The sequence below is a fragment of the Lissotriton helveticus genome, chromosome 1_1 (genome assembly GCF_964261635.1).
Source record: "Lissotriton helveticus chromosome 1_1, aLisHel1.1, whole genome shotgun sequence".
In the NCBI taxonomy this organism is placed as follows: Eukaryota; Metazoa; Chordata; class Amphibia; order Caudata; family Salamandridae; genus Lissotriton; species Lissotriton helveticus.
In genome coordinates, this window is record NC_136057.1 from 316,906,256 (window position 1) to 317,050,434 (window position 144,179).

General features: G+C 43.8%; 1 long non-coding RNA gene across 1 annotated transcript; it reads left to right on the forward strand.

The window, feature by feature from the left end:
* Positions 1 to 11,720: 11,720 nt before the first annotated feature.
* LOC144769474 (uncharacterized) lies at positions 11,721 to 89,787 on the forward strand. Its single transcript, XR_013598704.1, has 3 exons — positions 11,721 to 11,799; positions 48,069 to 48,117; positions 88,713 to 89,787. It is a non-coding gene; the product is annotated as an uncharacterized LOC144769474 (long non-coding RNA).
* The last annotated feature ends 54,392 nt before the right edge of the window (positions 89,788 to 144,179 follow it).

Sequence of the window (144,179 nt, forward strand, 5' to 3'; positions counted from 1 at the left end):
GTTATCGGCGCCGACCGCTGGGGTTTAAGGACGTAGCTCCCGGCGCTCCGGCAAATAAAGAAATTAACTACACACCAGGCGTCAGTGTGGTGCATATAAGTAACTTTACAATGGCGACGAGTGTTGGTCTCTAGACCCGCGCACAAACGACGACGTAGCCGGCGAGGTGAAACGCCGCCGGCAACCGGAGCATGGCAGAGGGGCCGAGAGTCCGCCAAGGAAAGAGCGCGAACAGACGCCAGCGCTCCCAGTGGAAAAATAGTACAAACTGAAACGTACACTAACCCTGATGTGAGCCCAGAGGCACCATCTGTCAAGGTACATCCTCAGGAAGAGTACTGTGGCACTGCGCAGCACTGGGCACGTGCACGAGACACAGGGCCACGGTGAGGTGCACCCCATCCCTGGCTGTAGTGTAGGCGTGCCCGGCAACCTGGCGGAGCAGCGGTCGGTTGAAGAGGTGCCTGGCTCAACAAACCTATCCGAGGGGAACAGCCGACCGGCACCACCGGGTCCCTCGGTGAAAAAGAGGGGAGAAGATAGCGACAGCGATCGCAGTGAGGGGGACACAGCGGAGCAGCAAACGCCGGGGAGCACACCTGGTCGGACGATCCCTGTGTCTGCTAACCGGAGAGGTGCACCCAAAATGGCTGCCCAGTCTTCCTCCCTCACTCAATTGGTGCCTTTCCTGACAAAGTGCAGAGAACCGGAGATGAAATGGGAAGACTGGAAAAGGTACTTCCTCAACTATTTGGACGCCCTGGAAGAGGAAGGCGATACTCCGTTCTCGAGCAAGAGGAGGAAAAAAATACTATTACACAACTTGGGCCCGGAAGGGATCAGAGTATATGATACCATAGTAAAAGGCGAGAGGGGTGCCACGGATACAGATGTCTTCAGTCATGCCATTGCAGACCTCGACGCACACTACAGGCCGGTCGTGTGCGTCGCGATAGACAGATACAACTTCTTTTAAAGGAAGCAGAGGAGCGGTGAGACGGTGGATGAGTACGTCGTAGCCTTGCGGAAGTTGGCCCTCACGTGCAAGTTTGACACGCTACACGACGACCTAATTAGAGACCAAATTATCATGCACACGTCCAGCTCCCACATCCAAGAGAAATTGTGGGTAAATGGAGACGCCCCACTCAAAGAGATATGGGCGATGGTCAAGAAGGCGGAATTGTCAAGACGTTGTGCGCAAGCAGCCAAGAAGGAGGCAGGAGAGACACAAACAGTATGCAAGATAATGACACCGTCGAGAGGTGAACGACCAAGGCAGAGAGACATGCAAAGGAATCAAGGTGGTGGAAGACCCAACACCAACAACAACTACCAGATGGACAATAGGACGAATAAAGGGGGTAGGCCGAGCTGCTACAGGTGCGGCAGTACCACACATCTGGGTAACGACAAAGCGTGCCCTGCGTTCAGGGCAAAATGCTCATATTGCAGCGTATTCGGGCACTATGAGAAGGTGTGCCACCGGAAGCCCAAAGGCGCAATGGTCCGTTATGTGGACCAAGGGCGAAGAGATGATGCAAGCGACCAAGAAGACGCCGAAGACCTGGAAGAGTTGCTATATATTGATGTCCAGGTGTTGGAAATGGAAGGAGCGGAAACGGACAAACCCAGACTGAATATGCACATCGGCGGGATACCAATGGAAATGATCGCGGACAGCGATGCGCCCATCTCCATCATACAAAGACAAGTATGGGAAGAAAAGTTCGCACCCAAGATCGAGGAGAAACTGCACCCGATGGATTTGAGGCCGGTCACATATACCGGACAAAGAATTCCCATGTTGGGATACTGCCCCCTCCTGTTCGAGTTCAGGGGCCGCCACGCAAATTGCAAACTTTACGTTGCTGAGAAAGGCCCCTCAGTGCTGAGCTGGAAGGACCAGGGAGCGTTGGGTATACAACTCAACCCGGGGGGCATTGAAAAAATCCTGCTAATGGACATGGAAGGGAAGGATGACGTGGAGTCGTGGCAGAGGGCATACCCCAAAGTATTCAATGGACAAATTGGGGAACTGGAAAAATACAGGCACCTCATAAAGCTAAAAGAAGGAGCGAAACCCGTGGTGCACAAGGTGAGGAACATCCCGTTCCGCAGTAGGGAAGCAGTGCAAACGGAGCTGGATAGGCTAGAAAAAGAAGGAGTGATCAGAGCCATAGAGAGTGCAGAATGGCTTTCACCTCTGGTGGTAGCCCAGAAGCCCAATGGTAAAGTACGGCTGTGTGTCGATCTCAGGGAACTGAACAAAAACATTGTAATTGACAAATTTCCCCTGCCCCGCATAAATGAGATGCTAGCGAAAACCAAGGACATCAAGTGGTTCTCCACTGTGGATTTGTCGTCGGCATACCATCAAGTAAGACTGCATCCATCGTGCAGCCATCTCAATTCTTTCATCACGCCTTTCGGCTGTTACGAATTCGTGAGAATGCCGTTTGGCCTGGCATCAGCAGCGGCGGTCTTTCAGAAGCTGATGCACAGACTACTGAAGAACTTGGAAGACGTACAGTTCTTTCAAGACGACATCCTGGTAATGGGAAGAACCAAACAGGACCACAACGAGAAACTCCACAAAGTGCTACGAACATTGCAGGATAATGGTCTAACGGCGGAATGGTCAACGTGCAAGCTGGGAGTGCAATCCGTCACGTACCTGGGTCATGAGGTGAGCGAAAAAGGGATAAAACCAAAAAGATCCAACATGAAAGCCATTCTGGAGGCCCCCACTCCTAGCAAGAAAGAAGATGTTCGGTCATTCCTGGGAATGGCCGAGTACTACAGTAAATTCATTCCCCATTTCGCCACGAAAACGCATTTCCTACGCCAATTACTGAAGGAAAAGAACAAATTCCTGTGGGGCCAAGAGGAACAGGCGGAATTTGAAGCCCTGAAACAAAAGATGAGTGTCACCATTCCCCTGAAGGGATTTGACCCAAGTGCGGAGTCCATCCTCACTACGGACGCCAGTGACCGCGGCCTAGGGGCAGTCCTAATGCAGAAATCGGAAAATGGAGAAACATCGACGGTCAGCTTTGCCTCAAGGTCGCTTGCATCCAACGAAGAGAAGTTTAGCGTTATCGAGAAGGAGATGCTGGCAGTAGTTTGGGCGATGGAAAGATTTAGGCAGTACTTGTGGGGAGCGAAATTCCTAGTGAGAACGGACCACAAACCCTTGGTCCGAGTACTGACTTCCAGTGGCCATGCTCACGCGACCCCTAGAATTGCCAAAATGACTCTTAGACTGTTGGACTTTGTGTACGACGTGGAACACATTCCGGGGCCGCAGAACAAAGTGGCGGACTTCCTGAGCAGAGCAGCGGCTATGGAAGAGGCGGAGAGCTGTGAGAAACAAAACTGGGAAGGATATGTGGTAACCACCATCCAGGATACGGAGGAAGTGATCAGTGCCCAGGAGTGGGAAGATGCTTACAAGGAAGAAGTCGACTTGGAGGCCATCAAAGGGTACGTGGTCCATGGGTGGCCGTAAAAGAGACACCTCAAGGAAGAACTGAGGAGGTACTGGGAAGTAAGGGATGAGCTATCGCTGGCGGAGAACCCTATATTCCTGCTCAGAGGTGACAAGGTGATCCAACCACAAGGCATACTGGATCATCTGATGACTTTACTGCACGAAGGGCACCAGGGCATCACAAAGACCAAAGCCCTTGCCAGACAAGCATACTGGTGGCCAGCCATCGATGCGCAGATAGAACGGTATGTGCGACAATGCGAGTCATGTGCCAAGGCTGACAAATCACAGAGCATGTTAAGACCACCCCTGGGAAAATTTCCAGTACCAGATGGACCATGGGAAATGATATCAGTGGACAATATGGGCCCCATCCTCAACAAAGCAGGAACTCAGAAGTATGCCGTAGTTCTCATCGACAAGTATTCCAAGTGGCCAGAGGTAGAGGTTATGGAGAACGTGGACACTGATGCAGTGGTGCGCTGGTCACCAGCTGTGGTCAGAAGAAATCTGGAGAAAGCACAAGAAGTATACACGACACACTATAACAAAAGACGGAACACTCAGGGAGTAGGACTGGAGAAGGGCGACTGGGTCAGAGTAAAACTGGCCATCCTAAAGAAAAAGGGTGAAAGCAAGTTTTTACCACCCTTGAAAGTGGTGGAGCCCTATGCCCGATCAGCCCTGCTCAGTGACGGGAAAGTGTGGTCACAGGACAGAAGGGCAAAATGCAGCAAAATCTTGAAGTGGGGAGATGAGACTAATGAAGGAGCAGAGTATGTAGGCGATGAAGGCGAAAGTGAACGTAGTGGAAGGTGTGACGAGAATGTAGAAGAAGGAGTGCAGCAAGTGGAAGACAGAGAAGGAGAAGACGGTGCAAGAGGAAGAACGAGGAGCGGGTGTAAGGTAGAAAGCAATGAGGACGTGATGGACAGAGAAGGAGAAGGCGCAGGAAAATGGTCGGGTGGAAAGGAACCGGAAGAAGAAGGAAGCATTGAAGTGGTGAGAACCAGAGTGGGAAGGAATGTAAAGGTACCAGAGAAGTTCAAGGACTATGACATGAACTGGAAGTAAGGACTGTATTGTACAATGTTTTGTTATTGCATAAAGGGGGGAGATATGTAGTGGCGGTCTAGTGTTCCGTCCCCGGAACAGGAAGTGCGGGGACGGGAAGCGGAAGGCGGCCATCTTGGTTATCGGCGCCGACCGCTGGGGTTTAAGGACGTAGCTCCCGGCGCTCCGGCAAATAAAGAAATTAACTACACACCAGGTGTCAGTGTGGTGCATATAAGTAACTTTACAGGCTCATGGAAATTTAAACACCAACAAATTTGCGCCGGTAACTGAGCCACATGCACTTCAGGGGGGGTCAGTGTAACGGGACCGGTGCCCCCCGTTAATGCTCCAACAACACCAAACTTGACTTACAAGTAGGAACACCGACACCAGACTGAAGGTTAAAGGAAAATGCTTTTATTCCGTGTTGAAAGGCTGGCAAGTAGGTGAAAATAAACCCAACGCCGCGTTTCTCCTCCCAAAGAGGCTTGATCACGGGCACAGTCTCTATATATATATATATATATATATATATATATATATATATATATATAAATATATTCTCCACAATATCCGGTACACGTAGTCAGCTGCCCCGGGCGGTCCGAGCCGGGACACCGGAAGTCCCTCGTATTCTTTTTAACAGTCTTTAAAGTTTCATAGACCACTCGGACAACTTCTTGTGCACAAAATTAATACATTTACTGGCAAAAACAACGTGTTTCAGCAATTAAGCCTTGATCACACTTTAGAAAATGCTCACAGTCACCACATTTTAAACCATGTGGTCATTACAATAGACCTAGGACTACCATTCAGGTGCATCCCAGATGTAAACTAATATCGCGGCTGTTTAGGAACAGTATAAACAAATCAATTGCAGGATATATCCTCCATGTTATGTACAGAAAATCAATATATACATAATTAAGGTAAAGCAAATTATTGACACATAATCATATTATTGCCTTGAAAATGTTGCGTGCATTCGAAAAATAAACAAGTATAGAAATAAATCATACACCTATACTCTGAATACGTGCTTTAAAAAACCCACCAGTTTGGCTTTGTGGCATGCGAGTGCGAATCCGTGTATTGCAACGAGCTGAATACCCTTCAATCTATGGGTACACTGCTCAGCGCAATTGAATAATCTATTTGAACGATATAGCTACAAAATAGAAATTAGTCCCCAGTGGGCTCCATACACCTGATGCCACTAACACCATATAATACTGACCTGCAAATGAGATTATAGGAAGTCTCGCCCCAGTGGGCTACAAATCTCCTAGGTATGCCCATTTCATCTTATTAATTAACCCCTCGCCCTAGTGGGCCAATTTTCATAAAACATCTGCCTTATGACATCTTGGTATATATAAGCACCTATATTTTCAAAATTAATCTCATATCATATGAACGAAATGCACTCCTAAAGTCCAAAATTTCACATTTAAAGTCACGTTGATTGTAGAGGGATGCCCCAGTTCCATGCACTCCTGTGTGGGTGCTTTACAGCAGGTGATGCTCCCCCAACAATTACTGCTCCATACTTCGTGTCACTCTCACACAAAGAAAAAACACTTGTGGTGGCGAGTCCCAAGATTTATTATAAAATATGTGCACAATATTTTTGTATCAAAATATTGTTGTTTTCAATACTGTGCTAGTGATCCCTTCTTATTACCTGTAGATCACCCCTAAGGTAGGCACTTGGTAGCCCAAAGGGCAGGGTGCATTGTAATTAAATGGTTGCCCATGCATTTTTTAATCTTACATGTCCTGGTATTGGTGACTGCAGCCTGTTCCTGGGTCACTTGACTAGGTGTAGTTGCCAGTTGGAGTTGGCTTATACCTCCCTGACTCCCACACAATAGAGAGTTTAAGTGTACTTGGATGGGCCATCAGAGGCAGGATGGGGGGCAGAGCTGGACACAGCCCCACTTGCAAAAAAGCAGGCTATGCCATGTCTACACACGAAGGATTTGTCGCCACTGCATTGTTCCTAAAGCCAGCATTGTGCCAGAGAAGGGGAGGATGGAAACTATGAGCACAAGAAGACACAAGGTATAAGAAAGGACCCTCAGACCCACTCTTCAGTTCACTTTCTGGACCTGTGAAGGACTCCCAGAGGACTTCCTGCTGCTGTGAGCTGCTGTGTACTTCAGAAAACTGCTTTGCTGCACCTGGAAGGACTGCTCTGTTGCCTGACGCCTGTGTGAACACTCAGAGGCTCGCCCTGCTGTTTGAGCCCTGTTTTACTTCTTGAACCAAGGACAACAGTGTGACTACAATGGTTAGTTGTATGGCTTCTTGATCAGAGACTCAGGGACAGAAACGTCTCCAATCATCTCGAACCTGCATCTGCACTTGGGCTCATTGAGCCCTAACCCCCAAGTGGCACCCCTCCAGGCTTGGACCCTTGGTTGTGGTGTTAAAGGTGCCCAGATAGCCAAAATCCAAAAAGTATGACTTAGATCATTTTTAACTAACAACTGCTCTGAGAACCAAGAGGAGACCGGGACTAACTTGCTCGCCTATCCCCCCAAGTAATATCGCTGGTCAGCCTGACATTGCAGCAACTCCTGCTTTGTTCTTCTCCACAGCAGCAAATCCTGTTCATTGCTCCTTCTCCAAAGATGTATTAAGCCTTGTGGAACTCTCGTCAACTACAGCCTCTAGCTTCATGCCACTGGAGATTTTTGACTTCCAAAAAAAGAGAATAGAGACTAGTTTAGATCTCGGCATACCTGTTACTCCATCAAAAAGTGACAGATATCCCATCCGGCGAAATATAAATCCCATAGGATATAATGGGATTTCTTCTTTGCCAGATGGGATATCCATTACCTTTTTGACGGAGTAACCCGTCCGCCAAGATCTAAATCAGGCCCTAAGTCCCAATGAAGAAATTTTCAGCAGGAATTTGTCCTGCGCCTGCAGCATTCTCCCACCTTCGTAAAGAAATTATCTTGAAATTTCTTGTAAGTCTGAAGGTAAGTGCCCAATTCACTTTTTGTATCTGACTCGCGCTCCATCGCTGTAGGCCACATTTTTTAACTTTGGCTTAGTCTCGCAAGACTAGATGTTCGCAGTTCCCAGATTAATCTTTAAGGCACTAGATTTTACCTTAAACTTGAAAAATACATTCTACTGATTGGAGATTTGTCTTTTTTCTGTCAAATAATTTATTATGATTTTCTCTATTTTTCTAAGTTGGTGTGGGAATCTTTCATGTATTGTGGTGTCACAAATTGCTTCTAAGCACAGGTTAATTTAGTGACTTTAGTGGTTCACCATGACAGGGGTTGTGGCTGTTGCTTGAGCAGACTTAACAGCACACTCAACCAACAACCCTTATTTTTCACACCTATTCTCTGTGGGCCTGATTGTAAATGTAAATGTAAATGTCATGGTATTTATAGAGCGCACTGTCACCAGATACTCATACCGCTGTGGAACCCCTCCTGGCTTTCCCTGTGAAGTGTCCACTCCTGGGCATCCCCAGGGTGAAGCCAGGCATCCTTAGCACTGTTGGGGCCGGTGTGGAGGCTAAGCAAGCTATTGCCCAGAGTTGCAGCATGGGGCCCGTGATTAGAATATGCTCAGAGGCGAGAATTAACAGGCCCGAGGAAATTGAGCGCGAGACCCCGCCGAGGCGGGAATCAAACCCTGGTCCCCTGGCCGGAACTCTGATCAGGGTCTGCCACTCTAACCATTGAGCCACACTCCTCCACATTATGGACCTGATTCACAAAGGTAAACATACACTTTTGTGTACATTTACGATTTATTTGCAATTCACAGAAGAATTTTACATGTAGTATCTTTACAACTGCCTACCTTTTTATGTCCGAATTCTCCGCCATGAGTGCGGAGACTCTGCAGTTGAAAATATACTATTCGTAAAGTTCCTTCGTGAATTGCAAAAAATAGTAAACTTACACAAAAGTATAACTTTACCTTTGTGAATCAGGTCCATAATGTTTCGTTATGCACAGTAATATATAGAATAATACAAAAATAACAGTTCCAACTACGAACAGAATACAAAATCTAGGGGCATTTTACTAACACCAGTTAGCGACAGCTAGTAGGAGATACCGATCATCTTGGGGCCCACTTTGCATGTCAGCGATATTTATCGCTAATGACATGCAAAGTGGGCGTGCCAAGATGTTAGCGCCTGGAAACAGTCGCTAACATCGCTATCTCCTATTACCTACTATTGGAAATAATCGCGCTAAGAGCGATTATCTCCAAAAGCTAACGCCTGCCCAGAGCAGTTCTTAGCCATGTTATCCAATGGTAGGTGGATAACATCGCTAAGAGCATTAGCTCGGTAATGCATGAATATCGCTGATTTTTCAGCGATATTCATGCATTTCGGCCGATTTTTACCGCTTTTGAGATAAATCTTGATAATATCAAGGTATCTCAGCGGGAAAAATCGTCGGAGCGCGGCGATATAATTTTAGCCGCTAACCATGCATAGCTATAATTATCGCTATTGCTTGGTAATATGCCCCTCACACCCCTTGCAGTGTCTGGGCAAATCAACTATTTGGTCAATGTAGCCACTTCTCCTCTATGACTGCTGATATAAAGGCTATAGAAGTGTGTTCTGCTTTGGGAATCCAAGGCTGAGAGATGCATCCCTGGGCCCCAAGTTATTAATCATTTCCTGATTGTTTCCTTGTATTCATTATGTGCTTGGAGGTGCCTGGCTTCAACATGGTGGGCTGACTCGACCTGTATACGTTTATTTTTATGATTTTATTTCCTGCATATATTATTTAGTTTATATTCGCAGTAGTTCTCCATGCAGAGGGTTCTGAATTGGAGCACAGTAGGTGCTCAGCTCCAGATCTTTTTTAATGTCTCTACTTGTTTTGATTTGAGCCTTTACACTGTAGTCACCGAGAGTTGCTACAGCCCCTTTGGTACTATAAGACCAGGGCTGGAATAGGCAACCACAAGCAGCCCAGGCAAAAGTGCTAAAACAGGCCCTGCTCTCTTTGACTCTCAGCACAACCTCTTTCTTTCCATCCATCCATGTTCTCTCTCTCCTTTTCTCCTCTCTGTCTTCTCCCTGTTAGATCGCTTTCTTTCTGCCTTCTTCCCTGCCTCCTTCTCTTTCTCTCTCTTTTGAAGCTTGCCTGCTGCAATTAACTTTGGCTAGCAGGGGAGAGTGACAGAGGCACACAGTAGTGACTGCGGGCTTTTAAAACCAGCCTACAAGGGCTCCAGTCCACCAGAGGAATGCCAGATGGCATTAAAGGTCATTCCAGCCCTGTCCATGGAAAACAGAGGAATCCCTTGTCCTCACGCTAATCACTGTTTCCTGCCTGTCTCTCACTAAGGCAGGATTTTTTACTTAGTTTACTATTTACTTGAGCATGACTGACTTTGACATGGTTAGCTGATTCAATCTTGACAAGGACTGGAGCACAAGAGCTTTACAGCTCTATTTCTTTTTCATTTCCATACTTGTTTTTATTTGATCCTTCATGTGCTACTCATTTAGAGTAGCCACTACCCTTCTATGACAGCTGGTAAAAAGGCAGCAGATGTGTATCTACGCAATGGGTGCACTGACAGTAAGCCAAAAGGAAGCCTGTGTGCGCCTATCCGTGCCTGAGATGCACCAAGCTCAACGGCCATTGGTCTTATAGGCTCCGATTCCATTTAACCAGCATATAACACACTTTCATTAAATTGTTTGCCCAATTTTTATATGGGTGGTATAGGTACTCCATCGCTTTCGAGTACATATACAGTTAAGATAGTGATCCACCCGCCCAATTTAAATTCCGATTGGTTTGGATAAGGTGGTGACTACTCCATCAATGCTGTAGCCAAATCTCTCCTACGGCTAGATGGAGTATGGGCCATCAGAAAGTAACTATTTGTCCACCCACCCAACATGAATGGGTGGACATAGAGCCATTTTTATACTGTCTGCCGCCGTCAGGCAAACCCTGGCTGCGAGGGACAGTAAAAAAGGAATAATGCCCCTCTTGACATAGGAGATGAGTCCCATGGGAAGGGTTTTTTTTTTATTTAGAAAAGAAAATCCAATTTTAGGATTTTCTTTTTGAAAATAAAAAAGAAAACTGTATGGTGCAGGGCTCTGTTCTACAGATGGAACCCTCCACCAAACAGCAAAATGCATTGGCAGGAACAGCAGTGACTGTTGTTCCTGTCAATGCATTATAAATGACCACCTGCTTGGCTCTCATTTATAAATGTAGCGAGCAGTCCCTACTCCGTCCCAGGGGGCGGAGTAATTTACTCTGCCCCCCGTAGAACAACCGGCTGTCTTCCCATTTATAAAACAGGCCGTATGTCTGTGGACTAGTATCTGTCAAGTTACTACGTTGTCCCTTACCTTTGCTTGTTTGCAGAGACGTAGTTAAATTTCACAGGGACCAACTTCCCAAATACCTAACCTTAAACTTGTGATTTAACTCACTACAAGGTAAAAAATAGGAATTAGGGAGGAGGGCCGGATACTGGACGTGGTTGGATTCTTGCTGTCGACCTGCGAAGCAACAAGTGAAGGTCTGATCAGACTTCTAAGATTGTTTCTTTATTCTGAAGCTATCATTATTCAAGTACTTTAGAAGTCAGTGTTAAAATCTGACTTTTTGCCTACCTGCGATCAGTGGTAGTCTGGCCTACGTCCCAGTATTTCTTGTGTTGATAGGTGAATAATGAGTTGTCAGACAAATCTCTTGCTTGTACATTAATAGGGTTGAAAAGTAAAACAAGTAATTACTCATTTATCCCTTAAAACTTTGTGATCATTCTTTTTCACCAATTGACCTCATCACTTACTTATTTGTGATTTAACTTGTCTTGCACTTCAGAGATCTTGTCCAACTGTTCAAGAGAGAAATAAACAAGAAAACATTCCACAAAATTCTAAATATACATCACACTGACAAAATCCTTAAACTTTTCTTGAGTATAAATGAAAGAATTCCATTTTAATGAAGTCTTTCCAAAGTCCTTCTTTGAGTTTCTGGAGAGATCGATACGTGAGCTAATAAATAAGTTCTTCTTTTAGATCAGAAGTTCCAAAAATGATTCATATGTTTTGACCTTTCTTGCGAAGGGCGCCTGAATATTCAAAAGTTACTTATCTCCTTCTCTTTTTTCATTTTGCAGGTCCTGTCATCGTAGGATTAAGAGAAATCTGAAGGTTGGAACCCGGAAGCACTGGAGATTGTTCTGAAGATTGCCAGGTAAATCGGGAAGATTTTAGCACCGCTCTTAGCCGGGAAACAAGTGGAACGCAAAGCGCCTTCTAGAACAGTGAGTGCAGCTTTTATAGCCAGCCGCACCCAAGCGCTCGTACGTACCGTCACGTTCTATGGGCGGTGTGCGAAGTCTTTGAACCGCACAGCATCACTGAATAATACCGAGTCTTCCTACCGCAATGCGCTAGCGAAGGGCGGTGAAAGCAAAACGCGTCTCTATTCCCAAAACGTGCCTCTGTTCCTGATTTCTCTACAGAGCACAGACATGTCACTTAAATGCCAAATATTAAAGAGTTACATTGATTCCGAACAAACATTGATTACCGCAAAGTACAATGCAAGTAAACAAACATTGATTAAAGCAACGTACAATGCAAGTTATTAAATAAACATACAGAATTTAGTTTCAGACACAATTAAGTATTCACTAAACACACCGACAACAAGCATTTACAATGCAACGGCCTCGCCTTTGCAAAAGTTAGAGCTATTGGCATTGTAAATGACAACATTTTTATTTATGTGTTGGTTTTGAACACAGATAAATAAATGGCATTGTCATTTACAGTGCCAATAGCTTAATCTGTCACAAATGCGAGACCTATTGCATTTGCACCCACACACATACACAGAGAGCCACACACACACACACAGAGCTCCCCCAACCACACAGAGCAACACACACACACACAAAGAGCTACACACACACACACACACACACACACACACACAAAGAGCCACACACACACACACACAGAGTCACAAAGAGCCACACACACACAGAGCCACCCACACACACAGCCACACACACACAGGCGGGGCGAGGCTCTGTGGTGGGCACTCAGACGGAGGAGAGGTTGGGGGTTCCGGGTGAATGGCTGGCCACCGTTTAGGAGGCCAGCCAATGGAGAAGAGGGGAGGGTGATTACCTTTTCTCTTTATCTCATGAAATCTCGGCTGAGAGACTGCGCAAGCGCAGCCATCGCAGGCCCAGACCTAAAAAGGCACTCCATTAAAGGGAGAGGTTATCAGAACACACCAAGAATAAAAGTGGATAAGAAGCTATAATCTGAGACGGAGTCATTACATTTCAGAGCGCTATTATTGGGGTGTTTATACAGGAGTTTGACAAAAGTATAAAGTAAGTGTGTATACACCAAAAGGGAGAGGTTATCAGAACACACCAAGAATAAAAGTGAATAAGAAGCTATAATCTGAGACGGAGTCATTACATTTCAGAGCGCTATTATTGGGGTGTTTATACAGGAGTTAGGCAAAAGTGTAAAGTAAGTGTGTATTCACAAGACAAGTACAGCTACCAAGATCAGTGGTATTTAGGGCAGAGGTTTGTAAAAGCAAAACATCGAGAAAGAAAGAATTTCCATTTAACAAGTTCACAACAACATGTGGGCAAAATACACGCAGGAGTGTTTTGTAATAACTGACAGGGGCGTAGCTGGCAAGTAAGATTGGGATGAGGGGGTGGATTTCAGATTTTACAACAATCACGCTGATATACCATTTTAAAATACAGTATACAAGAAGCAGGGCCCATGATAGAGGATAAAGGGGCCGTGGAAAGGGAAACGACTGCAATGTGATAGGGGTACTAAGTAAGAGAAAACAATATTTTGTAAAATAACCAACATTTGTTAAGGCTTTCAAAGCAGAGAGGGTGTTTGTGTTTCTGTAACAATTCCTTGTAAAATACGAACAACACCTAAGCATACCAGACTGAAAAAGTGTACCCAACCATTTCCAGAAAATGTTTTAATTAGGGGTGTAACTCTCTCTACTCCCCGAAGCTACACAGCTGATAGCTGGCATCATAAACATAAGAGATAAAGTTTTGAAGAAGAAAATGGTAATATAAGAGTGAACATAAATGACCAGCATCAAGGCTTGTTTCGTTAGGAAGTAACTCTGTTCACTCTGTCACTATTGCAGGTGTAGGGGTGAACAGCACCTTTGTAAGGAGATAATGGGGCAGCATTTATAAAACATATCTAAAGCGTGAACAACATCGACCCACGCTACTGTGTGCCTAGAGTGCACGGACAGCTGCTGTATAAACAGGTCAGTGCAGTGACAGATCATGTGTTGAGCCGCTCACCGACCAGTGGTTGGTGGTAGCAGTCACAGGCAGTGACAGCTTCCAACAAGCACAGCAGGTCACTCTGCTGCTGCGTCCTTTTTGCAGGGCACCTAGGATGACAGCGCTGCCCCTCTGCACCTTGTAGCGCCGTCTGCGGCAGGGCGCCACCCTCCTCCTCCTGCTCCCTCTGGCGGCAGCGCTCCGGGAAGCTTCGGCGCACCTGCTCCCACAGCTCCCGGTCTACCAGGGTCTTGTCCCGGCTGCGGTGCCGAGCCGAGTTGTAAATGCGCGTGCAGCAAAGTGGGCAACACAGGCTGGCCAGTTCCACGGTGCACTGGAAGCACAGCAGGCACATGGAGTGGCCGCAATGCATGGTCACCGGCCGCAGCAGGATGTCCAGGCATACCGGGCACATGGCCTTCTCTCGGGAGACGGGCTCCAGGCCACTCTCCGAGTCCTCCCCGCAGCCAGCTGCGACACTGACGGTACCCCCACGGGCGCGACTCACCGCCGCATTTTATGCCCCGCTCAACGGCCGGCAGACATCAGCAAGACTTCCGCGTGCGGCTCCGCCCCGTCGTTCAATGCGCGCGAGGCGACACCCGGCCCTCTGAATGGGTTACAGAAAGCACTGCGCTTGACACACAGGTCTCCCTGCTTCACGCGAGCCAGCTCGAAGCAACAGTTAAACACGGCAACCTCCGTAGTGATCGGAATATTCCCTTTAAAAACATGGGCAAGACCCCGTAGTCAAGCATGATGGCTTATCAACTAAACAAAATTAAATACAATGTCCAACTTCCATTTAATACAACGGTCGTTGATGATTAATACTCAAATGCACCAAGGGAGGTGGGCTACATGGCAGGGAGGAGAGGGAGGATCCTGGGATGGGGGTGGGAGTGTTTAAGAAGGCAGACAGGCTCACAGAGGGCACAACTTCATCGATTTTCATTTCGCCATTGTCTGTAAGCCCCGTCCTTTTCAGACTGGAGGGCGTGTTTTTGACTGTTCAGCCAATGGAGAAGAGGGGAGAAAGAAAGTAAAAAAACACGCCCCCCCAATCCGAAAAGGATGGGGCCTAGATCGAAACAATGTTGTCAGTGGCACCTCTTCTTCAATGGCTGGCCACCGTTTAGGAGGCCAGCCAATGGAGAAGAGGGGCGGGGCTTAACCTCTCTACTCCAAGTCATTAAATCTCGCCAGCGAGACTGCGCATGTGCGCAGCCTGCGCTAGCCGAGACCTAAAGGCTGCGCATGTGCGCAGCCTACGCAAGCCGAGACCTAAAAAGGAGTGCTGGTCCATTGGAAAGGGGTGGGTTTTTTCTCTTATAAAATTAACGCTGGTTCTTGAGCCAAGTGTGTTGTAGGTCTAGCTTAGAAACCAAGTTGTTCTTTATGACAGTATCAAATGGGATGTGTAAATCTACCTTCTTCCCCACTCCACCCTGCACAGTGTCAAATACATGGCACTAGTAACATCAAATAAATGAATCGCTATCCACTGAATGTAAGATCATTCACAAATCACAAAGTGGAAATGCTGGAGCTCACTGACACACTCGCCCTGACAGAATGTTTCTAACAAAAACCTATCTAAAGGCCTCCTCTGGGCCAGGAATTTTCCTCACAATATTTCTGGATTATTTAGGCCTATGCATCTTGACCATAAGGGCCGCTATGGTGAGGACCTGGTCATTATTCACAAGGCGACATACATAGCTACAGTGTCATAAGCTGTAAGTATTTAAAATAGGGAACTGTTATCCTTCACTTTAAAGATAAACCATACCTTTTCTCTCAATGGTGCACTTACATACAGACTCCCAAACCATCAGGATAGCTTCATGATTGAAAACACTGTCTCTTTGAGCTAAACTTACAATTTTGGAAGCTCTAAGCTTACATCTAGAAGATCTTGCATCTCCCCAATCTCGCAACATCATGGGCAGTGTAACAGCACTAGAATTGTGCAGCCTGTGAAATCACTTACTCATAAGGTGGGGCATCTGTTAGGCCCTCTGTTGCCCAATCTCACAAATTCAGTTACCCAATGCCACACCCCGTATTCATCTGACTATTTTGTAATACATCACTCTCTCCTCTGCCCCTTGAACCTCAAACACAGTCCAGCCTACAACATCAGAGGCATGGTTCAAAGATATCACTGAGAATATTGTACCCATCCTTATAAAGAAGATGGGTGCCTTACACTCCACTAACCATATGGGCACTGAGGGATTCTATAAGTCTATTCTATAAAAGCATTGGCAAAGCCTTAGTCTCAATTTTAAAGGATATAAGTTTCATTTTGAAATGCAAGTCTCCCTGGTACTCAGAAATTCTAAAGTAGGCTAAGGACGAATGCAGAATATTACAACATATATGGTGCGCTAGATACAACTTTGCAGCCAAACAAACATATAGGTCTGCAATTAAAAAATACCAGAAATTGATTTGAGCCATTGAGATGGCCCACGAGAGACCAAGTCGAGAAATCTAAACATTAGACAAAAGATATCTTTGCTACAGTAAAATATTTTCTTTGGCCCTTTGCCCACCTCTTTCCAATGAAACAAATTAGCTCTTTATTTTCAGAACAAGAGTCCGGCAACTTACTATTCTTTTGACCCTCACCCCGATCAAATCTTCCACCACCTTAGGAGATGCGTTACTTACTTGAGATGAACATTGATTCAGAAATTCAATCTTGCAAATCAGGCTCTCAGCACCAATGTTCACACAATTCATAAATGCCCTCCCTTCCAATTGCTCAATACTCTGAGATTTGGAAAAAGCACTAGAAAGATTTCTGCTCCAGAAATCATCTCTTTAATCCAGAGGCCTGGCCAGCTTCTCGCCCACATCACTTTTGCCTTTCACTGTCAAGTAGCAAAAATGACAATCGACAAGCAACTGTCATGATACCTAAATGCAGAGAATCGAATATATAGTTCACAGGCAGATTTTCACCTTGAACCCAGTACTGAAACAGCTTTATTGTCCGTCTCAAAACACATATGTTTCTAGATCAAAGCAATTCTGCTGCCCTTCTATCACTATATGTGGAGTAGTGTGGCTCACTGGTTAGAGGCGGCAGACCCGAGAGCAGAAGTCGGCCCGGGACCAGGGTTCGGTTCCCGACGCGGCAGGGTCGTGGACCTTGGTCAGCGGACTCGATAATTCTCGCTTCGGTGCTTACTCTAATCAGGGATCACACTCGGCAACTCTGGGCATTAGCTTGCCTCATCTCCACAATGGCCCCACCAATTCCGGGGATGCCTGGCTCCACCTTGGGGACTCCCAGCAGGGACCATCCCACAGGGAAAGCCAGGACGGGTTCCCCAGAGTTATACAGCGCCGGGACGCCCCGTTGCTGGGGCAGCTGTGCGCTTTACAAGTATACTACATTTACATTTACATATCTGTTGTCAGCATTTGACACTGTCTCTCACTCTATTCTGCTAGAGCGACTCTTCATTTCAGGCATCTGAAAACCCACTTAACTATGGAAATGTTCCTGATGAATAGATCACAGTACATTATTCTTGGTCCTTACTCATTTTCTTCATCCTCACTCTCTTGTGGAATGCCACAAGGATCCTAATTCAGTTCTACACCAATAAATGCACATGTAGTACCATTAGCGGATTCAGTCACAACACATGAGTTCAGATATTTTCATATATCAGTGAACCCAACTAATAATATCTATCTCCTAGAACTCCAACACTACTCTAGGTAGGCTTAATATCTGCCTAACAGAAGTGGCAGAGTGGAAGACGGCTAATTGTCTCAAAGTTAAATAGGGAAAAGACAGAAGTTTTGATGTTGGTACTCAAAAGACCATATGGTCCCCGCTCTGGTGGGCAACCATCCTTGGCTTGGCCCCCAACCCACACAGACAGCAATACCTCTGCTTTGACCGTAAACTTTCTTTTCCCTCATAAATTGACTATATTTTATCTACTTGTTTTGCTTTACTATGATCTATTAAAAACCAGTCCTTTCTTTCCTCACTATTGTAAGGCAGTGATTCATATGCTCCATACAGAAAAACTAGACTGATTCAATGTACTTTGGGCTACCAGATTATCTTCTCAATTGATTGCAAATTATGAACAATGCAGCCGCTAGAACTTTTCACAATCTCCCTGGCAATTGGTTTCCACTCATTTATAAAAAAAATGCATTGGCCCTCAGTTAGGAAATGGTTTCTGTTCAATACACTCTGTGCCTGATTCACAACGGCCTCCACATTTGTGGCAAAGTCCATCCATTCGTAGGGGAGAATCTGCACTTGAGGCAGAATCTCCACAATGAGAATTTTCATTGTGGAGATTTTGCCACACATGCAGAGACTCCCCCATGACTGCAAGGCCTCTGCCACAAGTACGGAGGCCCTTTGTAAATTAGGTCCTCTAACCTCAGACCTTAGTTAAAGAATGTCCTTATCTGCTAGGGCAGTGTTTATGCTTTTCAGATGCCAAGTTCATCTATGTCCCTAGATGAAAATATCTAGAAGGAAAGGAAGGTGCTTTGGAGCCTTGGCTGCCACTCATTGGAACAAACTCCTTGTAGTTTTTATCTTTCACTGCATTCCCCCTTCAGAAGTGCTCCCGGCTAGGGCTTGTTAATTAATTTGTTACTGCGTTCTAAGGGTAATCTTTTGTGAGGTAATATTATTTGGCAATAAAACTAGCTTCTGGTTGGATGTATGGTGGTACTCCCAGCCTGCTACTAGTGTTCTCAGCCATATGTTTACAAAATGGACTGGTAATAAGCACATTATTTCATATCTACTTGTGCATCCAAGAACACAATTTTCCCATTACTGATATCAGATGTGAACTTCAGGTTATAAATATTACACTTCAGTTCCTCCGCAAAACCCAATTCGATTTTCCTGGCGCCTTGCCAGATGACAAATTAGTGGTCAATCCATTGTAACTATGTGACAACATGTTCAAAGCTCTGCTCTCTGTGTGCAGCCATGGACACCTGTTCTTCCCACCAGCTCACCATGAGGCCCGCAAAACTGTGGGCAAACTAGGTCCCAATTGCAATACCCTGTAATTGTCCATACAGGTCCTCGTTAAACATGAACATATTATTTCATGATTTCCATTATCATATAGGTGTGCGACAGATAATGGAGAGGCCTTGCTTGTAAAAAAATGTTTACCAGCTGCTGATCCACTCTTAAGGTTAATGCTAGTGTACAGCAAAGCTACATCTAAAGTCATAAGTAAATATTCCTTTTCCCAAGATATATCCTCAATTTGGTGAGAAAGTCTTTGGTATCCCTTACATACAATGGTAGGGATGTGACAATGGTAGGGATGAAGTGATAAACAAATTTGAAACTGCTTTCGAAAAGACTGTTTTTGGAGGAAACTATAAGTCTTCCTGGAGTATTTAAAGCATACTTATAGATTTTAATCAGAAAGTATAGAACTGGGATCTTAGGAAAATCACACTTGATATTTATATTCTTCTTGTTCCAATAACCGAAATTCTTTCCAATTATAAGGTTTATCCTTAAATGGCTTTATCAACTTTTCTATTGCAATTTCTCTCTGAAAGTTGTCTCAAAGCTGCTTTCTAGGTTGAGCCTAAACAGCGCTTGCGCTGTTAGGCAATCTGTTGTCTATACTTTGTGGGGTCGGACTCTTCCCACACATTGAATTGGCTGTTGTGTGTGTCCTTTAAAAATCATAGCCTGGAAATGGCTAATGGTGCATATCCTATCTTTTCTGAAAAGTTCACTCCCATGGAGTATTGCCGCGGGTAGGAGCAGTGATGCACACTGTTCATCACTGAACAGTGTGAACAGTGCCGCACTAAACTGTCTGGTGCCGCACTAAACTGTCTGTGTGTCTTTTTATTTCATTGTCAGTTCATGCACACACTTCTTTGGGGGGCTGCTTTAGCAGTGGCAGCCGCTCCAGCGCTCCTTTTTATTATTTTCAGCCTTGCTCACCACCTGCATAAACTGTAGAAAGACTGTATGACATGCGTAGTTCTTGTTTTTTTTTAGAACTGCATCGGGAAGGCCTGTTTACAAAACATGAACTGTTGGAGGGAGATTTACTAAACAGAACAACCTTGGAGATTTATTCGGGAAGCCTAAAATAGACAGAAAGTGCACTTCAGTTTTTAAACAAATTACGTTTGCTCTCAAGCTTGTCAATGTAGCCAGTCTATGAGTGAGATGACAAATAACAAAACAATGTACCGCTAAATAATACTTCAAGGAGTGTGAGCCCACAACTGTTGTTAGCTATTGAACAAAGAAAGCCACATGAATAGTGAAATAGCATAAGCCGTGTATTTTGGAAACACTAAAAAAGTGTAAGAAAATATGGTACAACCTTCATGGCTGCAGAATATAATCTGGTCCACCCTCCCCCCTGTGCCCTTCCTCAATTTGAAGCCTCGGGGGAGGAAATAGTGTCCATCCGTCACAGTGTGTTTCCTAGTTCTGTTTTATTTTTGCTTCTATCAGGCCTCTGATAGTGCGCCGATTGACTCTTCTGCTTTCATTTCCCTTTGTGTGTTTTTGTTTCCTAAGAGTTTCCATCCCTGGCAGCGTATGTGACTAGCATACAACAGGAATAAAGCTGGCAGATTTCATCTTGTCTCACCAATGAATTCAGCAGTATAGATCGCTGTGGGGAGGGGGGTGTTAACAGCAGGGAACTGCAATTGATATTTCCTGGAAAGAGTAACCCCTTGGGTTCTGTAGTCCCTGCAGGAACCCTCAATAACCAGACCCGCCACCCCCACCACCGTTTTGTGATTCCGCAATTCGTGATATTCCCGTGTAACTTGCGGAAGCACACGATGACCACTATTATGGCAGATCTGCAATGAAAAACATCTTGCTGTTTGCTTTATTACTGCAGCGCCAGCGCCCTCCTTCCTGCCCTAGGATGAGATAATTAAATCATGGCATCAGAGCCTGGCAGGTGGCAGCAGAGATGCACCTTTCCACAATCCTCCTCCCTTCTACCTTCTTTTCCCAAACGCTTATGAAGCCAAAGGCTGTGGCATAACGTCTGACTTTCGAACTGGGGAACCGGGTTTGACTCTTCGCGTTGGCTCTACATTCTGTGATTCTGGGCAAATTGCTTAATTTCCATGTGCCTACAAAAATTAATGTGTTCTTTTGTAATGTAACTGGTGCTCATGTGAAGCACTCCAATACCTTTGGGTTGAGACCCGCTATATGAAAACTGTGGGAATGAAGGACAAAAAATAGCCAATAGGGTGCAGGGCTTCAAATAAGGTGCTTGGAATGCTGACTTTCTGGGGGGGGACGTTACAGCTGGATAACAAAAAGATGCTGTTTTATTCTGCTTCTGAAAGAATGGACATCTATCATGATGTTAAGTTGTGCAGAAAAAATTCCAAACTGTCATTCCGACTGGCTTCCAACTGCCTTGGAGAGTTCACCCGCCAGTCAGAATGTGGCCAGTAATCCCAAGGGTGGTCTTTCCGCCCTGAGGATTATGATGTCTGGTTTTCGACAGCCTTTCCCTGCCAGTCTTTTCAACACTGAAAGGCTGTTGGAAATCGACTTTGGGTGCCCCCAGCAAGGCTCCCTTGAGTGCTCTGCCTAAGGTTGTAGGCCGAGGGGGCACGTATGGTGCCCCCCTGTTGATCACTGCACCCTATGGCAAGCAGCTTGAGGTTCCTGCCACGGGGAGCAGGGATGAACTGCACCTCCTATTTGACAATGGGAGAACCCATTCCAGCCGTAATACATGCTCTCATTTTAAAGCATAGGAATATGATCGAACAGTGTTGCATCCTAATTAGTCGGTTGGGACCGCCAACCGGGTGTCGGTCAATCCCATGAACAAGATGATGTTGGGCAGAGGAAAATCCACCCGACATCTTATTAGGGCCCTTAGTGTTTTTTCCGACTTAAAGAGACTAAGGGTCGTCAATATTACGAATAGCGATTACCTACTCATGATTTTCTGTAAATCTTGATTAGGTAATCAAGCTACCTCATTAAAATTAAAGAGGTAGGTTGCAATTCGTGACCCATTAGGAATCACTAAAATCACTGGGATGGTGGCCTTGTTGGGGTCAGCAGACCACCATGTCCGTGATTGCTTTTAAATAAGGCAATCTTTTTTTTTATGCATTTAATTTTCCTTGAAGAAAAACAGGCTGCATTTAAAAGAAACAAAAAAAATATTTTCATTTTCCAAGAGCAGGCAGAGGTCCATGGGACCACTGTCTGCTCTTAAACAAGCATTTGCAATGAAATAGGTCTCGCATTTCCAAGAGTTTAAGCCATTGGCATTGTAAATGACATTGCCTTTTATTTGTGTGTGGTTTTTTTTTTTAAACCTGCAAGGGGTGTGCAATCACGCCCTTTGTACTTGCTTATGAGAAGCAAGGCTGGCAGTAAAAGAGGTGCAGCTACTGCCAGCTTTGCTTCTCGTAAGCAACAACTATAAGTACAAAGTGTGAGTTTACGCACCTCTTGCAGGTTTTCAAAACCTCTCTCTATGCCAGAACAACCTCCCATCTCCTCAATGACTACAGACTGTACAGAACACCTCAGCTAGACTCATCCTCTACCTCCCCAAATGGACCAACATCACCCTCCACCTCAGAAGCCTCCACTGGCTCCCCGTCCAGATGAGATGCCAGTTCAAGTTGCTAACCCACACCTACAAGGCCCTCCACAACACTGGACCCTCCTACATTAACCACAGACTGATCTTCCACTAGCTGACCAGACATCTCCAGTCTGCCTCCCCTGCCCTCACACATGTCCTCCACAGCCAGCAGAGCCACAGCGGGGGTCAATCTTTCCCCATACTTAACTACCAACTCTATTTAACGTCCTCTCACCACACCTTTGAACCTCCCCCTCGACCCCAACTTCAAGAAGGGACTCAAGACTTGGCTCTTCGATTAAAGCTCTCCCTCCTTTAGCACTTGGATACCCCCTGGGGTGATAAGCCATGCCATACAAATACCGATTGATTAATTGAAGTGACCATACTCTAAGTACAATGAAAAACAAAAGATATTGCTGAAGATATGATGAATGCTCAATATATGTTAAGCAATGCAGGCTTAAGTGGATTTAGGTGGTCTTAGATCATGAGACTTGATGAATACTGACATCCCTAGAGCAGATAACTTAACCAACTGAGCCACCTTACCAGCTGATATGTTTTACAAGAAGATATTAACTTTAAAATAGCTCAGAGGGTTAACCATACTATAGAGAAAGTCAATAGGCAACTTGAAGGTCACTGTTTCAAATTTTACTGAGGTCAATATAACTATAGATCCTTCTAAAGTGAGTTCAGTACGATGGGTACTAACAGAACATATTTATTGCAGTCCTGCTTAACAGCAATGGCTAGAGCAGCAATGCCGTTTGAAAACAAGAACAAATGCTTTGTGTATACAGTTATGCATGTGGAAATTGGTCCTGCAAACTGGTCCTTCAAACTGGCTACCACTTTTTCTCACAGGCAATGCTCAAAGTCTTGATTTCAAACACGGTAACAAAACAATAAGGTGCCTACTCACATAACGTAGTATTTTGTATAGTAATGTAAATGTATGTAAATGTAGTTGAGCTTATATAGCGCACAGCTACCCGCAGTGGGTTTCCCGGCGCTTGCTTAGGGAACCCTTCCTGGTATTCCCCTGTGAGATAGCAGGGTATCCACAAGGTGAAAGTCAGGCATCCCGCCGCGAGGGGCTGTTGTGGAGATTAAGCAAGCTATTGCCCAGAGTCGCAGAGTGTGAACCCGTGAGTCGAGGAGGCACCGGGGCGAGAATTATCGAGTCCGTGGAATTTTTAGCCCAAGACCCCGCCGAGGCGGGGAATTGAACCCTGGTCCAGGACCGATCTCAGCTTCCGGGTCTGCTGCCTCTAACCCCTGAGCCACACTTCTCCACTAGTAATCTTTTGCGTACTCTTACATGCCTTTGTGAATTGTACCCAGCACATCTAAAATTTGTATAAGGTGGGAATATTCTGTGAATATTCATTTACAATTATTCCAATTAGAAATGACTGAGCCCTCTTTGTGCTTTTACTATTAGGTTTCAGGGAGAATTCCCGAAGGCACGTGTGATTATGTAAAAGAGTACTCCTGTTGCAGTACTTTGTGTAGTCATATGTGGATTAGCCCATAAATGTTTGTAATTTGAATGCATTGCACTGGTTAGGTTTTCAATGTATCATGTCAAATGTATTATGGGTAGCAGCCCTTGATATTTGCACTATATAATCTACTAGCTATCATGTTGCTTCCTGGTTTCAGTTATTCTGTATTTATAGATTTGCCAAGTATCATAGGCTTTACCATTAGTTTTATTGGAAGAGACTCTTATAAAGGGTTGGTAGTTAGGCCTCTCAGTTCATGTACCTCTAGACATCCACTGACCTTTTCAGTGGGGTCTGGAACATTTGAAAGTGGTGGGGCATAAAAAGTTGGCTATGACTTTTAGGTAGTAAGCGAAGCGAGCAAGCTTAAAAGAGAAATGTGGGGTCCAGGGTGGGTACTCTTTCTGAGAAGAAAATTAAAAAATACTGACAAATAGTGCATTTGAAAGTAAATTAATTTCTTCAGAAAGCAAGGTTTACAAAGCAGTGGGAACTTATAGTCTTGAAACATTAAACAGATATAATGTGCAAATTGTTCAGGCCCTTTAAAGTGTGTACTTGCCAAGTGTCTTGCAATGCATGTGGCATCAACTTTGGAAGAAAATGCTCTAAACAGGCTTCTGAAAGATAGAAATATGTGCAGACTGGTTTTTAAATGAGATGAAAAAAGTGGGGGCTCTCTAAAAGGGAACATGTGAAATACATTTTGGTGATTCCAACAGTGTGCCACCCAACCAGTGTTAGAAATAACCCTGGGCGGGCAACTTCGCTACGCCCACAAAGTGGGCGTAGTGTTGCCTACTTCACCCTTTGCAAAGTAGGCGAAGCAGGCAACACTACGCCCACTTCTTAAGCGTAGCGAAGTTGCCCGCCACCCACCTCCCTCCCGCCCTCCCTAAATGCTTAATTGACATTATAAATGAATTATAAAACCACTTACCTTGTCTGCCGCGTCCCCGGGGCTCCCTCTTGTCATCGTGCCACCGGCGCCACCGGCGCCGCCGTCTTAGATACTAATGCGCATGCGCGGGCGGCCGTGCATGCGCATTAGTATCCAAGATGCGCGCGCCGGCGGCGCGATGACGAGAGGGAGCCCCGGGGACACGGCGGACAAGGTAAAAAGGTTTTAAAATTCATTTATAATCTCATTTAAGCATTTAGGGAGGGCGGGAGGGAGGCGGGAGGGAGGTGGGTGGCACGTAGTGGGGCTACGCGAAGCGCATGAGTGGGCGTAGTTTTTTGCCCACTTCGCGTAGCTTCGCGAAGCCCCACTACGCCCACTACGCCCACCGTTAGTTAGAAATAGCGGTATGTAATTGGCAGAGGTATGTACCTTGTCCAAGTATGGTCCCTTGTTTCTAGTCAGGATAAGGGAGTTACACACTTTAGATAACCCCTGCTTTCCCCACTTGGTTGCTAAGCAGACAGGTTTATCCAAAAGGCAATGTGTAAAGTGTTTGCACCCAGACACAGAGTAACACAGAGAAAACGTTACAAATGGACACCACATCAGTATAGAAAACTAAAGTATCTTTATCCAAACAAAACAAGACCAAAATAACAAAACTCCAATATACACAGTTTCAAGCAATTCCGTCTCTTGTAGACTATGAATGTGTGATTTTACACAATGTATCTCAAATGCATCAGAATTCACAAGGCCAAACAGCCGCAGCAGAGAAGGGAATGTTAAAAAACACAGCGAAGCGTCAGTTCCTGAGTCCTTGGGGAGGCGATGCAACAGTTCTGCTGTACGCAGGAGAAGGGATACGTTGAAGCTGAACTGCAGGGGGAAGTAGTGTGTTGATTCCAAGACAGTCTGCAGGTGATGTGCTAGAAAACTTGTCTTCGTGCTGGAGGTCGATGTGGCAGCGACAAATTGGCGCTCCGTTTATTTCTTCAGCCGCAATTCTGCGATCCGTCGATTCTTTCAGCTGTGTTGGAGTCGGTGCAGTAATCTCGGACTCCGGAGATCTTTGCACAGATATTTCAGCCACTGGCAGTTGCTGAGTCAATCCTTCGGCTGCACAGCAGGAGAGCATGGAAATTTCTCCCGCCCTGCAGTGCTGCGTCTGAAATCAGTCGCTGGAAGGGCGATGTATTGATTTTCTTCATCTCTTAAAGTTCTTTCAGCTTCCAGCAACAGGAACAACCTTCACGGGCCCAGACCTGGAACAGGCACCTCCAGTCAGTTCAGAACTCCCAGCAGTGGAGTTGAAGGAAGATGGCACTGAAGTATTTGTGTCTATGAGACTTCCGAACAGTAGGCAAGCACACACAAGCCCTTGGAGAGTCTTCTCAAGCAGGTTCACATCAAAGTTCCAGTCTTTGTCTTCTCCTTGGCAGAAGCAGCAACTTCAGGCCAAACCAGCATACAACACACAGAAAAGGGTTAGTACTCCTTCTCACAGCTCTTCAACTCTTCTCCTTGGCAGAGGTTCCTCTTGATTCCCGAGGTGATCTAAAGTTCAGGGGTTTTAGGTCTAATATTTATACTCCATTTTCTCTTTATAGTCTTTGTTGCAAGAGTCACTGAGCTTAGTAAAAACTAGCTCTGTCTTCCCTGGTCCAGCTTCGTTACAGGAGGTGGAGACAACATTGTGCCGAGCAGACACAACCTATTTATGTGCTAGTGAAAACTCCTCCCATCACTTAAATTTGGATTAACTTCTATTCAGCCTGGCTATGAACCACTCAGGAAAGGCAGGGCACATCTCAACCCCATCTTGTGACTGTCTAGAGTGAATGCACATCCTCAGCTCAGTGGCATTTTCAAACACACTTTAAACACCACCTTCACTAAAAGATGTGTTATTAGATTCTGAGTTCAAAGAGCCTTAACTCCAAATCTCCAGCTTTTCAAAGTTGTAAGTTACACATATAAAATGTTACAGTGCAGCTCCAATGATAGCCTATGGGAGAGCAAGTCCTTGCAATAGAGAAAACAAAATACACAGCATTTCACTCCCAGGAATATAAAACACACCAGTACATGTCCTACCTTTCATACACACTGCACCCTGCCCATGGGGGAACTTTGGGCCTACCTTAGGGGTGACTTACATGTAAGAAAAGGGCAGGTTAGAGCCTGGCAAGTAGGTGTACCTGCCATGGTTGACATGGCAGTTTAAGGCTGAGCATGCAGATACTGCAGTTGCAGGTCTGGGACACATTTAAAAGGCTACTGGTGTGAGCGACACAATCAGTGCTGTAGCCCCACTGGTAGCATTTGATTTATGGTCCCTGAGCACACACAGTGCACTTAACTACAGACTTACCCATAAACCAACTATGCCAATCATGGATTACCAATCATAGAAGCACTTGCACTTTGACACTGCTCCGCAATGGCAAAGTAGCCAAAGCATCTAAGCCAGCAAAAACAAAAACCAGTACACATTCAGAAAATGCAGGAGTTAGAGGCAAAAATTCAGGGGAAACCACACCAAGGATGCCAAGTCTAACAACCGGTATTTTGATTGGCGTTGTCAATGGTTATTAGCTGGTTAAGATAATATAAATAAATACTATTGGGAATGTTTCAATTCTGAAATTGTGAGACTGTGAATTAATTATTATTGAGACCCGTTGAAGGAGTATTGACCTTCAGTTATGTGTGCTTTATGTTAGATACGCATGTCCTTTTTGTCTGCACCTCTCATCCATCTGCACATTTTCAACCTCTTCTCTTTCCTCCTCAGCATCCTCTTTTTCACTCTCCACCAAAGCACTTCCTTGCCTCTCCCTCATTTCACCATCCCCAAACAGACACTACACTCACCCACATTTAAGTAATTTATTTCCTTTTGCTTTTGCCTTGTAAATATGTTGACATCTGTGTGCCCCTTAAAACACATTTACATAGAATTTCAATTGCAACTGGAATACATGAAAATTGTTCTGTATGCTCTGCAGAGACACCAACCCTCTGACGGGCACTTTGCTTTGCCTTCAGCCTCAGTCAGCACTAGCTCTCTCAATCATAGCCTCTCATAAACAGCTGTCAACACACAAAGTATGCACTACGCACGAATAAGATACACGAAAAAACATACAGAAACATAACATAATGAAATAGCTAACTTTCTTGGAGAATGCAAGATTAAGTAAAGCATGTGAAATAAGAGCGAAACTAAGGGCCATATGTATGAACATATTTTCCCATAGACACAGAATGGGTAAAACCCTTTGATATATCTGGCCCTAAATCACTGACATGCATTACCTTAAAGTTTTTTAATGCTCATTGTTCGTAAATGAATCCATGTTTTTGACATTGTTAACTTAAGGGCAAGAAACAGGGTCAGTTTTAATATCATACATCAGATAACTGTCTACTGTAAGCACATATTTCTCACTTTGTGCTTGATACAGATATTTGGATCAACTTCGCAAGGGAACAAGAAAAATGCTCCTCTTTTGGATCAATTTCGCGGGGGAACAAATACCACAGATCTACTTCTAAAGGGGCCAGCGACCTGCAGCTAGGGCATGGGGTGTCATAGTGGGGGAGGTTAATATGACAATGGATCTCAGCACAATATACTTAACACATGATTAGCATTCTTACCATTACCGAGGACAAGGCACTAAATCAGACATACTTACATTCACTCATACGTATGACAAACGGAAATGGGTGGGATCTAAGCCTGTGAATGACGGACATCTGGAATTGTGCAGGGATAAAGTCACTGGCCTACAGTGCATACCACCATAGCCCACAATGGCAATGAAAGGCTTTAATAAAGGTAAGCCCTGCGTCGTGCTGCACAGTGTAGAAAATTGATTTGCTGCCTGGCTTCTGTTTCCTTCTTCAGAGTGAGGTGGGGCAGGCAGCATGGGTCAGACAGCCCAGACTTAAATACATGAATTTGTTTAGAAATATAATGTTATCTCTAAATAAATTAATCTATTTAATATTTTTTTTATATAAATGTGTAGGAATATAAGAGGGGTGCAGTCCCAGAGCCTGATTGGAGAAACCGCTTTTGGCCCTTTTCATCCTACTTAAAGCACTGAAAGTGATATTGTACGATGAAGTTGCAATTTACATGCCAGTATATTTCCTCTTTGATTTCCAGTATGTTAACATTGATTCTTTCAGTTGTCTTTCAATATGAAACATGAGAGCATTTTATACATTCAGAAATGTACCATTTAAAATGTTTTCCTAGAGCTACACTTTCTCCAATGACATGAATGCTTTTGTGCTCCTAAACCGCCAGGACAAATATGGGCACCCTCATATATCTTTGAGCTATTAATGTTCCCAGGAAGATCAAAACCTAAAAAGACATATTCTGTAACCAGTCAGTTAGTCCCAAAACTTTATTCTGCCAATCATGGCCATAAAAGTACAGATGATAAAAACGTTTCATAAACATACCAGCATTACAGATTTCGGACACATAAGAGGACAGGGGATAAAATACAGTTAGTTTCACATAACACAGTACATAGAAGACATGGCAAAAACAAAATACTTAAAACATATATGAAAAAAGCCTGGTGGGTCTCAGATTAACGATAAAAAAATTGAAAAAGTAAAAAATGAGGTAAAATCCTAAAATACTGCTATGAAAGGATAAAGGTGGTACATTCAGCCATATTTGTATCTAAACCCCCAGTGGAAGGGAGGCACATTTTCCCACTGCCTCTGTAAGCAAGGTTGTATCAATGTATTATGCACATTAGGTTTCAATAATTTTTTGATGTTAGCCACACTTTTGGATTTTACTAAAATTACATCTATCATAGATCTACGTGTTGGGTTTTCAACCAGCCCTCTTCATCCATTGCTTTGGGTTGTGTCATTCATCCTTTTCTTCTACCCACTACAGGATGAAACATGGGGCAATGGATCAGCTCAACACAGCCATTGGCTAAATTCATTGTGAGTGATGACATTTTGCCTTCCTATAAGGATAACACCTACACAAAGTAGCTTTAAACATACATACGTGAAGTGCACCCCACAAATTCCAGAAATTTCCACAAAGAGTTAGTCCATTCTTTTCATGTGATGTTCACGGTAATCTTTATTTTTCATAGAAATGGAACAGAACACCTGATGCATTTCGTCCACCACAGGTGGACATCATAAGGGCATAGATTTTGACTCTCAAGGTATTGGAGGCTAAGGCGATCCACAATTCCTCATTTCAGGACAGTCTAGATTCCTGGTATGAATATTGACCTTCAATTCAATGAGTCCCCATATGTTTAAGGGTGAGCAAGTATCATCCCTATTCCAGAATATATAGCAGAGACAAACCTAGATACGTGCCGTCTCCCACCTCCCAAGCTGGCATCTCTCTGTGAGAAAGTAACTTTCTTCAGTGGCAGGGACAACTACAGAAAAGTGTGCTCTTTTATGGCTTGCCTTCACAGCTGCAAAGGGCCTTGCACAAATGGCACTTCCCAACACAGCTTCTGCATAGGTAGTGCGGCTAGCACTTTCTTGTACTCTGCTTTTGGTCTTCAGACAATGAGACATGTGGCGCACCCGGGGTGGTTTCACATGAAAATCTGCAGAAGAACAACCTGAAAACAGGTCTTATTCCAAAAGCCACATAATCCATCCACACATTTATTCTGGTGTATATGCTTGATTGTGTTTCATTGACATCCAGGTTTTATTTTTTTAACTGTACTATGGAGACAGTGTATTTTTATTCTTTCTTTTTCACTGGTACAACCGTGTAACTCATGGCCACAGTCACTTCTGTGCCCTATTGAAGTAAGAACCAGGTACCAGTTGCCCCTCGTAAGTATATCTGTGCTTTATCAGTTGTTAAGGTGTGGTTATGTTACCTACAGTTATGGAGTGAAACATATAAATATTCTCCTGACACTTGAATAATAGGTTTATACTTTGCTGGGTTTATTACTGTTCCAAGAAAGGAAGGCTGTGTTGGCCCTGCCAAAGGTCCATAAGCCTGACCTGAAGTTGATAGGTGCATTAATCAACTCAGTTCTCTCACTACTACAAATGTCCTCTGTTTGGTCTGTATTACAAAAATATAACTTTGTGAGCTTAGTCTACTGTGTTGTGTACGTTTGTATTTAAACATAAATAAATATTCAGTGAAAAGTAATGTAATTGTAAATATGAGAATTCCATTTTGTAACTCAAATCTGTTAAAGGCTGACTTGATGTCTGCAGTCTTGTGTTGTCACTCATCCCTCAGTGGTATGCAGCGCTCTATTGCTGCATGGCTTGGTTTATGGTATACACACACTGTAAGAAATCGTGTTGTTAGGTGACTAGGGTGTGAGTCTTTGTCAAGCAGCAACCACAATCCTTGCCAGGGTGAGACACAGGCCAACCCTAAATTAACCTGTGCACAACCATTGGGAAGCTTGGCACAGAAAAGTTAGACTTAAAGGCAATGGGTAATGTATTTGTGCAACACTTCAAACAGTAAGAAACGGAAAAACACCACACAAAAAGGATCCCACACCAATTTCGAATAATGTAGCTATTTTTAATAAATGAAACAAGTCCAAATCGACAATAATCAAATTAGTAGAACTGGAGTTATTCAATTTAAAAGATTTCCGGGGAAATAGTGCCAGAAAGCACAAAGCAGCATTTCTAGATTCCTAGTCACAGTTCAGACTGACCGTGATAGAGCACAGCAGTCCTTCTACCTGGCAGTTTCCACAGGTCCAGAGGTGCACTGAAGTGTTGGTGTCTGAGGTCCATTTTTGGTGTCTGAGGTCCAATATTTATAACCAGTTGTGGCTTTGAAGTGGGGAGAAACTTCTGGAGGCACGCCTTTGAAGAGCATTGGTGCCCTGGATTCCCTGCACAGGCTCCAGACTAACTACAGGGGGTATGCAGCCCTTTCTGTGGAGGCAGGACACATCCTATTCAAGTGTAGGTGGGGTAGTGCCCTGATTCGCCCTCTCATCCTGCCAGTGATGGCCCATCCAGGCACACCTAAGATCCCTATTTTGTGTGACTGCCTAGAAGGATTTCACAAAGCCCAACTCTTAACTACATCCAGTCATGTGACCAGCAACGCCCGCAGCCACCAAATGGCTACGGCAGGAAAATGTCAACTTTCTAAAGGTGCACAGCCAATCGCAAAACGAATCCAATGAATTAAATTCATGTAACTCTTTACTTATTCCACAATTTTCTCCATAATAGATCAGCCCTTTTCATCCTTAAGTTTCTTCAATTCATTTTACTTGTTTTCTTGCCCATTCAATATTGCTCACAAATAATGACAGGAGTGATAAATGTTTCCACATGTCACGCTTTAATGGAAAACACCCAATGCATTTCAGGAACATCCCTTCTTCGGGGGTGTATCTATAACACAAGAAAATGAATCACCTACTGTTACCAATAATGTGTTTATAATACAGGCAGCCTGCTAAATACACTCATATAATGCGCTAATTACTTTATAAAATAGTTATGCATTCAAATCTTGCTATTTGTCATTGTTCACTTTGATAAAGTAAAGGACAACCTTTGTTAAGTGCCCCAATAGCTCAACCCACACATGTATTTGTGAAAGATCTAAACATCCAAACTACTGTTCTTAACTTATTTACAACGCATTTGCACACTCCACCAATCTGCCCTGCATCATTGCTTGCAGACAATTACTTTAACAGGCTTACCGTGACATGTGCTAATCTGTTCCTGAATGAAGCCCTCGTCAAGCTTGACGAGGGCTACATTCAGGAACAGATTAGCACATGTCAATTCATAAAGTAATTAGCACATTATATAAGTGTATTTAGCAGGCTGCCTGTATTATGCCCACGTGTTCTTTCCAGATTGCAGTGCGATTGGACGGAGCGCGGAGCAAGCTTGCACGCCTATAAAGTTGAACTGAGGAAGTACATTTATCAAACTATATAATGAAAACGTGAATTGACAAAAGGAAAGGTGTGCATCTCACCAACTTGTATTTTATTGAACTTTCTAAAAGTGCCATTTTAAAAATTGTCATTTAAAATCCAACTTCACCATAAGTTTGGATTTTTCATTACACTTCCAAAGGCACCAAACATGAACTTGTTACCTGCTCCCATTTGGAAATTACAGCTCATTAAATGTAATAAGGTAACTCCTAGGAAAGATGCCTGGAAGAGAGCCTCCGGGCACCTGAACCGCCCATTGCCATTGGTTATCACCTGCCCATCAGGCGATTCATAGCTCTTCTACAGAAAGGATGAAAAAGCAACAGTGGCCATTTCCTGCTCAAAGTTCAGGGCAACATAGCAGAGCTTCTCCTTGATGTCACACACAATTTCTCTTTCGGCTGTAGTTGTGAAGCTGTAGCCCCTCTCAGCCAGGATCTTCATGAGGTAGTCTGTCAGGTCACGACCAGTCAAGGCAAGACACAGGATGGCATGAGGCAGGGCATAACCTTCATTGATGGGTACAGTGTGGGTGACACCATCATCGGAATCCATCACAATACCAGTGGTACAACCAGAGGCATACAGAGACAACACAGCCTGGATAGCAACATACATGGCCGGGGTATGAAGGTCTCAAACTCGATCTGTGTCATCTCTTCTCTGTTGGCCTTGGAGTTGAGTGGGGGTTCTGTTAGAAGTACAGGATAATCCTCTAAGGCAACACTGAGGCGGTTTGGTGCCTGATCTTTTCCATTATATCCCAGTTGGTGACAATGTTGTGTTCAATGTGGTGCTTCAGGGTCAGGATGCCACGCTTGCTCTGAGCTTCAGCTTCAGTTTTGTTTCTCTAATCCTTTATGGATAATCCCCAATTAGCTGTTCTTCTGACATCAGTACAGTGTGGTGCCATTATGTGGGGGGGGGGGCTTACCTGTACACTTATTTGAAAAGATTAAGCAATAGTGCACATGTTCAAAGAAAAGAAACATAAACACTGCCCACACAGGCTGCAATGCAGACCTGAGACATGTTCAAAGTACTATTTAAGTGGGTTGCACAATCAGTGCCGCAGGACCACTAGCAGCAGTCAATTTACATGCTCTGGGCACCGACAGTGCCACATTATTAGGGAATTACAAGAACATTAAATATGCTGATTGTGTATAAACTAATTCTACCATGCTTTACAATGGTTAGCAGTGGTAAAGTGTGCAGAGTCCTAAAGCCTGCAAAAACAAAGTCAACAAAGCAGCAGGGTTGCAGCAAGGTTAAAGGCAAAGAATTAGGGGGAACCCCATGCCAAGAATGTCAGGTCTAACAAATAATACACACAATGATTATTCTACAGTGAAGAAGTAAAAGTGCACAAGGGATAGTGTAGGGAACAGTTTTATACAAACCACACATACATACATACATACATACGTATGTACGTAAGACATAAATACATTTAGGGTGCAAGAAATGAGTAAGGACACCAGGCATATTATAGGATACTATGAATTGTATGGAGATCAGGTATAACATTGAGCATTAAAAAAACACCACAGAATATTGGGTAGTGAACAGTACTGAAATAGTAGGGACACCAGGATGATGAAGGGTTACAAGAGGTGATGTATGGCACTCAGGACAAGTAAGAACAGAGGTTAAAATGTAAGGTGTATGGGAAAAAAATTGATGCAAGAGATGATGTTGTATACATTGAAAGGGAATGGTCATAAGGAAGTATGCTGTACACAGGGAAAGATTAGGGACACAAGGAAAGATGCTGTATACAGGGAAAGAGTGTGAATACCCTATGTATTATATTCATCAGTTCTAACAGTCTCAGTGATGGATTGAATAATTGAATTAATCTTAGTCGCTGATAATCACATGAGCCGCATCCCAGTCCATCATTATTTTGCACACCATGCAACCTCAGTTTAGACCCAGCCATATGCAAATCAGTCTTGACCCTGCCCCGGTGGGAACAGTCCAACCTGAAAGGTCAAATAAGGCTCTCCCTGAAGTTTCACCCTAGTTAGTGCTCATCGCCCAGGTATAGCTTAGTTCCCGTGACACAGTGTTCACAGGTCTGACACCTAGACTTACCCATCCCACTTTCTGCGACACACTAAAGTATCCAAAAAAGTGACCAATGGAATTCTTGAATTAATCTCAGCCACTGGTTATCACTCGGGCCGCATCCCAGTCCATCATTATTTTGCACATCATTCCACCTCAATTTGGATCCAACATGGTGGACACAAAATAAAAACAGATGAAGGGTGAAAACCCCAAACCAAGGGATGGGCTGTACAATGGAACATAGACATGGGAGTAACCATGCCAATGCAGATGGACTCTCCAGATATTTCCACTTAGAAAATGAAGACTCCAGTGGGCAAGATTAGTCTCATCTCCTTACATTTGGGAGGGAGGTTGTATAGGAAAGGAGGATCTGCTTCTTATGGTTACCCCCACTTTGTGTATGATGTTACACTGTGTTTGACTAGTCTCATTGGATTGTACCACTTACGAAAGATATAGGTTTCCTATATCTATAGGTCACTGCACTTAAGGCCTGCTAGAGAGGTGACTAATAGGTTTTAACAATCCTGAAGGCAGGGTGCTGGATTTTACATGAGAGGGTGCCCCGTTATGAGCAGCAGCAGCGGCCCGTGGTGGGAGTTTTGCCGGGCGCTGACATGGGGAGATGGAGGGGCAGGATGGGGGTAGTAAACTACTGATTACGGCCAATTACAGGTAAGTAAACATTTAAATAAATAAAACGAATCTGTTGCATGCACTGCATCGAATTTGGCAATGCAGCGCACCCAACGAAATTCTTTTTATACTATTTATCCTGACCACCTTCCAGACAGGATTTAGTGTATTAGGGCTGGGAGGGGGCACTTCTAAAGTGCCTGAAAGTCTGCACGAGGGGCACATTTGGTGTCACTGTGCATAGTCCAGTTCAAACCATTCCTGTGAGCCATTGGCTCCTGCTCTGGTGTGAAACTAGACAAAGAACAGGGGAGTATCCTACCCACTCTCCTGCACCTCCCCTGGGAGGGTCCCCTGAATCTGTCCAACTCTCTCCCATGGGTACAAAAGGGGTTACCTAGATGTAGGACCCTAGATTCAACGTCGGCAAGATTCTGAACAAGAAACCACTGATCAATAACCATCTTGACACTGTGAAAGTTGCTGGACTTTGACTGGGCCGACTTCATCTCCCTCTCTGTCCAAAGCATTGTCTGTACCTGTGCACCATACAGGTTCCGTGCAGGACCTGTGGAGCATCAAGGACATCTGAAGTTATCTCCCTTGGTGTGAAGGAGCCACTCCCCTGCATTCGCAGGCACCGTAACGCAACTGACCTGAGCTCCTGTAGGTGGTTTCCTACGTTCCTTGAGGTCGGGCTGCCCTCTCACCAAGTCTGGGGCCAGTATACCCCGTGGGGACCACATAACCTGAACCCCTGTGCACTGCATACTTTTGCAAGGGCATATGCTTGTTGGTGTTTCCCAAACAAGTGCATTGAGCCCCATTGGAATAGCCCCATCCTCTGGGCACATTTCCACCAAAGAACTTTGGCCTCCTCCCACTGAGGGCTCTGTGGGCCATTGCTTTGTAAATCTGCTCAAGATGCTCTTGCGACTCCTGTGCCACAGGCCTGTGGGTCCTCTTGAGTGTCATCATTGCTTTTCCCTGGGCTCCCCTGGTTGGTCCAAACCTACCCTGACTCCAATTGTTGTGGTGAGTCTCCCTGTCCTTGCTAGGCCATTGCGTAACCTTTCTTGACCTTCTTTGTGGGTTGCTGCTGACAAGGCTGGTTGGTGCTCGAGCCAGACACCGACTCCTCAGCACTCAACATCCTTTGTGGGACAGCTTGTATCCGGCTCCTGGTTGTCCTTGACATCTCCTGGTCCCAGTGGCTGCAGAGTCAAAAACCCCCTCAATGCAACTGAATCACCGACATCAGTGGGCATTCGCCTACCGAGCCCCTGGTCACTCCTGAGTGACCCAGACTCTGTCCCCTCTTCTTTCAGGTACTCTTCTTCATCAAGAATCCACCTTTAGATTCCAACGTTTGTTCTTCCCAGCAGTGGCTCTTCCTTGAAGTCCTCCATTGAGATCGACTGTGGTTTCCGACACTACTTCAGTCCTATGCACCCGGCTTCCCTGGGATAGGTAACTGGTACTACGGTATCCCCGGATGGGGTGGCTCTCCAACTTCCTATGATCCAAAGGGCTTCCTCGTAATCCACTGGGAAGTGTCCTTAAACTTTAAAACGGCAACTGCGACTCTCCCATTGAATTGAACGCACCACACGGTTGTGTTCTCAAACTGCACCTGTCCTCAGTGGGGTCCCTCCTTACTCACCTTGGGTGTTTCCTTGGAGTCCCAGTGATTCTACAACCTCTAGACTCTGTCTTGACTTGAGCAGTGGTTCTTATATCACTATTTTAGTATATGGTTCTGTCTCCCCCTGGAGCCCACTGTGTATTAGTGCTACTTACGATTAATTTTGTGCTACAGTATTGTGTGCTTTGTGTTTATGTGTGTGTAACAGATACTATGAGGTATTTAACGTGTGTTATAATAATAAAATCATATTTTTATAACTACTGTGTGGTTCTCCTTTCTTTTAACCAATACAATAAGATTGCATTCTGGTAAAACAAGCTGCTTAACATTCCTTCAAGACTAAGCCTGAAGGCTGCTCTCCACAGCTACCACTTAGATAGTTTTCTAAGGTTATCTTTGACTTCTTAAATCAACATAAGGGTGTTACGGACTGGTGCAAGGTGCCCACTTTAATAAGTGTACATCATATACCAGGTCAACTTCTCACAATAACCCAGTCGCCTTATTTACAAGGCAGGGTTAAACCACTTAGCGTGCCTTAGTGCCACATTGTAAATAATTCCCCTATTCACGCAGCCCTAAGCATGAAAGGGGCAGCAATGGGTGTTGCAGTGGGTATTCTGCCGCACACCCATTGTTTTTTGGTTCTGCCCACTATTTACAAGGCTGGCGTAAATATGGAGCAGCATCAAAAATAAGATCAGGAAAAATCTTGTCTTAAACTGGCACAATGAGGAGAAATTATTAATTTCGCCTTGTTTTTTCTGTTTCTATGTGAGCTGCTTTCTGCAGGACACATGTAAAGAGCAAATTGCCATTAGTGATTGTTCATCTGCTAAAGGTGTCCCTTCCTGCACATAAACAATGATTAAAAAATGACGAGTCCCAACTTCTATTTGTGCTGAATTCTGCAGCACAATAGAAGTCACAAATTGCCATTAGTTATTATTTATGTGTAGAAAGAGACACCTTCCTGCACATGAACAATCATTCCCAGCAACGCAGGCACCCTTGTACTAGGGTGCCTGTGTTGGTGCTAGGCAGCTAAATTTAGCACCAGTGCTAGGGGAAAGGCAGGGGTGCACCGTATTATTGTAAATATGGTACATCCTTGAGTTTTCAAAATGTCAGAGGACAGCATTACCAATTGTGGGGCAACACCGCGCTCTGCCATTCTGTTTTGAATAAGCCCCTATATTAATCACCTGTGAAAACTCAAGAAAATGAAAGTACAGCTACACATCAATGTAGACATTCACCCTGTGGCTCAGCGACACCGTAGTGTTGCTTTACATTTATAAGAAGCTGTAGAGAAGGAGTTGGAAGTGCTTTTAAAGCATGACAATATTGAACATTCCACAGACCCCACGCCATGGGTTTTGCCCATAGTAGTACCAAAAAGGACAGTTGCGGAGCAGTGTGCATTTGCATTAATATATGGTGGGCAAACAAAGCCATTGAGAGGGAGAGATACCCTGGTCCACACATCGCGGACATGATAATGCAATTAAATGGATAATCCCCAATTAGCTGTTCTTCTGACATCAGTACAGTGTGGTGCCATTATGTGGGGGGGGGGGCTTACCTGTACACTTATTTGAAAAGATTAAGCAATAGTGCACATGTTCAAAGAAAAGAAACATAAACACTGCCCACACAGGCTGCAATGCAGACCTGAGACATGTTCAAAGTACTATTTAAGTGGGTTGCACAATCAGTGCCGCAGGACCACTAGCAGCAGTCAATTTACAAAAGACAGGGGATCATCAAGGTGGCCAATGAAGGACACCATGGTATTATGGCCACCAAAAGAGCATTAAGAGATTGAGTGTGGTTCCCTCACCTAGATAAGCAAGTTTGCAATTGTTTGTCTCCCAAGGTGACGTAGCACCCAGTGACAATGTATGACCTTCCTGCCCATGCTTGCGAGAGGGTTGCAGTTGACTTTTATGGGCCTTTTGGAAATGGACATCATCGATGGTAGTTATAGACAAGTATTCACATTTTTCTTTGGTGGAAGACCTATCTTTGACAACCCATGACAAAGTCGTCGAACTGCGTAATGACATCTTTGCAACGTGGGGCATCCCCGAAATCCTCAGATCTGATAACAGCCCGCCATTGAACACCAAAGAATTCAAATAATTTTTTGCCCAACTCAATGTCAAACACCAAAAAGTACATCCCTCTTGACCCAGGCCAATGGTGTAGTTGAACAAGTCATGGACACCCTCAAGAGGCTCATTCAACAACAATCCATGGAGGGAATCGATCTAAGCCAAGCCCTGTGCCAGGCCCTCTGGGATTATCGATCAGCCCTTACATACAAAACTGGTGAGATCCCAGCCACCTTGCTATTTTCGGAGAGGTTTCAGAACAAAACTACCCCAATGGATCTCTCGAAGAATTGTCAGTTGCAGAGATTTGGGAAATGTGTTTAACAGTACAACGTTTTAAGAAATTAATTAACAAATCAGTTAAATATTTGTCCCTTTTAAAAGATAAAGAACTTTTTATTCAGAGATCCCATGCATGGATGTTCGTCCAGGAATATACAGGTCTCAAGGTTCAACCATACCTAGAAATACCATGGTCTGTACAAACCAAAAACACTTTTATGAAAGCACGATTTGGGAATTTACCAGGCTTGAAACATGCAGTGCCCTGGTTGAGACCATCTAAGCCGACTATGTGCAGACTATGAAACCTGTGGGACGAAAGTATTTGATATTTTGTTTGTATATGTTCAGTAATGATGGAGGAAAGAAAACGATACTTAAAACTGCTTCATTGACAGAGGTGTTTGAACCTGCAGACATGCCGTGGTAGTTTGATTTATACCAACGGATATTAAAATGAACGCCAATTTTACTAAATTTTTAATACTTGTAAAAAAGAAGTTGGATACTTGTGAGTTGCACATAGGAAATCTAGATGTCTAAAAAAAAAAGTTTTAAGTGCAAAAATTCAGGACTATTTTATGATATTATAGATGAATTATGAAATTTAAATTGTTGCGATTTATATTAAGTTCTGGAAACATGACGGTCCGATGTAATATCTATAAATTATGTTTATGATTATTTGGGAAAACCTATTTTAGACTATTAGAAATTTTAAAATGTATTGGTATGTATTTTAAATTGGTATACCTTCCTTACAAATGTAGTAATTGTAATATTTTTGTTAATGATGCGAATAAAATTTACCTACCCAATGGACCTCAGATTGATAACTGAACGATGGTACGGTTCAAGAGGCCAACGTGACATGGAAATGAAAAATTAAAATGTATGCAGACCAGTGTCACCATGCCCGAGAGTCAGCCTTTGACTGGGTACTAGTTAAGCTGAGACAAAAACAGCAAATAGACACTTCTTTTGTTGTTGGTCTGTTACAGCGTGCGAGATATTTAAAGATTTACAGATATCGATATTTGAGAATTGTGAGATCTGATTGGCTGAGCCCTCCCAAGCACGAGCCTTCCTCTTATTGCCTGCCAACACTTCAAAACAGGAAGTGTTGGCAGCCATCTTGTGCTTCAGACTGAGAGAGGGAAAAAGGTGACAGAAACATTAAAAAACAAAAAAAGGGACAGGGTAGGAACACCCTGAGTCTCTAGGCCTGCTCAGGGGTCGCACAGGGACACCCAGGCCCAAAAAAAGCATTTTTTGTTGTTGATATTTTCATCCGGGTCGCGCTGGGTGCGCAAACCCAGTTGAAAATGAAAAAAACAAAGTGCGGTCTCAGACGCTTCATTTTTAAAGCCCCCGGGTGGGCCAGGTCCTGGGGGCAAACCTGGACTCTGCAGTGGGGCCCGCCGGTGGCCCCCGAAGCACCAGGACTGCCACCTCCCCGGGGCTTTGTAATCTATGCACGGGGGCCCGTGGCCCCTGCAGTCCCGGGGACCACCACCTCCCCAGGTCTTCATTAAAATACGATCTGGGGGCCACACGGAACTCCCTAAGCCCCGGGGACCGTGACCTCCCCAGGGCTAAAATAAATAATAAATAATGTCTTGGGCACCACCACCTCCCTGGGGCACTTTTTATTCAAATGCGTGGGTTGTTACGGACTCTGCTTTGGTTTTTGAACGCAAGAGCAATGGGGGCTCCCGCAGGAGGCGGGGAGCCGGCGGACCGTGCGGCCATTGGGGCTCCCACCATGGGGAATGCGGTCCTGGGGCCAGAAGTGCCCCGGGAGGGGGGCCACGCAGCCCCCTCCCTTTAAAAAAAACAAAACAAATAGGCGGACCCCGGGGAATGAGGTCCCCGGGGCTGAAATCAGCATGGGGAGGGGGCAGCATTGCCCACCTCCTCATAACTAAAATGAAATAAATAATGGCCAAGCCCCGGGGGATGGGATCACTGGGTCCAATAGTGAGCATAATATTTCTACAGAACAAAATAAATTAAGAAAGCATAACCACATATGATCCAAAAAAATATATAGTGTGGTATAAATAATACAGAACAACTGGTGGGGTAAAGTGGGGGTAGAATAAAAACAAAGTAGGTAGGACAGAGAGATGAGTAACGTTCCATTGTGACGAGAGAATAAAATGAAAGGTGGCCCTTGTCAGAGGATAGATAATAGGTTGCAGGTAAGCAAAAAGTTAAAACCATAGAACAAAAACCAAGTTGGTAGCACCATAGTAGGGGAAGAAGGTCAGAGGTGACTGATTGACGAGGTGAGAAAGGAGAAGGAAGGTATAGGGAAGGAAAGAAGCAAGTCAACAAAATTATTACATCACAGCAAATGCATGGTCAGAAAGGAAAGGGGAGGAAAAGAGGGGGAAAGGAATCAGGTCAGCTAAAAAGTCAAATTATATCAATGCAATAACATATTCAGCTGAGATAATGTAATGTAATAAGTTTGTTTATGAATTGATAACAATATAAAGAAATTAAATTTTTGGTAAGTGAAAAAACAAGCACAACATGCAGGGACCTTCAGGGAGGCGTCCTCATATGGGAACAAAAGTACAATCATATATCTGGAAAATGTCAGGAAATCTATATGCAGGCGAGGGAAAGCAGTCTGATTGGGTGTGAAATAGGAGAATATATGTGTGATGGTTACAGAAATATTGACAAAGTCCAGAGTGAAAGAGAGAGTATTTCGTGTTTGTCCTGCTAAAATATATATTTATGCTAACAGATCGAAACTTATCAAATATTATTTAAAGGATAATACAAATGAGGCTTGAAATATTAAGTCTGCGAAGGAAATGAAAATGAGGAAAGGGGGATGAAGCGTCTGATAAGACTAATGTTAAACGGCAGGAATTGCATGTGAGTGGTCACAAAAGGAGCCTGTAAAGATAACAGAAAAAATAACAAAGTGTGCCGAAAGTCATTAGAGTGAGAACAGCGTATTAAGAGACAGAGGGGCAGATTTATGTTGGGAATACGCCACGTTTGCGTCACGCAACTGCGGCGTAAATGTGGCGCATCCCTACAACCCATTTACAATGTGACGCATCTAGGCAGATGCGTCACGTTGTAAAGCCCTGCGCCACTTGTGGGCGTTCCGGCGCAGGGTGGGCGTTCCGGGGCAGGTGCGCCTCGCAAAAGTGGCTGAGTGAAATCTATAAGATTTCACTCAGTCACTTTCAGGCCAATGCTGCGTCAAAACCCTGCGCCTGCTTGAAGCAGGCGTAGGTCTTGATGCAGCATTGTAAAGATGGGGCACCCCCGAGCCTTGCTGGAGCTGCGTCGCGCTTGCGACGCAACTCCATCAATGCGCCACCTTTACGGCACAGATGCGTCACGCATCTGTGCCGTTTCTGCCCCATGGTGCGCCGCATTGTAAATGCGGCGCACCATGGGTGGCGGAGCAGCGGCGCAAAATAACTGGCGCATCCCTGGGGATGCGCAAGTTATCATAAATCTGCCCAAAAGTATCCGTCAAAGACCAAACTTCAAACTAATAGAGTCGCCAGAAAAGCGAGAGGGCTAGCCAAATGGTTGTAAGACCGTGACAAGCTTGTACAAGGGAAACCAGGCATACGGCAGGAGCGCACAAAAGCAAGGTGAGCGGGAAAAAAGGCCAGTGGTTGGAGGATTTACAATAATCGAAAGAGCTGCCACAGTCCAGACTCCAGGCAAGCATCACGTGCAGGCCTGTATCAATAGTTGTTAAAGGTGTGTGCTTGTGACACAGCATACCACAGTTATGATATTCGACCACTCTTGATTACACAATATCACAAAGGCATGTCTTCCCACAGCAATGGAGAAAAATTCACCCTCTCCTTTATTATGAAGGAAGCAGGTTAGAACTTTAACTCCTTAACTGCATGACCAAACAGGAGGACTGCTTACAATGAGCCCATTCAGAGGCACTCAGATGTGACCGACTGTGGTGGTGGACAGGCATGTATTTGTCTATGTTGGTGCTTCTGCGCACACGTAACTTCTTTAACTTGTCTTAAAATTGTAATGATGATTGTACCATCATCCTCAAAAGCAGGCTGCAGGCAGACACTGAGATAGAGATATTCGTATTTACTTTACGGCACTACATAAGGAAAAGGCGTAGCTAGAGCTTGTGGCGCCCGGGGCTATCCCTCAGATTGCCGCCCCTGGGGGGTGCTGGTGAAAAAGAGAGACACGTAGTATCGTCCCTAATAGTTACCTGGGGTGACAGAGAATGCACAGTGATTTTTCTCAGCATTAGAAAGGGGCTGGTGCATGCAGTGCTTCGTGTAATTTAGGTGGGGCTTGCAGTATTTAGGCTGGCTTCTAGCAGTATCAAAGAGAGGCCTGCGATGCATTTAGAGAAATTCACAGTATTCAAATAGTCTTTGATGGAACATAGCACCGGGGGGTTTGCCAATATTTAGGAGCAGTTACGTGTTTCTCCCACATAATATTCCTCAAGTACTGCTCCTCCCTTTTCATTCACAGCCATCTTCCACCCTCAACATCCTCTACCTTTCTGTCTGTCTACCGGAATTTCCATCTGTTTCCCGAAGCGCGACTCTTGAAGTCCATTGCCGCGTTAGTTTCACTCAGTAACTCACCGTACCTCTAGTACAGTGACGAGCCAGTGACAGTGTGAAAAAGCAAATCCCAACACACTTCACCTGCGCCGAGAGACCCACGCATTGAACATCCACAGTACTATTCACTTTGGTCGCTGGCAACAAGATGCAGCAGGTGTGCTTGCAGACACACACTTACACGTGCTGCTGCTAACTGCTGCGGGCGCGCTCTGGACAATAATGTTTGCAGGGCCGTCATTGGTAGCCTTTCCCGCACAACCTGATTGACGGCCCTGAAACCCAAACATGAAGGTACACTCTAAGGTGGTGCGCGCAGTGCGTCATACTGGCCAATCAAGCCCAGTCATGCTGCGCAAGTGCGCCTCCTGTCCCCATTCGCTAAAGGATGGCAGCCAATGATGATAAAATGTCCTGCACTACTGAGGCGCCGCCCCAGCTCCCAAAAAAATGCGCACAAAGAGCAAACGCGGTAAGTCCGTTGCGGGCGCAATTGGCAGCACTGCTGCAGCAGTTACAAGAAGCGGGTCATGTGCGACCGTGCGCTTGCACGTCTTCAAAGGGGCCACGCACGCGGTACTGGTGGCCCCTTGCGGCGGCCTTTATAATTAATTTGGGGACACTGGCACTACTGTGACTGAGAGTAGTGTTAATGAGTGCTCTCAAATAGATTTCAAAGGCCGCCGCAACGGGCCTCCAGTGAGTGCCTCGCGCCGCCTGCAAAATTGTGCCACCTGGGGCCGACCGCCCCCCCCCCCCCTCCCACACACACACCCTAGATACGCCGCTGGGAAAAGGACACCCATCAAGAGCACATTAACAGCTAAGTTTATCAATGTGGTATGGCTACTTTGCAGACATATTTAACTATGAAGACAGGGAAGGAAGATACTAAGGGCCCTATTACGATGTCCGCCCGACATCGTCTCAGTCATGGGACCAACTTACTAATTAAAATGCTACCGAAAAGTGTTCCTATACTTTACAATGGGAGCATGTATTCCGGTGGAATGCATGCTAGTATTGTAAAATAGGAGATGCAGGTCATTCCTGCACCCTGTGGCCGGCACCCCAAGGTGCCTTCCACAGGTTTAAAGGATCAACAGGGGGGGCACCTCAGCCTAAAACCAGAGGCCGTGCACCTATGGGGGCCTGCTGGGGGCCTCCAAAGTCGAGTTTTGACAGCCTTTCTGTGTCAGAAAGGTAGCACAGAAAGGTTGCTGAAACCCGACATAGTAATCCCAAGGACAGAAAGAGCTGTCCTTGGGATTACTGGCAGCCTTCCGACTGGTGAAGGGGCTCTCTGAGCTTGTTGAAAGCCAGTCGGAATGACTGGTCAGATTCCTTGACGACTGCCTCTTTTGTAATGAAACACGCGTAAAGGAATCCAACCGGCAAATTACGATGCTGTCAGAAAGGCTCCAACTTTCGGCTGGCACCTTTTCCGACTGCATCGTAATCAGCCCCTTGTGTCTTCAGCCTTATCCAACGGACACTATGAGGTCACGAAAACACCACACCCCATACATATTTATGGAAATCTGCAAGTTCAGTTCACCTAGAATACAATCTATTACTCTAGAGGGTGAGGTATTTGGGAACAATATTTGCATCTCCTAATTTCAAATTGACTTTCAGTACATGGCCCTATTCAAAATTAGTTATTTCTATCACAGCTTCTAGATCCATCACTGTGTCGGTTACTGAAAGCATTCACCCAAACACAACTTCGAGCTCTGTCAAAGGAGATGACATTTGTCGCTCGACCCCAAACAGAGAATCCTCCCTCTAACCCAGGGGTACTCATAGTACGGCCCGCGGGCCGGATGCGGCCCGGCAAGCCTTCCTTGGCGGCCCGCGGACCTTCGAGACAATCGTACCTGTGCTTAAAAAAATAATTTATTAGTGTTGGCAAACAGCGCCGCAGCAGTGCTTGGCTCGGAGACCTTGATAATCACCGCTCCCCCGGCCCCCACAGAGCAGAGGCTTTGTTGTATTTCACCCCTTAGCGCCTCTGCTCTGTGGAGATGTTTGTCAGAGTGGAGATGCAGGGGCACTACAATAAAGCCTCAATAATATGTAAATGGTCTTTTAACGACCTGCTAAGTACTTTGGTGCGACTGATGGACGGCTGTCTCTTTGCCCCCCACCCCCCCCCCTTAATCACCCTGATGCGGTGTCCATTCACTCACAGTCGCGTGGACACTCCTGTAATTATCAGAAGGGCGCGCGCAAACTGCATTTTAGTCATGAGAAACTTCTTGCCAGATAGGGATCTTTCTGTGTGTGCGCTGAGGAAGCTGTATCAGCCCGGGCTGAGGCTGACACAGACAGACGCACACAGTGAGATGACAGAGGGGGAGGGAGAGGGAGAGCTGGATGGAAAGAGAGATGGAGATGGAGAGGGAGGGCAGGAGGGAGAGAGGGAGGGCAGGAGGGAGGGACAGGGAGGGCAGGAGGGACAGGGAGGGCAGGAGGGAGAGGGAGGGCAGGAGGGAGGGCAGGAGGGAGAGAGAGGGAGGGCAGGATGGAGGGCAGGAGAGAGAGAGGGAGGACAGGAGGGAGAGAGAGGGCAGGAGGGAGAGGGAGGGAGGGAGAGAGAGAGGGAGGGCAGGAGGGAGGGCAGGAGAGAGAGAGGGAGAGAGAGGGCAGGAGGGAGGGAGGGCGGGAGAGGGAGGGCAGGAGGGAGAGAGAGGGCAGGATGGAGGGCAGGAGGGAGAGAGAGGGCAGGAGGGAGGGCAGGAGGGAGAGGGAGGGCAGGAGGGAGAGGGAGGGCAGGAGGGAGAGGGAGGGCGGGAGAGAGGGCAGGAGGGAGAGAGAGAGGGAGGGCAGGAGGGAGATAGAGAGGGATGGCAGGAGGGAGAGAGGGCAGGAGGGAGAGGGAGGTAGAGGGCAGGAGGGAGAGAGAGGGCAGGATGGAGGGCAGGAGGGGGAGAGAGAGGGAGAGAGAGGGCAGGAGGGAGGGGAGGGAGAGGGAGGGCAGGAGGGAGAGGGAGGGAGAGAGAGGGCAGGAGGGAGAGAGAGGGCAGGAGGGAGGGAGGGCAGGAGAGGGAGGGGAGGAGGGAGAGAGAGGGCAGGAGGGAGAGAGAGGGCAGGAGGGAGATGGAGGGCAGGAGGGAGATGGAGGGCAGGAGGGAGAGAGGGAGGGCAGGAGGGAGAGAGAGGGCAGGAGGGAGAGGGAGGGAGAGGGAGGGAGAGAGAGGGCAGAAGGGAGGGCAGGAGGGAGAGAGAGGGCAGGAGGAGAGAGAGGGAGAGAGAGGGCGGGAGGGAGGGCGGGAGAGGGAGGGCAGGAGGGAGAGGAAGGGCAGGAGGGAGAGGGAGGGCAGGAGGGAGAGGGAGGACAGGAGGGAGAGAGAGAGAGAGAGATGGAGAGGGAGGGCAGGAGGGAGAGAGAGATGTATGTATGCTGGGTCTGGTGGCTCAGTGGATGAAGGCATCTGCTGCAGGGACCTGTGTGCAACCTCATGGTCACAAGTTTTCTTTTTGTTTTAGCCCAGCCCCCTCCCCCTCTGACCCCGCCCCCACCGGTGCGGCCCTCGGCCACAAACCACACTGTAAATTTGGCCCCCGAGAGAAAGTTTGTGAGTACCCATGCTCTAACCCATCAGGAAACATTTGCTAGGGTAGGCAGCTGCAGGCCGGTGTTAATTTCTATGTGAAAAACAAATGATAGACAACAAATTAGTCGGCAGAACAACTGCAGCTTTTCTCTATGTGCTAATGTGTGAATATTTTTTTGTAGTAGGTAACAAGTGGAGACTGACATAGCGAGAAAGAAAGTGAGCAAAAGAGAGGTAAAGCAGGGTGGCACCTAAGAGGGGGCAGAAATAAAACATAAAGGTAGATGGGAAGAAGGGGAGGCCTAGCGAGGCAGTGAGGGGAGTGAGTGGGGGTGCGCATGGTCTGCATTATAATTAATCTGCTGATATTATTAATTAACCAACTTTCACCGTATTCTGAATATTTATGTATGATCTCATTTCTAATGAACTTAATAACTTTAAAATGTACTTAAAACGTGCGCCATTAACTGAAGCATTAGTGGTAACAGAGACATCTCAGACTGTTGGAAGAAAAAACTGTGGTTATGCAATGCCAATGACATCTGCCTAAACAAATCCAACCCTGAGATTGGGCGGAGCTTAAAGTCTACACCTGAACACAGTATGTCTCACAGAACAGAGCATGAGCTGCCCAGGCTTGACCTAAAAAGGAGACCAAGGCATCCTCACATAAGCCCTCCATTTTCAGTCGCAATCTACACAAAGGCATCCTAAAATGCAGTCAGTAAAGTGTGCGACACACATGCGCACACACACACCCGCACACACACAAACACACACATGCACTCACACACACCCAATTTTCTCCCCACCGCACACATACTCTCCAGATATATCTGTCTGAATTATTGACACTAACCTAGAAAGGAATTCTCGACTTTTGACGAAGCTCATAAACAACAAAGGTCTGCTATCCTCTCGAACAACATATGATGTGCAGCCGCGGTCAGTATTGGGAGTACCTGCAGGGCGGTGACGTGGGGAGGGGGAGGGGCAGGGTGGGGGGTAGTAATGCATGGATTACGGAGCTTTACAGGTAAGTACACATATTAATAAAGAAAACGGATTTTGGTGCGTGCATTGCATCGCATTTGGGGATGCAGTGCACGCAGCGAAATTCGTTTTATTTATATGTTTACTTACCTGTATAGCTCTGTAATCCATACATTACTACCCCCCACCCTGCCCCTCCCCCTCCCCACGTCACCGCCCTGCAGGTACTCCATGGGCCTTATTTATGAAAAGTGACGCATCGCTGCGTGAAAACAGTGATGCGTCACTTTTCACTGCGCTCTCCCTGCGAAATGATTGATGCGTCATATTTATAATATGACGCATCATGTCGCAAGGAGTTACAGATACGTCAGTATTTCTGACGTATCTGTAAGCGCAAAAGTCACGCATTGCTGGGGTGTGTCACAAAAGTGACGCAACTCCAGCAATGCGTCCTTTCACATGGGGAAAGCCCCATGTGAAAGGGCTTGCGTCAGTCTTACGCCTGCTGTGAGGCAGGCGCAAGACTTTGACGCAAAAGCGTCCTAAAAGTGACGCAGTGAAATCTCATAGATTTCACTGCGTCACTATTATGAGGCTTTTTGCGTGTGAACGCCCGCTTTGCATACATTATACCTGACGCAGGTATAATGGTAGCGCAGGGGTTTACAAAGTGACGCATCTGCTTAGATGCGTCACTTTGTAAATAGTGCGCATCAGGAGGCAAGTTTTACGTCGCCGATGCGTCACTTTTTGTGAGCGCAAAACTCACGCAAAGCCTCATAAATGAGGCCCCTAGTACCGACCACAGCTGAAGATGTGCACAACTACTCAGGGATGTGTTGGAGCAGCACGGAATAGTTTGTTTCCGTTACAGCATGTCATTTGGAATATTTCCATTAACATTCAGCATACACAATTATTACTCGTAATTGCAAAATAATTGAAAAATGATTGCGATGAAATAAGCTACCCCACCCTTCAACTTCAAATATTGAAGGTACATTTATTACAGTAATTTATATAGTTTCAGAATATTTTCCTACTCTATGCTTTCTCGATACAATTTGCTGTATAAGAGTAGATTTCCCACACACCGTTACATTTACATAATAACAATGCCTCTCTCCTGGATTATGTCTCATATTCTAACAGCAGTCGTTTTAGACATTTTTATATTATCTCGATCTAAAAAGAGCGAGCGAACAAAATGGCGTTCATTTCAAAATGAACAAGAGTGCACTCGTCTGTGTCACTAATGATGCAAGAAATTGAGCTGCCAAGCTTCTTAAAAGTAATATACCCAGGCAAAATTGCATATACAATGAACTCACATAAGGCCACACCGTCATTTTGCAAAAACTTTCTTCTGCTTGAAGAATTTTAATGCGCAGTACTCAAAGAACTATTAAGGAGTGGATTATATAAGGTAAGTCTTTACCTTTCCCACCCCGTCCCCTAATTAGTCTACAAGTGTCATTGTTAAAAGTAGTATACTCAGGCCACACAGAGGAAATCTTGCATTTGTCAAATTCAGTTTAAAAGGCATAATCTGTAGTAAAATAGTCGCTTGGTCAGATTTAATAAATTAAGTATGGTGGGCTGGGAATCCTTTGCAGATGCGTTTATACCATACCCCCACAATGATATGGTTTGTATTTGGCCACTTTACCATTAGCCTGAATAATTTGTATCGGGCCTATGCCTGTATTATACCAAATTCATTTAGAAAGTCTCCCCGGGGCTTAGAAAGACCATCCAATTTCAAATCCCCCATAACTCCACAGTGTATAATGCACTTGCAACTTTTCTTTACCATGTACATCGAAATTGGTGTAGGCAAAAAAGACAGAGTATGTGACCGGAAATACAGAGAATAACTTCACTTTTCTTAACTTCTATTTCTAACATCTCCTCTTGGCACAATCAAAAGCCAAATACTATTTCCGATAATTTATTCATCCATCAAAAAGTTTTCTTGGGTACATATACCTTACCTACAAACAGAAATCCACGTCTAGCTGTGCTAACTCAGAGTTTCTTGGAACAAATATAGACCTGGAGTCAATTCCACAATGTGTGCAAAGCATTTTTAATTCCTGCCTGTAGCACCGTGTCACCCTGCTGGGGTTTTCCATTGAGCAGTCCATCAAATCTTCAGCCAGCTGGTTATGCATGCCACTGATGAACATATGGAATTGGCATGGAACCAGCAGGCATCTCTACTGAGTTTCTTTTGCCACCCAAAATGGGTCAGATGTTTCTCCATGCTTGCCTCAAAGCATAACTACAAAAATATATGAAAGTCGTATAAATATTGCCTTTTTCAGACCCTGTGGGACTTCATATTTGTCATGGGGAACATAAAGAGAGATCTGTCTACAGTATCAAATGTCGAACTGAGGTCAAGAAAGGCTAAAAATAGACTTTCCATTATTAAGGTGACATATTTCATAATTAGACATGAAAGACAGAGGTCAGGCTCACTGTTCCTATTTTTCTGTTAAAAGCCCGCCTGAGAGCTGTTCATTATTTCATTCTCATCGAGGTCAGTCTGTAACCTACAGGCCAAGATTTTAGCCAAATACTTTGCCCACCCCATATAACTGAATATCAGTGGCGGCCTCTGCACAATGAAAGTGGGAGGAGGGACTGGTTGGAAATTTAGGATAAAAATGAATAATACAATTTTCAAAACGTACCTGTCGGTGCCCCAACGCCGATGGCCGCCTCAGTCCTTCACTCCCGGCAGTCATTGGGAAAGCACAGGCTTCCCACTGAATCCAGACGATGCTCTCATGCTATGAGAGCACCGCTAGTATTGGTCTGAGCGGCCTCGTCTGCTGCTCAGATAGGGCCCGATTCACAGAATGAACTTAAGATTCAATCCTAAACTTACTACTATTTTGGTATTCACAGAATGCATTTACTACTTTTGGCATTCTCAGAATGAACGTACTACTTTTGGTATTCACAGAAGTTAGGATTCTGTCTTAAGTTTGTCTTAAGACAAACTTAAGACAGACTTAAGACAACATCCTAACTTCTGTGAATACCAAAAGTAGTAAGTTCATTCTGTGAATGCCAAAAGTAGTAAGTGCATTCTGTGAATACCAAAATAGTAGTAAGTTTAGGATTGAGTCTTAAGTTCATTCTGTGAATCGGGCCCATTGTGCCTGGGAGCCTGCGACTTTTCTCAAACCCAGCTGTGCAACACAGCTGGGTTGGAGAAATGCCTAAGACAGCCTGTCAAACTAACATGCATACTTCTAAGTAAGTGCCCACCATTCCTTCTGTCATGGCCCGGCCTCGCCCCGCACGCATGCACGCACGCATGCCTCAGCCAGAGCCAGTCGCAGAAATATAAAATGATATTATTGTTTTAATATCATTTTTATTTTCTGTGACTGACTCTGACCAGTGGGGCGACGCTCCTCCACCATTATGGAAGAACCGCCCCTACTGAGTATATTCAAATGAAGCCATCACAGACATCAGGAAGAAAAAAACCTCAAGGACAATATTGTGGGCATCAGTGAAAGGACCAGGATGAGCAGCACACGGCAAGCTACAAGAGTTGCAGGGCAAGAATTATATGTCAATGACCCGGAACAGATTTCACTCGGAAGCATCCTGGTAATTCTGTGCATATCAATGAGAGCCTTTGTGGTTTTGATTTTGCTTGTGATTGATTGATACTGGTAAAATTGTAATCAAAAGAAGGCACTTGAAAATGATGGACATTTGAGGTCATTGTTTTTTGTCTTTGGGAAGCACTGGAGACAACAAAATATTTGCAGCATTACTAGTAAAGCTTTTGTTCATGGTAATCAGGAAGTATATTTTTGATGCTGACTTCACAAGAATAAAGTGGAAGATATATGAGAAAATTGTGTACAGGTCAACATTTCAAGTAATATAGATTAACAAGCCAACTGTAAATTGAAGATGCCTCATGGTGTTGCCATGTGATTCTGTTGTTAGAGAAGACATTCCCAAGCGTGAATGAAACACCTTCACTAGAGGAACTAATGGACAAAATATTGACAGGAACTAATTCACAGGGAATCAAATAAAGGCCAATTTCAGTGTTTACAAGAATTTCATCTTTCTGCTGTGGAGACCTCCAGAAACTGTGGGTAATAGGAGCATGTCTGCACAGGGCCGTATTCAGATTGGCTGAGCCCTTGAAAGTTGGGGGTGATGATAGATAGTATAGTGGGAAGAATCTAGTGCTGAGTTCTTCTGCTAACAATATGGTGTGGTAGAAATGGAGATCAATAATAGAAAGGATGGGCCTTGTTCACCAAGGTAAACATACACTTTTGAGTAAGTTTACAATTTGTTTGCTATTCACAAACCATGACTGTAGTTTTTTGTGTAGTAGCAAAAGTGGAGAACTCCCCATATCAAAAGATAGGACAGTTGCTGCAGCCCTAAGTATACTACATGTAAAACTACACTCATAGTTTTTTGATTAGCAAAAAAATAGAAAACTTACACCGTGGGCAGTTATATCCATACAATTACATTGACATCTATAAACAGAAATGTCATCATCAAAAATAAAACAAAACACTAACAAAAGCTCACAAAAGAAACTTATGAAATACATATTTATGGATAAACTTCTTGATACGCCAAACGTTAGCCACCAAGAACAATGGGCCTGATTCACAAAGGTACACTTCACTTTTGAGTAAATTTACGAGTGCTTGCAATTGGCAAAGGTATTTTACGAGAAGTATGTGTGACTGCGGAGTCTCCCCACATAAAAACAAACGAATGCATTATCTTTTTATGTGCAGAGACGCTGAAGTGCTGCTTAATTTGTAAAATATGAAGTGCAGGTGCTCAAGGTCTTTGAAGAGGCCACACCCACTTCCCTTTATTGGCTCCACCCACATCCACAAGCCTCAACACATCGGAGTCACCTCCTCCCTTATTGAGTTCCGCAAGAAGATGAAGGGCTGGCTCTTCACAAAAGCAACTCAGGCACCTCACACCTACACACCTGCCCAAATCCCTGAATACCCTCCTGGGTGAGTAGTGCGTTGTACAAATCAATATAACATAATATAACATATTGGAAGCCTATGACAAAAACTTAAAAGTGAACTCAAATTAGAGAAAGGTCATTTGAGGATTTGAGGCAGCTTTGCAAATAAAAGAAAATGTGCTTGCAATGCGCTGTTTGAAAGAAAGAAAAGAATGAAGGAAGGAATACATTAAAGAAGGCAGTAACAAATGCAGGCAGGAAGAGCAGCACTGGAGTAAGGAAATAAATAAGTAATGGATGAAAGAAGGTGGAAATAAGAAAAGAATGTGAAAGGAAGAAATGAAGGGATAGAGGGAGAAACACGGCACGTATGTTTGTAAAGCACATATTCACTAGAGGGGGCCTTGACACTAAATTAAAAATTTTGTTATCCAGCTCAATTGCACTAATTTTATCTAAAGATGAAAGGCTGAGTGGCCACACCAAGATTTCAATTTATGACTCTGAGATAGAACACAGATTCCTGGAGTAGATAGAAACATATGTGCAAGAAGGAAAAAATTAAAAGGGAGAGTGAGGGAGGATGAGAGGTCTAAAAACAAAGATAGATGCAGTAGACAAAGTGAAGAGAAATGTGGAAAGCAGAGTTTGGGATTGCAAGATTGGAGTGGAACGTGACGAAAAGGAAAAGTGAAAAAAGGAGAAAGGCAAGGGATGAAAAGCCAACAGTGGGGGGCGTGTGAGAGTAGAATGGAAGGGAAAGATGGAAAGGTGAACAATGAAAAGCATTTAATGAGGGGAGGTGGCGATTAAGAGAAAACGCAGATGTAGGGCAAAAAGTGAAGTAAGATTGGAAAGAAGTGAAGGTGTGAGGTGTGAAGGGGAGGAAGAAAAGCAGATACTGAGATATAGCAATCAAAGAGTACACCTCTATTTTATTAAATATACAGTCATTAATTATGTAAAGTTGAGAGGTGACAAGAGTGTATCATTCTTGGCCTGTCCCATCAATGGCAGTGTTGTCCAAGACACACAATAGCGATTCTTTAACTGTGTTAAGTTTTATGCCATAAAAAGATGTTTTGTTACGTCACAATAGGTATTCCTGATAAAACATAATAAAGTGTCAGTTATACCATTGGGATTACGCCTTGATAGAGAACCACACTCTCATGCTTCAAACACATAATTCAGTTACATGATCAGACTATAAGTCGCAAAATCCCACTGCCACCTATTTTCAAATGAAGTCAGACATTCAACTCCATTCAAACAAGCTTCCACACATACTTTTTAACTAATAAAGCACAAATTTCAACTGAGTCTGCTGCCTGTGCTATATTAGGATTGTAATTTATGATCAGCGAGTAACAAAAGGACGTTTGTGACAAAAACAGAAACCCACTAAGCTATCCACATAATATAGTTTTGTCATCTGCATGGTACATGTTCTACATTACCCCTCTGTGCTACAGTCAAAACTTCAACTAGACAAAACTCTGATCTATCTCCAACAGGGACATAAGGCTGTAAGTATGCATCAGGGGTTTACGGGACATGGGTCTTTGCAGGTGAAGAGAAGGTGTGGGGCGATAGATCTCAGCAGGCTTGTGGGGGTGGGGGAGGTATAGAGCGTCCAACACAGCTTAGCCCCTCTGATAGCACATTTTGAATCAATGCTATTGTTCTCCAGGTCAAACCTGAGAAATTCCCTGTATATCATCTCTCTGGTTAGGGGGTAATTGGGAAAGCCTCCTGGTTTGAGTGGCCAAGACTGAGAAGGGCTTTGCAGTCTCACGTGCAAACTCAAAGTATGGATACTCGGGGACCAGTGCATGCTTTAATACAAAGTGATGGTGGGGAGAGGTGCTCTGAGAGTGAGGGAGGGAGCCAAGGGGTACTGTAACAGGAGTGAGCGAGTGTTGTTGCAGGGAGGGGAATTGTGATACAGAGGGGAAGGGGACTGTAAGCAGAGGGGCACTGAGATACAGGTGAGAAAAGCACTGTGGAGAGAGGGGCACTGGGATAGTGGGAGAAGGCCACTGTGGAGAGAGGGGCACTGTCGGAGGTAGCAGTGGGGCACAGTCACAGTGGCAGGGATGGGAGGTGTTCTTCAAGGTGCTTGTGGCTGCAACGGTGCCCATTGCAGAAGGGAGAGGACGGGTCTGATAGAGACGAGATGGTACTGGGACAGGTAGGAGCGTGGTACTAATACACTGACTGGCATGAAGAAATGTTTTCACATTCGGACCACCCTCAGCTGCTTCTCGTATTTTGTTATTACGCTGCAAGGACTTGTCTGGGCTCCTGAGGCAGGCAGCTACTGGGCAGGTTCCTGCGGGTGCCACTGTGCAGGAATTTATCGATGGTGTCACACGGGCAAGCACTATTCCGTCACCTGTAGGATAACAGTTGTGTGTAAAATAATGCACACACTCACCTAACCTTGCAGCTTTGGCTACACTGGAAAGCACAGATTGCTGGGTAGTGCAGCTGAAATTGTGCTCCCAGTTAATCGTTCATGCAGTTTATACTGCGCATGACACAACACACCTGCCCTTCCCCCACCCTGAGGACCGGGCACTGGTGCGCGCCTAAGCAAGCACACTAGCAGCATGTACCAAATCTGAACGTACAGCAGCGCAAGCCTCGCTCGAGACCAGGGCTGTTTAATGGCCTGTGCACAGTGCTGGCTGTGAATGGGAGAAAAATTCAATAGACCCGGCCCTGAGAAATAGGTGCTAGTGCTCAGCACCTGAAAGCACCTGCACAAATTAAGCACTGCTAAAGATACTACATGTAAAATACCTTTTTTGAATAGCAAACAATAGTAAACTTAAATAAAAATGTAAGTTTACCTTACTAAATCAGGCCCAAAGCTATCATTATTGCCCTTGAATATCAAATGGAGATGTATGCCTTTCTTGCTTTGTACATATAAATTCAGTGACTGAGAGTGTACTTTGACAGCATCAGCAGCAGCCGCAGGCATGGTTCGCAAGTGGGGGGGCTGGTACGGGTAGAGGTGGGGGGTCGTGCGGGACGGGCAGGTGGGGGGGTCACGATTGTGGGAGGGAGTGAACATAATTTTAAGGAAAATAACTTACCTTGCCACCGCATCCCATGTTTCTGCTCCTGCTCTCCTGCCTCCGGCTTGAGCCAGGTTCCCTTCCCTAAGCCAATCACATCACTGCAATGCAGCATTGTGATTGGTCTGAGTACCGCTACACGACGCTCAGCCAGGAGCTGAAGGGGTAGTCATGTTCTCCACGCAGGTTGTAAATGCATCCTGCATGGAGAGCGGGGAAAGTGCGCATGACTGGTTTTGGCGGCCCGAGAGGGCCGACCAAATAGTCACTGTGCACTTAGGAGTGGGCAAACTACTCCTCCCCTGCCCAGCTCAAGAGTAGAGTAGCCCCGCCCACCTTCCCACCCGCAAAGCAGCACAAACATAAAATGATAATAACTTAAAGTTCTTATCTTTTTATGTGTTTGCTTCTCGCACAGCTTGAAAGAAGTGGGGCGAAGCTCCTCCGCCAAAGAAGAGGAGCCGCCACTGGACAGCACGCATAATTGAACTAAACATCAAAACTTGTCCGTCTAACCAGGAGTGTAACATGAGATTTTCTGCATTATCACATACACTCTTTGGAAAGTACCCCACTCAGCAAAAAAAGCTTACTGTCAAATCTGCCGTAACCATCAATTGTTATGCAAATTATGGCAATAAATATTTACATAACTTTAATTAAATGAATAATTAATGTGGGATGGTATAATCTACACAAGAAACCATCAATGTTTCAGAGCTTGACAAGATAATTACATGCAAATTATTAAGAAGATTGAATGCAAATGCCATGGAAATTTTTTCTAAATTGGCAACAAAGACTTCTAAACTGAACTACAATACACTCAGTATATTAAAATCATTGGCACCCTTCAAATAGATCTCGGCAGTCAACTATACCGTGAAGCTTAAATTAGTGTCACTTTGAGAGTAGAAGAGGAAACTACGAAGTACTAGAAATTCATTAGTGCGATAACGCATGCATGACTGAAGGCACATATTTAATAATGTGGGTAGTTTTCGTGCATTTTGTGCTGTAGAGAGTATATCCAAGTCAAGATGGCCGCTGGTACCGCCTCTACCCTGGCTGCAAGAGCAGCCTATTGTGATAGCCTATTCCATAGTGGTCACAGTGTCTTATTCACTTATTATGCAACTGAAGAGAGGGCAGAACTCTGCAGTTAACCTGATTTCTGGATGCAGAAAGTACCACTACATCTTAAGGTGCAGTCACATTGTTTACCAAGTTCATGAGTGTATCGTTTTATACTCTTCCATCTTTAACAAAAGGCTAAGAGTTGATGGCACACAGATTTACAGATTTTCAAGGTTTTATGGTTGGTGTGGGACATATATTTGAAGAGGAAAGCCATCAAAATCTTGTTTCATGAAGAAGAGGAACCCCATGTCCAACTTCCTAATTTTCAGCTACACATATACATGAGGGGGCGCTGTCGGATCTCAGTGCCTCACGTCCTTGATTTTGGGCTACACATATACATGAGGGGGCATACTGCCAGAACCCCATGCCCTGCTTCCTTGGTTTTGGGCTACACAAATACATGAGGGAGTGGACTGTCAGAGCCCTGTGTCCCGCTTCCTTGGTTTTGGGCTACACATATACATGAGGGGGCACACTACCAGAACTTTCTTGGTTTTAGGCTACACATACATGAGGGGGTGCACTGCCAGAACCCAATGTCACACTTCCTCGGTTTTGGGCTACACATATCCATGAGGGGGCGCAATGCCAGAACCCAATGTCACACTTCCTCGGTTATGGGCTACACATATCCATGAGGGGGCGCAATGCCAGAACCCAATGTCACACTTCCTCGGTTATGGGCTACACATATCCATGAGGGGGCGCAATGCCAGAACCCAATGTCACACTTCCTTGGTTATGGGCTACACATATCCATGAGGGGGCGCAATGCCAGAACCCAATGTCACACTTCCTCGGTTTTGGGCTACACATATACATGAGGGGGCGTACTTTCAGAATCCCGTGTCCCACTTCCTTAGTTTTGGGCTACACATATACAAGAGGGGGCGCACTGCCAGAACCCAATGTCACACTTCCTCATTTTTGGGCTACACATATACATGAGGGGGCACACTGCAAGAACGCTGTGTCCCACTTCCTTGGTTTAGGGATACACATATACATGAGGGGGTCACTGCCAGAACCCAATGTCACACTTCCTCGGTTTTGGGCTACACATATACATAAGGGGTCCAACTGCCAAACCCCTGTGCCCCACTTGCTTTGATTTGGGCTACACATATTCATGAGGAGCACACTGCCAAAACTTGTGTCCCACTCCTTGGTTTTGGGCTACACACTTACATGAGGGGGAGCACTGCCACCTCATGTAGAAACAAGTGCTTCGGTATCCAAAGTAGATTACAGTAAGGCTCAAAACATGGTGAGTAATTGGCAAACGTGCATCCACTCAGTTATGTTTAGAAACCACGAGGGCTGCTTACTGCTGTTTAGGTACACTGTTTGAGTCTATGTTCACACACATCAAAATATTTATTTATCTATACATTTTAAAAAAAACTCACTGTCCTTTGCACCCATGAAAGACCTAGTTTGTGGCTGAAAAGTGATTGTTTCCCACAGCATCTGGCGTTAGTTCAAAAAGGATCTATGCATGTAAAGGCAACAGATCCAGGATTTACAGATAGCACCCTAAACCTAAAACAAGTTGAAGGGAAGTGGAATGGATCTTTAGCATACAACATAGAGAACAATCAACTGTTGATGGAAAACCTGGCCAAATCTTCTGCCTGCCTGATAAGATTGTGGGGGTTGGCAGTAGATAGACTGCTAACTGAATTCATGTTTGAATCAATGAGGGCCCCCACGCCCACCACTAGGAGCAGGTTTCTTAGTTGGTTTACCTCTGAAATAATATCAATGAAGAAGGACCTGCTTAGAACCCTCACACATACTCCAAAAGATATCAGCCTCTTACAGGCAATTAGAAACATAATAACATCTGTTGGATACAATAACTCCAAGTAAACATTGCCAGGAATGGAATTTTTTTAAGGGACATTGTAAATAAGCATGAAAAGGGAAGCAACACTGCTAATAACGCTAACATTACAGCGAGAGCGAATGGGTTGACTTTCTGGCAGTCATGCAAAAAGGGCATGTGAAAGTCCCAAGGTACCACCACGTCATGAAGGAAATTCTCCAAAGCAATACAGCCGGTCTTCAATGCGCTCCTAAAAATCCAACGGGGACGAGATTGGCTACACAAAAAAGCAAGTGCTTGCGATTATTAAGAAAGGGCATAAACACAGAGATCCTGGTCCCAGTTGCTTGCACCAGTCATTATTCAATCTCAACCCTGAATTCTGGGCGGATGTCCTAACTCTAATTCTCAGCCATTCCGTGGCAACCCAACAAATTCCAAACTAATAGAGGGATCCATAATCCATCCCATCTACAAAGGGGGGAAATCTGCCAACCCAATTTACTATTGACTAATCTCTCTTTTAGACAATGAGGCAAAATACTTTGTGGGCCTGTGCCTGATGATTTGGAGACTTGGGAAAATGAGTACCAGATAGTCCCGCCATACCAAACTCTCTTCAGAGAGGGGACTGGAACAGCACATTCTCATGGATCAAGCAATTGCAGCCAAATCCATGCTGTAATCCTCCTTTCTGGATTTAAAAGCAGCTATAGATTCTGTCTCATGCATGCTATGGCAGAAATTAGTCTACTGGGGTGTTCCATCTAATCTGCTAAAATGCATTATGTTACTATACACAAACACCTGGCTTCAAGTTAAAATTGATAACGGTAGCACAGTCACACTCAAAATCCATACAAGTACTAGCCTAAAATGTGTCCATGTATTATCGCCAACACTTTTTAACATCTTTATCACAAATATGTCTAATCTACAGACTTGTAGAATATAGGTGCGCATGCACTCAAGCTCAACGGCAATTTGACAACATGCCTTCTCTATGCAATTATTGGCCTTTGGATTTCTTCAACTAAGATTGGGTTTCAACACTTCTTAAATAAATTGCACGAATATGTTAAAATAAATGGGCTAACCATTAACAGAAGCATTTTATAAAAGCTACGGACTCCTTACTTCTTCATACTTTTTTAAGTCTCCATAAATAACTCTAGGGCCTTACTCTTGATCCAATTGCAAAAGTCATATGTGCCAATTTTCTACCATAACACGTGCATTTGTAAAGCGCACGTTCACCACTACTGGTATCTTGGCGCTGAATAACAGATGTTTGTTGTTACCCAACTCAATGGTACTCATTTTAACAACCTCAGATGGATGAAAGGCTGAGTGGACCCACCAGAATTTGAACCTGTGACCATGAGGTCAAACACAGGGCCCTGCAGTAGATGCATTGGTCCACTGAGCCACCAGACCCGGCATATCTCTTATGGATCTGAAGCAATAGTTAGTAGTCCATGCTACTGGATCAACATCTACAAATGGGCATTTAGGGTCCTGAATAGGCCTGGGTGAAATAATTAATTCTGCCGGCAGAATCGAAAGGATTTGGTAATTCTGAGTTACTCTTGTTGAGCAGATTTACTTTTAAATTCTGCTGCTCCACCGGCAGAAGTAATCTGCAGTAATTATTTGTTTCTAAGAGAGCTGCAAGAGGGAGCAGTCCCTGTATGTTTAAGAATCACTGCAGATTAAATTGTAGTCTGCATCAATGTTTAAACATAGAGGGACTGCTCTCTCTTGTGACCTTATTCAGAAACAAACAACTACTGCAGACACACCCCTCGGCACCCTTACATACTCTGCAGTAATCCTTACATACTCTGCAGTAATTACTGCAGAGTATGTAAGGGCGCCGAGGGGCATGTACTACAGTGCATACCCCTTGGTGCCCTTACATACACTGTTTTGTAAACATAGAGGAACTGCTTCATCTTCCTGTCCTGTTTAAAAATCAATGCAGTGCATACCCCTCTGCACCCTTACATACTCTGAAGGTATTACTGCAGAATATGTAATGGCGCCGAGGTGTATGCACTACAGAGTGATATGCAGTAGTTTCTAAAGTTTAGAAACCACGGCATACCACTCGACGGCGGCTACCTTACATACTCTTCATCACTCTCCTCTATGACAGTGCACTCTACCCCACTCTACTATGCACCACTGCACTCTACATCACTGCAGTCTGCGCACGTCCACTCTACTCTGCACCACACCACTCCACTCTACACCACTTTACTCTTCAACATTGCACTCTGTGCCATTGCACTCTACGACACTATTCTATGACGCTGCACTCCACCTTGCACCCTCCAGTCTGCCCTGCACCATGCCACTCCATGCCACTTCACTCTACTCTGAAACAATCTGCTGTACTCCATTGCACTCTACACTACTGCAATGTATGCCACTGCAATCTACTCTGCAGCACTCTTCGCAATGCGACTGCACTATACATCGCTGGACTCTATGCACTTGACACCACTGCACTCTACTCAGCGCCACCATATTTTGTGACACTTCACTCTAGGCCACTCTACTCCACTCTACAATACTCCACTCTATGACGCTCTAATCCATTAAATTCTACTCCACTCTGAGGCACTCTACTCCACCTTATGCCACTCCACTCAATGCCACCCTACAGCACTTCTCCACTCTAGAATGCTCTATGTAACTCCCTCTATGCCACTCCATGCAACTTTACTCCACCCAATTTTAAAACAGGCTATTCCAATGTATCCCACTCCGCATACTCCACTCTATGCCACTCCACTCCTTGACACTCTATGCCACTCCACTCTGCTCTTCGCCACTCAACACTACAACACTCTACTCCACTGTATGCCATTCCACTCTCCTACATTACTCCACTCTATGGCAATCAACTCCCCTTTACTCAACACTACTCCCCTCAATTCAATACCCTTTATGCTACTCCACTCTTAACTACACCACTCCATGACACTCTATGCTACTCCACTCAATGATATTCTACTCCACTCTATGACACTCTACTGCACTCTGACACTCTGCACCATTGGACAACACTCTTCTCCCTCCACGACACTTTACACCACTCCACGCCACTACATTTGACTCCAGTTCACTCCACTCAACTCCACGCCACTCAGTTTAACGCCTCTCCACAACACTACACTCTACTTGACACTCCACGTCACTCTCCTTTACCCCACTAATATTTAGCCATGCTGAAGCAGCCATGCTGGTGTACAACATGGCTAAAACATATTGGCAAAGCCAATAGCTGTTGCAAGGGCGAGACCTGTTGGCTTTGCCAATGCTTATTTAATCAGTTGGGACTCTTTCTTACTGGCAGACAGTAATGGCATGCCATCAAGTGATGCATCTACTCCTTGCAGTGCGGTTTGTGATATTTATGGCCTTGCAGAAAGGAAGTTAAGGGCTGCATCTCTTGCTAAATGATGTTTGAACCACCAAGAAAATTGAACATTCTCCCCAAAGAGATCACTAGCTCCTTATCGCAGTTGAAGAGACATGTCAAGTCCTGTATTAGACCCCTGTCATCTATTTTGTTTAAAAATCCCACTTTGCACTTTACCGATGCTGCCTTTTAGCATTTGCACTTTATCCCAGTTGAAGTGATGTGCTAGAAGAAGCTGAATTGGACCCCGCTATTTTGCTAAAAAAAAATCCCACTTTACACGTTAAATGGTGGTCCCTTTCAGCATTCGCACTTTGCAAATATGTGCCTGTCGAACTGCAGCCGCGTTTTGTTATAGTTTTCTAGCACTATGCTAATTTATATATCGATTGTAATAGAATATTCTAACGATTCAATCGCATGCGTGTTAAAGTATTTAAAGTGTTTTTAATCATCATGTATGGTTTTAATTAAGTTATGAACTAAATAAGCTTCAAACTTGTGTATTGCATTGTATGCATTATAATATTGCATTAGTTCATAGATTTTCAGCACAATATATGAAATATGTATCTCCGATTGCAGTAAATATAAATGTTCACTCTGTTAATGCCCACATGTGCATCTAAATGTACTTGATAACTTTGTGCTATCGAGAGCATGGATAAATATAAGTCAAAATGGGGGATTGTGTGAGTTCATTACTGTTATGTTAAATATACCACTATGATAATAAATGCCTTGTTATACTATTTCTTGTAGCACAGGTACTTAGTTATACCTTTCAATAGTTTTGCTAGGTTTGCATGTTTTATATCTGTTCATACCTGCACAAAACTAATCAAAAAAATACTGGGGCATGAGTTTGAAACCCAGCGCTCCACAGGTTTCTCAGATCCATGCGTGAGAAGTTTATCTAGTCCAGGCTTTTCTTCCTTGAATTCTAGGACGCTGAGCCATGATAATGATATGGGATACCAGGACTCACTGCATACACCAGGAGGTAGAGAAAAAAACTGGACTGGATCAGCCACTCGCACATGGAACTATGGGGCGGAGAGTTCGACAATCCAAGAAAACACAGGCAAACACAGTAGATTCATTTGCAAATTAATCATGTGCCAGTGGACTGGCGCAGAATTAGGGGGGGACTGGTTAAGTTTCCACAGCTCACTTCTTTGTCCCATTCACTTTATTTATCCGTCTCTGCAACAACCCCTCTCCTCTTCTCTTCTTTCCATATCTCCATCCTTCCGTTCTTCCTTTCTCTTTCTCCATAATCATGTGCACTCGTTCCCTTCGTATTCCTCTTGTCTTGGTCAATTTATATTGTAGTGTAGTTCCTATTATCCCAATAGGCTCTGCGCATTGGAATAATACCTTCAATAGTATAGGCCTAGACCAGACGTTAACTAGGTCTACTACTGTCGATATTAGACTTAAAGTTTTGGGTTTGCCAGCTAGCTCAGAGTTCACTAGAAACTTTCTCGAATAGGCAAGGAGGAGTTGAACCTCCCTGGATAGACAAGAAGGGATTTAGTTTCTGACAACCATAGAACATGACAACTTTGCTCTCCCCTAATCAAGAGTGTATCTCTAGAGTCGTGTGAAAACAAAAGACGACTTATTTTACTCAGTCAGTACGTGCATTCTTAGTCTCACCAGATTGTAGAGAAAAGGAAGAGACGGGCGTGTTCAATAAAAGATGTTATTTATTGATCAGTCTCTTTTCTCATACAAGAGAAATGGATCGATATTATTGCAATACTTATGGTTAAGTAAAGTGCATACAATAAAAGCAGAAGTATAAAATAATACTGTAAAAACATTGATATGGTTTCTAAGCCATATGAAGGTTTAAAATGAATAAAATGAATACATACACATTTACATTTGACTAATCGTACTCAACTGGTGTTTCTAACTACGCCTACCCCGTGTACCTGACCTAAGCCTAATACGTGGGCGGGAATAGAAAGTTACAGTTTAAGTTAAGTTTGTTTTGCCAAGTGACTGACTAAAGAATTCTCTGCAAGGGGTTATTCAGTTCTGTACCTGGAATCTAGGATGAATGAGGGATGGTATCTCTCGTCTCTGGTCTCGATATTCCAGGCTGCCTGCGAGGGCTACCCGGAAGCGCCGGAGCTGGATTTCTCGGCAGGAGAAAGCAGCGTCTCGTTCTCAGCGTGTCAGGAAGGCGGGGCTGCGCCAGCGGGGTCTGCTCTGCTCTGGGCTTCGGCAAGTCTGGCTGCTCCGATCTCGTCACCACCGCGTGTGTTTGCATAGGGCAATATCGGTAATATTTATACCTTTAAGGTGCCGAGATTGACGTAAGGATGGACATAGATACGTCAATAAGGATGTCATACGACCTGGTCGTTAGCACATTCTTTTGCTGAAGTTCTCGGTGAAATCAAAACAATGGCCGCAGGGTTTTTCCCAGGTCTGTCATAGGTTTGATTTGTTTTGAGAACTTCGTATGCCTTATCAGGGGCTGGAGGAATATCGCTTGGCAAGCGTTATGACCTAATCAGATAACACGTTCCTGTGCCGTAGTGTGGCTTTATCAGATAACGGTTCCTGCATCATGGGGGTTTTCTGCCTCATGGGATGGCTGCTAGTTAACTTGTTAACCAGAATAGGGTCAGGAATAGGGGGATCGATACAGAACCTATAGGAATACATCACACCCACTCCACGCTAACTATGGACATATTTACGAATCTATGCATAGTAAAACATACTGTAGAGTATCGTGTATACCTTACCACCCCAAAATACATAAATGCATTTTGAAATTATCATATATACGGAAAAAACAGTCACATGTAATATATGCACTCAAGCTGTACGATAATGCTAAAGTAATCACGCATATCTATACATTATCACTAATTTGTATATGAGAATTTACACATGAAATGGCTCTTAATACAGAAAAAAGTTTCGAGACCATTCCATCACAGAATAAAATAATTATGAACATACCAGCGGGCAGCTAATGTCTATAAAGTATCTAAAAATAGAAATCTTAGTTCTCTAAGAATAGTTCTTACTTTAAGCAGAAAATAAGTGTCCCGAAAAATTCGTAAAAATATTTTGGGGCTGCTGAAAAAAATTGCTGTCCGTGAACTGGAGGGAAAATTGTTCATGGTATTTTGCTATTCTAGTTGAAGGCCAAATTCAGGGAACGCTGTGTGCGAGCTTGCTCAAAAGTCTCTATTTCTGCTCTGGTGAGAACATCATATCATTTAGACTCTCGAAAAAGTTGTCAACAGCTTCCTGGGAGAGTTCCACTAACTCGGAAAAAGATATAACCATGCATTCGTGCGCATGATTGTCTCCATTGACGTTTTGATTAGTATTGCTGACAGAAGGTCGTACCTGATCAATGCTGCTTTCATCTTGAACTTCACTACCCCTTAATCGTAGTGGTGAAGCTTCCACGAATGCCGTCATCAGGATTGGTAGCCGTTGAGGGCAGCACAAAGTATGAGCCTTTATTGGACTCAACAATGTTTCTGCATCCATTGGCGCATCTGAATGTAGAGTCAGACAGGTGTCTAACACGCATTCTTCTCCGCATAGCAAGCACCTTAATACAGGTAAAACACATCGATGCCACATTGGTCGAAATGAAAGAAACCAAGTCATGTTCAGGTCTCTAAGCCGGGATAGTCCCAGGATTTTTGATATCCGGTCCCTGTATCCAATGGCTAGGATTGTTTCTTCCCTTGTCGCAGGTGTTTTGTCTGTGACATGGTTTGCCATAACGAAATATAAGGACTAAGAATAGGATTCCTGCAATTAGTCCCAAAATGAGGGGAAGTCCGCCAAAAATCGAATGGACGAAATCTGGAAAAATACCCAGTATGGCTTTGAATCGTGTTAATGCCATCGAAAATACTGTCTTAAATACTTTTGAGACTCCACTGGTATCAGAAATATTTAAGATTTCATTCAGGATTTCTGCGAAATGTATGGGGGAATTAGTTGATAATAAGGAGTGAATCTCTCCAGTCGTCCTTGCGACTAGGAGATCATACGTTTCTTTTGATGACGTGAGTCTGGTCGGCGTCTGAAGAAGCACTGTTTTCATTCTGCTTAAAGTATCTATTCGAATAGAAGTAATTTTCAAGTTGGGCCATGCCCTTGCCTCCCTGTCTGGAAGGGAGCTGGGGAACAATAAGCGTCCACAGCACTTGACCTTCGCAGTCGTAGTTACGAGATAAGGAGTCCCGGGCATAAGACTACAGCATCTGCGATCTACAATTAGAATGTAACTCCCATTATAGAGTCTTTGAAAGAATGGTTCTATCTCTGTTGCAGGTGCGCCTAGCTGGTGACATGAAAGGTTATTTGAGTTCCCTTCACAGGCTCCATGCAAACTAATTCCATTACACAGAAGTGTACCGCTCAGTGACATTGCACAATTATTGCCACTAAGAAACACTTTCTGGCCTTTATTACTGACACATGCATGTGAATAGGGCAAGTTCCATGTTGTTTTAATGTACCCCTTTCCCAATTTTTCGTACATGCCAGCCTGTATATATTTTTGGCAGTATTGAAACCTGAAGGTTGATATTGGAATATTAATTATCCCATGTATTATCCATTCACTGACAGGTCGTTCTGACATTGTCACTGGTAATCTCTCGAGTTTCTCAATGCTCAGGATTGTATAATCAGCACCCTTCTGGGCCATACTGATTTGTTTATCAGTAAGGTTAAAGATATTGAATAGTGACGTTGTGTTGATTAAACGCCAAGGCACATAGCCTGAACGCAGGTTTTGTAACGTCCAGCCAAGCTGTACAATAGAACGCAATTGAGACTGACCGTGTTGTAACAACAGTAAGTCTTGCGATATTATGTCGATTGCTGAAGACACAATGCTGTCCAGAGAAAAAATTCTGGAGGACAGAGTCATTAACCCATTGTCCACTACAGAAAGTGATTTTTCCAAATTAATACGGTCAATTTCCCGTATTCTTTCTGCTGTCTCAATTTGAGTCACCTTCCAGGCCTCGTTGTATGCTGCATATACAGAGGCTGCTATGAAACGTTTCTGACGCTGTTTGCGCGGTCCCATAATGAAATCACGCAAGTCAGCACCATCAGTAAGTAAAGTTAGGTGTTGCTTAATTTCTGCCAGTGTGGAAGTCTGTAGCCATTGAAGGCATAATTTGCCCACACTGTAGGTGGTTATTATCCCTGGGTGTTGTCTTTGGGAATATCTAGGGTCTGGCCTGGTCATTTTGAACCCCTGTGTTTTGTCCAGGAATCTGTTTTGACAGTTATTAGTATCTGTGGGCCAGATCAACCACTGTTTCCAATCAGGATGTGTTCTGTTTTGGTTTAATACATAATTTACGTCTATCTCTTCATCTGTGGAGCTATTGCTGTTCATTGTTGGTTTTGGAATAGACGGTTTATTTAAGTCTTTGATTTTGGCTAAGCCAAGACAGGTAGTTTGTTGAACAGTGTCATTTAAAAATATAATTTGTTCTGGGATCATGCAGGCTCTAAACAAGGACTCTATACCCTATACTTGCCATTCTTTTGTACCCCAAACACTTTTTACTTCAACATTTTTGTCCCAATAATCAAAACCAAAAGTATTCATTTGTTCAAAGAATGAGTCTGAATATATCAATTTCGTGTTTGTTATCATGGTCTTTGTCCCTGTCTTATTTGACAATTTGAAATAAAATGTTTCGGCATTACTTGTGTTAAAACCTGAAAAGTATGAATATTTGTCATAAACGGTTCTTGAGCTTCCTTTTGGAGGGGTTGCACAATGTTCCCATTGATTATAATTTAAAACATTTCTAGGTTGTGCAGATCTATGTAGAAAATGGTTACCATAGTGGTTATAACAGTACATACTATCATAATTTGTCGAACCCTGCAAATAATTATGTTTGGTAAATTTAGCAGACATTACTAAGTCAGACATCATATTATTTATACTTTCAAAGTCCCAATCATCAGCAAATGAGCTTGGTTTTACAAAGTCACTCAATGAGATCTTAATTTGGTGTGGATATTTCAGGATTTCAACCGGACCATAAATTTCGTAGTCAGTTTTGTCCCATGCTACCCCACCCGGTATAGGATTGGCTGTGAAGTTGACTGAAGAAAGTTCTCTTTTCTCGACGTGTGAAGATGTGTGTGGTTTGAGGATCAAGTTGATTTTCTGACTTGCTGTGTCCATTTTAGCATATTTTCCCTCAATGAAGCGTCCCAAAGTTAGTACCATGATGAGCCAAAGTATGAGGATAAATGCACCAAAACCCACCCGAAATTCAATCGATGGAGAAATTAGATATGTTTCTTTCAGTTGTTTCAAAAGTACTTTAACTTTATCTTTAAAGGTTTTTGTTGATGGCTGTGTTTTTGATTCAGTGAAGCCTTCAGAGGAATCATCGAAGTTTATGAAGTAGCCGGATGCAGTTCTGTCAATTGTTCCAATTGCTTCAGGATTACTGTTTCTTGCATAGTCGTTTGTTACTTCATTATAGATTGGTGTGTCTCTGCTAAATGTTTTTATTTGGGTTTTCAGAGGTCTAAGTTCCATTGCATTGTTGCATAGTCCTTGTTGTAGTTCTGTAGGCGTTTCGAATGTGATTAGCCTCTTAGATTGAACCTCTGTGTTAGTAGCAAATCTTGGTGTTCTACTACTTCTCGGGAGTCCACTTGGCCTACTATTTGTTATCGGCCACATGTTGTGGTTTTACCAGGTCGATGGATACAACTTGGTTCTCCTTTTTACCAGCAAGCGGCGGTAGTACAACTGATCTTGTCCCGTTGACAGACAAGAGAGGAACAGCTTTCCTGTAAGAAGGCCCAAATTCCTTCTTTACCGCGATCTTTTCTCTGACTAGATCCCCGATTTTTGGAATCCAGACAGGTCTTGCTGGGACAGGTGGTGGTTCTTCAGTGGTTGTTGGCTGCTGTTTCAACTTTATGTTGCTCAGGTATTTTCTTGTTTCGTTTAAGTCCTGCAAAACAGCCAAACGATCTTTGATATCAAAGCATTTTTCCTTCACCACTGAAGTCTGACTGTCGAGATCTAAGACTAACATCCTAGTTCCAAATAATAATTCGTACGGACTGAATCCCTTCAGAGAATTTCTTGGCAAGTTATTTAGACTACGTTGGACACTTATTAGATGTTTGACCCACCCAGTTCCCGAACCTAATATCCTTTCTGTTATAGATAGCTTTATGCCTTGGTTTTTTCTTTACACCATCCCGTATCCCTCAGGAAGGAAGTGAGAAGAGTCCCGCTGTGCTATGCTCATTTGGCCATGTTTCCCCTCAGGCTGGAGGGCTAGAGTGAAAACAATGGTCAAACGTAGCATGCTTCTAGCGTATATGCCATTTTAGACTCGCAAATCTTTGTATAACAGTCCAGACGTCAGCTGAGTGCTGGTGATCTACATTATAAATGGAAACTAGCCTGTATATGTTAATCGGACGCTTTGCTTTTTACTGTTGATCTTTTCTGGAGTGAAACGACACGGTATTACACCGTTTCTCTCACCACTGCGATTTCTGTTACAGTTTGGGCAGTTCTTTACAAAAATGGTATGATGCAGGCTCATGCCTGGCCACCAGTACCTTGATTGTAATTCTTCCAGAGAATCTTTTAGTTTGAGGTGTCTGAGACCCTCGCCCATATGTGCGTCTGCTATTAACAAGTTTCTCCTGTCCATGTTTGGAATCACTCTATCCCCCACTCCAGGGATTCGAGCAAAAGGGACGGAGTTTGCATCGATTATGTATGTATAATTGAGTGGATAGTTGATCGGTAGCGCCGAGCAGTCGCCTTTTAATGACGTTTTCACCACCAGCACTGTTTCACCGTCAATATACTTCACTGTACGCTTTTTTCGAGCTACGGAAGCCGATTTAGTTGCTACCGCTGTGGCTGTCTCAGCCAATGAATTCCCTGCAACGTGAACGCCATCACGCTGATGACTCAGTGAGTGTGTCACGTGAGTCTTTGGTAGTTCTTTTTGTAAAAGAGCTATTTGTTCCCAAAGCAGTTTTTGCTTTATTGTTGCATCTGTGTCATCTTTGTAACCGTTTTGAATCCATGTCTGCAAATCGTTGTGATATGATTTGACGCAGTAATATGAATCGGACACTATAAGTGTCGGGAATTCGCGATCCGCATTATCTAGCGCCATTTTCAATGCTATTATTTCAGTCTGTTGTTCTGAATTAGTTTCTACTGAGTGTGTTTTTGTTAATAGAGGTCTTAGTTTACCTCCGCGCCACACTTCTTTTGTAATCTCACATGTGGGGTTGTATGCTTGATCTCCCCAAACGGAGGGTTGAGCATGTCCGTCTGTATAGATTACACAAGCGTATTGTCGTAAGGGCAGAATGTCGATAGGCAGAGGGAATGTTCTTTCATATTCTAGATTTTTCAATTCCTTTAGTTCTGGATCAAAGTAGTAGTATACTTTGTCCGTTGTAATTGAATTCACCCATTGTATCCATTCCGGATTCAATGTTGTTGTTGGTAAATTACAAGGTGTTGTTAGTGCCTCAAAGGCTGATTCTGCTGTTCTGACTGTGATACGTCTACCGTCCGCTTGATCTTTTTCTCTAGCTATTGCGGTTTGAACTGCATGAACAATGTTTTCTTTAATGCTGAATTTCTTTTCAGCTTCTGTGTACAAGTGTGATTTGAATGCAATTGGTACCTTTTCTCCCTCATTAGAGGTCAGGTATGTGAATCCGCATCTTCCTGGGATGACTCGAATCACAAGATTGCGTGTGTTATCACGTGTTTCTAATTTTGTTTTAATTAACATGTCTGTTTGTAAGGATCTCAAAATTTCTGTGTGTATTTGAGTCCAATTGGTTCTTTTAAAATCTGGTTTTATTAGATCATAAAGGGGTTTGACCCTTTCTGCGTAATTTGCGATGTATGTTCTTCCGAAATTTAGGAAGCCTAGAATTGACTGTAGGTTTTTTAGTGTTCTAGGTGCTTGGAATACGGCACATTTCTCTAGGAAATTGTCAGCCAGGCTTTTGCCTTCACTTGATAATTCGTATCCTAAGAACAGGACTGTTAGATGGGCAATTCTGGATTTTTTAAAGTTGAATTTGTAACCCTCTGCTGCGAACCCAAGTATTATGGTGTTCACTCTCTTCAAGTGAGTATCCAAGTCATCATCTGTTAAGTATATGTCGTCGACACAAGATAATGCTTCGTCATCATATGTTTGTAGTAATTCTGTTACTCTCGCTGAGAATACCCCTGGGCTATTCTTGTACCCCTGGGCTAACCGACAGAATTGTTTTTGAGTGCCATTTATTGAGAATGCAGACAAATATCTGCTCTCTGGTGCTATGTTTTGACAAAAGAATCCATTAGAGATGTCTAATGTTGTTTTGTATTTTTTGCGCACTATGTTATTCATTAGTGCAGCACTATGCGAGTTTTGCACTGCAAAAGTTTTGCAACATGAGTTAAGGTGTCGGTAATCCAAAACTAGACGATATGAATTGTCTGGTTTGGAGACCGGAAACAAAGGGTTGTTCATTTGTGAGGTGCAAGTTTCAATCACCCCCTGGTATTCTAATTGATCTAGGATTTCTTTTACCTGTTTTTTAGCTTCTTGCTTAATTGGGTACTGTCTTTGTGCAGTAGGTTGTGATTTTAACTGGATTTTGTGAGGAGGAGAGTCCTCATCCCATCCTACATGATTTTTATATAAAGCAGGAGCTTGAGCTACTGCCCACTTTCTGGCAAGTGTGTATTTTTTATGAATTGGGATATGATTTGAGAAGGCAGGCATAATTATTTCTTCGCCATGAGGGCACTCCCTGACAAACTCTGGTGGCCAGTCTTTTTCAGCTACAAGGATGTCATAGCCCTTGGAGAGATTATCCCAAAATAGTCCCCTTATTTTTCTAGTCTTATCCCCTTCTATACGTAAAGTTATTTCATATATTTTGTGAGGTTTGCTAACTCTGGTGTCTGCAGTTTCCACTTGAAGATATTCATTCGTGTCCACTGTCTCCAGATGATTCATAAGGACTTTGCGAGCTATGCTCACTTCTGCTGCGCTGTCTAGCATTGTCTGAGCCCATTCTCCGTTTTTCAGTTGTGTCCTCAGTATTCTCGGCATTGTTAACTACCTTGATACTGGCTACCTTCTTTTTTGGAAATTGTAATTTCTTTTTTAGATGAGCAGGTTCCTTGTCTTTGGACTTGGCGTGCTCTTCTCTTTGTTCTGATCGTCCTCTTCTTTCAGATTTCTGCGAGGAAGTCTGAAAAGATTGAGAGGGACGTGTATCAATGTCTTGATATCTATCAGGCTTCTTTATATTATCCCTATTTCTAAGGTTATATCTTTTCCCAGAGGGGTCACTTTGGGGTGACCTGTGTCTTTGGTTCGGAGATTTTTCTCTCCGCCGAGGAGACCTTCCTCTGGACTGGAATTTCTTTTCTTTAGGATTGGATTGTTTGTTTCCATCCCAGCTCTTTTTTTGTGATGTTGAATTATTATTAAAAAATATTTTTTCAGGACTTTCAATCAGTTGTGGTTTTACTGGTATTCCACCTAAACTATCTCTACCTAGTTCCTCATAGGATTTTTCTATAATTCTGGCAATTTCAGCTGGTTGGTCTGCTATATCTGTCTCCTTTAACCTCTGGCGGATCGCCACGTTTGCTGCTTCTCCCTTTATGTTGGCTAATAATATAGCCGAGACCTGCTTGAAGTCTTTTAGTAATTTCATACCAAGAGTTAAAGCGGGTTCTGGACCGTATTCGTCTTGAATTTGTCTTAGCACATCTGGTATTACCGAAATGGATGGAACACCGTGCGTTTTTGTGTAAATGGAAGCAAAGACTGTACCCCAAGTGTCACAGTCCTCCACATGTGGTGCGATTCCCATTGGAAGACAGATAGTCAGAATCCTGTGTTTTTCTAACGGGGTGGTGTCTGGAAACACCGCCTCTATTTGGGTGATTTTTTGTGCTAACCAGAATGGTATTTGTTCCCGTTTAGCTGGTACTTTACCTAGGCAGGATTGTATGTTCTGTGGTGTAATTTTATTTGTGTTCCCCTGGTGAGGGGTCAGCTGTGGAATTTTAATTGCTGGTTGAATTGTTGAAGTCCGCATCACATATTGGACTAATTGTCTATGTAATTTTATTAATTGTTCTAGCTGTGTTAAAAGCTCTGCTTGAGACATCCCATTGATGTCTGGATGTGGTGTGTATCCGGCTAGGACTGGCCACGTTGCTCCTGGTCTACCTAATGGACCGAGCCTGGTGATGTGATTATTATGTTTTAGGGCGCCATTAAATAAGAGCAGATGCTCTTGAAATTTAAGTGGTACTTCCACCTCCTCGAAAGGAGTGTACTCATTAGGAGGGTCCTCTGTTTTGTAATAGTGCAAGTACTTTGTTACAGCATTTGCTGCTGGAAAGTGTATCCATGAATAATATACCTCTGTCTGCCGATATTCGTGTGCCTCAATCACGAATATGACTGTGCCACCTCTAGGTGTCAGTCCATTTTCTATAAGTTTTAAAGTTATAGATTTCCTCTTGATGACCGGGATGAGTATTATATCCGGGTCTGTGTCTTGCAGTGCATTATCAGCAGCTGCGAGTTCAGTTGCTATCCTAACTGTCTCTCTTTCGTCATCACTGTCTCCCATTTTACCGACAGGAACGTTATTTAGTTTGTTTGCAGATCAGGTTTCTTATGGAAACAAAGATTAGATGCACAATATTTTGGAACAGTGTATCCTTCAACGTTGACTAAACCAAGAACCATACATAGGAGTTTCCTCCTGCGAGGTCTGGCGGATATTACCTTTTACCCACTCCAGACGTCTTTGGAGTATTATGGGAAAAAGGGGTCTGAGTGAAAAAGCACGACTGAGTTACTCTAAATGTCTTACGTTAGTTTTATCGCCCTTCCAAATGCGTTGGGCGCCATGTAGTGTAGTTCCTATTATCCCAATAGGCTCTGCGCATTGGAATAATACCTTCAATAGTATAGGCCTAGACCAGACGTTAACTAGGTCTACTACTGTCGATATTAGACTTAAAGTTTTGGGTTTGCCAGCTAGCTCAGAGTTCACTAGAAACTTTCTCGAATAGGCAAGGAGGAGTTGAACCTCCCTGGATAGACAAGAAGGGATTTAGTTTCTGACAACCATAGAACATGACAACTTTGCTCTCCCCTAATCAAGAGTGTATCTCTAGAGTCGTGTGAAAACAAAAGACGACTTATTTTACTCAGTCAGTACGTGCATTCTTAGTCTCACCAGATTGTAGAGAAAAGGAAGAGACGGGCGTGTTCAATAAAAGATGTTATTTATTGATCAGTCTCTTTTCTCATACAAGAGAAATGGATCGATATTATTGCAATACTTATGGTTAAGTAAAGTGCATACAATAAAAGCAGAAGTATAAAATAATACTGTAAAAACATTGATATGGTTTCTAAGCCATATGAAGGTTTAAAATGAATAAAAATGAATACATACACATTTACATTTGACTAATCGTACTCAACTGGTGTTTCTAACTACGCCTACCCCGTGTACCTGACCTAAGCCTAATACGTGGGCGGGAATAGAAAGTTACAGTTTAAGTTAAGTTTGTTTTGCCAAGTGACTGACTAAAGAATTCTCTGCAAGGGGTTATTCAGTTCTGTACCTGGAATCTAGGATGAATGAGGGATGGTATCTCTCGTCTCTGGTCTCGATATTCCAGGCTGCCTGCGAGGGCTACCCGGAAGCGCCGGAGCTGGATTTCTCGGCAGGAGAAAGCAGCGTCTCGTTCTCAGCGCGTCAGGAAGGCGGGGCTGCGCCAGCGGGGTCTGCTCTGCTCTGGGCTTCGGCAAGTCTGGCTGCTCCGATCTCGTCACCACCGCGTGTGTTTGCATAGGGCAATATCGGTAATATTTATACCTTTAAGGTGCCGAGATTGACGTAAGGATGGACATAGATACGTCAATAAGGATGTCATACGACCTGGTCGTTAGCACATTCTTTTGCTGAAGTTCTCGGTGAAATCAAAACAATGGCCGCAGGGTTTTTCCCAGGTCTGTCATAGGTTTGATTTGTTTTGAGAACTCCGTATGCCTTATCAGGGGCTGGAGGAATATCGCTTGTCTAATTAGATGGCAAGCGTTATGACCTAATCAGATAACACGTTCCTGTGCCGTAGTGTGGCTTTATCAGATAACGGTTCCTGCATCATGGGGGTTTTCTGCCTCATGGGATGGCTGCTAGTTAACTTGTTAACCAGAATAGGGTCAGGAATAGGGGGATCGATACAGAACCTATAGGAATACATCACAATATTATGTACCCATGTCTTTCTGCGTCTCGATCGTTCTGTTCCTTTAAGCTCCATCTTTGTGCTGTCAGGTTTATCTTCATTATTTTCCTCTCTTCGACCTTCCTTCTTCCTTCCTTCCTTCGTTCCCATACTTCCTTACCTGCTCTCTTATTTCATTGCTTTCTTCCTCCACCCTGCTTTTTTCCTCCCTACTTGCTTCTTCCCTTCCCTCTTTCTTCCAGCCTCCCTCCCTTATACACTTCTTTAATATTTTCACTTCTTTCCAATCATCCTTATTTTTTTTCTTTTATAGTTTGGTCCTCCTTCCTTTGTTCTTTCCTTACTCCCTCTACCTATCTCCCTCCATTAGACACTTTTGTGGTTGCTTTCTCCCTCAGTCTATACTTTTTCCTTCCCGCACTCGTTCATTCCTCCCTCTTTTACTTAATCGTTTCATCCTTTCACCCGCTTTCCTTCCTTCTTTTCTATTTAATTCCTTCCTTCCTCATTCCTTTTCCCCTTTCTCCCTGTCTTCCACTACATCCGTTTCTTCCATCCTTAGCTTGCCTACTTTCTTCTTTTCTTCACTCCCTCGCTTCTTCATTTGTTCTTTCCTAACTTTTTAAGTTCAAAAGAGTTTTATTAAAGTAATTTCAGACAAAATAAGCACAATAGATCAGAGAAATGCTACATAAGATCGAGCATTAATACAGTAAAATAAAATGAGAGGAGAGAAGGAGAAGGAGAAGGAGAAAGAAGAAAGAAAAAAAAACATCTGAAATTAGGTAGTAAACTGTAAGCATGATTCTTTCCTAACTTTTATCTCGTCATGCTTTCCTTCCCAACTTCTGTTTTTCCTCTCTTTCAACCTTCTATCTTTTTAATGTTCCTGCCAGGTCTCCACCTGCCTTCCCTTCTACCTTCTTTCATACCTTCGACCTCTTCCTTACCTCGCTCCAGCGCTCATTTCTCCCTCCCTACTTCCCTCCCTCCGGCTCTCCTTTCCTCCTACCCTCTCCACGTCCTCATCCGCTATCATCCATCCCTTTAAACCGTTCACTGAAGCAGGTAGTAATGTATAATTGGTCTTTGAGAAGAAACTCCCGGTTGCATGGCAGAGTATGACAGAATGACCTACTTCCTGCGATCAGACATGGCAGCTTCCCCGAGCAGCATCTTCTGATGGAATATGCGAGATACGTGGAGAAGCAACATTCTGTTTATAGCCTCCCCTCCCCCACTCGAAACAGCACGAGTCTATTCTTCTTTTCCATCTGGAGTAGAACCGAGTTCCATCAGTTGACAGCTATGAGCATCCTTCAGCCATTTTGCCTTCAGCGCCATCTCTTCTGTCCTATCAAGGACGTCGCAAGTACGTAGTGGGGTCAAAGGCTAAGACCATACCTTGGTCACCGTAAGTGGAAAATTCCTGAGGGAGGCAGATATATAAAAAGCATATCTGACCTAGTTAGCTTATGGTGTAGTCTCACAGAAAATATATGATATATTTATTGAATAACTAGTATGGCGTCCCTCGGGATGCACCCCACCCGGAATTGGATAAGCCACAGTTGTCCATTGGCCTCTTGAAACTTAAAGTCAGTTGTGGTTATTAATTCAACAGCATTAACTGTTCTGGGAACTGTAGGCCCAGAGCTGAAGCCTCAGGACTGGATGACAGTCATATTCAAGACATCCAATTGCATGACAGCTGTGCACAGGCCACATTAGCAGACAGAGCAATGCCTGTTAATGAACTCACCCCAAGTTACCCACAGAATGACACTGAATGGGCATGATGTTTATAGGTCGACTGATAAAATGCCATTTTTATGGGGGTAAATCGCCAGGGATTTCTCTCCCCCTTTTCACCCAATGCACTCCCCTCACATCCCCCACTCACACGAATTGTGTATTTTACATGTTGCCTCTTTTATTTTTATAGTCAACTTTTATGTTATGTTATCCTACGCTTGCTTTGAAGCTGTTTATTTACTAAAGCAGCTCTACCCTCTCTTCTTCAGTGACATAGTTCTACAGCAGAATACATATTTTCGTTTTTTTACTGCCGAAATACCGCAGTTTTAGTCATTTGGTAGATGTCCATGTGATTTTTGTAGTCTCGTGTCATCCTTACAGATGCTACCTTTACAACTTTAGACGCTCACCGTTTTTGCTAAATATAAGTGGTTTTGACATCAAGTCATATAGACACTGTCAATAATCTTCAAAGGCTTGTGCTAAATTTAAACCGGTGGCTGCTGGTGGGTGCCACAGACACTCATTTTTGTGTCCTAGAACTTATTTTTCTGCATCAGACATTTATAGAGAGCAAGAGAGTGAAAAACACAAAGTCTAAAGACAGGGAAGGAGAAACACAGAAAACCCACCTCAAAGTGAGAAAGCAGGAACGGGCAGCAGTGAGGTGAGGGGGCTGGGAGTGTCTGGCAGTTAATTAACCCCTTGGCCGCGGCGGTAATTCCGCCGCTGCGCTGGGGGAAAGGGGGCCGTGCTGTGCCTGTGACGGAGTGGTTCCGTCACGGCCCCGCCCGCTCATTAGAACGGCCACGCAGGCACGGAATTCCTGCAGGGGCGGGTGCTGCAGAATGAAAAAATAAAAGGAGGAACAAAAGAGGAGAAATAAAAGTATTTCTCCCTGTTGCGTCGCCCTACGCCTCCCCTGGGGAGGTGTAGCAGACTTAATCAGTCCCAGGTTTACTAAATGTTGCAAATCTGTGAATGCGCAGAATCCATGGGTGTTGTATGGGAATACCCACAGCAACATCCATGGCATGCCCCTTTCATGCAAAGTGATGCCTGAAAGGGGCTGTATTTACAAGTGTGTGAAAACAAAGGAAGAGACACGGGTGGGCTAGTTTAACAAAGGTCCAGCATACGTGCCTAAGTACTGAAAGCAACAAAGATTGGTATGCAGTTCCTAAAAGAGATAGGGGTATAGTGACTAATGTGAGAACAAGACTGATGTTCAATAACCAAAAAGGAGGAAGGGGAATTCCTCCTTTTGGATAGAATGCCCTCACACACCCAGCCCGCTAGGTGTCATGCTTCATCATTGGGCGTGCTCCTTGTCGCGACGGCGGTGCAATTCCCGACGGGCACCCTCAGTGGGGGCTGTTTGGCGGAGATCTTTTATCCTTGCCGTTTGGTGAGTGCGTGTGTGGGGCCCTAGGGTGTTGAAGTGTAGTGTCTGTACAGATGGGTTAAAACAGGGGACGGTGGTCAGGGCCACTTCTTTAACCGCATGCGTGCGGGCGGAATTCCGCCCGCACGCGGAGTTTTGCGAAAGCGCATGTTACGTGACGAGCTGGGCTCGTCATCAGCGTAGCAGGAGGCTACCTCATGACGAGCCCAGCTCGTCATCAGCGTGGAAGGGGTTAATATTCCTGCCTCCTACCCTGGTTAAAGAGGTGATGGCAACTAACCACAGTGATGTGGTTGGTAGTTGCACTTATGTGGTCAACATGTTTCTTGCCTTTTAGTCCCAAGGAGTGGGATCAAGCGGCAATTCTTCAGGACCAAAAGATAAAAGTTTTAACTAACAACACTGGTTACTGGTTCTAAGGTGCGTTGACCTATGTATTACCAGTTCTGGAGCACCATTGGCAGTGAGCGTCCCTCAGTGCTGAAATCAATCTAAAAGAGTAACGCTAATGGCCTCATCGGTCTACGGCAGCAAAAGAGCATGTTGAAGTAATGTGTCGTTTCAGAATCTCGCGCTCAGTCGGTGGAGGACCTACCCGTGTTGCCGGTACCGGACGTTAACCAGGGTAGGAGGCAGGAATATTAAAGAAGTGGCCCTGACCACTGACCCTTGTTTTAACCCACTATCTATACACACACTACACTTCTACACCCCAGGGCCCCACACACACACTCACCAAAAGGCAAGGATAAAAGTTCTCCACCAAAGGGCCCCCACTGAGGGTGCCCGTCGAGAATTGCACCGCCGTCCTGATGAGGAGCACGCCCAATTATAAAACATGACACCTAGCGGGCTGGGTGTCTGAGGGCATTCTATCGGAAAGGAGGAATTCCCCTTCCTCCTTTTTGGTTATTGAACATCAGTCTTGTTCTTACATTAGTCACTATACTCCTATCCCTTTTAGGAACTGCATACCAATCTTTGTTGCTTGCTGTATTTACAAGGTCATGGAAAGCCATGCAGGGTGTCTGTGCGTGGTGTTGTAAATATGGAACAGCATAATTTACAGCTGGTGCGTCAAACAAAGTGACGCATCAGCTGTGCAAGAGGCTTGTAAATAAGCCCCATAGTGCTAAATGCCGTGGTAATCTCCTAGCGTAAGCCCCCCAAATCTCACCAAACTTTGCTGTAATTTCACTTAATTAGCTACAGCAAATTGAGTAAGCTACACCTACCTTTAGTGCATATAAGGAAAATATATGTTGTATTGTTTTTTTTCTTTTTAATACTTCTTGTTCTACAGTTTGAATGTGTTCTGGATGCAGGTGTGCCAAGAACCTCTAGGGATGGTGAGGTTTTCTTCAAGTAAGTGGGAGTGCTTGATGTGATGGCTTTCTAAATGATGCTTTTTTTTAAGAAGGTGCAGGCTGGCAGGCTGTAGTGTATGTGATCATATTTCATCTGATCCTGGATGAGAAGTGCTGCGGCATGTAATATGGCCTTATGGGGTGTCAGTGTGGAGTTTAGGAGGCCATGGAGTAGGGTATTTCCAGCAAACAGATGTAAGAGTAAAAGAGTTTGAACAGCAGTTCTGAAGTCACTTTTCTGAAGAAACGGTTCAACTTTATTGAGAAGAGAGAGCTGGTGCCAAGCCATCTTTTGTTTTTTGGGAATGTGTTCCTGAGGGAACTCCACCATAGCTAGTTCGAAGCCCAGCTGCCAAATGAGGAGAGTTATGCATTGGGCTAGCTACACCACCATGTAAATAAATCATAGCTACTGAAACGTAAGCCAAAAGACATCCCGGCCTTGGGGAGAGAGGAATCTCCTTCACGGAGAACTATGATGTCTTGTGGTGAAAGCCAGAGATTCCTTGAAGCCACAAAGCCGACCGACCTGCTTTGAACCAAGATTCTTACCGTCAGGACACGGAACATGAGGACCTTGTACAATACAGGGAAGACAGCCCAATTGGCAGCAGAGATGAAAAAATACAACCTTGCCCTGCTTCGCATCAGCGAGATCAGATGGACACAGCCTGGACAGAAAATACAGGCTACAGGAGGAATGCTGTTGTATTCTGGAAATGAGGAAGAGAACACCCCACTTACTCAGGAAGATGCTAATGCCAGAAGCCAACAAAGCTCTGATTGGATAGGAACCCCACAGTCCCAGAATCATCACAGCGACCTTCCTGCACAAGAAGTAGTGGATCTACATGACTGTTATTCAGTGCTATGCACCTACAAATGCCAGCAAAGAAGAGGAAAAAGAACAGTTTTACAACAGACTTCAGTCCATCCTGGAGAAATGCCTTAAGAGAGACATCACCATACGGATGGAGGACATCAATACCAAGATTGGAAGTGACAACACAGGGTACAAAGTAGTCATGGGCAACCATGGCTTTGGCGACAGGAAGGAGAATGGTGAAAAACCTGCCGATCTCTGTGCATTGATCAGTCTGGTGATAAGCCGTAGTGTACTCCCACAGAAAAGAATACACAAGGCAAAGTTTGTGTCACCAGACCATTCAACAGAGAATCAGATCAACCATGTCTGCATTGCCAAGAAATTCAGGAGGTCCCAGCAGGATGTGGAAGTGATGAAGGAGCGGAAATGGGTTCAGACCATCACCTTGTCCTGGCCAGGCTGAGGCTAAAGCCGAACAAAACATGGATGGAACTGATGAACCAACACCAGATATATAAAGCCACCCTCCTCAAAGATTCACAAAAACTGAGTGATTACTAAGTTACCCCAGTAACAAGTTTCAAGTCATGAAAGAAGTGGAAGATGACTGAGGCACAGTAGAAAGTCAGTGGGAGAAGATCAAACAAAAAGTGACCGTAACCAGCCAGGAAGTACTGGGTCCAAAGAAACACCAGCATAAAGAATGTATCTCTGCTGAGACTCTCCACAACATCCAAGAGAGAAAGCTAAAGAAAGCTGCAGTCAACACCAGCTGAACAAGTTCAGAAAAAGTGAAAGCTCTAGGAAAATACATCAAAACTAACAAGGAAGCAAAGAGAAGCTTAATAGCAGACAAGTGAAGATTCATTGATGGTCTTGCCACAGAAGCCCAGGAATCAGCAAGCCATGGAATCTTGAAAAAACTCTACGACATAACAAGGAAACTCACCTGCAGATACATCAAGCCAGAAGACCTGTTAAAGACAAAGCTGGGGAAAAAAATTTGGGTGATGAAGGCCAGCAACGAAGATGGATTGAGCACTTTGAAGAACTGCTGAACTAGTCTGTGCTGCAGTCTCCACCAGGCATACAGCTAACTGACAAGAACTTGGCAATCTACTGCAGCAGACCAACAAAGGAAGAAATACGGCAAGCGATCAAACATCTGAGAAATGGGAAGGCAGAAGGACCTCCCAATATCCCAACAGAGGCACTGAAGGAAGACATGGAAATATTAGTAGACATGTTCTGCCCCATGTTTGGAAGGATATAAATTGTAAGGCACCCATAAGATAGGCCCAAGGTAGCCACATGGGCAAGTTGCAGTGTATTTAAAAAGTAGGATATCTACTGTTGTGTTTTACATGTCCTGGTAGTGAAACACTGCTAATGTAGTTAGAGATGCCTAATAACATATCACCAGAGTATCTTTCAATTGAAAGCTGATATAAAATTGGAGTTTGGAGTCTCTGGACTCACAATCTAAAAATGCATCTTTTAATGTAGTTGTTTTTGAAAATGCCACTTTTAGAAAGTTGGCATTTTCTCATGTTACCCATTCTATGCCTCTGACTGCCTCTGAATACACATCTGGGTCAAGATGACAGTTGGCCTCTTGTGCATTCACACAAGACAGTCACACGAAGGAAGCTAAGGTATGCCTTGCATATCCTGATGGCCCATCATCCAGCAGGTGGGCCTTCCTGAGCTAAAGTGGATGTAGGAGTTGACACTGACACCTGAATAGGACTGTGCCTGTCCCTACACAAAGAAGTCACCACCCCCTATAGTGTGTCTGGAGCCAGGGCAAGGAAGAACAGGGTTGTGTGCACTACAAATACCTTTCTTTGAAGTTTGCATGCTTCAAAGGCTACATTGGGTATAAGTACTGGACCTCTGACAGCCTATACTCAGAACACTTCTGGACTGAGGACATTCTGCCAAGAAGAATGCTGTGTTTCTGTCAGGAGGGACTGCCATTTTGCTCTTTGCTTTGCTGTACTGGACTGCTGCTTGCTGCTTCTGTCCTGAGAGTGAAAGGACTGGACTTTGTTTTCTACATCCTGCTTTCCATGTTTCTCCAAGGATTTGAGTTGAGCTTGCCTTCTGTTGGCAGTCTCGGGGCCATCAAAGACTTCATGTGCCAACACCGGGACTCCTCTGTTGAGAGCCCTGCTCTTCCAAGTGGTGCCAATTCCAGTTCTGGGTCCTTGCAAGTGAGTTCTGGTGCAACAAGAAGAAAAGCAACTCATTCACTCCAAGCATAATTCGGAATCGGCGTATCATTGCAACACTTGTTGCATCGCCGCTGCATGCACCAGCTCGACGAAACGACTTTCAACACAAGCCCGACCTTTTGATGCAGGACCTCTGAAGAACCATAACTGCATGAGTCCTGAGCACTGTTTCACTGGAGTCCGTGATCGCACTGCTCCGATTTCGATGCAGTACTGGCCACAATTCTGTAGAATCGATGCAGCGTGACATGACTTTCGACACACCATTAACGCATTGTCCCTGAGCGCCGCTTTCATCATCCACATCGTACCACAGTAAGGAACTTAGGTATCATGCCTGTAAATGACGCATCACCTCCACTGCGCTATACATCGTCCCCTGGACATGGACACCTCAACGATTCTGCACCATCCTAAGGAACCTACACATCACTGATTACAGCAACTCATCACCTCCTCTTTGCAACACACTGCCCTGAGCATCACAATGCCAGCGACCTGCACAGCAGTAAGGATCTGATGCATCTATGACATTTCCAATACCATACCTCCCTTGCGTCACACATCGCCTTTGATTTTTAACACATTTAATGTACTTTGTCCCGGTCAAGCGCAACCATTGATTTTATAAGACCTATAACTTTATTTAAGTTTGAAAATTCATATCTTGAGTTGTATATGTTGGATATTTGCTATTCTGGTCTTATTTTAATCAGATAAATATTGATTATATTTTGCAACTGGTCTGGAGTCCATTTGTAGTGTTTTAACTGTGGTACTGTGTGTGTGTGTGTACAGGAACATTACTCATTGCCCCTGAGATAAGCCTGACTACTCTTGCCAAGCTATCAAGGGGGTGAGCACACGTTATTCTGAGGGTGTAACTTATTTGAGTGAGTGTTCCAACTTGGACAGGGTGCAAAATCACTGCCAATTAGAGATCACATTTCTAACAATCCCAGAAAAAGGTGACCTGAGTAACTGCACAAACTACAGAGGGATAACTCTTCTACCAAACCTTGGCAAAGGATTCTCATTGAGCAGTTGATGGAATGGAGGTCCCCCCTCTATGTCAATTCCCTCGACTATGAGAAGGCATTCAACAACGTGGACAGAAAGAACCTTTGCAAACTCCTCCAACACTTCAGTAGGACAGATAAACACATAAGAATCATTAGCAACTTTTATGAGGGAAACACCTGCAGGGTAGTTCATGGAGGACAAATCACAGAAGCCTTTCAAGTGAGGACCAGAGTCCCCCAGGGATTGTTTGCTCTCTTCTTTTCTCCTCCTGCTGGCTATAGACTGGATCATGAAGACATTCATGGCAAGGGGACGAAATGTGATCCAGTGGATACCTTAGAAGCAGCTCATTAACTTAGACTTTGTTGATGACCTGGCTCTACACTCCCATACCCATCTTTAGATGCAAGAGAAGACCAACAATGTGGCAGTTATATCAGCGCAACTCGGCCTCAACATCCACAGGGCAAAAGCATAGATCCTGTAGGCTAGCATGGCCAGCAAAACTGCAGTCACTCACAGGCAATGCACAGGAAGAGGTTAAGGCCATCATCTACCTGGACAGTGCCATAGACAGGCAGGGCGGGTGACGTCAAGGCAAGAATGGGCAAAGCATGGGCTGCCTTCATTCAGCTAAAGAAGATCTGGAGTTCCAAGGACAATGCTGCAAACCCAGATCAGGCTTTTCAACACCAACATAAACCGGTCCTTTTCTATGGAGAGAAACTTGGAGAACAATAGGGACCACCACCAATAAAGTCCAGACCTTCATCAACACCTGTCTGAGGAAAATCCTCTAAATCCGCTGGCCAGGCACCATCAGCAATAGCAACCTATGGCAGCAGACTTCTCAACTCCCTGCTCATGTAGAAATCAGGAAAAGATACTGGGGCTGGTTAGGTCACACTCTCCACAAGCCTGCATCAAACACCACTCCCTAACTTGGAACCCTCAAGTGAAAACGAAATTAGGAAGACCAAGAAACACCGGGTGTAGAGGCCTTCAGTCTGACTGCAAGGTGATGGGTGACACCTAAAGTCAGATAGAAAGAAAAGCCCAGGACAGGATTAGAGTCCTAGTTGATGGCCTATACCCCACAAAGGGTAGCTGGCAAACATAAGTAAGTAAGTAAGCTCCTTAAGGGAGAGGTTGGTGTCAGTAGCGAATACAAATAATTTGGCGTTTGGTGAAGTTGGGATTCAAAGCCCTGAAGGGTTATGTCATTGAACCAAGATTGTACTGTATCTTGTTTGCTGGTCTTGGTAATTTATAGGAATTTTGTCTTGATTGGTGTTAGATCTGGGGGTCTCTAGTTGGCAATGGTATTCACCTTTGTCCAAATAGGGACCATTACTTCTAAGTCAGGATAAGGGGATTACACTCCTTAATAACCCCTGCTCACCCCCTTGGTAGCTTGGCACAAACAGACAGGCTTATCTCAGAGGCAGTGTGTTAAGCATTGTGAACACTCTACAACTATTTGCAAGGGTTTGTCTGAACGCACGGTTCTTGTGAAGTCCATGCATTTTGATATTTGCTCGGATCATATGTGCTCATATGTCAAGGTCTTAGAAGATGCACTTCTGTCCCCCGTGGAACATGATGCTCTATTCTTGGCTACGATTTGCAGTCGATATTCCATATTTCGCTCCACGCTGCACTTTTTTAATGTATTTTGTTCAAAGTTTATGGGGGCGCACCAAATAGAAGTCCAAAAGCAGTTTCGTTCAAATATGTAGAAAAGTTCTTTATTTATTTTTGTCCATTCTTAAAATACAGATCACCAATTATTATACAACAAGGTCAGCCAACTCGTTTCACTCCCTTCCAGGGAGTTTCTTCAGGGCACAACGGTCTTTTTCCGGTAACGTGGGGTTAAGTCCTTCCTTTTCACAAATAGTTTCCTTTTAGTCCTGCCCACTTGGATATTCTTATATTGGTCTTTTATTTGGTATATTCTTCCCCAAATAAGTTTCCACGCTTCCGGTATTGGGAGTTTTAACCACAAATAGTCCAGGAAGTTCAATCTCTTCCTTTCCCTGACAGTGTCTGTGTAAAGTCATCGCAATTCTGTATTTTTCGGCGTAGATGTATCACCGTAGCTTGGGACCATCCATGCTGCTACGGTGATACATCTACGCCGAAAAATACAGAAAGCGCGGGCACGTCATGGCGATCCAATATCAAAACACTCCTCAAGGGACAGGCTCTCGGCTCAGCTGAGAGCTAATGCTATAATATTCACTAAACTCTAGAATTTTGCCCCATAATGCATTGCTGGGCCTTTGGTTGGCATTGTATGTTTGCACATAACTTTGCTTGGGGTGGTCCTAGGAGGATGGGACACCCACCGAATCATTCAGCATGATATGCTCTTTGTGTTCAATGCATCTGCTTGTCCACCCCCAGGTAAGGGGTGACCCCAAAATCATCACCTCTCACATTGCCTGATGTTTTTCTAAGTTAACTTTTATGAATTTGTTATATAATTTTTTTGTTTTTGCATGTAAAGTTGATTTACAGAAGGGTTGTGGGTACAGTAGGTAACTCCATTGTGTAGCGGAGTAGGAATTCTTGCATGAATTCCTTGTTTTCAATGAAATGCGTAGTAACCCAATCTCCGCAACTTCTGTTAGCGGAGCAGAGCAGAGTTCATTGCCCATGGTTAATATCTACCCACTGTATGGCACTCTAGGCAAACTGGTATTCCACCTCCTCCTTGCATCCTAACAAACTATACTCAGCCTCTCAGTCCAACAAACGCAGTCATCCAACCATAAATGTATTGAAAGACTGTGGTTGCTTTTAAGCATGGAGAAACTTTCGAAAGAGCCCCAGGGAGAGGCACACACTCTCACTAAACACTGGACAATGGAGCCACCTACTCAACTACTTTAACAGAGACTTTAAAGTATTGTCTATCCTTAAGCACCTCAGAGCACTGAAACTTCTGGGCCCCTCAAAGCTCGATAATTATTACACTGCGACCTGCCAATGTAATAGAGGTATATAGAGTCTAGCCACGGCTGGTACTCACAATGAGAAATCGCAGCACCTTGATTTCATTTCTCGAGCAGAGGGGTGGGTCGGGAGGAGGAAATGGCTGAAAGACTAGAGAGGTGAATTGTTTGGGAACTGCCTGCATTCGCTTTTAAACTGAATGTACCAATTCATAATGCCCGATATAAAGATGAACACAGCAACAAAATGGTATTACCAAGTATTTAAACCTAAGTGAGTGGAAAAGCAGTATTATTTTAGACAACAATGTGTAGGACATGTAACTAATTTTAGGATGGAGGTTAAAGTGAGGAATAGTAATGGTTAGTCAGGTAGTATATTTTGTAGAAAGTACTACAAATATGTGTTTTCTTTATCTTTTCTGCTTTCAGGACAATCAAAGAGAACCAAAGGGGGCAAAAACCTATGACCACCAAATTACAAATTGAGCTGACGTTCCAATCCATGTCAAGATTATTAGAAGGAATGCTTGGAAAACATGGGGGAATGGTCTTTCTTTTCCTTGGCAGAGAGTATGTAATGGATGTATCCAATGAAATAGTAGTCACAATAACATCCTGCTCTGCTGCAAGCCCAAATTCTTGCTCTGCATCTACTTGTAGGACATGAGGTGTTACAGACCATGGTTCCTGTTGTTGACTTTACTGTGAAGATTTGTTTGTCACTTAAATATTTCTCCGAACCACTTTTGTCCATGACTGCAGTCATTGCAGCCGTGAGACGTTGCCTATGGTTTTGATGGCAGTAGTATTGATACAGGGGTAATCCTCTTACCAGCTTCTTCTTGTACAGAGCAGGGTACAGCAGGTAAGTCCTGTTTTCAGAAAATAGATGAGGACTTAATACTTCTTCTCTTCACTTGTTACTTTCTTGGCAGGGACCTCCTTTGCTGGGACCAACTTGTTTAGTTCTTGTAAAGGCTAGCAATCATCTTGATTAGAAGGACTCTGCAAAGGACTCTGGTGACACTGTCAGATACGCTGCAGACTGCTTTTCATCTCAGTATTGTGTGTGACATTTGTACACTTGCAGGCAACAACAAAAACCAAAAACACAGTAAGTCAGTGAGCTTTAGACAATCTAGTCAATGCAATACAAGTCATCATCATCAAGATGATGATCATCACAAATGTTTAGCAATTGTATACCCATGCATACAATATTTTTTTACTACAACGTACACAGCAAAACATAACTTGGTAACCCATCAGGCCTGATGTAATCAATACAGTAGGCATGGAAAAGGCAAATAAATAAATAAAATAGTTGGTGTCGCTCAGGGCCATCTTGACCACAACTGAGGTGTCACGTGACCAGAATAGGCCTAGTAAGAAACACTCACAACCACTAAGGAGCTAAGAGGGAATACGGAAAGGGTCGCCCTCCACTCACAATCTATACTTCAAATAAAGACCCAGTCCAATAGCGTGCATATGTAGCAGTGACAACCAGGGTTTTTAAAAAAAAAAAAATCCTACTCCCCACTACACTCTTATACACATTATAAGGAGGTAATGCACTGTGCTCCGCTCACAATAAAACACCTGTTCTCTCTGGCAACACCACAGAACACCCACTCAAAGTGATCCAACCCAGAATTGGTCACACAAGTCCACCACAAACATTAGACATACCTCTTCATAGAGGAAAAATTTGCGAGAAGCAAATGACCCCTCACGGAAACACCACCATCGGGGTAACTGGTATGCAATTTCCAGACAGGCCCCTGTCTCATCATCGGTGGTCACTTGCTTCTCAAAGAAAAGTGAGAGGAAAGAAAAGACGTGTCCAAAATAAACAACATTTAAAGTGACAAATAGTGAAGTGCAGAAAAATCTGCTAGTGACAAACAAACACAAGTATAACTGAGTGCTTAAAAACACACACTGCACACCAGTCCCTTAACCAATTTTATTCATAGGGCGGTGATCGTGTGCTGTTGAATACTAAAAAGGCTGGTAGCTAATCATGCCTACCATTACCTACTGCCAGTGCCGACATGTTTCACTGCTATGTTTCATTAAGCAGTTTCATCAGGGCTGCACTCAAATGCTGCCACTTCACTTTTTTGGACACTAGTTCTGTAAAATGCTGCCAGGAGAGAACAGGTACAACACATATTTTAAAACACATAAACCCTGGGGTGGCAAGAAACACAATAGGGGGATAGTAAATATGGTAATGTGTGGAGTATTACCAGGAGACAGCAAAGCTACTCATACCGGCCGCTCCGGTATCAACAAGGTCACCAGGTACTTCTAAAATGAGGATATCCCTTGATCCTTGGAAGACTTAATGATCTGCAAGGAGAGACGTACAAGGGCTTGTAAACTGTACTGTGTAGGGCGTTGTTCTGCTACCTTTCAATGTGCACAATCATACTGCAAGTCACAGTGCTGTTGCTCGTGCCACCGATATCGAAAAACATAGCCACAGTGCCTACCAGATGTATACTGGTTAATAGAAGCAAGCTCGTAAACAGATGGTGCATTTAGAACGGGCACACTGTATATTCATAACCATACCCCGGTGTACACCACACTCCACACTGCCCATAAGGCACACTGGCCCCGAGGTGCTACTCTGCTAAATCACTCTCGCAGACACCTCCTCACTGCGCTTAAAATATGCCCCCAGCGTAGAGCACACAACAACACGCACATAACGCACTCTGGCCCCGAGGTACTTCCCTGCCATGTCACTCCTGGGAAGACCCCTCCTCACCGTCACGGGCTTGGAAGACTCCTTTCCTCAGCCATGCCGGCTGCTTCTACCGGCGGTATACAAATACGGAGTGTAAGCGAGGCCACGCCCATCACGAAACAACACGTGATCGCGACCAAGGGCGTGGCGGCCATCTTAGCCTAGTCACTGTAACGCGTGTGAAGGCAAGTTTAGTGGCATATTATTCTGATTATGCCCCAGAGAGGTCCCAAGGTGCCGCACTATTTAGAGACTCCCAACCTGACAATGCGAGGATGATAATTAGCAACAATTTTTATTTTATATGGAAGGTTGAGAATACCAGGGACCAGCACTGATCTAGTGGTTGTAAGTGAAACACCGCCAACCAACATTTACATGCTCACGTTTTTTAGTTGCCTTTCTGTTTACACGCAATGACTTGTGACATACATTTGCGTGAGTGACAATGCAGGATAACATTCTCTGAATCAGCATTGCTTACATTTCTACTTTGTGGGTACATCATCACAACACCTTGAACATTCAACACAAGGGTTAAAGTTATTTATGTTATTGTCTGGTAGGCGACGATGCTATCCAACAAGAATAAACAATTACGCAACCCTGGCAGGCCACATTGGTCTTGTTATTATAAAACGCACAACCGATTCCTTATTTAGGCAGAAGAGCACTTAGCTGACACTGCTTGGTCACTGTATGCCTGAATTCCTGCTCAGCTGATTCCTGCTTACCAACACGAGAGATGTCCAGCTCTACACCAAGACGGACAGCCTGATGACACCTACCCACAGGTATTGGGTAGTAAGTCCACTCTAGCAGGGATTTCGCAGATCACCCACCCTACACAAAACTAGGTTAGGGAGCGCACTATTATATGCCCACATATATTCACTGTCTTAGCTCAATGGTAGAAACGTTAATCTTTTTTACTATTCTTGTGGTGCTAGAACCACAATGCTTCAATAAATATTGAAAAGCCTTGATGAGTGTTTCTTGTGTACTTCTGTAGATATGCACAAGTGTCCAAACGAAAAGGTTCTTAATCTGTTACCATGATTGGCTTGGGAGACTAGGGGTGTCATATTCTGATGTTCCACATACATTTGTTACCCTGTAAGGTTAGGGATGCAGATGGTGCATTGCGGGCTTTCAGAGTGTTTGCCAACATATCCTGAGAGTGTGCACGGAATCAGTCTGGTGCAATCCTGACAATTATGTTGTCAAGCAAACGCACAGTTTTACAGAAGTTATAAACAAGCAGTACAACATGGCACAGCCAACGTTATAGTTTAGGCTCTTATTTAATGGATCACCTAAGTAGTTTTCTTTTAAGTACCCAAAGACCCATACTCCCCTCTATTAACATGGGTCATTCTTAGTGTTAGGTAAAAATCCTCTTCTGCTGAGTAGGGTAAACTCTATGTATTTACTGTAGGTTGTTCAAACTTGAACTCTTCAATGACTCTCCCCTTAGGGGTACCCTCTTTGATTCTACATATCCAAATGTCTGACCCTGATGACACAGTAATCAACATACCAGGTAACTGCAGATATGTGGTTACACAAATGTTGTTGCAACATGGTCTGCCCCAGACAGGTGTAGAAGTTGTCTTCATCGTAGAGGTACACAAAGCATTCAGGAATTGAGGTATTCTATTCATGGGTTACTTTTCCAACATTTAATACAATTACAAAACTGTTTCACAATGACACTGCAGATACAGTAGCTAACAAATACACAGCTTATGAAGCTCTAGAAGTACCATTAACATATCAAGAACATTATAATTGGTTTGAAGACACCCTATTACATACACATAACAATGTTAGGCCAGGTCCCCTTAGCAATGAAGGGGCAACATGGCCAGTCCTAACCATTTGCACAACATATCCAGATTTAGATAATCTGAGAGCACCAGAACTGCGTACATTATATACAGAACTAGTCATAAATATAGATGTTTAACACAGTTTGTCAAGCGAACAATGACAATAAACCCTGTGAGGGTTGCTCAAGCTGCACAATCACAGTTGGCTATACCAGGCATTAGTCCACTGACTATTAATGCTGTTATGGGTAAGATATCCAGCAGATGCAATACAATTAAATTCTGGATTGCATCAAAAATAAGCCAGCTTGAAACTGTGTTTCCTGATTTAGGACCCATGGAAAAAAACATATTTCTTACAATATGCTTGTCAATGGGGATGGCTCCCCCGGTAGAGGACTGCCCACATGGAGCACAGTCTTTGCTGCAATACATACCAGAACTCATGGTTCTCCCTCATTTGCTCTTTTGTTAGATGTGCTTAAACAGATTCCCTGCACTGGATTTGGGGATGAAGCTGATGGGCAATTTTGCTGCAGAGTCCATTATTATGTTGAGTAACATTGAAAGGGAAGCAGCAGCATTGGCTATACACTAGCGACTCACGCAGTTGGCTCCGGAACAGCAGGAGGGTGAATTACCAGAAATTACCAAAAATTAAGTATCTTATGAATCAGTGGGTAGAGTTAATTTAAGAGCCAGACCTAGCAAACCTCAAATTAAAAGTACTTCTGGAAAAGATAACTTTAAGCAACCTACCCGACTCTTATATGAAGAGGAATTGGGATTATAGGAAACATAATGAAAAGACTAAAGCATGGAGCGTATCTCCTCAACAGGAGACCACTAAACAGCGCTACAATCTGCGTAACTGTGATAGTATTAAAACGTCTAGGTATAAGGATACTTATATACGTTCATCTTCTCCCTTTCAGGAGTCATCGGAGAAATGATCGGAGAGAAGTGGATGGTCAGAGCACTGATCAGAGGAGTATGTGAAACTGAAGAAGAACTCACAATGCTCATTTGACTGCATAATTAAAATGGAAGACAAACCTAAACAGTCAAAGGCTGAATTAAAAAAGAATAAGGTAGCAGGACTTAAAGTCAAGCATGCCACGGATATTGTGGACACTGCTTCTAAGCGGGAAATGGGTTCCGACCATGCTGAACAGTGTGGCTTAAGTCATGATAGTTCGTTGGAGCCAGATGGATTGTCTGGTGGCAGTAGCGTTGAGTGACTATATTCAGATGGAAACACTGGATACTGGGGTGAGCGTCCTGCATTGTTTATACGGGATGCAACTCCAATTAGATTGAGACGTACCAAGATACATTAATGTTCTCTTTTGGGAGAACTTGTAATTTGGCTACAACATTCTTTCGTCACAAAAGGATTGGCCACCTAAATTTGTGATAGATTGCCCAAACAGGGACATTTTAATTTTACCTGTGTTCTCCGAGCTCGTACGTGAATTAGTTAAGCATTCTTACACCAAGGAGTGCACATTAGTGTTAGCTCCTGCGTTATACCGCAACCATGTGGGATAGGACGATGGTTCCCCTTATCCTAAAAACCATTGAGGTAGACACCACAACCTCAAAGACAATACCCTATTTAAAATGAGGCTAAATAACAAGATAGAGAGATTCTCATACTACTTGAATACAAGGTATAATAGAAAGTTGCACCTCTCTTACAAATAATCCCTAATTTCCAGTTATGAAATCTGAGCATGCATATTGTCTAGTTATTAGATTACAGACATTTGAACACAGCTCCACATACATTTGCAGTACAAGATGTGCATAGTGCAGCACTAATGAACAATATAGTACATGAAAAATAAAAACACTAGGGGGCATATTACCAACAAGTAGTGATAAATATCGCTAAATAGGCTCAGCGACGATTTTTTTTATCGCTGTCTATCGCTGGATATGTTAGCGGAGAACACATGCTATTAGCAACGTGTTTCTCCATTGTGCTAAAATATCCAGCGCTAGCGGCGAAATGCGTGAATATCGCTGAGAATACAGCGATATTCACGCATTAACGACGAAATGCTCTTAGCCATGTTATCCACCTCCCAATGGATAACATGGCTAAGAACTGGTCAGAGCAGGCGTTGGGTTTTGGCGATAGTGGGAATATTTCCATCGCTACGCCTGCCTTGCTAATAGGCGATAGCGACGTTAGTGACTGCTTTCAGTCGCTAACAGGTTGGGTACGCTCACTTTACATGTCATTAGCGATAAATATCGCTAGCATGCAAAGCGGACCCCAAACCGATCGCTATCGCCTAAAAGCTGTCGCTAACATCAGTTAGCGACAGCTTGCTAATAGAGCGATAGAATTATCGCCGCATAGCCGCCGAAAACGTCCGCTAAACCGGCGATAATTGCCTATCGCCACCCTTGGTAATATGCCCCTAGATATCTTGACTGGGTTTTTTGGCCAAATAATCGTGCCTCAATGCAAGTATTTAACTGCATTTTCCATGCTGGGCTCTCAGAAACACTTATGTCAATTGCCCGAGGGGTATAGGAACAGCCATGGGTTGTTTATAGCCTGGGTTACAGAATAGTTACAAAAATTTGACGATGAGGTAGTGTTCTATCTATGTCAATTACATTTATTTGACATATGATTACCTTTCCAAACACTTAACTAGAGTAGATAACATAGTTCCTTGGTTTTCTCACATGGGCTACAAATGTAATTTTAAGATATAAAAAATAGCACACCTCAGTGTCCTGTTTCTGGGATACGAGTTGTCAAGTGAAGTCAAAAGCGTTGCACCCAGGGAGGTGGCAGTCCCCGGGGATGCTGGGGCCCCTGCAATCCCCCGCACCATAATAAAACATTGCCCTCTGGACCTGACCCACCCAGGGGCTGATTAAAAGAAATCGCTGGAGAGCGTGCTTCGCTTTTTTTTTCCAGCGGGATTCGCGACCCCCTGAGCAGGCCAAGGGGGTCAAGGTGTTTCTATTCTGCCCCTTTTTCTTGTTTTTTTACTGTTTTCTTGTGACTCGGTTTTACTGAGTCACAAGATGGCTGCCAACACATTTTGGTTTGGAGTGTTGGCAGCCAATCAGAAACAAGCTTGTTCTTGGGAGGGTTCATGAATCCTCCTTGGCCACCAGATATCGATATATTCTTTTTTAAAATTTCTCAGGAACTACTGAACAGATTTACACCATTTTTAAAAAAGCACGCTTTCTGAACCAAGACCTACTTTTTTGCCAACTTTGGTGTAATTCCATTTAGCAGTTCAGGCTGTAGCTTTCTCTAAAGTTTGCTATGGAAATTAACATGGCGAAAACGGGTTTTGAGACCCCCCTTTTTTCTTGGCCCGCTGGATGAATCACTCCAAAACTTTAAAGATAGGAGCTGACCTGAGTGCCCCATCAGTTTTGAAAATTTTTGCAAAGATTCATCAAACGATGCCAAAGTTATTGGCAAATCAAAAAACGCTTTTCCTATAAAAACTAGGTTCTAACTGTAATATATGGTATGTATATGTATATATATATATATATATATATATATATATCTATACTACTATTATAAAGAGAGAACACGCACCTTTGAGCCAGGTAAACTCGGGAACCACAGCGCCAATCCACACACCCGATACATTGTAGAAATTGTCAGGGTGTGCAGATGGACATAGGCTATAAAAAATAAAAATAAAACGTACATTAAAAAATATAACTTTTTTTAAAAAGTAGTGCCCTGGAAGTAGCGCCGGCCGCGACGCTGCTCTGGCCGTGACATAGCGCTGGCCGCGACGTGCGTGATGAGGACGTGCGTGATGACGAGGAGGAGAGACATGGAGCTGCGGTGTGAAGTGAGGAGCGCGGGCACGTAATGGCGAAGAGGAGCGGCGGTGAAGTGAAGATCGCAGCTCAGGTAATTTATTGAAATCGAGGCGGGAGGCGGGAGCGGGTGTGCACAGAGGGACAGGTGGGAGGAGTGGGGGCGGGAGGGAGTCAGGGCGGGAGGGAGTCGGGGCGGGAGGGAGTCGGCAGGGGAGGGGGTCGGGGCGGGAGCGGGAAACTGAAGCAGGTCAGAGCGGGGCACTCTTTGCCGAGCGATTCATACACATCGGTATTGTAAAGCCTGCGTTCAACAGAATAAACATATAGCGTGGAATCTACGGTGATGCTAAATAATGCATAGATCAGAATTCAGCAGTGCATCTACAGGGGATTTAAAGCATAGATATTCAATGAACAGTGATGGCTCGGCATGCATACATTAAAAAAGTGCAGCGTGGAGCGAAATATGGAATATCGACTGCAAATCATAGCCAAGAATAGAGCTTCATGTTCCACGGGGGACAGAAGTGCATCTTCTAAGACCTTGACATATGAGCACATATGATCCGAGCAAATATCAAAATGCATGGACTTCACAAGAACCGTGCGTTCAGACAAACCCTTGCAAATAGTTGTAGAGTGTTCAAGGGCAAAATAAACATTGGGCGGCGGGAGGCGGGAGCGGGTGTGCACAGAGGGACAGGTGGGAGGAGTGGGGGCGGGAGGGAGTCGGGACGGGAGGGGGTCGGGGCGGGAGCGGGTGTACTGCCCCCAGCCCCTTTCTGCCCCAGGCAACGCTGGGGCGGGCTGCTAGTATATATATATATATGTATGTATGTATGTATATATATATATATATATATATATATATATATATATATATATATATATATATATATATATATATATATATATATATATATATATATATATAATGTCACTGCAGATCCTGACCGCCAGCAAATGGGCGGACTACGCCAGGCAAGGACCTCTGCACCCAATCAGAAACCTCAAGGAAGAGTCAAAGCCAGACTTGCGAACAGTTCCATCCATTTATTTATCAAGGTGAAAATGCCGGACCAGTGTCCTCCATAACGCGTTTCACTCCTCAAAGGGAGCTTGCTCACATAACGCGCCCTTACAGGCATTGTGAATTTAAAGTGCTAGTTGATTTAAAAAGCCCAACGAGTTTAAAAAATACATCGAAAGACTGAAAATGTGCATAACTCTTTCATAGGGAAAAAAGGGAAAGACAGACTACAGCTTGTGCCTGGATAACTAATGTAGTGGTCATGATTGATTAATTATGGCAAGTGCCTATATACAGGGTAAAATCAATTATTTTTACCACAATGAAAAAATTCATTCATATGAAAAATTTATCAAAAATGACCATCAACAAAATATAGGACAAGTGCCCAAATGCACACCATTGTAGCACTGTAATCCTGAAATGACGACAAAAATATCTATAAAGAGCAAATGCTTGAATTCAAATAGCTGAAATCGTCAATAAACATTTTTGATTACATACTACCCATAGAACAGTCCTAAATGTTTTTAAAAAGTGCAGTGCAAAAGTTACATAATAAAGAAAAAAGCATACTTAATATATTACAACAGTGGCATAAAGGTGCAATGTCTGACAACATCATTTCATCTCATAGAAAATGCAAAATGCACATATATACAGCTACGTAGAACCAAAAATCATGTAGAAAACTGACATATAGCATATTGAAGAAATCTGATGATAGGATACAACACTGACTATAAGAAATTATGTAAGTCCTCATTAATATTTAGCCCATTTGGGACCTTGGTATCTAATGCCAAAATAAAATGGGTTTCTTTTTTCCGCAACAGCATATCACGATTCCCCCCCCGTCCGGGGCTAGGGACTGAACCCAGGACCGTATATTCAAAATCTTTCAATTTGTTATTGTGGATTGATTTGAAATGCCTGGCCACTGGGTAGCTACTGTCAGAATTGACAATTGCTCTGATATGTTGTAAGATGCGCTGGCTAACTGGGTTCTTTGTACTGCCAATATATGATAGATTGCGCGTACATTTCAGCTTGTATATTACATATTCAGACTTACAAGTGAGATATTCCTGAATGGGGATCTTCTTGTCACTGAAAGCAGTCTTGTAATGCGTACTATTTTTGGCAAATGTACAGGCACGACACGACGTGCATTTAAAGAAACCCATTTTTGCTAACCATGTTTTTTTGGTCGGGACCACTGGCATGGACCTATCCAGGTCCTCCCTCATAGAGGGTGCCCTTCGAAAAGTGATGGCTGGTTGACTGGGCATAAGTGGACCTAGAATATTGTCTGTACGGATTCTTTAAGAAGTAAATCAGAAGTGGCCACATCGCTGCATATTCTGCGAATCCGAATAAATTCGCCATAGGGTATGTTTTTGATGGTATGGTTTGGATGGGCACTAAGGGCATGCAAGATCACATTGCCTGCTGTGGACTTTCTAAACATCGTAGTGTGGAGAATGCCTGCTTCAATGTAGAGTTGTACATCTAGGAACTCGACCGAGTCACCAGAAATGGATGCAGTGAATTTTAAATTAAGGTTATTCACGTTGATGGCATCAACAAAAGCAGTTGCTTCCTCACTGGTACCTTTCCAGATAATGCAGACATCGACTATATACCGCCAGTAGTGAATGATGTTACCCCACCACTGGCGGTGGGTGACTCGGAGCACGTGCTCCTCCCACCAGCCCACATGTAAACATGAATAGCTGGGGGAGAAGCACGAACCCATCGCCCCCCCCACGAAGCTGCTGATATATAGTGTTCTGGAATTGAAAGAAGTTAGTGCATAGACAAATATTAATCATTTCCAACAGCATTAAATTATGATCTCTTAGGCTCACATCTCTTTTATCCAAAAAGAATGCAGTGGCATTCATGCCCTGTTCATGATGGATGCTGGTATACAGCGATTCAATGTCCGTTACAATGAATAAATATTCTGCATGCCATTCAACAGTTTTCACTTTCATTAAAAAGTCAGTGGTATCCTTTAAATATGAATTTAAACCTTTCATATGTGGTTGGAGAAAGTAATCCACATATTTGGATAAGTTTTCGTTCATACTGCCCATCGCAGATATAATAGGGCGTCCAGGGACAGGGGTGACCAATTTATATAATTTCGGCAGGAAATAAAGAACCGGTGTGATAGGGTCATTCACACTCAAAAATTTCGATTGGTCCTTAGTTAATAAATCTTTTCGCTGCCAGTTATAGATCTTTTTTCGTATCATTTCTTCATTCTTTCTCATCAAAGTATTTGTGCTCTTCGTGTAGCATGTGGAATCGGAAAGGCGTCTATCTGCTTCGTTTAAATAGTCTGTCCTAGACCATAAAATGATATTTCCACCTTTATCTGAGCTCTTAATAATAATTTCCTGATTTTCCTGTAATTTTTTGATGAGGATATGGTATTAGTCATTGTTGTAGTTCATTTGTCTCGCTTGCCCTTGTAGTTAGATTTTTTAATTCCACAATGATGCGATCGCTGAACACATCCACAGCATCTTTTGGCATTAGTGGAAGGAAGGTGGATTTCGAGCGAAAGGGACTTGGCGCGGTTTTGGCAACATTTAACACTTGGCTGACGGTGGGTGCTTGCTTAGACTCATCCTCAAAAGCCAAATCAAGCATAAGTTGTACGCTCGGAATGTCTCTAGTTTGTAATGAAATAGTCACAGGGTCTTTTTCTGATTCCATGGTTGTTTTGTATATCCAAGAAACTCTTCTCTCCTTGATTACTGCCAGGAACACAAAGAGCATGGACCCAGGATTCTTCCTCAATACCAGTTTGTTTTATTTCAAGTTCACAGATCAACAAACAGGTAGATGGCAGCCATTACGCGTTTCATCCCTCCTTGGGGACTTGATCACATGACGCGGCTTTACCAATAGGGTTACATTTTAAAGGTTACACTTTTTTTCTTTCTTTTTTCACTTTTTATGTATCCTTGGTTTTAATTGGTTACTAGTATACCATGTGACTATTGTGCAAAAAAGTGCTCAGTGCTCATTTATATACATTGAAATAAAATACACATTGTCCATCCATAATTTTACCTCATTATAGTATGTTCAAGCCAGGATATTTCTCACGGCCTGAAATGTATTATTTTAAATAATTCAACTTCACCTTGTTCCCTTATAACAGTATAAATACATCGGTGACTTCATAAGGCTTCATTCCATTCTATACCGAATGGTTAGTAAACATACTGTTTCTTAATTGCGTGTGTTTTAGGTTTTGGATTTCCATACCTCAAATACTCATGTTAATATATAAATATATAAATAGATAAATAAATATATAAATAACTCAGTATCCACGAGTATAAATATAAATATAAATACTAATTACCTACTGGCGGTCGCCAGTAGGTATATATAGTTAGGATCGATTTCCATAGGAGTCAGAGTGGTCTCTTATGCTGATGACACTCAGCTGATGTTTTCCTTCAGAGACCACTCGGACTCCACGTTCGCCAACTTCCGCCAGTGTCTTGACAGCATCAGTGGCTGGATGACCAACAACCATCTAAGACTCAATGCGGATAAGACTGAGGTGCTGTTTTTTAACCAGAAAAATCCCATCCCCCCCTCACGGTGGTGGCCCACGGCACTTGATCCCGCTCCCTCCCCCGTCCACTCTGCCCGCAACCTGGGATTTCAGTTCGACGACTCTCTTTCATGTACAGCTCAAGTTAACAAAGTTACATCTGCCTGCTTTATGAAGCTGCGCATGATCAAGAAGATACTCCCCTATCTCCCCCTTGACTCCCGCCGAACAGTAACCCAGGCTCTCATTACGTCTCACCTAGACTACGCCAACAGCCTCTACGCTGGTGCTCCTCAGTATCTGATCGACCGGCTTCAGATTGTCCAGAACGCGGCAGCCAGACTGATTGGAAACATCCCCTTCCGTCAGTCAGTCACCGCCTATCGCAAAGAGCTCCACTGGCTTCCCATTGCCAGCCGCATTCAGTTCAAGATCCTTACCCTTGCCTATCGAGCTATCAACGACCTTGGACCCAATTACCTTAAAAAACGAGTGTCAATATCCCATTCCATTAGATCCCTGAGATCCAACGACCTCCGCCTCCTGATCTCTCCCCGCTTTAGACGCGCTAGAATGGGCGGCAGAGGGTTCAGTGTTATCTCTGCCAAACTGTGGAACGGTCTACCAATGATCTCAGATTCTGCCCTTCTGAACCCATCTTTCGGGCTAGACTTAAAACTTGGCTGTTTTCCGGACTTTGATTCCCACCCTGCTGCTATCCTCCCTTCTTTTCTCCCCATGAGGCTCTGGTTCTAGCGCCGGGACACCCCTCCGGGGGTAGCTGTGCGCTCTACAAACTACATAAATAAATAAATAAATAAATAGGGAAATCGCAACATTCTATTTGGAATAACTTTGGCACCGGTTGAGGAATCAGCCTGAATTTTTCAGCAACTTTGCCTCGCGGCGCTCCGCTCCTTCCCTGAAAGTTTCGGGGGATTCGTCAAGCGGGGGCTGAGATAAAAAGGGGGGTCCCAAAACGTGTTTTCCCCATGTTAATTTCCATAGGGCGGTCTGTCGCAGTTTTAGCTCGAACGGCTGAATGGATTTTCACCAAACTTGGCAAAATTGTAGGGACTGGTAGCCCGATGTGCCTTTGCTATGTCTCAAGATATGTGCTTCAGTGGATTTTGAGTAATTTAGGTTTAAAAAAATTTATATATCTGTAAGCGCGCCCCGGTACGCGTACCGGGGAGCGCTCCGGGCGCGCCACGCGACTTGCGCACGGCAAGCTGATTGGTTCTCGGGTGTCTGTAAACATTCGAAACAGTCAGCAGCGGCCGCCATCTTGTGTCTCGGTAGGATTGAGATACAAGAGGTGGCAAAAATCAAAGGGGAAATGAGCAAAAGGGGGCAGGGTACACCCCCCCTGACCCCTAGGTTTGATGTGGGGGCCATAAAAGGGTCCCGTGGGACAATTTTATTTTTATTTTTTCGATTTTCGCGGGGGGAGCGCCCGGTACGCGCACCGGGGAGCGTACGAGGGAGCGTACTTAGGTGAAAAATAGTGAAAATAATAGTGTAAAATAATCATTTTGAGTGATTACAGGTAGGGTAGCTCTGAAAAGAGCTTTTGGGTTCTGTGGCTGTTTTAGGTACCTACAAGTGTGTCCCACACACACCCACATACACACAACCCCACACTCACACACCCACACTCACACACCCACACACTCCCCACACACACTTAACACATGCACACTTCCACCCACAGTCAAACACCCCACACCCCCACATGGACACCTTACACATCCACAGCTACACCCACATCCCACACACCCACACTCAAACACACACCTCACCCCCCTTAAACCACACACCACACACATCCCACACACATCTCCCCCCAACACACACAGAGACAACTCACAGACACATCCACACATCTCATACATACATACACATCCTAACACATACCTCCCACACCCACACACACCCCACACACACCTCACACACCCACACTCCCACCTACACTCAAACACCCCACACACCCACACCCACACACACACCTTACATACCAATATCCCCACCCACATCCATATACCCCACACACCTATACACCTCATCCCCACTAGACACACAGACACACACATACACACCTCACAGACACCCCCCGCACATCCCCCACACACACCTCCCCCACCCCCGCACATGGGGAAAACTCAGTGAAACACTAAAATAATAATTTAAAGTGCTTAGAGGTAGGGTATCTCTGAATAGAGTTGTTGTGTTGTGTGGGTGATTTAAGTACCAACATGTAGGTACCAATGCAGAGTCTTAAATTCAATGTACACCGTTTACTCTGTAAGTTATTGTGGTATATGGAATCCATACCATAGTCTGTCAGGAAAGCAGAAACAGATCCTTTAAGTACTCCCTGAGAAGACATATGGGATCATGGGTAGTCTACCCTGCTCCCTTATGATGTTTTAAAATTGCACAGTATATTGTAAGTTTCACATTATACTATAATATAAACATAATTATTTTGGTAGTACTTCATGAATTAGATATAAAAATGAATAATGTCTTAAACAATTTTTAATTATTAAATAAAAATGTATTGGTCAGAATTTTCATAGTTCAATAAAACTTCAAGCATTACATCATCTGGAATCTCCTCAAACATGCATGTTTCTATGTCTTGTAAACATTCAATAAATTGTTCATCCAAAGACTGATCCATAAAATCTTCATCCAAAAAATCTTCATTTAGAATCTCCTCAGATGTAATCTCGAAGGAAATATTGATATTTTCTTGCTTCCCTTCCATTTTTTTGCTGTAAATTGCATAAAAAATAACTATATCAGTCGATTTAGGGCAGTGTTGTGTTTAAGTTCAGACAGGTAGTTCTGTTTTTTTAACAGTTAAGCTAACTTTGGGTAGTGTATGGTAACAGGCAGGAAGTAGAAATAAAAAAAAGTGCTTGTGAAGAAGCGTAAGTAAATTCATATTTATAGCAGAGAAGGTTAAGTCAATCAATAAATATAACAGAGGAGCCTATCTCTATCTACAACTATAGCAGAGGGACAGTAAATAATTATCAGAAAACGTTTTTACAAATTAACTTAAAGTGCCCCTTACAAATTATCAACTTACTTTAGAGAGAGGTAGAGAAGAAAAAATGCGAAAATCCTTTCAAGATGTCCCTCAGGTAGTTGTAGTCAAAATGGCCGCGTTTCCCTCTCATTTTTCATTTATATTCATGTACATAACCAATCAAATGTCAGGAAAAAAAAATAGAAAATGAAAGTAACATTTTAATTGGTTGTCAATTCCAACACTTCAGATGTGTTTTTGTTATGTAATTTACCTCAGGATATTTAGACAGGGCTACAGGCCAAATGGCTGAATGGAATTCCACCAAATTTGGGAAAATGGTAGGGACTGGTATGTAGTATTGCCTAATCTATCTTTGGTGAAAGTGTCTCCAGTGGTTTTTATGTAAATTATCTTTTATTATTTTTTTTGGAGCGCTTCCCGGTGCGCGCCCCGGTACGCGTACCGGCAGCGCTACGGGAGTCCTCCATTTTGTGTTTCGGTAGATTTGAGTCAGAAAATGGCGGACAAACAACGTTGGGAATGGGTATAAGGGGGCACGGTTGGCACTCCCTGACCCTGTAGGTTTTCTGAGGGGGTCTTAGGAGGCCCATATAGGCCAGAAAAATATATATTTTTAAATTTTCGCGGGGGGAGCGCCCGGTACGCGCACCGGGAAGCGTACCGGGGAGCGTACTTTGGTGAAAAATAGTGAAAAAAGTTAGAAAAAGATAATCATTTGGAGTGATCAGGGATAGGGTAGCCCTGAAAAGGGCTTTTGGGTTCTGTGGCTGATTTAGGTACCTACAAGTAGGTACCAATGCACAGTCTTAAATTCAGGAGGAATATTCTATTCCCTTCATCTGAGAAGTGCACACCATCTTCTCTGTAAATATCTTGCATGTTGTAACGCAAGTTGTTGTTGTATATTGAACCCATTCATGTAAGCAGAAACAGATTTATTCACATGTTTCCGTGCTTTTTCAAATTGTGGACAAAATTGGTTGGACCACTTCCATTTCTGCCTTTGGCATATATTGGAATATACCAAGGCAGTTTGTGGAAAAAGTGCCATCAATTGATCAAAGGTGTCCTTTAAAAGCATTTCCAGACCTACACCAGTCAAAGTGCCCAAGTCATTTCCTCCACAGTGCAGAATTAACAGGTCAGGGTGTGGCAAATGCAAAAAGGTTTTCACCAATGGAATCAATTGGTGACATTTTAATCCTCTGTGGCCAATCCATTTTATGTTCACGTTTGATAAATCAAGGTTGTGTAAATTTCTGGTACTAGCATACCTTTGAGCCCAGTGGATATAGCTATGTCCAATAATCCAGACAGAATACATGGTCAGAGGAGATTCTGGTGCAGTTAGATGAAGTGTGGAAAAGAAATGGCAGTTGGAATTATAGGAGTTTGCAAAAAAAAAACTGTGGAGTTTCAGTGCTCTTGAATCACAAGCAATGATTGGTAGAATGAGATAGGTGAAAACTGAAAGTTAGGGTGCATGGTTGTGTTCTGTGTAAGAAGTAATTTGAATGGTTAAAAAAAAAGTTATTTAAAGAAACCTTACACCAGATAAGCTGGTGTATTTGCAGGTCAAACATCCTTGCAGAGGTGATTTGCAACATTGTAGAATAAACTTTTAACCCTGGCAGCTCAGTGAGGAGGGAGTTGCTATGGTAACAGGTAGAAAGGGCTGAGGGGGGGAAGGGTGTTGGTTTGAATATAGAGAGGGAAGAGTTTTAATTGGTTAACAAAAAGGGATATCTGTGTAGAATTAGAGGTTTTCTGTGCCTTTATGGTTTGCAGTGCTTGGAGAACATACCTTTTGCTCTGCTAAAGAAATATTGGTGTGTGTATCTGACACTGTTGTGAATGTCCTAAAGCATTTGTAAAGGTGAGTTATGATTCATTTAATATACATAGAGACTTGTATACTCTATGGAGAAGATTTGGAAGAAAATTGTGGTCTTTACATGTTGCTTTGTGTCATGCTTTTTGATAATGCTTGGTAAAAAGTTTTTACTGCATAGAGTAATTGTATTTTGTAAAATTGTGAATTTTTAGTCGTGACATGGAATGCTTCTACGTAGGACTTGTGCTGTGTTTTGTAAATGTGATGTAAAAAACGATTTTGGGGGGAAAAAATAGTTTTTACATATTTTAAAAGGAATAAAAAATGTGTGCATGTTTAATAGAAATACATTTGACTCTTTACAATGATGTTACCTGTGTTAACTCAGTGTAGGAAACATATTGAGTTTGTTTGCATAGAGGAATTGTAATTTGTAAAATTGTGAAGCTTCATGTGAAAGCTTTTGCCTTAGTCTTATCATTGCTGTGAGGCAGATGGTTGTACATAGGATCTGTGCTGTGTTTCCTAAATGTGATGTTAAAAACGATTTTGGGGAAATTAATGTTTTTACATATTTGAGTATATTGTGGCACAGAGGTTTAAAAAGTGACGCATCTAATTACATGTGTCTCTTTTTAAATATGGTGCAAAAAGGTACATGTTTGGGCTTTCTTGGGGAGCGTAGGTGGTGAGGCTTGTGTCTAAGAGTGCAGTGAACTAGGCCTCATGAAGCCTATCCCTGACTGCACTGTTAGACACAGGTGTGAATTTGACTCTTTACAATGATGTTACATGTGTTAACTCAGTGTAGGAAGCATATTGAGTTTGTTTGCATAGAGGAATTGTATTTTGTAAAATTGTGAAGCTTCATGTGAAAGCTTTTGCCTTAGTCTTATGCCTGCTGTGAGGCAGATGGTTGTACATAGGATCTGTGCTGTGTTTCCTAAATGTGATTTCAAAATCGATTTTGAGGAAATGAATGTTTTTTACATATTTCAGTATATTGTGACGCAGAGGTTTAAAACGTGACGCATCTAATTACATGTGTCTCTTTTTAAATATGGTGCAAAAAAGTACATGTTTGGGCTTTCCTGGGGAGCGTAGGTGGTGAGGCTTGTGTCTAAGAGTGCAGTGGACTAGACTTCATGAAGCCTATCCCTGACTGCACTGTTAGACACAGGTGTGAATTTGACTCTTTACAATGATGTTACATGTGTTAACTCAGTGTAGGAATTGTATTTTGTAAAATTGTGAAGCTTCATGTGCAAGATTTTGCCTCAGTCTTATCCCTGCTGTGAGGCAGATGGTTGTAAATATGATGTGTGGTGTGTTTCCTAAATGTGATGTCAAAAACGATTTTGGGGAAAATAAATGGATTTTACATTTTTGAGTATAATGTGGCGCAAAGGTTTAAAAAATGACGCATACATGCGTCACTTTTTAAATATGGGGAAAAAAGGTACATGTTTGGGCTTTCCTGGGGAGCCTAGGTGGTGAGGATTGTAGAGGAGTGTGGCTCACTGATTAGAGCAGCAGACCCTGATGCAGAGGTCTGGCCCGGGACCAGGGTTCAATTCCCGACGCGGCAGGGTACTGAGCCCAAACTGTCCACGGACTCGATAATTCTCGCCTCGGTGCCTATTCTAATCATGGGGTCCTACGCTGCAACTCTGGGCAATAGTTGCTTAATCTCCACTACGGCGGCCCACCCGTGGCGGGATGCCTGGCTTTCACCCTGGGGATACCCAGTAGGGGTTATCTCACAGGGAAAAGCCAGGACGGGTTCCCAAAGCAAGCGCCTTGATGCCTTCAGGTGATACGTGCGCTATATAAATCGCAATACATATAAATCGCAATACATATCTAAGTGTGCAGTGGACTAGGCTTCATGAAGCATATCCCTGTCTGCATTCTTAGACACAGGTGTCAATTTGACTCTTTACAATGATGTTAGCTATGTTTTAAAACAGTGTAGCAAGCTTATTGAGTTTGTTTGCATAGAGGAATTGTATTTTGTAAAATTGTGAAGCTCCATGAGAAATTGTTTGCCTCACTCTTATTCCTGTTGTGAGGTAGGTGCAAGATTTTGCCTCAGTCTTATCCCTGTCGTGAGGCAGATGATTGTAAATAGGATCTGTGCTGTGTTTCCTAAATGTAATGTCAAAAACGATTTTGGGGAAAATAAATGGTTTTTACATTTTTGAATATAATGTGGCACAGAGGTTTAAAAAGTGACGCATCTACCTACATGTGTCATTTTTTAAATATGGGGCAAAAAAGGTATTTGTTTGGGCTTTCCTGGGGAGCATAGGTGTTGAGGCTTGTGTCTAAGAGTGCCGTGGATTAGGCTTTATGAAGCCTATCTCTGCTGCATTCTTAGACACAGGTGTGTTGAGGCAAAATCTTGCACTTGTCTCACAACAGGAATAAGAGTGAGGCAAACGCTTTCTCATGGAGCTTCACAATTTTACAAAATACAATTCCTCTATGTAAACAAACTCAATATGCTTCCTACACTGATTTAAAACACAGGTAACATCATTGTAAAGAGTCAAATTGACACCTGTCTCTAAGAATGCAGACAGGGATATGCTTCATGAAGCCTAGTCCACTGCACACTTAGATACAATCCTCACCACCTAGGCTCACCAGGAAAACCCAAACATGTACCTTTTTTCCCCATATTTAAAAAGTGACGCATGTATGCGTCATTTTTTAAACCTTTGTGCCACATTATACTCAAAAATGTAAAATACATTTATTTTCCCCAAAATCGTTTTTGATATCAAATTTAGGAAACACAGCACAGATCATATTTACAATCATCTGCCTCACAACAGGGATAAGACTGAGGCAAAATCTTGCACCTGCCTCACAACAGGAATAAGACTGAGGCAAACGCTTTCACATGGAGCTTCACAATTTTACAAAATACAATTCCTCTATGCAAACAAACTCAATATGATTCCTACACTGATTTAAAACACAGCTAACATCACTGTAAAGAGTCAAATTGACACCTGCGTCTAAGAATGCAGACAGGTATATGCTCCATGAAGCCTAGTCCACTGCACTCTTAGACACAAGCTTCACCAACTACGCTCCCCAGGAAAACCCAAACAAGTACCTTTTTGCTGCATATTTAAAAATTGATGCATGTAGGTAGATGCGTCACTTTTTAAACCTCTGCGACACATTATAATCAAAAATGTAAAAACCAATCATTTTCTCCAAAATCGTTTTTGACATCACATTTAGGAATCACAGCACAGATCCTATTTACAATCATCTGCCTCACAGCAGAGATAAGACTGAGGCAAAATCTTGCACATGCCTCACAACAGGAATAAGACTGAGGCAAACGCTTTCTCATGGAGCTTCACAATTTTATAAAATACAATTTTATATAACTATATAACTCAATATTTTCTTGGGAAGCATAGGTGGTGAAGCCTGTGTATAAGAGTGCAGTGGAGTTAGACATAGGTCTGATCTTCTTTGTAGTTGTGGACAGAGCTGTCTTCCACTATATTTTTCAATACAGTCCTCACCTTTTGTGCACCACTGGAGAATCCTCACCTGATGTGAAACACTGTATTGATTGTTTGCTTTTTGTCATTGCTTTGTTGTTTGGTAATAGTGGTCTATAATGTGGTACTGTTTTTCTTTAACACAGATTGAAATCGTTATTTGAAGAAAAAGCAAAGATGCCCACAAAGGAAAGGACAAAGAGAGAACGCAACCGGGAAAAATCAAAAACAGCAACGGAATTACAGCATTCTTCCACAACAGATACTTCAAAAAACAGGAACAAAGCTCCTGGTAAGACAACTAAGTCTTTTTTACGGAACATATGTACATCCAGAAAAAATAATGGACACCATGTACAAAAAGAAAATGAGAGCGTAAAATTGAAAAGGAAGGAGAGAACTTCAAAGAATCCTAAAACTGGAGCAGGAGAGAATAATATGTATAGGAATAGAAGGCAGAATCAGTTTAGAGACATTCGTAAATGAATGTTTTGCAATAGAGTGGTTTTAAATTTGTTAAAAAATATTAAAAAAGGTAAACAGAGAGCTGCTTTTTATAAGAAAAAGAAAAGTGTAGAGAAGATTGTTGATCAGGCTTTTGAAGTTATAATCAATAGAATTAGGACACTTAACAAGACAATTGATGTTTTCAAATCAAACAGTAGATGGAAAAGAGTAATTAATCGGACTAATTTTTGTAAAGTTTTTTCAGGAGAATGGATGCACAGTTCAAGTTGTGAGCCATTTTTTAATGAGGAGAGTTACTTTCAGGATAATGATTTAGTGCATGCAGTTGACACCAGTGGTCGAGCATATGAGGTGAAAGACGGTTGTCCGATTGAAAAAGAGAAACTTGTGCCTAGAGAACCAGAAGAGGTGTTAACTGATGAAGTTTTTGGGAGACGTACTAAGGGTCCAGTGTACACTTGGAAGTGTAGTCGTATTTGTAGTGTGCGACAGGAATCAATTGATTTGTTTTGTAATTTCTTACGTACATATAGTAAGAAAAGTCTAAAGCAGAAAATGAAGTTGTTGCAAGACTTAGATCCTTGCAGAGTGAGAGGAATCACAGGTTTGCAAGGCCATTCACTGGCTTGTCTTTCTAGAAAAGTCTGTCAGAGTGTTTTTCATCATTTTAGGATGTTAGCAGTGCATCATACCAAAATGAGGAAATTAGTTAGAATGTTGTATTATGCAAAAAGTCCAGCACTTAAGCTTAAACAATTAAACAGTGCTATTTTGCATGGAACAGAATTAGATGTGAAGAAGATTTGTGAAGAAATTGAGATTTGTTATTTTCGTGAGCAAGAGGATAGTGTAGAAATTGAGACAGCAATTCAAGGTAATGTGGAAGACAATGTACAGATTTTAAATACAGAAAAGTTTGAGAAGGAAATTACCAGGTTTAAGGTGAAATCAAGTGAAAGGCCGAATTTTACTAGTGTGTGTTGTCGACGGACTCATTATAAGATTCAGACTAGGTTAGTTGATTTATATGCAAAAAGTGAAAAGATGGATAATTATGAGTGGAAAGATTTAGCAACTTATTTGTGGGTGGAGAATTCTTTTGATTTGAGTTCTGATCAGCGTATTTGTAAATATTGTTATGACAAATTAAATCAAAACAGAATGCCTGCTAGAGCTGTTCATAATAATCTGGAGTTGATAGACATTCCCCGTGAATTGATAGATTTAAATACATATGAGTCTATTTTGATTCAATGTGTCCATCCTTTTCAGGCAATTGTTCGCATGGAGCCTAAGATAGGGAAATTGCCTCCTACAGATTTGCAGAGAGGATTAAAGGGAAGAGTTGTTTATTTGCCCCTAGATTTGAAAAAAAATATTGATACAATTGGTATAGAAAAAGTAGAAGAGGAACCTTTAGTTATTCTAGTTAATGGGGTTCCAACAAAGAGTAAAAAAATCTGGCAAGATTTAGTGGATGTTAGGAAAGTCAAAAAGGCAACGTTGTATTTAATCAAAAACAATGAGTACTACAAAGATGTATGTGTTGCAGCAGAGGAAACAGCTACAGATGAAGACAGTGATTGTTCAGGCGGCCAAATTGAAAAAGTTGATGTGTCTAGAAGTGAAGAAATATATGAACATTATACTGTTCATCCTTTACATTCCAAAGAAGTAATAGGGAATGCAATTGACTTGTTTCAAATGAAAACAGCAAAAGGAAGTCCCATTAGTGTATGGGAAGAAAGTTTGGAAGCTCGTTGTTTTCCACAGCTATTTCCAACAGATCGAGGTGGACGATATGACGACCACTTCAAATTCCTGCATCTGAATATCGAACTGTAAGATTATATGCTGAAGATGCAAGGTTTCGTCAATGCATTCCCTATTTGTTTCATCTACTGTATGAAAGTGACTTGTCTGGGCTTTCTTATGCAGTAAACCATATTCTGAAAAGTGGAGCACATCTACAAAATGTTTTGGCGAGGGACTTTATGGAGAAAGTGAATCTTCAAGATAATATTTTAGAATCTCATCTAATCAATCTCATGGCATGTCAGCATGGTACAAATGAGTATTGGTACCGTCGCCATGGGGAATTGAAATGTATGCTAAGAAACTTAGGAACTCCTACATGGTTCCTCACTCTTAGCTGTGCCGAGTATGCATGGGAGGACTTACTTCAATTTCTACGAGAGGCCAATGCTAATATACAAAATATAGAATTCAAAACACCTGGAGAACTGTGCTCTTTGGATCCAGTGAATGCATGCAGATATTTTAATCATAGATTTGAAGCTATGATGCCTTTTATTACCAACAAAAAAAATCCTCCCCTTGGAGAGGTTTTGGATTTCTTTTGGAGAAAGGAGTATCAAGCGAGAGGTGCTCCTCACATACATATGTTTTTGTGGATTAAAGATGCACCCAAATTTGGAACAGATTCGGATGAGACAGTGATGAGTTTCATTGAAGAGTATTTAACATGTGCTGTTCCGAAAACTACAGAAGAAAACAGTTTAAGGCAACAAGTTTTACGCTTTCAATCCCATCGTTGTGGAAAGTACTGTCGTCGAAAATTCAGAAACAAGGACAAGTTCTACCCAAAATGTCGTTTCAGCTTTCCACGACCAGTGATTTCTAAAGGAAGAGTAAATAATTTGATGTCTTCTCTGCGACATACTGTGACGAGGAAATCACCAAAAAATACATACAATTTAAAAAGAGACGAAGAGTCTAAGTACATCAACGACTACAACCCAGTGATTTTGTCCATGTGGAATGCTAACATGGATATTCAATTCGTTGCTGACAACTCTATTGCTGTGGCTCGATATGTGACGTCTTACATCACAAAAAAAGAAAAGACAGAACTAAAAGAAATGTGGGCGGACATTTCACATGAAAAGAGTCTAAGCAAGAAATTATACAGTTACAGTCTGAAGATGTTGTCGCATCGAGAAATTGGAGCGTATGAATGTTCTGATCGATTGTCGTCAGCAAGTCTCTATGCCAAATCTAGAACCATCATTTGGGTGAGTCTAGGTCTTGCTGCAACACGAAATCGAGTTTTGAAATCTGTACAAGAGATAGAGTATTTGGCGGAGAAAGAACCAGAAAGTACAGATATTTTGAAGACAAACATGTTGGATACATACTATCCAAATAGAAGTCATCACCTTGAGAACGCTTGTCTCTATGAAGTTCTGCAGAGATATATTTATAAGAGGAACATCAGAGAAGATATCAATAATGGAATATATGGAGTCATTGGATGTGAAGGATGTCTAGTGAAACAGAAAAAAGGTCATTTGATTAATCATCGCAAATTGAGTTGTGATAATCCAGATAAAAGAGAATTTTATTATTTGGCTCTTTTGCAACTGTTTAAACCATGGCGTGAAGAAGAGGAACTTCTTGGAGATTTTCTCTGTTATGAAGACTCCTTTAATGCAACGAAGGATACCATAGAATGTCCTGTTTTTCCAAATTATTTGCAAATGTTGAATGAAGAAATAGAGCAAGAAGCCACAATTGCTGCAGAGATTGCGAGAGACAGTTCTCAAGGCAGTCAGAGTTATGCTTCATTGAGTCAGGATCCACTAGGAGGACCAATTATCCAAAATGAAGCTGCTACTGCCATGGATGAGGTGGAAAGAGCTATGGAACAAGGTCAAGATGATGAAGTTAACTTAGAAGATTTGATGAAACAACTAAACCTTGAGCAGAAACAGATATATGACGAAGTCACAGAACAGATTGAACATGGATTCAGTCATGAGAAAAAAGAGTGCTCATGTACATCATTTAAGCCTGTCCAACTGTACGTGAGTGGAGAAGCGGGAACTGGAAAAAGTTTTCTGATTAAAGCCATTGCAACTTATCTGCAGAAAAGGACTGAATCACCGCTGTCTTGTGTTGTTACTGCTCCAACTGGGCAGGCAGCACATAACATTAAAGGGATTACTTTACATCGTTTACTGATGCTGCCAGTGGAGCATGATAACAAATTGGAGTATCACAAGCTATCAGGAGATGCGTGTTCCGAAGTTTCGAGAGTCCTGAAGAAAATGAAACTTCTTATCATTGATGAAGTAAGCATGGCGTCAAATATCATGCTTGCCTTTGTGCATTTGAGAATGCAAGAAATTCTTAGAACAGACTATGATGTCTTATTTGGTGGAAAACATATTATTGTTTTTGGAGATCTTCTGCAGTTGACTCCAGTGAAAGGACAACCTGTGTTCAAAATGCTCACACATGAAGATACCAGGAAGTGCTTAGGGAGCATCGGAAACGTTAATATATGGTTAAACTTTAAATATGCAGAACTGCTTCAAAATATGCGGCAGGCAAATGATGAAGATTATAAAAATATTCTACAAGATGTAAGGATCGGAAAAGTAAGTCAGCAAGGGAAAGAAGCTTTACATGCACGATTAATTTTAAATTTGTACCCAAATGAAAACATTCTTCCAGAGAACATATTTAAGAAAATTAACGAGAAGAAATCTGGCATATGTTTGTTGCCAACTCTGAAAGAATGTTCCATGTTCAACAACAAAATGTTACAGTTAGAAAATGAAGAGATAGTGAAACTGGAAGCTATTGATAAAATAGAGCATATGGGAGCAACAATTATTTTGTCTGAAAATTTGAAATCAAAATTGGATTCATTAGAGAAGACTATATCTAAAACTGCTGGTTTTGAAAAGACTCTGAATGTGTGTTTTAATTGTCGTGTCATTTTAAGAAGGAATTTAAATGTTGAAAGAGGTCTAGTAAATGGAGCAATGGGTTATGTTGTTGGTGTTCTGAATTACAAAAATAGAGATGGAATTGAAATTTTAAAAATTAAATTTGATGACATTGATGAAATAAAACAAATTTGTCGTTGTTCAGCTAGATTTTTGCTCGTGAAAGACTTATATGTTCGCCGAAAACAGTTTCCTATTTGTTTGGCATATGCGGTGACAATTCATAAGTCTCAAGGTTTAAGTGTAGATAGCGCTTTGGTGAACTTTGGAAGTTCTGTGTTTAAAGAGGGTATGGCATATGTGGCATTATCACGAGTCAGAACTTTAGCAGGATTGTACTTGATTGAGTGTGATGAAACAAAGATTTGTGCAGATTTAGATTGTGTAAAAGAATACAATAGGTTAAGAAGAGAGTATGCTCCACATATGCCTCAATATCCTCTGATTGAAAAACGTGTGGTAGGCCGAAAAAGAAGAAATGAGAGTAATTGCAGTGAGGTATCAGCAAAAAGGCATAAAGTAGATAAAAGTGTAATTGTAAAGAGAAACAAAAAGGATTCTGTTGAAGATGTTGTTGGATTTCAGTTTGGAAAAAGTTCTGGTGTCAACTGCTATGCTAATGTAGTAGTTAATGTTGTTTTTTTTCTTCAAAATTTACAAAGACAGATTGTTGAAAATCGGGAACAAACATTGTGCTGTTTATTGAATTCTGTGTTAGAGAAATGTAGTAGTGATAGAGCTAAAATAGAAAGTGTTTCAGAAATTAGAAATCTTCTAGATATATGTTCAGGTCAAAATCAATTTTCACAGAATATTCAGTAGGATTGTCAGGAATTTTTAATGTATATGTTTGATGTATTACAAGATGAAGGAGTAGATATAAAAAAATCTATTTGGCCTTTCTCATCAATGGCAACATGACTGTGATAACTGTGCTTCATCAAGTACTACTAGAATAGACTCTGAAAGATTTATATATTTAACTTTACCAGACTGCAAATCAGTGTCTTTCAATAATCTAGTTAAAGCAGCGGATCACAATATGGTGTGTACCCAATGTAAGTCTGCAATGCTGTCCACATTATTTCTACAAAATTATGGTAAATATGTGATTTTAATGTCCCAACGGTGTAGACCTGATGGAACTAAATTGACAACTTCTATTAAAAATTTCATGGCTTCTCAGTTATCGATATCAGGAAGAACCTTTGCAACTGTAGCTATTATTTTTCATGACGGTCCTTCTACAACATCAGGGCATTACACATGCTATTTAAAAACTTCTAAAGGTTGGACCCATTGTAACGACAATAATTTGACTTTCAAACAACGTTTGCCTTTTGGCTTTATAAATTCATACCTAGTGTTTTTACAGCCAAAATTTAGGTAAAGGTAATTGGCCTATGAAGTCAGGAGGAGTACTCATATATACTCATACATCTGACACTATTTGGCCAAATGGAAAGGTGCAAGAATGAGTAAAGAGTCATGACTGAAAAAAAGGAGTATATTAAAATTTTGAAAATATTTCAGATGTTCTTGGAGCTTTTCTTGTAGAAAGTCGATGAAATGGATTTCTAAGTGAACAGCAAAATACTATGTAACGAGAAAAGGACCTCCATGATATACTGTAGTAAAAAAAATTATAGTTACATTTATTATATGGTAAGTATGACTAAAAAAATTTAGTTTGTTATCACCCTTTGCTTTAAGGTCACTAACATTTTCTCAATCTACCTCGCTCCTGTGTTTTTACTCTGCTTCTCTCACTTATTTTTATTCTCCATGTTTACTCCCCTTTCATTATTTACCCTCTCATATTCAACTTCTTTTGATCCCTATTCTTTACTTCACTTACCCTCTGTTCCCTTCCTTTGCTTATTTACTCATTCTCTTTTTCTTAATTATTTACCTTACTCCTACACATATACCTCATCCCCCTCCCAACACATACACACACCTGTAACATACACCCCACACACACACCACACCTACACATCATACACACAAAAAAAACCTCCCACAAACACTCCTCAAAAACACACACACATTCCATACACACACATACATTGAACACATATACACCCCACACTCATACACTTCTCACACATATTTCACACACCCTTATCTCTACCCTCACCAAAACACTCCACACAACCACACCCACAGACACACCTTTCACACCCACACTTTGACCTACACCCACTAACTCCCTGTAAGTCACACACACTGCATTACTTATCTTTTTTTGCTGTTGTACTCAAGCCCATTCAGGTACTGTTCCTTTTACTCTCTTTGTCCTCTCTCTTTGTCACTCACCATGTGTTATCCTAATTCAATATTTCTCCCTCTATCACCCCTCTTTACTTTTACTATGGGTAGCGCACCGGGTAGCGTAACAAGGGGAAAACAAAGAGAAACAGTAAAATGATATTTTAGAGTGCTTTAAGGTAGGGTAGCTGTTGTGTTGTGTGGGTGATTTACTTACTGCACTCCTTCCACTACTTTTCTCAGTACCTCTGTTCTCACAGTTCTTCATTCCCATTCACTCAGTCCGTCTATCTTACTGTAATTGTCTCTGTCTCTTCACTCTTTCACTACTTGTTCATTATGCTTTCTCCCTGAAGTTCAAGCACACTACGTTATTTACATTTGTTTGCTGCTTTAATTATTCCCTTTCTATTACTTCTTCTTTTCTTCTTTTATTTTTTTCTCTGTCAATCCACATGTTTTAACTTTATTCGATGTTATCCATCTTATTTCATCCCTCTTTAGTTATGCACACTACTTTTTTCTCTCTCTCCCTTACCAGTGTTATTTAAATCTGGTTCCGTTATTACCTGTTTATTTGTACATCATTTTTTCTCTTTCCTTTTACTCTTTACAGCCACTCACATTCTTCATGTGCCTCTGCTTTAGTATTCTTCTTATCTCTTTCTTTGTTTCACAGCCTTATATTTTTTACATTTTCTCTCTTACACTTTGTTATATCTTTTACACTGTTTCACTATGTATTACACAGTACATCTGTGTTGCTCTCTCTTGCTGTCTGTCTCTTAACATTACTCTCTCTTTCTCTTTCTCTTATGCTCTCCTTCTCTTGTTTTTTTTTCGTTTTTTTTTGTTGCGCTAACGGGGCGCTCACCGTGCGCGTACCGGGAAGCGCACCCATGAGAAAAATGAAGTGAAGAGTGCTAAAAATTTTTGTAATTTTTTTAAAATGGGAGGTAGTTCTGAAAAGAACTTTTTTTTAATGTTTTTGTTGTTTTATATTTTTTTATATTTTTCTGAACATTTTTTTTTGTATATTTTGAACAATTTTATGTTTTTTTTGGGGGGGGAACAACGAAAAACAGGCATTAGAAAGGGCTCAACAGGAGCAAAAAAAATTTGTATTTCTTGGGGCGTTTTGAGCACTTGTGGTTTTCCAATGCTCTATTTATCAAATTGATACTCATATTTGCACATGAAAGTAGGTCACCACAATAAAGGCACACTATCTTCATGTGCACAAAATTCTGTTGGATATTTGGGACCGTCTCCCTCGCCTCTGGTCTCGACAGAGTTACCTGTGCCGATGTACTGGCCACAGGAGTTGGTGGGTTGTCTTGGAGGTGACGCATCTCTGCAACGCTGTAATTCAGTGGATGCCACCTCTGCATATGACGGTGCATAGTATAGTTACCATAACTATACTTTTTGTCTGTACCTCTAGACAAAACATCTTTACAAATGAGGCATGTCACATGTCGGGCATTCACTTTTTTTTGGCCTCGAGGAAAAGAATAAAATTGCCAAATAAAACTGTCTTTGTGGTGGGATTTCCGGGGCTCTTCACGTAAGAACTGCCTCGGCTCTACGTCTTCTTCCTCTTCTTCTTCCTCTTCCTCCTCTGGGTTGGGAAGGAACTGTGGAGGTGGTCCTTCCTTCCTAGGTGGTTGTGGTGGTGGTGGGGGTCCACCAGCTGCAGCTACTACAGATGCCATTATTTTAATAAGCAAAAACAGGTCTTCCTCTCACAAAGATGAAAGTCAGAGTGAGGAAAGAAGGAGGGGTTTTCATCATTTGGGAAAAAAAAGTTCTAAACCAATGAAAAGTGTTATTTACAGGTCACATGACCTGTTACGCTTACGTTACGCGTCCCGCTCCGCGGCCGGAGCACTTAGGATAAGCTGCGCTGCGCGCCTAGTTCGCGCACCGGAGCACTTCCGAGTGCGCGAACGTGCGCGTCATAAGACGCATTACGCGGCAACGCGATACGTCGTGCTTACGCGACGCGTCACGATGTTGTTCTCGAACGGGGCAGTTGTGCAAACGGTACGTTTCCCGGTACGCGGACCGGGTCGCGGCAGTAAAATGAGCTAACGGGAAGCTACCCGGTGCGCGGACCGGTAGCAAAACTAAAAAAATATATATATATATATATATACATAAAAAAATTATATTAAATACATATAAAATATATTTTTCCTTTAAAAGAAGAATACATTTAACAGCTTTTGATATTTGCTATTAAAAAACCATTGAAATTCACTGAAATAACCATAGGTTATAGACCATATATAGTTAGGAATTAGCATTTACAAAACCTTGAAAATTCACTGAAAAAACCATAGGTTATAGACCATATATAGTTAGGAATTAGCATTTAAAAAAACCTTTGAAATTCACTGAAAAAACCATAGGTTTCAGGCCTTATATAGTTAGGAATTAGCATTTATAAAACCTTATTTTACTGACACAAAACCATTGAAATTTGCATATATAGTTAGTTGCACTAACTATATATTTCGCGCACCCGCAATCCACTGCTGATGATGTCACATATTACATCATTCATGACATGGTCAGTGACATCACTGATGACATCACTGATGACATCTCAAATGACATCACTGATGACATCACTGATAACAACATCCAGTGATTTTATGTTTCTGTAAAGTTTAAATATGTGTTACATATTGTAAAATGAGTGGATGTAGAAGTGTCTGGATGAAGGAGTTAGTAGATGCATGACTGACTGTATGAGTGAGTGATTAAATATGTCTCACTGAGTGCATGGGTTAGTGACTAAACTGTCTTAATTTGTGCATCATTATGTCTGTTGTTCTGTAAACTGCTGCATGTGTTGATCAGTAGCTATATGAGTAACTATATGGGTTATTGATTAGTTGCCCAAGTATTTGTATGGGAGACTGAGTGTGTGTGTTGGTGGTTGAGAGGTGTATGACTCTGTGCATAGATGTGTGAGCAGTTGATTCACTAGATGTATGGGTTCAAAAGTGCATGTGGAAACAGCTGTATGGGCGGTTGACTGTGTGCATGAGTGTATTGGTGAGTGAATGGATATCTCCGTGCTACATGTCAAAGTAAAGACATATGTAAAACACAGTATATGTGAGAGTTGACATATATAAATAACTGTGCATAAGAGCCAGTGAATGTGTGAGTGGCTGTATGGATCATTATGAAATTGTATCAGGGATTGTATAAGAGAGTAAATATGTGTTAGTATCTGTTTGAATAAGTAAGGTGTGTATAACTGTATAGTTGAAATGGAGGTGTGATTGATTCTTTGCATGACTGACTAGGTGTGTGAGTAACTCCATGGATGAGTGACAGTCTGTGAGTGTCTGTTTACACTGAGTGTATATAAGGTTATATTAGAGTCCGAAGAAGTTCATCGTATTATCACATGAATGATGTCATCAGTGATGTGATCAGTCATGTCAAATGAGATGTCATCAGTGATGTCATCAGTGATGTCATTTGAGATGTCATCAGTGATGTCATCAGTGATGTCACTGACCATGTCATGAATGATGTAATATGTGACATCATCAGCAGTGGATTGCGGGTGCGCGAAATATATAGTTAGTGCAACTAACTATATATGCGAATTTCAATGGTTTTGTATCAGTAAAATAAGGTTTTATAAATGCTAATTCCTAACTATATATGGTCTATAACCTATGTTTTTTTCAGTGAATATATATATAGATACGAACATAGCTACGCACCTAAATGTGCATGTGTTTAAATGCATATAAATACACATTAAAACAGAAACTTGCTCATAAATATATAATAAATATATAAATAGATATGCAGATAGATAATTGATTATCATTCACAATATTATTTAAAAATCCCTTTTAGACTCTATACACACATATCTGTACTAACCCACAGAGTGTTTTTCTGAACGTATTGGGATAAATCCCTTTTGACTCTGTTTAGTCTGGTTTGGAGTCAGCCCTTGTGTTTATTAGATTTGTTCTATTTAAAGTTTATATAATATTTTGATCTAAATCACCTGTTGATCATACTATATAAGGATGAGGTTCGTGAAAAAGAGAGCTGTGCAAAATAGAAAAAAAGTGCAAAATGTGCTTCATTAAAAACCCGGGTAGCTTAAAATTATTTAGGGGGAATTTGTTTTATGTAAACAGTAAAATTCTGAATGAGGTTTCTCGTCTGAATCCTGTTTCTAAGCGATCTTAGTTTATGGACCTCATCTTGTGACTCTAAAGCTTATGTTGCTCATAGGAGGACTGAGTAAAACAGTTATACTTAAATTAAAGAAAGACTTGCATGCAGTTCCTCCGAACTATTCAGCCCGTTTGGATGCTTACTATCTCAGGGGCCCATTATGATCGCGGACGGACTTCAGTCCGTCCGCGACCATGGAGGAGGAGGGAACCTCCGCATGGCCTGCGGAGTTCCCTCCTGTCCAATAAGGATGTGACCGCCACCCTGGCGGTCACATCCTCTATTTTTACCATTGCGGCGTGTGCGGCTTCATGCTGCACCCGCCGCAATGGTAAAAATGCATACATTGCATTTGTATGCAGAAAGCTGCCGATTTCTGCATACAAATGCTGGGGGGTACAATAGGTACCCCCCATGTGCACCCTCCACCCCACCTTCACCCAGGGGGCCCGCAACGGGCCCCCGCAGCGAAGTTCCACATGCTTTTCCACACCGGAAAACCAGCCGCGGAAAAGCATTTTTTAAAGCCCATCCTAATATGGCTGGCGGTGTCTGAGAGACACCGCCACCATATTAGAGCTTTTCCGCCGCGGTTGTAAGCCAAGCTGCGGACAGAAACCAGGCCCCACCAGCCATCCTAATGTGGCGGTGGTTCTTTGGTGGGTCCGCTGTGGTTTTTCCGCATCCTCCGGGCCGGCGGTGGCTTCCGCCGGCCCGGAGGATGCGGAAAAACCGCAATCGTGATAGGCCCCTAAGTTTAGAATATAGTGCATCTCTAATATTCTTAGGGATTTTTCTCTATTCATCTATGAGAAAACATCTCAAGTTTTTGGGATTGCCATCGTGTTTTTCATGAAAATGGCATGCCACCGGATATGCCTGATCGTGGTTTTTAATAGCTCGTATGTGTTGGAGTATCCGTTTGTGTCCCGGCAAGATGGTGCTACCGACAAATCTTAAATTGCACGGGCACTCCAACACATACACCACATGATCTGTTTTGCAGTTTAAGGATTTCGTTACTTCTTGGTTTGGCCCTCCAAAAGGTGTGGTATAATTGGTGGTGGACACTCCATTTTGGCATGCTTTTCATATTTTACATTTGTAAAATCCTTTTCTTTGTGCCAACCAAGATCATTGTCCACCAGAGTATCTTTCATGGATACCCCCCTCCTGTATGTTATGGATGGGTTTCTGGGGACTGTTTTGCCCATTACAGGGTCCTGTTTTATGAGGTGCCAGTTTTTGTTGATAATTTTTCTTACCGCTAACTCTTGACGATTGTAATCTGTAATGAATCTAAAATCACTTGCTGTTTCGTCTGGGGCAATAGGTTCTTTTGGTTGTTTATCCATTAGCTTTTCTCTATTGACCAAATTACATTTCATTAAAGCTTTTTTCTAGACATTTATTACGGATGTATGACGTTACAACGCATACTTTTACAACGCATACCTTTGCAACACATTTTTTACAACGCAACATCCATTACAACGCATTCCATTACAACGCATGCCATTACAACAAATTTCTAAAAACTACCTTTACAAAGCATTCCATTACAATGCATACTACATTTACAACGCATACCATTACAACGCATAACATTACATTGCATTTATGGTAAGTATTGGATAGTGTAGGGGTAAAATGTACTATTCTAACTCCAGGGGGGTGCAACAGTAGGGTAAGTGTTGGATAGTGTAGGGGTACAAATTACTATTTTAACTCCAGGGGGTGCAACAGTAGGGTAAGTGTTGGATAGTGTAGGGATAAAAATTACTATTCTAACTCCAGGGGGTGCAACAGTAGGGTAAATGTTAAATGCGTTGTAATGGTATGCGTTGTAATGGTGTGCGTTGTAATGGTATGCGTTGTAATGGTGTGCGTTGTAGTGTCATGCGTTGTAATGGATGCGTTGTAATGGCATGCGATGTAATGGATGTTGCGTTGTAAAAGTTTCGTTGTAATGGTAGTGCGTTGTAAAAGTTGCGTTGTAAAGGTTGTTTCCCTTTATTACTGTAACCTCTGGCTTTAAATTTGCCAATACACTCTTGTTGTGCTAGTTTTAATGCTGCATCATTACTGCATATGTATATATATAATATATATATATCTTTAAACAAACACACACATATATGTATATACTTTCTACGCTATGCTACAAATTTCCACAATGAAGCAATCCCTGTATGCCATCAAATTGACGGTTATTGCCTCGGACCCATTGAATGCCACCATTACTATATACAATAATGGTAATGTTCTTATACAATCCTCTAACGAGAATCTAGATATCTTTGACAGGCTCTTCCCCACTCTCAAGAATGCAGTAAACAATAGTAATAACACATTCACTGCACCCTTGCATCGCCGGGACTTAGATGTCTCCCTAACGCCTCCCCTCCAATATACCTTATCAGACTCTACGAATCTGACAAGTGTCGCTCATGTCTCTGTGTCTAGCTCCCCAGACACATCTGCTACAGATATACATGGGTCTCCTGGCCCAGGTGTGTTTGGTTTGCATTCAGCCTCTATCATCAGTAGTTCTGAAACCACCAGTAATCACTTAGACCCCACTCACCTACTACCCGCCGAGGTATCTGAGGGAATCCTTACAACTGCGACACTCATCTCGCCTATCCAATCACAGAACTCAGTGACCCTTCCCCAACCTCAAGGGGAGGACCCTAGGTGGTTGCCTGGCCTCTATACCACTCCTCCATTGGACATGCATAATGGCACTACGGGCAGTTCGCCCTCCCAAACCGACCATACACAAACACCTACTACATACTCTCCCATCTCGGTCCTGATCAATCAAATCAATGGGTTAGATACGGCCTATCCCATCTTAAGGATGATATGCACAATCTTTCAACCATCACAAAAGATCTTCTTATCTTACACAGAGCCACCAATGACACCGTGAATCAAATCAGTCTCCAAACGAGAAATTGTTGCCCCACGAATGCTCTCATTGACAACACTATTCAGCACAACCAACACTATGTCCAAACTAGTAGACTCATATCCAAAGTCACACTCCCTATAAACACTACTCTTGGTAGTTTATCCTCCCTCTCGGGGTATAAGAGGTCAAGCGATGATCTTTCAGCTAGCGACATTGATGACCTCCTTACATCCTATGCTCTGGTTTCTGACAATAGTAAGTCTCATTGCAACGCTATTCAAACCATTGTAACCAACCCTCTCAGAGAACCTGCACTCAATAACAGATCTGTAAATAGAGATTACCTCACAAATATCAATTTAGAACAAACTACCTTAATCCCCTCGATTAATAAGCTGAAGTGTGGGCTCATAGACTCAGATCTGCTAGAAACATGCTACTGATATATTCAATCTCATTTTAGATGATGATTTAGACATTATGGTCCTCACAGAAACTTGGCTAAATAGCTCCTCATCTCCCATTCTCGACCTACTGGTTCTTCCTTCCCATGATCTAATCCGACTCGATAGAATTGGCAGCAATCATGCAATACAACTAACTATAGTGAGTTAAATAACCTGGCCACTCCTAAATGTGACTTGCTTACCAATTTCTTCCACGAAAAGACTAGGACCATTGAGCTAGTCATCCAATCAAAGTTGGCCCTCCCACAATGTATGGTCCAAGTTCCCAATTCGGGCACTTTATTAAAAGTTCATTTTAATAACCCAAAGGAAGTCACAAAAAATAATGCCTCTTGGCACACCTTCTCGCCAATCTCTCGACAGCATTCTTCAAGCAATCAACCCCTCATAACATTTCTCTGACCCCTTGCCTCCTGCCCTGTTCAAGATTTAAAAAAATCTATACTACCATTATGGTCTAAAATTGTAAACGCCTCACTGAGTCAAAGTGTCATTCCGGACTGTCATAAAATAGGACAGGTAACTCCTATACTAAAGAAAGCTGACGCCTCTCCATTTGATCCTAACAACTACTGTCCTATAACCAACAACCCCACCATGGCAAAATTATTCGGGAAATGTGTTCAAATTCACTTATGCACTCATATTGAGAACTTCAACCTCTTAGACAGTCACCAATCGGGCTTCTGAAGAGGACATAGCATAGAATCCGCACTCACACACATTAAGGATGATATACTAATTATGCTTGACCGTAATGAATCATGCCTTTTGATACTTTTTGATCTGTCCTCTGCCTTCGATACGGTCAAGCACTACAACCTCCTGTCCCTATTGGAAAGAAGGATGGGCCTTACTGGCACTGTGCTGCATTGGTTCTCCACCTTCCTCAACAACAGATCTCAAAGAATCAAGATGAAGAATCAACTCTCACAACCATCCATGGTCACACTGGGTGTGCCTCAGGGATCTGCCCTTTCACCCATTCTGTTCAATCTCCTAATGGAGCCTCTGGCGAATGCATTGAAATCAGCGAACATTCTATATCACCTGTACGCGGATGAAACCCAGTTGTACCTGAAAATCACCTCACCAGATGACTCCATTGCTCTTAACACTATGCTATTGAACACAAAGCTGGCTCACTAACAACCACCTGATGTTGAATACCAAAAAAACGGAATTCATTCTCATCTCACCTCCAAACCACACTCCAAAGATAGACCTTTGGGTAAAACACCTGACCTCCTTTGACTGTGTCCCCCTCATCATAGACTCAGCAAAATCTCTAGGTATCTCCATTGACAAACATCTGAATATGCAGTCGCACAGTTCTATTGCCACCAAGGGAGCTAATCACAAGATGAGCATATTAAGGAAACTCAAACCCTTCCTCCCTCACGCAGATCTAAACATTGCAGACAAAAGCCCTAGTAATGCCAAGATTAGACTATGGCAGCACCACCCTCGGTGGTCTCTCTAAATACAGGTTGGCACTGAATGCTGCGGCTAGACTGGTAACAGGAACCAAAAGAAACAGTCACATCTCACCAACCTTGAAAGTACTGAATTGGTTGCCTTCTGAGGCAAGAATACACCTTAAAGTGGCGTGCATGACGCACAAAGCAATTCACAACAATACTCCCAGTTACTTGTCGCTAAGGCGGGAAAAATCTGGAGGTTGTAGACAACTACGAAGTGCAAGCACTTTCCTTTTGAAGAATCCTTCCAGAAGAAGAGAACATGCTGTAGAGCTTTCTAAGGGATTGCACCAAAGATTTGGAACTCCTTACCTCCTCTAGTTCGTGGAATTACTGCCTTTATTGCTTTCAAAAAGGAAGTAAAAAGACTACTTATGAACAAATTCATGTCCTAAATTTTAATTGTTGTATGTCTCTGATTGTAAGACTTTTCATCAGAGCCCTTGTTGCTCTATATCTGTATGCAGCTTAATGCTTAGTTGGTTGTGGATCCGCTGGATCATCTATACTTTTTATGTATCCACTTTTAATCGTTCAAAGTTATAATATATATGTCTGATAGCACAATTTCTTAACGTTCAGTAACTGTCTAGTGTACAACGTCCTCCAGAATCTTGGTCCTCTATGTTTGTTATGTATATACTTCTTATTTCTATTATTTTTTTTACAAATTGGCAAATTTGATTGTGTGTATACCACCTCATCCATTTGTATTCTTTTATTGTAAAGCGCTCTGATACCCTCTCTGGGTCAGGTCCGCGCTATATAAAACTCTCTACATAAATAAATAAATACTACAGTGATTACGGAGCAGGTCAGTCCATGGGTATTGACCTACAGTGAGGTGGAGAAATGGACTGGCACTTTTGTTTTTAACAACTTGAATGCATTGCGAACATTTTATTCCAGAATTGAGAACTACCCATTTTGATTGCAGAATGTTACTGGAACATTTAAAATACTTACCGTCCAACCCAGGACATTGAAAGGTTTGACATTTATCAAGAGGAACTGGGCTGCGAAAGACGAACGGGTAGTATTTTTTCTGCTGAAGTGGATAGAGAATTTATATATTTAATGCAATCAAATCGGTGAGACCGATTGATAAAGGCTGGTAATGCCAAAACGCATCTCCGCTAATTGGCGGCATCTAATAAAGACTGAAAGTTCGGTCCCTCCGTGAGTGCAAGGATTCTTGTGATGGGGAAGGAGCAGTGTTAATATATATGCACACGCACACATATAACACATACACATATATCTTCTATCTACATGTATATTTAGATATCAAATTATACACATATACACAAAAAGTCAGACATAGACATATTAAACCAACAACACTGATTACACATGCATGTACATACACATAAACGCATGCACAAACAGGCACACACATACACATGTATGAACACACAGAGAGGCATGGGAACACACGGCTGCAATTGACACGCACACTGTTGCAAAACTGCAGGCTTGTCCTGTTAACACTTAAATAACACAGGGGCATATTACGCGCTTTGCGCTTGGCTTGAAGACGCGTTTTTGCGCTTTTAAATATCCCCGTTTTTGTATCTTATTTAGCTTTTATTTTAATGATAGTTAGTCCCTGGTTTTAGATCACTGTCCGCATTTCTGCATCATAAAACGTGCCCTCACCGCTATTTAGGCGGCCCTGACCCGAGTACCTCGCAATTGGTGGGCGCCATCTTGGGTGGGTCTAGGAAGCGCTGCATTACCGGGCGCTCTAGTAGTCAGGTACAGTAGTTAGAGGCCGGTCTGGGCTTCGTGGCTATTCCTATAAAGCTGGTTGGAGGTAGGAGCTCTTTCTTTGTGGCTGCATGTTACGCGCTTTGCGCTTGGCTTGAAGACGCGTTTTTGCGCTTTTAAATATCCCCGTTTTTGTATCTTATTTAGCTTTTATTTTAATGATAGTTAGTCCCTGGTTTTAGATCACTGTCCGCATTTCTGCATCATAAAACGTGCCCTCACCGCTATTTAGGCGGCCCTGACCCGAGTACCTCGCAATTGGTGGGCGCCATCTTGGGTGGGTCTAGGAAGCGCTGCATTACCGGGCGCTCTAGTAGTCAGGTACAGTAGTTAGAGGCCGGTCTGGGCTTCGTGGCTATTCCTATAAAGCTGGTTGGAGGTAGGAGCTCTTTCTTTGTGGCTGCATGTTACGCGCTTTGCGCTTGGCTTGAAGACGCGTTTTTGCGCTTTTAAATATCCCCGTTTTTGTATCTTATTTAGCTTTTATTTTAATGATAGTTAGTCCCTAGTTTTAGATCACTGTCCGCATTTCTGCATCATAAAACGTGCCCTCACCGCTATTTAGGCGGCCCTGACCCGAGTACCTCGCAATTGGTGGGCGCCATCTTGGGTGGGTCTAGGAAGCGCTGCATTACCGGGCGCTCTAGTAGTCAGGTACAGTAGTTAGAGGCCGGTCTGGGCTTCGTGGCTTTTCCTATAAAGCTGGTTGGAGGTAGGAGCTCTTTCTTTGTGGCTGCATGTTACGCGCTTTGCGCTTGGCTTGAAGACGCGTTTTTGCGCTTTTAAATATCCCCGTTTTTGTATCTTATTTAGCTTTTATTTTAATGATAGTTAGTCCCTGGTTTTAGATCACTGTCCGCATTTCTGCATCATAAAACGTGCCCTCACCGCTATTTAGGCGGCCCTGACCCGAGTACCTCGCAATTGGTGGGCGCCATATTGGGTGGGTCTAGGAAGCGCTGCATTACCGGGTGCTCTAGTAGTCAGGTACAGTAGTTAGAGCTCTATATAAACCGGATCCATGGCGCGCAGCGTGTGCGCGCAGCGTGTAAGCCGTTGCTACGCCGGAGTCACGCCAGAGTCCAGCCCGTCTGCGCCCGTCCGCGCTGAGGACGCACTGGACGGCTGGACTCTGGATCTAAACGTAGCTATTGCTTCCTTTCATAGCTATTCTCACCAGGATATGTTACGCCTGAAACCGCGAAGATTAGAGTGTTCGCATTCTTGTGAGCCTGATGCGTTTCGCTTTCCCTTACGATGCGGTTGTCAACATATGGATAGGCTTTCAATCCCTGCCCCCAGTCATCTATCGTCTGGCCTCCCTGATGATATCAGTCCTAAGACAGTGGGAGTAGAAGGCATTTTGATCAATGCCCGCTCCCTTGTCAAAAACAAGACCATGTTCAGGGAGATGGTCCTAGATAGACTGCCTGCATTAGTGTTTATCACTGAAACCTGGGCGAAGGACTCATCTGGCCCTGACCTAATCGAAGCGGTCCCTCAAGGGTACTGCCTGGTTAGATTGGACAGACAGGAACGAGTGGGTGGGGGGATAGCGATCCTTCACAGAGACTATATGCAATGTCATACTGTGCCCATACCTGATTTCCCGGATTGTTTCCAAGCTTTTTATTTCACAATAAAGGAAGGACAATGCCCCTTTTTCAATGGAATCTTATTATATCGACCTCCTGGTCCGAGGACTGATTTTACACACAACTTTCTACAGTCCCTGGAACCATATTTTGGTCGTGAAAACTTTTCCATCCTAGGTGATTTCAATTACCATTTAGAACGGTATGACTCATCCGACACCTCATGTCTCATAGAGGCTTTGGGGTCCTGCGGACTCACGCAGCGAGTTAGCGGAGTTACACATCGTGCAGGCCATACTCTAGATGGAATTTTTTCCAATGACCATCGTTTAATCACCTTGGATCCAGTACATCTGTCATGGTCTGATCACCTTGCAGTTCCATTCCTCTTAGAATACCATAGGGCGGAGGGAAGTATAAAAATGAACCACATAATGGAAACTGCCAGAAATTTCAGGAACATTAGTAGTGACTCCTTTGCGCCCTGGGCTGCCAGTCTGTCTATCACTGGCCTGGACACTGTACAGACTGCGGTTGGCCATTTTGAACAGGTCACTACTGAGGCCTTGAATGGACTGGCCCCAGTACAGACCCGTCGCCGAGCAAGAAAGAGACCATCCGCCCCATGGTTCTCAGACTCCCTCAGACTCCTCAGGCAAGAAGTGAGGAGGAAGGAGAGGCTTTGGCACTCCAGTTGGGACTTTAAAAATAAGGAAGCCCATAAAGCTCTGGTCAGGAAATACAAAGCCGAGATTATTCAGGCCAAACAAGATCACTTTGTGGCCCTAACAACTTCGCTTTCCTCACCGAAGGAGCTTTTCAAAATTGTAGATTCTTTAGTTAATCTACAAACTCCCGATTCTGTTGTTCCTTCGCAAGATCTATGTGATCGGATCGCTTCCTTCTTTCACACCAAAATTCAGGATATCCACATGGCTCTTGAGGAACAAAGAGCATGTATCAGTGCGCCTTTTGCTCGGGTTGAGATGATTACGATCTCCCCTAGCATCCCCTTATCGAGCACTCTGGACTCTTTTCCTCCGCTGACTTTGCAAGATCTGGAGTTCTTGCTTAATAAGACCAAATCCGGCTCCCCCCTGGATATCTGCCCACTGAAAATCATCAAGCAGTGCAGGGTGACCCTTCTACCTCCTCTGCTAGAAATAATGAACCTAGCTATGAGAGACGGTATCTTCCCCCTGGAGTGGAAGAGCGCAGTTGTGAAACCTTTGCTAAAGAAGGCCTCCCTTGACCCGGAGGTCCTAAAAAACATCCGTCCAATCTCGCTGCTCCCAGCCCCAGCGAAGATGCTTGAGATACATGTAAACAAGCATCTCGCTGCCTTTGTGGAAGGTTCGGGCTGTCTGGATTTTTCCCAGCATGGATTCAGGAGGGAACACAGCACCGAGTCGGCCCTCACCATCGTGCTTGATAAGATCCGCACGACAGTGGATGGGGGCCAGACCACCCTCCTGGTCCTGCTGGATCTAACTGCGGCCTTTGATACCCTCTCCCCCTCAGTACTTACATCTCGGCTGAGGGAAGTGGGGGTGAGGGACGCAGATCTGGACCTTCTGACCTCCTTCCTCGATGGTAGGGTACAAAGAGTTAAGCTGGGGAAGTTTCTATCTCCATCCTGACCTGTGCGATGTGGGGTCCCACAGGGGTCGGCCCTCAGTCCGACCCTATTTAACATTTATGTGACCCCACTAGCCAGACTAATAAGATCTTTCGGGATGGAGGTAGTCTCTTACGCGGATGACACCCAAATCCTCGTCTCTCTCTCCCATTCAGATGTACATACTGCCTCCAAATTTAGATCTTGTATGGAGGCGGTCGGTCAGTGGATGATTATGAATTCACTTAAGCTGAATGGGGAGAAGACCAAGGTGATGGTGTTTGGAGGGAAAGAGAACATCTGGTCAGCCAGCTGGTGGCCTGACTCGCTAGGAGTGTGTCCTTCTCCCACAACATCGGCTAAGAACCTTGGGGTGATGATAGACCCTGCCCTGGATATGGGAAACCAGGTGAGTAAAACCATTTCCACCTGCTGGGGCCTAATTCACACCCTACGAAGGATTAGGAAATACCTCTCCTTGCAGTCTAGAAAGCAAATAGCTGTCGCACTCATTGGCTCACGTCTAGACTACTGCAATGCGCTTTACGCGGGGCTTAATAGGAGCCTCCTGCAGCGCTTACAGGTAGTTCAGAATGCCACAGCCAGATTTGCCCTGGATGCTCCTAGACGCTCTTCGGCCACGTTGGCCAGGAAAGCGTTGCATTGGCTACCGGTAGAACATCGAGTTCAATTTAAGGTTTTATGCATGACCTATAGAGCCATTGCAAAAAATAGTGACACGGGAGTTGGGTCCATCATTTCCCACTATATTCCTGGAAGGAACTTGCGTTCCTCCGGGAAATTGCTCTTGACAGTCCCCCGGATTCGAAGAGCCAAGTGGGGTGGTAGGGCTTTTTCCACCCTGGCCCCCAAATGGTGGAATGATCTTCCTCTGGATCTCAGATCTCTACCTTCCCTTCAGAAATTTCGAAGGGCTCTTAAAACTCGCCTCTTCCTGCAAGCCTATGTGTAAGGATGTACGTTTCAATTTTGATGTGATTGTTAGGCGCCTTGATACCTGGGCGTTATTGTTTTGCGCATTATACATTTTTATCAATATCAATATCAATATTAGCAAGCTAAAGTATCGCCGCTAAAATGTGGTTGGAGATGGGAATACCCTATTACCAAGGCAGGCGTTGGGAGAAGAAGACCTGTGATTAACTCGTTTATCGCAGGTCTCCCAACGCCTGCTCTGGCCAGGTGTTCAGGCATTGATAACATGGGGGTGTGGATCATAAGGCTGAATCCACCCCCCCATATTATCAAGGCACACATTAGCGCGTGAAAACAACGTTTGTTTTCATGCGCTAATGCTCCATATCGCCGACTATCGCCGGATTTTATTTCGCCTACGTGTTCCGCATTGATAATTATGCGCTAACACGGCGAACAAATCCGGCGATAGGCGGCGCTATGGGAATGTGCGATGTGCGTTATGTGACGCACATCTAGATAATATGCCCCACAGAGTCTAATACATAAGTGTGCTACACAGCAGCGACTGGAAGGTTGCCTGATAACGGGCGGCATGATTCTGGCGATAAGGATCACAGGGGCATATTACCAAGAATAAGCGATAATTATTGCTAAGCTTGGTTAGAGGCAATAATTTTATCGCCGTGCTTCGCCTATTTGTATCGCTTAGAAACCTTGCAATTATCAAGGTTTATCTCCTAAGCGATGAAAATCGGCCGAAATGCATGAATATCGCTGTAAAGTCAGCGATATTCATGCATTACCGAGCAAATGCTCTTAGCCATGTTATCCACCTACCATTGGATAACATGGCTAAGAACTGCTCTGGGCAGGTGTTAGCTTTTGGAGATAATCGCGCTTAGCACGATTATTTCCAAAAGTAGGTAATAGGAGATAGCGATGTTAGCGACTGTTTCCAGTCGCTAACATCTTGGCACGCCCACTTTGCGTGTCATTAGCGATAAATATCGCTGACATGCAAAGTGGGCCCCAAGATGATCGCTATCTTCTACTAGCTGTCGCTAACTGGTGTTAGCGACAGCTAGGTAATAGGGCGATAAAATTATCGCCGCTTTATCGGGAAAAATTCCCGCTAAAGCGGCGATAAGGCCCTTGGTAATATGCCCCACAGTTCTTCAAGACGAAAGAGTTTTAGGAAAGTTCTCAACAAAATTTCGGTTAAAATGTTGTTTTATATAGGTCTTAACAACTGCAACAGATAGGCAATTAAAAAAACAATCACAATTTATTATTAGAAAAACATCCGTTCCAACAGCTTTGCGAAAGGATTTAAAAACCTAATATGATAAAAACAGATTCTATTACTTTAGGCATCCATTATAATCAGCATTGCATTCAATTCACTAGCCACATCATATTCTCAAAAAGCTAAAAAATCAAAAAAGCATAATGACATTGCAGAATTGTATTTGAAAGAATTATAAAAATACACACGAAGGTAAAGAAAAATAACTATGCGAAAAAACAATTTTGGAAAAAAGTAATGAAACTTAAATAAAGAACGTTCATAAGCAATAAATATGCATTTATCGTGGTAAAGTTCATTTCAGACTCACAAAGATTGTAGCACTCCTGTATCCCAGGGATAAGAGTGTATTACTCCTGCTCTTCAGGAGAAACCAGGACTATTGCAATAGTAAGTCACATATACCCTCAGCAAAATCTTTACGAAATGCGCCCCACACATGCCATTCAATTCCCCTTTGCGTGAAAGATTAGAGAAAGATCGGCAGAAAAATATGTCACCAATTATTGCTTCCATACCAGCCTCCTATCATGAGTTAGTGTAAGTACTTTATTCTGTACTAGGAAGCTCACCAAGCTCAAATATTACATCAAGGTGTAGAAAGATGAACCAGTTTCTGTGTAGACATAACTGACTGTGCAAGATCTTTGGCAATGTGTATCACATCTCCCATTTCCAGCGGCTAGATCAGTGGTTCCCAAAGTGTGCGCCGCGGCACCCTGGTGCACCGTGATGAGAAGCCAGGGGCGCCGCGGCGCCACGCAGGATGTTGGGGGGCTTCAAAGAAATGCCACCTTCAACACGCATCGCACATGCTTCAAGACATTGCCGCAGAGCGCCCTCTCTCCACCTCCCGCCCCCATTTCTACAATCACAGACTGTGACAAGCTCATCCCCACCACACACACTCGTCCCAGCACTTGCCCTTTCCTTAACCGAGGCCTGTCAGTCACGTCGCCTGTATGATCCAAGGAGATAAATGAGTTAGACACGGAAACCCAAAACATTTTAAAAGCTGAGATTCTTGTTTGGGGGCTCGGCGGCGAGTTTTACCTGCCTGCCGGGCTAGGATCAGAGGAGAGCAGCGTTCGCCAGACACCCGCTGACTGCAGGAGCAGAGGCGGCTGGGCCCGTGGGCTGCTCCAGGCTGCGAGAGAAGCGGGGCCAGGCTGAAAGAGAACACAACACCTGCAGCCTGTCAACGGCGTCCCTGGCAATGGACCCACAGAACCGTTCACTACAGCAGAGGCACTGGAAGCCACTGCAAGCAGATGATCCAGGGGTGGGCAAGCTACCATAGACACTTAATGGCAACAGGACCCACCACCCCACACTTAGCATGCATCCCGCAAATAACACACTAGACACCAGTGTTAGATTGGGACGAAACTGCTGCAGGTTTATTTTATTACATTCAACGTTATGTAATCATAGTGGGTTATCTTACGGGCAATCCAAGGGCAGGCCGCATTCTCGCCACCTGCCCGCCTGATGAGCCAGGCAGCACCGTGGTGAACCACCATGTGCTGCCCCTTATGGTAAACATTATACTCACGCCCCTTGCGGGGCATAGCTAGGCAAACCCCCGGTTGCTCAGGCCCACAACCGCCCAAAGGACTAATGGGGCGCCGACACGTGTTCCCGGAACCTCCCATGAGGCCCCAGGTCTTAGGCTCTGGCACCCCTATGTGCCCGCTGAGGTCCATGCTGCACCTCTTTGCTCCCGGATTGCCCTGTAACTCCAGCACAGCCGGGCCGGCGGCAACCATCGCCGGCCGGGCCCCCCACTACCTAGCTTCCTTCCTACCTGCATCCTTATAACCGGAATGTGCGTCCCCGCCACGAGGGGTCCGATTCACAGAATGAACTTAAGACTCAATCCTAAACTTACTACTATTTTGGTATTCACAGAACGCACTTACTACTTTTAGTATTCACAGAATGAACTTACTACTTTTGGTATTCACAGAAGTTAGGAATCTGTCTTAAGTCTGTCTTAAGTCTGTCTTAAGACAAACATTAAGACAAAATCCTAACTTCTGTGAATACCAAAAGTAGTAAGTTCATTCTGTGAATGCCAAAAGTAGTAAGTGCATTCTGTGAATACCAAAATAGTAGTAAGTTTAGGATTGAGTCTTAAGTTCATTCTGTGAACCGGGCCCGAGGTCACCACGACGCGTCCAGTGCGGCACACAGGCAGAGAAGATGGCGAGGGGGGCTTATGTACCCCTCGCCCTGCCTGCCGCACCGGACGTGACCGCACAGCTCCTCCTAGCTCCCCTCGGGACTCCACCTGCCCGGGGGAGGAGAGGGGCTAGAGAGGGGCGGGGAGAAACCCTCTGTGTCTAGGAGGCCGCCCTTCTGATGGCCACTGCATGACCTCGGGCAGCCGCAAAGTCACACACACAGACGAGCCAGGGACTGGGTATGGGCCTGGCTGCCCTAAGGCTGCGGAAAGACCGGTCCTATGGAACGACTCATCATGTGTCAGAGACATAGTTTCACTTTCTTGTTCTGCATTTGATTAAACCTAAAAGTTGTTTGTAAGCAGAAAAAACAGTTTATGTTTTATTCCTGTTAATATAGTGTTTCTGGACTTGCTTACTCATTATGCAGAGCTTGGAACTCGCAATTTTGCCATTAACTGTACTCCTTCCTCATTCCTCCCTCTCAGCTTTTGAGTTTGCTCCCCATGTGCCCTGTGCATTTATTTTTTTATGACTGGGTGGATCTTGGAGGCCTGGAGGAAAAACCCATGCAGCTAGTAGCAGGACGGGTGAAGCACTCCTACATCCATTCAAATGCAGGGCCCCAAGTTGAATAAAAAAAACAGGGGGGGTCTAAAAGGGGAGTGACCGATGCAACAAAGGGCATGGCCTAAAACACTCAAGCCAAAAATCCGTGCCTAGCACAGTGCGCGGTACAAAAGGGGGGTGGTGATGGACGGAGCATCTGAATCAATCAAACACTCACACCCAGTCAAAAGATCTGGGTTTAATCCATCACCGTTCTTTAGCCCACTCTGCCACCCCAGTTCAGACATGGCTATATGCAAATCAGTCTGACCCTGTGCCTCATGGCAACAGTCCAGCCCGAACTACCAAGCCATGTCTTCCCTGGACCGAAAACAAGCTTCCGAGGACCGGTTTCTGGCATTCCAGCCGTCTTCAGCCCGGCTTGCTTGAATCCAGTGGCAAAGTGAGCAAGGGACTCACGTCTGAGCATACCCTGCCACACTTATGGCGGCCAAAAGCGGTACAAAAGAGGGTGGTGATGGACGGAGCATCTGAATCAATCAAACACTCACACCCAGTCAAAAGATCTGGGTTTAATCCATCACCGTTCTTTAGCCCACTCTGCCACCCCACTTCAGACATGGCTATATGCAAATTAGTCTGACCCTGTGCCTCATGTGAGCAGTCCAGCCCGAACTGCCAAGCCATGTCTTCCCTGGACCGGAAACAAGCTTCAGAGGACCGGTTTCTGGCATTCCAGCCGTCTTCAGCCCGGCTTGCTTGAATCCAGTGGCAAAGTGAGCAAGGGACTCACGACTGAGCATACCCTGCCACACTTATGGCGGCCAAAAGCGGTACAAAAGGGGGGTGGTGATGGACGGAGCATCTGAATCAATCACACACTCACACCCAGTCAAAAGATCTGGGTTTAATCCATCACCGTTCTTTAGCCCACTCTGCCACCCCAGTTCAGACATGGCTATATGAAAATCAGTCTGACCCTGTGCCTCATGGGAACAGTCCAGCCCGAACTGCCAAGCCATGTCTTCCCTGGACGGAAACAAGCTTCCGAGGACCTGTTTCTGGCATTCCAGCCGTCTTCAGCCCGGCTTGCTTGAATCCAGTGGCAAAGTGAGCAAGGGACTCACGTCTGAGCATACCCTGCCATACTTATGGCGGCCAAAAGCGGTACAAAAGGGGGGTGGTGATGGACGGAGCATCTGAATCAATCAAACACTCACACCCAGTCAAAAGATCTGGGTTTAATCCATCACCGTTCTTTAGCCCACTCTGCCACCCCAGTTCAGACATGGCTATATGCAAATCAGTCTGACCCTGTGCCTCATGGCAACAGTCCAGCCCGAACTGCCAAGCCATGTCTACGCTGCCTGACCCACCGGCAAAAAAATGGTGGGGAGCCACGGCCAACCGCCAACCCGGTCAAGGGAGCCATGGGCCAAAAAAGTTTGGAACCACTGGGCTAGATAATTGCGAAACTTTCTACTGTGAATCCACTTATTACATTAATAACAATATCTAGTAGCATATCCTTTTTAATTTCCGGGAAGAGTATGTTAAAAAATGAATTGCCCTACCTAGAGATGCTGTGCTTTGTACCAAAGTCTTTATGGGTTGCTAAGAATTACGTTGTTAAACCAGCTAATGCAATTGAGGATATAATTTGTGATGTCAGCCGCAATTTCATTTATGATGTTATCTGTGACATAATGTGTGAGGTCATGAGCAGTGCACGGGGATAGTTGTGACTGCAGAACTGGCGAATTTCACTGCTTTATGGGGTTTTGCTTAATGAATATAATATCACATTAAATGTATTTTTTCAGGGAATTCTTGTATTTTTAAACTTAGTTTTTTTATCTTTTGAGTAATTAATCATGATTTACCTGTTTGTAAGGCAGAGCTAGGAATGCGGCACTGCCTGGCACTCAGCTCCCGCGTACTAATTCTCTGCTGTGCACAGCCTTTATATGCACTGCTGGACGTTTGGTCCGGCACTGCACTCTGCCCTCAGTTAGTCGATGTCCACAGCCCTGGGCATAGCTGTGGTCCATGAGCAGCATCCCACCTTCAGCCACAACCAGGGCCGGACTGGGAACCACAACCGGCCCCGGCAAAGTGATCGGCCGGCCCCCCTCCCCACTCGAAGGGGTCGGAGGGGCTGCCGAGTGCTTCGCCGGGGCCAGTTTCCGGCTGATTTTGGTACAGGGCCGCTTTTGCAGCTATGCTGCAAAAGCGGCCCTGTAACAAAACGGCCCCCAGGGGCCCAAAACCGTCCCCCACCCGTGCGGCGCACCAGGGCATTGCCCGGTGCCCGCTATGGCCAGTCCGGCCCTGGCCAAAACATTCACTCAAATCTTGAGAGTTGATTAGGCACTGCTCATGACCTTGGACTGTGCACTCAGCCCCAGGAGTGCAACAGTCACACTACAGTGTTGGCCATTTGTTCTGCCACTGGGCTCAGTCGCTGAGTTTTTGGCATTGTCAATAGCGGAAGAGCGCCACCCAACTGACTCAGAGCCAGAAAATGAAAAATAAAACAATGTTCTAGCATATGCCGGCTCCGAGCCAGCTTGTGCAGGGAGGGGAAGGAAGAAGAAGGAGTGCTATGTGCAATCCCTAAGTGTGCATATGTGTTTGTTCGGCTGTCTCTGGCTGGCCAAACACACATGCGCACTTAGGTTTCTCCAGCCTGGCTTCATTGAACAGCCTGGCTGTAGAAACCCCACAGACACCCGGAACTGAGCAGAGCGTCTTTTCAGCCTGCTCAGGCCAATCCCTGTGCTGCTCTCATAGCATGAGAGCAGCACATGGATTGGATGGGAGTTTGTACCAGGGGCTGCTGGGACCAGGAAGAGGACAGGAGGCGTGACACAGCTTCAGGTAATTTTTTATTAAATCTATTATTGCTGACACCCCCCTGTGCTCCCCTCCCACGTTCCCGCCACCCACCCAGCATCTTTTATTTGTGGTGGCTGCCAATGAGTCTCAGGTGCTCAATATCCACTGCACACAGCCAAAATAATTTTTAGGAGCATTATCTGCACTGGTCTCCCACCTCTACATCAAGTCTGGATTCATGGGATGCCCCTCCTCTTTATGGCCCTGTGGCACTTTTTAGAAGATTCTAGGGCATATTCTCAAGTAGCTATCATCGAGTTATATGCACTCACTTTATCGGCCCATTCACAAGCTGGTGATAACAGCCCATATCACCAGTTTACCTGCGATAGCAGGCTCAATATACATTGCCACAGATGATCCCGGCAACTATCGCTAATGAGATGTAGAGTAAGCAATCCCGTGCAAAAAGCAGCAACAACACCATGTCACAACATTCTCAACGACCAGCCAGATTGGCGATAAGATCTCAAAACAGGCGACAAGGCACGTTAGCAACAGGAAATTAACACCTACTCTGACCTGGTGTAAAGTCAGACGACAGCCTGCACCAGAGAATGGAGCCCAGCCCAGAGCCACACCTGAAGGGCAACAGATGCCATGGACCCACTGATCAAGCAGGCCGGATACCCAAGAGTGCCACAACACCCACCGTCACTACCCCCAGTACCCACCTCCAGCCTCCCCGGACACCCACCGCCCCCCCGGACCAACACTGAGGCAGTGCAGAGAAAGACAGCGACTCTCTGAAAATGCACCAACCTCACAGACCCAACACCAGAGAATGTCATTGCCCACTACAGGCCCAAAGGGAAAACCATCCTCTGCATCCTGACCACCATTGCCCACAGGCTGACGGTACCAACACAGCAGACAACCAAACATGCCACCTCAGACAAAGCTGCTGGCCGTGCTGCACATGTTGCCCTCTGGTACCTTCCAACCAACAACTGCCAGGGTCTGCGGAGTCTCACAGCCAGCCCAATCCAAGTTCCTCACAACGGACGTGGATGACATTATCATCTTTGCTCCCCACTATCTATACTTCTCCCACACTGTGCAGGAACAGCTGGAGACCAAGCAAGATGTCTACGCCATAGCTGGCTTGCCTCATGTGTTGGGGGCAATTGACTGTACACATGTCCTACTTGTGCCCCCTGGCCACACTGCATACAATAACCGCAACAGTAAGCACACGAATTCCATCAATGTACAGGCAATAGTGGGCCACCGGGGAATCGTCAACGCCAACCATCCAGGCAGTGTGCAGGATTCCTACATCTTCCGACAGTCCATCATCAACCAGCGCTATCAGGATGGCACCTACGGAAATGCACTGCTCGTTGGCAAGTACCAAATTAACACACCGCACACCTCAACCCCACAATCATGCAACTCACAACACTGGGAATGCACATGTTACAAACTCACATACAACATGCCAAACAACATGCCCACCCACCAGAAACAACAGCACAACTTACTGTAGGAACCTGGGCCAGCCATGCACATAAGCCATCTATGGCATGCACCTCAGCCACATGATAGCAGATTGTGGGACCAGGCATGTGCGAAGGAGGCAAGTGACCGATGAATGAGAATGTACACAATGCCAAGTGTGGCCTGGATGTAATGGCCAGACTGCAGTATGCAGACCACACACACAACCCATGTCGACATACACCGCTGGTGTTTGGATTGTTGTGGACAGTGGATGCAACCTTGTCACCCCTGTCAGTGGGGAAGCTTGCGGAACTGTAGCTTGTTATGTCCCCCCTGTAAGCATGTGCGGAGTGGGCTGGCCCGGCGTATGAATAAAAAGCACACAGCTCTGGTCATAGTTCTCTTCTGGAAAGCCCAATGTGTCTGCCAGGGCGGAGCCTCTCACCCTGCCACAAGGCCGTCGCCGTGAGCGGTGTTGCCTGCAATCCTGTGTGCCTGCTGCACCCTGGGCTGCTGGTCCCTAAATCAGTCTTGCCTGCCCCTGCGCACCCAGGCCTCAATGCTCACCTGCCGACACCGGCGTGTGTCGAAGAGGGCCCACCACGTGCAGGTGCAAGCTCCAAGCCCGAGGCCCACGACCTTGGCAGCGTCCTCAGACCATCACAGCCTCCGCGAGCAAGGCACGCAGAACTCCTTTCTCGTTGAAGTACTCCACTGGCTTCCACAGCGGACTAGTAGGGCACACATTAGGAACTGAGTCTTGATTACACTTTGGCAGACAACATTATTTATGGCTGATTTTATGTCACTATACTCCCTTTGATATGGTGCCACCAGGTCAGTGCAGGATGTATGACGTTACAATGCATGCTTTTACCACGCATGCTGTTACAACGCAGGTTTTACTACGCATACCATTACAACGCATAGCGCTTTGGGGTGCTGGATAGTGAATAGTTTAATTTACTATTCCAACTCCAGTCCCCGTGGACACTAGGGAAGGTGTTGGATAGTAAATTAAATCTATTCCCTATCCTAGAGCGCCCCCCAGCGCAATGCGTTGTAATGGTTTTCGATGTAAAACCTGCGTTGTAATAGCACTGCGTGGTAAAAGTTGCATTGTAAAGGATGTTTCCCGTCTGTGCATAGCTTTCCAACCATACGTGTGTGTGGGCCCACGCAGACTACTGCCCTCGAGCCACATGGCGCTTGAGTAGGTCACACATTTGGAACTGACACTTGATTACGCGATAGCTGAATATGCATGTCAATGCAGAGTTCAAATCACTATACTCCCTTTGATGTGGTGCCATTGACTCTGGGCATAGCATTACAACCATATGTGTCTGTGGCCCCTTGCTGGCAATTCCTTCGGCATACACCGAGATCCAGGAGGTCACACAGTTGGAACTGAGTCTTGATTTAGCAATGGCAGAGTGCATATCATTGTACTGGCCTCATCGCAGACTACATCCCCTCTCAGCCCCTGTGCCATTAAATCTGTTTCCCGACATTCATGGACACTATCTGGTTGAACTTTGTTGGCGTCTGAGTCAATGAACTGGTCTATGGACTGGGGATTGTCTTCATCCTCATACAGCTGATACCAACTTGGTGGTAATAACAAGGCAGTAGCATTCCGCTCCTCAATTTGCCGCTTCAGGATGGCTTCTGCCCTCTGCATCATGCCTTGGAGGACACCTTCCAATGTCCCCCGCAGCCCTCTGCCACATTCCCCTTGGACATCGACGAGGACCCACTCAGTCCGCGTGGCCCTACCTCAGTGCACCGCAAGTCACCGTCCCGTGGTGGTGTGCCTGTCCTGGCCGCAGTGCATCCTGGGACACTAACTCTGTGCAGCTCAAGTCAGGGACCATGTCTTCTGAGATATTGGATGGCCTCTGAGACGATGGCCTTGGGGCCATTGACACCATGTGTATGTGGCCCTGCACTGTCCGCTGCCTCCGGCCTACACTGCGGTCCACCAGGGCTCACACATCAAATCGAGTCCTGACCGGCCCAGACGTGTCATCACCACAGGAGGCACACACCACCACTGCCAGGACCACCTCGAAACGCCAACTGCCAGAGTATCAGAGTTGCTCATACCTGTCATGGATGCCATCATCTGCCTGATACCCTGCTCAGCACTCCAGGTGCCACTAACTCAGTGCACCACGACTCATCGTCCATTTCTGATAGAGTTTTGAGCTGTGGAGAGCTCACGCAGCAATGTCACCTCAGGCAGTGTGGGAGACCTGGGACGATGATGAGGAAGATGATGCAGGTGTAACACACCCCACTGCAGCTGCCTCAGGAATATCCCGAAGGGACACAATCCTAGACATTTTCTTCACATGAGCAAGCTCAGCCCAACCTCAGTGCACTGAAACTCATGGACACTTCTGTTTGCTTTTTGGGTCACCTCTGTACTTGCACTGGCTACCACTATGATGCTCCGCAGTTGTCTCTGTAATGCCTGTGTTTTCTCTTTCAGGTTTAATAGTGTTCACTGTTGTAATTGATGTCAGCACCAACCACTCCGTTAGGGCTGGCTTACACTCTTCCCACACACATTCAGCATAGACGTCACTGTACATGTGACCCTGCCAATAAAGGGGCCGGGCGCACGTGCCCATAGCCAGTCCCACAAACTATCTGCGTGTGTCTGTGTGGTCATAATGTATGCATTAGGGCCCTGGGCCCTACAACATTACATTGTGCTGTGTAAAGCGGACCCAACCATGCCCCTGCTGGCAGCGGGTATGACCTTGGACATGTAGCTTTGTCGTCACCCACTCAATACATAAGACGATTGGACTGGGCTGTCATACGGAGGTCCATCATGGGTGTGGGAATGGTAATTCCGGGGCTCTGGGCGTGGTTCAGTACAGGTAATGTGTAAATGTATGTGTCTCTGTCGCAGTGTGGGTCTACTTTGTGGGGTATAGGTGATCCCTGATGGGATTTAGACACCCACATATGTGATGTAGTTCGGCTCCATGTGCTCTGACCCCATCCACACCTGTTGGGCCACCTTCTTTTGGCATTCTGACACCTGGCTTTTGAATGCGATGTGAGCCTCGGTGGAGCTGTGGTGGCGGGTGCTTCCTGCTGTGTAGTCTGTGCAGGGGCTGGGATCTCCTCTATGTGGCTTGGCTGCTCCTGGGGGTGGGTTGCCTAAGATGTCCATGAGCTGTTGGAGGGCGTCGGTGTCAAAAGTGTGGTGATCCTCTCACTGATGAGTTGTCTGGTCTGCTCTGCTCTGCTCTGCTCTGCTCTGCTCTGCTCTGCTCTGCTGGAGATGTTGTTTGTGAAAGGGAGATGCATGTTGACATTGTGTTGACATGTATGTTGGCGCATTGTTGCTAAAGTGCATATAGTACTTTCACAAAAGTGAAACTGAAAAAGTAGCAAGCAGTGAGAGAGGTGATGATTTTGGGATCCTCCCTAACCTAGGGGGAGTACCAAATAGATGCCTAGAAAACAAAAAAGCACATCTTATTGAACGATTTGGTAGTGGT